The sequence below is a fragment of the Aotus nancymaae genome, unplaced genomic scaffold, assembly GCF_030222135.1.
Source record: "Aotus nancymaae isolate 86718 unplaced genomic scaffold, 86718_ANA_hifiasm-v0.15.2.pri h1tg000016l, whole genome shotgun sequence".
Lineage (NCBI taxonomy): Eukaryota > Metazoa > Chordata > Mammalia > Primates > Aotidae > Aotus > Aotus nancymaae.
This window is the reverse complement of record NW_026988428.1, coordinates 33,740,757-33,862,652: the sequence shown is the minus strand read 5'-3', so window position 1 is coordinate 33,862,652 and position 121,896 is coordinate 33,740,757. Positions and strand designations below refer to the sequence as shown.

General features: G+C 48.0%; 4 protein-coding genes and 1 long non-coding RNA gene across 12 annotated transcripts; 2 read left to right on the top strand and 3 right to left on the bottom strand.

The window, feature by feature from the left end:
- Positions 1–12,349: 12,349 nt before the first annotated feature.
- On the top strand, positions 12,350–49,619 carry RACGAP1 (Rac GTPase activating protein 1). 7 transcript variants are annotated; one of them, XM_064377050.1, is made up of 17 exons: positions 12,350–12,464; positions 21,669–21,757; positions 28,819–29,021; positions 30,378–30,514; positions 31,462–31,531; positions 33,165–33,218; positions 34,394–34,474; positions 35,920–36,037; positions 37,125–37,255; positions 39,805–39,969; positions 42,356–42,451; positions 42,536–42,734; positions 43,954–44,059; positions 44,232–44,364; positions 44,491–44,626; positions 45,802–45,910; positions 46,235–49,619. In XM_064377050.1, exons 2-17 carry the CDS (start codon positions 21,673–21,675, stop codon positions 46,308–46,310), a joined length of 1,899 nt encoding a protein of 632 aa, XP_064233120.1. In that variant the 5' UTR covers positions 12,350–12,464; positions 21,669–21,672; the 3' UTR covers positions 46,311–49,619. The 7 variants fall into 7 exon arrangements, with proteins under 7 accessions (XP_064233120.1, XP_064233122.1, XP_064233121.1 ...); XM_064377052.1 differs by having other exon boundaries at positions 12,350–12,489; positions 21,673–21,757; XM_064377051.1 differs by having other exon boundaries at positions 12,350–12,489.
- A 10,528-nt stretch (positions 49,620–60,147) lies between these two features.
- LOC105709499 (aquaporin-6) lies at positions 60,148–64,771 on the bottom strand. 2 transcript variants are annotated; one of them, XM_012441418.2, is made up of 4 exons: positions 64,040–64,771; positions 63,138–63,204; positions 62,794–62,874; positions 60,148–62,105 (listed from the first exon to the last, which is right to left on the bottom strand). In XM_012441418.2, the coding sequence occupies exons 1-4, from the start codon at positions 64,439–64,441 to the stop codon at positions 61,819–61,821; spliced, it is 837 nt and encodes a 278-aa protein (XP_012296841.2). In that variant the 5' UTR covers positions 64,442–64,771; the 3' UTR covers positions 60,148–61,818. The 2 variants fall into 2 exon arrangements, with proteins under 2 accessions (XP_012296841.2, XP_012296840.1); XM_012441417.2 differs by having other exon boundaries at positions 61,849–62,105; positions 63,138–63,296.
- Positions 64,772–72,042: 7,271 nt separating this feature from the next.
- On the bottom strand, positions 72,043–75,946 carry AQP5 (aquaporin 5). The gene is made up of 4 exons (XM_012441419.3): positions 75,438–75,946; positions 74,178–74,342; positions 73,641–73,724; positions 72,043–72,823 (listed from the first exon to the last, which is right to left on the bottom strand). Exons 1-4 carry the CDS (start codon positions 75,798–75,800, stop codon positions 72,638–72,640), a joined length of 798 nt encoding a protein of 265 aa, XP_012296842.2. The 5' UTR covers positions 75,801–75,946; the 3' UTR covers positions 72,043–72,637.
- Positions 74,911–78,354, top strand: LOC105709501 (uncharacterized). The gene is made up of 2 exons (XR_001105531.2): positions 74,911–75,168; positions 78,146–78,354. It is a non-coding gene; the product is annotated as an uncharacterized LOC105709501 (long non-coding RNA).
- Positions 78,355–82,503: 4,149 nt separating this feature from the next.
- On the bottom strand, positions 82,504–87,413 carry AQP2 (aquaporin 2). The gene is made up of 4 exons (XM_012441421.2): positions 86,863–87,413; positions 83,836–84,000; positions 83,430–83,510; positions 82,504–82,713 (listed from the first exon to the last, which is right to left on the bottom strand). The coding sequence occupies exons 1-4, from the start codon at positions 87,220–87,222 to the stop codon at positions 82,504–82,506; spliced, it is 816 nt and encodes a 271-aa protein (XP_012296844.1). The 5' UTR covers positions 87,223–87,413.
- Between the last annotated feature and the right edge of the window lie 34,483 nt (positions 87,414–121,896).

The following is a 121,896-nucleotide window of genomic DNA, read 5'->3' as shown; positions in this document are numbered from 1 at the left end:
ACTCCAAGGGTACTACAGTTTGGGAACCACAGATCTATATTGCTTCTTATGTCACAGATGAGACCTAGAGAGAGGAAGGGACCTGGTAAAATTCACTCAGCTAGAGAAGTTGTGCCAAAATTTGAATTTAAGATAGATGTTTGTCAAAGGGACTGCAGGGGCTTAAATAGGGAGGAAGGTGCAGACAGGGTTGGGAGGAGAGGGCAGCAGGACAGAGTTGTCTCCAATAGGGGCAGGGAGCCTCCACCTTATTTCCTTACCATTCAGATTCAGGTAAAATATGCCCATAAAATATGACCTATGGGAAGGAGATGTCAAAAGAACAGATACAGGGATGAGTGGAGAGGAGCAACCAGCTCTGCTTAAAGCCCCTTCCCCTACATACTCATGCCATGCAGGTCATTTAACCTGTAGGTTGAGAGTCATTTAACCTCTAGGCAAGTTTGTTTGTTTGTTTATTTATTTATTTAGAGATGGAGTCTTGTTCTGTTGCCCAGGCTGTAGTGCAGTGGCAGGACCTCAGCTCACTGCAACCTCCACCTCCCAGGTTCAAGCAATTCTCCTTGCTCAGCCCCCTGAGTAGCTGTGATTACAGGGCTCACCTCCATGCCTGGCTAATTTTTGTATTTTTAGTAGAGATAAGGTTTCACTATGTTGGCCAGGCTGGTCTCGAACTCCTGACCTCAGGTGATCTGTCTGCCTTGGCCTCCCAAAGTGCTGAGCCACCATGCCCAGCCCCATAACCTCTTTCTTTCTTTCTTTCTTTTTTTTTTTTTTGTTGAGACGGAGTCTCTCTCTGTCAACCAGGCTGGAGTGCAGTGGCACGATCTTGGCTCACTGCAACCTCTGCCTCCTGGGTTCAAGCAATTCTTCTGCCTCAGCCTCCTGAGTAGCTGGGTCTAATTTTTGTATTATTTAGTGGAGACGGGGTTTCACCATGTTGGCCAGGCTGGTCTCAAACTCCTGACCTTGTGATCTGCCTGCCTCGGCCTCCCAAATGTTGGGATTACAGGCGTGAGCCACTGCACCATCCATAACCACTTATTTAATCTTCAGCTCAACCCTGTGAAGTAGGATATGTTCACACTGGAGGTATCAGAAGCAGAGGGTAACAGAGGGAAGTTGAATAGGGAGGGAGAGAGCTGAATTTGACTCCAGATCTGACTGGGGAGAACTGGCTCCTAGCTTGTCTTTTAGAGATAACAGTTAGTAGAAGTGGCACTTGATACAATTTACATGAGTCTCTGGTCTGCTTCTTAGAACCAGCTACTTTCCTCTCACTCTTGGCAGCCCATCTCTCTATAGTTTCAGCCATTGTGAACCCAGAGCAGCAAGTTATGTCCTGAATACAGTGCAGACAGGCGGTGGCCTTTGCTTGGGGCAGGAGTTAGCTGAGCCTGGCAGAGTACAGGACTGTGTGTGGCAGTAGAACGCCAAACCTATTTGCACATCAGAATCACCTGGGAAGATAATTTTTAGAAAATTCCTGAGTTCCACACCTCATGATTCTAAGCCTTGGAGCTGTATTTTCAATGCTGATGACCAGCTGAGCTTGGGAAGGGGATGGTGAGGCTACTTTACCATCTTGGATACAGCCATTCAACATGTTGTTATAGAGCAGCAGTTCTCCAGATGTGGTTCCCAGATTTGCAGCATCAGCATCACCTAGGAATGCGTTCCAAATGAAAATTCTTGACCGATGGAATGAGAAACTCCATGATGGCCCCCAACGATCTGTATGTTACCAAGCTCTCCAGGGGATTCTGATGCATGCCAAGGTTTGAGAAGCACTGGTATAGAGCACGGACTTACTGTGGGTGAGACACATTGTTAGGTAATGTTAGGGGACAGGATGGGATGAACAAGCTACCATCTCTGTTTTTTTTGTTTTTTGTTTTAGACGGAGTCTCACTCTTGTTGCCCAGGCTGGAATGCAGTGGCACGATCTTGGTTCACTGCAACCTCTGCCTCCCAGGTTCAAGTGATTCTCCTGCCTCAGCCTCCTGAGTAGCTAGGATGACAGGAGGTATGTGCCACAACACCTGGCCAATTTTTGTATTTTTAGTAGAGACAATGTTTCTTCATGTTGGTCGGGCTGGTCTCAAACTCTCCACATCAGGTGATCTGCCCACCTCAGCCTCCCAAAGTGCTGGGATTACATGAGCCATCGAGCCCTGCCATTTTTTTTTTTTTTTTTTCTTAGATGGAGTCTTGCTCTGTCACCCAGGCTGGAGTGCAGTGGCACGATCTTGGTTCACTGCAACCTCCACCTTCCAGCTTCAAGTGATTCTCCTGCCTCAGTCCCCTGAGTACCTGGGATTACAGGCATATGCCATCATACCCAGCTAATTTTTGTGTCTTTAGTAGAGACAGGGTTTCACCATGTTGGTCAGGCCAGTCTTGAACTCCTAATCTCAGGTGATCCGCCCACCTTGGACTCCCAAAGTGCTGGGATTACAGGTGTGAGCCACCACGCCCAGCCTACAGTCTCTGTTTTTATTTATTTTTGAGATGGAATTTCGCTCTTGTTGCTCAGGCTGGAGTGCAATGGCACGATCTCGGCTGACCACAACCTCTGCCTCCTGGGTTCAAAGGATTCTCTTGCCTCAGCCTCCTGAATAGCTAGGATTACAGGCATGTGTCACCACTCCCAGCTAATTTTGTGTTTTTAGTAGAGATAGGGTTTCTTCATGTTGGTCAGGCTAGTCTCAAACTCCCAACCTCAGGTGATCTGCCCACCTAGGTATCCCAAAGTGCTGGGATTACAGGTGTGAGCCACAGCACCCAGCAGTCTCTGTTTTTAAAGAGGTTGAACTCTAGTAGAGATGAGTTCAGCATGTCAATAACTACACCCCTTCCTCCAAGCAGGGCTCCCCAGAGCCTGGACACCCAGGACAGACATAGGTGTTTTCCTAAAGGGGAACCTGTTTCTATTTGTTTCTATTTTGTTGTTGTTGTTTTATGGGTGGTTTGTTTTGTATTTTTTGAAACAGAGTCTTGCTTTGTCTATTACGGTTTGAGTATTACAGATTGGCTATTACAGTTTGATTTGGTTCGACACTTTATTGAGTGTGAGAGGGTGATTCCTAGGGGTAGGGCAGGGAAACCAGATTTTGAAACATCGTTTTTTATTTTTATTTTTTTGATGAAAGAGAGAGATATTATCAAAAGAAAGAGGAAAGAAACAGAAAGGAAGACAGAGGGATACAAAACAATTACAAGTAATACTCATGGAGTTACTATGTGGCAGGCACTGTGGTAAGAGTTTTGCAAACACCATCTCATTTATTGCTCCCAACAGTGCTTTACGCTATTAGTATTATCCCATTTAATAGATGTGGAAATGGAGGGACAGAGAAGTTAAGTTGCTCTCCACACAGGTCATAAGTGGTGGAAGGGCCAGCATAACTCCAGGCCTGTGTGTTTACCCACTATGCTTACTGCTTCTCTTAGAGAAATAAGAAGAAAACCTTCAATGGGTCACTAGTGCCTCAGGAATTTTTTTTTTTTTTTTTTTTTTTTTTGAGATGGAGTTTCGCTCTTGTTACCCAGGCTGGAGTGCAACGGCGTGATCTCAGCTCACCGCAACCTCCGCCTCCTGGGTTCAGGCAATTCTCCTGCCTCAGCCTCCTGAGTAGCTGGGATTACAGGTACGCACCACCATGCCCAGCTAATTTTTTGTATTTTTAGTAGAGATAGGGTTTCACCATGTTGACCAGGATGGTCTCAATCTCTTGACCTCGTGATCCACCCACCTCGGCCTCCGAAAGTTCTGGGATTACAGGTGTGAGCCACCGCACCCGGCCCTTAAGTGCCTCAGGAATTACACTGAATTTATCTGGCCTGGTATTCAAGGTCCCTCAGCTCTGCTCTCAAAAGTCCTTCCAGCTGGTGGGGTGTGGTGGCTCAGGCCTGTAATCCCAGCACTTTGGGAGACTGAGGTGGGCAGATGACCTGAGGTCAGAAGTTCGAGACGAGCCTGGCCAACACGGTGAAACCCCATTTCGACTGAAAATACAAAAATTAGCTGGGCGTGGTGGCGCACGCCTGTAATCCCATCTACTTGGGAGGCTGAGGCAGGAGAATCACTTGAACCTGGGAGGCAGAGGTTGCAAAAAGCCGAGACTGTGCCACTGCACTCCAGACTGGGCGACAGAGCGAGACTCTGTCTCAAAAAAAAAAAAGAGAGAGAAAAGTCCTTCCATCCTTACCGGCCCCCCAACCAAGATCCTCGCGCTCCAGTCAGGCTGGACTGACTTCCCCATTTCTCTCAGCACTTCCTGCCTACTTCAGTCCTCAGCCTCCTCCCCGTTGGGGTCCTATCCATTCTTCAGAGCTCAGCTTAGAGGTCTCTTCTTCAACAGTCTTGATTCCCAGCCGGAAGTGGGCCCTCGCTCCCTGAACCCCCACAACACAGCCCCCACCTCCGCACTCTGCGCTGCAGGCCCGGGCCTAGCACCCTGCCTCGCCCCATATCCTCCCCAGGGCTTAGCGCACAGCCTGGGAGGCAGAAGGGCCCGAAGCTTCTTGGTGTAATATGTAGCGGGAAGGATAATCCTGGATGGGAGGTAGGGAGCCAGACCTCCAGAGGGCAAGTGAGAAGGCCCTGGGAGGCAGAACCCAGCGAAGGTGAGAGAATGAAGACACGCACCGGGCTGTGGCCGGACGGATGGCAGCCGGGGACCGAGCCGAGCCTCCCTGCCCGCGACGCCCGCGTCCAGGGACCGACGGTGACAGTTCCTCCGTCGGGACATCGGGTCAGGTGGCCGGCCCTGGGCAGGTGGGGGCCGGCAGGGCACGGGCGCGCTTGGGAGGTCACCCGCCATCCCTGATCAGCAGCAACCCCATCACGGGCGGGGGAGCAGGTGGAAGGAGGCCGCCCCCGCTTGCCGTTCCTGTTCGTGATCACAGCAAGTCCTCCGACGGCGCGTTCCAGCCGGACCTCTCCCGCACCTCGAAAGCACCCAGGATGCGGTCTCGCCAGACGCGGGAGATTAAATAACCGGAGAGTGCGCCTCTCCTAAGTGGCAGAGCCGGGAATCGAACCAAACTTTCTGGCACCAGCTCTCAAAGCTCTCAAGCTTTTCGGTTACAAGTGCAGCCTCAGGATCGCTCCCTACCCAGGGAGCTACAGTTTGGGAAGAAAAGGAGTTAGGAACCCGCGCCGCCCCTCCCGCCCCTCACTTCATCTTTTCCTTTGCTGCCTTCTCGCCTCCCCGGCCGGTGCAGCAGGGAAGGAGATTGAGAGGGATTGGAACGGTGTGGTGGTATTTTGGGAAGAGGGAGGTGTAAGAGAGAGGGCGTCTCCAACCCCCATCCCTCATTGGGGATGCCATCCTACCGAACTTAACTCACCTCCGTTGTACAGCTATTTATTGGAGCTGCAAAAGCAAGACTAGTACATGAAAGGAATACCATCCCTTCGTCTCTGGGAGTTCATAGTCTGGTAGAGAAAATAGTCATTGCAGGGTGCTTACTGTGTGCCGGGAACTGTGCTAAGTGTTTTATAAGGATAACTCATTTATCCCTCTCAACAACCCTAGGAAATAGGTATTATTATTATTATTTTTTCCATTTATTGATGAGTGAGTCAAGCCACAGCTGACTTGTGGAATGCCATGTAATAGTGACTGGAAGAACCAGGAAGACTAAACAAATCAGGAGGAGGAAAGGGAGAGAATGCAGTGCTGCTGGAGTTTATAGCAATGGCAGGGAGCCAGGCATCAGAGTTTAAGTTGTCTAGAGGGTGAGTACAACTTATCCCAGTGAAAAGGCAGTGGAGGTTCAGGAGAGGAGTACTGGGGCACATGGAAGGTGAAGGGCCGAGGTGGAAATGGCAGGTAGCCTGGTGCTCGGAGGAACTGCAAACACTGGAGGGTTGGGCAGTGCAACCAGAGGGGTGAGCAAAAGCAGCCTAGGAGGGCCTTGTGAAGGATTTTGGTCTTGATTAAGAAGGCAGTTTGGCCAGGCATGGTGGCTCATGCCTGCAATCCCAGCACTTTGAGAGGCAGAGACGGGTGACTCACAGCTGTAATCCCAGCACTTTGGGAGACTGAGGTGAACTGATCACCTGAGGTTGGGAGTTCAAGACCAGCCTGCCCAACATGGAGAAACCCTGTCTCTACTAGAAATACAAAAATTAGCTGGATGTGGTGGCGGGCGCCTGTAATCCCAGCTACCCAGGAGGCTAAGGCAGAGAATTGCTTGAATCTGGGAGGCAGAGGTTGCAGTGAGCCAAAATAGTGCCATTGTACTCCAGCCTGTGTGAAAGAGCAAGACTCCCTTTCAAAAAAAAAAAGTAGGCCGGGTGCGGTGACTCACGCCTATAATCCCAGCACTTTGGGAGGCCGAGATGGGTGGATCACAAGGTCAAGAGATCGAGACCATCCTGGTCAACAAGGTGAAACCCTGTCTCTACTAAAAATACAAAAATTAGCTGGGCATGGTGGTGCACGCCTGTAGTCCCAGCTACTTGGGAGGCTGAGGTGGGAGAATTTGCTTGAACCCAGGAGGTGGAGGTTGCAGTGAGCCGAGATCGCGCCATTGCACTCCAGCCTGGGTAACAAGAGCGAAAACTCCGTCTCAAAAAAAATAAATAAATAAAAAGTAAAGGAATAAATGAATGGCTACTCTATAAACACAGCAGACTAATTTTTAAGTTTTTTGTAGAGAGGAAGTCTTGATATATTGCCCAGGCTGATTTTGAACTCCTGGCCTCTAGTGATCCTGTCATCTTGGCTTCCCAAAGCACTGGGATTACAGGTGTAAGCCACGGCATGTCTGGCCAAATCTAGCTCATTAATTAACCTATGTATTACCTCACATAGTTATCATTTTTGTGGTAGAATTACATTTTAATTTTTTTCCTTTTTTTGAGACAGAGTCTCGAATTGTTGCCCAGGCTGGAGTGCAGTGGCGCAATCTCGGCTCACGGCAACCTCTGCCTCCTGGGTTCAAGCAATTCTGCATTAGCCTCCTGATTAGCTGAGATTATAGGCACGCACCACCATGCCCAGCTAAATTTTGTATTTTTAATAGAGACGAGGTTTCACCTTGTTAGCAAGGCTGGTCACAAACTCCTGACCTCAAGTGATCTGCCTACCTTGGTCTTTCAAAGTGCTAGGATTACAAATATGAGCCACTGTACACAGCCAATTTTTTAAAGTTTAAATTAAATTTTATTTTTTGAGACAGAGACTCGCTCTGTCAGTCAGGCTGGAGAGCAGTGACATGATCTTGGTTCACTGCAACCTCTGCCTCCCGGATTCAAGGGATTTTTCTGCCTCAGCTTCTTGAGTAGCTGGGATTACAAGCACGCACCACCACACCTGGCTAACTTTTGTGTTTTTAGTAGAGACAGGGTTTCTACCTGTTGGCCAGGCTGGTCTTGAACTCCTGACCTCAGGTGATCTGCTGCCCTGGTCTCCCAAAGTGCTGAGATTACAGGCATGAGCCACTGTGCTTGGCTGTAATTGCATTTTTTTTTTTAAATGAGACAGAGTCTCACTCTGCCACCCAGACTGGAGTGCAATGGCTTGAACTCAGCTCACTGCAACCTCCGCCTTACGGGTTCAAGCAATTCTCCTGCCTCAGCTACCCGAGTAGCTGGGATTACAGGTGCCTGACAGAACACCTGGCTAATTTTTTTTTTTTTGAGATATAGTTTTGCTTTCTTTGCCCAGGCTAGGGTACAATGGAGCAATCTCAGCACACCGCAACCTCCGACTCCCAGGTCAAGTGATTCTCCTGCCTCAGCCTCCTGAGTAGCTGGGGTTACAGACATGCGCCACCACGCCTGGCTAATTTTGTGTTTTTAGTAGAGACTGGGTTTCTCCATATTAGTCAGGCTGGTCTCGAACTGTTGACCTCAGGTGATCCACCTGCCTAGGCCTCCCAAAGTGCGGGGATTACAGGCATGAGCCACCGAGTCTGGCCATTTTTTTGTATTTTTTTTTTTTTTTTTGAGTCAGAGTTTTGCTCTGTTGCCCAGGCTGGAGTGCAATGGCTCCATCTCGGCTCACTGCAACCTGTGCCTCCCAGGTTCAAGCGATTCTCCTGTCTCAGCCTCCCAAGTAGCTGGGATTACAGATGCCTGCCACCACACCCAGCTACTTTTTGTATTTCTAGTAGAGACAGGGTTTCACCATGTTGGCCAGGCTGGTCTCAAACTTCTGACCTTGTGATCTGCCTGCCTTGGCCTCCCAAAGTTCTGGGATTGCAGGCATGAACCACTGTGCCCAGCCATAATTGCATTTTTAAAAGATCACCTGAGGAGTAAAGAATGCAAGGGAGAGTGAACAATTTCATTGGGGTTGGACTACCAAATTGGAGAAGGGTAGTGACAGGTGGAAGGAGAAAGGTGGGCACACACAAGAGATCCGTACTTAGGAGCTGCGCTCAGTAATTGAGGTGTAAGCGAAGGAGGGAAAGCTGAGGCATTCTACACTCCCATGCTTCTCTCCCTCACCCCTGATGTCCAATCATTTAATAACTTCATTTCATTTCATTGATTGATTTCGTGAATATCTTTTCCACCTGTCCCCTCCTTGTCATCCCCACTGCCACTGGCCTAAATAGAGAGTCTCCACCTTTACGTTTTTCCCTCTCCAGACATTCCTGCTTGCCACTTTAGCATATGTTCTATCCAAAGACAAATCAGTCAGGTCAGTCCAAGCCCCATTGTCTTGTCATTGAGTTGCATTTATGATCTACTCTTAGCAATTTTCAAATGTATTATACATTGTTATTAACTACAGTCACCATTTTGTACAATAGATCTAAATCTTCCTCTAAAATTTTATATCTTTTGACCAACATCTCCCCAGTCTTCCTCCCCCAAATGTGTGATCTTTCTTTCCTTTACTTTTTCTTTTTTGAGACTGAGACTTGCTCTGTTGCCCAGGCTGGAGTGCAGTGGCACGATCTTGGCTCACTGCAACCTCCACCTCCCAGCTTCAAGCACTTTTCCTGTCTCCTGTCTCAGCCTCCCAAATAGCTGGGATTATAGGCGCCTGCCACCATGCCCAGCTAATTTTTGTATTTTTAGTAGAGATGGGGTTTCACCCTGTTGGTCAGGCTGGTTTCGAACTCTTGACCTCAGGTGATTCACCCACCTCGGCCTCCCAAAGTACTGGGATTACAGGCATGAGCCACCGCACCCGGCTTCTTCTTTTTTTTTTTTTTTTTAACTTAAGGACCAATGTGACAGTAAGTGATCTTTCTTTTCAGATCTCCCTTTGCCAGTCTCTCTTTTTCCTTCTCAGGCCAAAGCTACCTAAGAAGCATCACACCCACTGAACCCCCAACATTACCTGAAAATTGAGATAAATATTCCTTCACAGCCTAAACCTTCATTCATAAACTGCTTTCTTGTGTATTCATTAAATATATGCTTGCCTCATTCTTCAGAGGTCACATGATATTCCTCTTGCCAGTAATTTGGCACTCCCTTCTCTCCTGTAAATTCCTATTCACACTTCAAGACCCAGCTCAGATATCAAGTGTCTGTAGGCTTTTCTAACACTCCCACTTCACAGGTGGGATTAGTTGTTTCCTTGTCTGTGATCCTAAAGCACTTTATACGTGTCTTTGTCCTAGCACTTATTTCATTGTATTATAGGTGTCTAAGGAGGCACAGGCTAATGCAATCAATGAATACTCCTGACCTTGAAAGGTTGTTAGGAGGATTAAATGGGATAATAAATGTACAGTTAATATTTTCCTTCTTCATCCCTTTCCTAATAATACTAATAATAATTTGTATTACAGTTTACCAAGTATAAACTTCGATAGTATACCACACTGTGTCTCAGTTGATCTGGGAATAAACCTGTGAGATAGGAATGGGATTATTATTTCTATCTTATACTTGGAGGAAATGAAGTACAGAAGCATTAAAAAGTGATAATACGGGTGGTTCAGTGGAATGCCTGGTATGTAAAAGTGCTCCATCAATATTTGTTCAAGGCCAGGTGGAACGTTCATGCCTGTAATACCAGTGCTTTGGGAGGCTCAGGCCGGAGGATCACCTGAGGCCAGGAGTTCAAGACTAGCCTGGGCAACATAGTGAGACCCACCTCTACAAAAGCTAAACAAGTAAACAGAATTACCCATGAGTAATAGCATGTGCTTGTAGTCCTAGGTAGGAGGGAGGATCTCTTGAGCCTAAGGGTCCGTAGTTGCAGTGAGCTATGATTGCGCCACTGCACTCTAGCCTGGGTGTCAGAGTGAGACCTCGTCTCTAAAATAAAAGTAGGGTCAAGTTTTCGGGTTACAAAATTTGTGATGTGTTTTTTTGATAAATAAAAATTTTATATATTTGTGGTGATGTTTTGATATATGTATACACTGCGGAATGACTAAATCAAGCTAATCAACATATCCATTACCTCACATACTTTTTTTTTTTTTTGGGGGGTGGAGTTTCACTCCTGTTGCCCAAGCTGGAGTGCAATGGCACAATCTCAGCTCACTGCAACCTTGGCCTCCCAGGTTCAAGTGATTCTCCTGCCTCAGCCTCCTGAGTAGCTGGGATTACAGGCATGTGCCACCGTGTCTGGCTAATTTTGTATTTTTAGTAGAGACAGGGTTTCTCCATGTTGGTCAGGCTGGTCTCAAACTCCTGACCTCAGGTGATCTGCCCACCTCGGCCTCCCAAAGTGCTGGGATTACAGGTGTGAGCCACTGCACCCAGACTTTTTTTTTTTTTTTTTGAGATGGCGTCTCAGTCTGTCATCCAGGCTAGAGTGTAATGGTATGATCTTGGCTCACTGTAACCTCAACCTTCCGGTTTAAGTGATTCTTCCACCCCAGCCTCCCAAGTAGCTGGGATTACAGGCACCCGCCATCATGTCTGGCTAATTTTTGTATTTTTGTAGAGATGGGGTTTCACCATGTTGGCCAGGCTGGTCTTAAGCTCCTGACCTCAGGTGATCCGCTGCCTCATCACTGCACCCGGCCACCTCACATACTTTTTTTGTGTGTGTATCACGGTGAGAGCATTTAAGATCTACTCTTAGAAATTTTCAAATGTATTATACATTGTTATTAATTACAGTCACTGTCTAAATTTTCCTCTAAATGAAATCTTATATCTTTAGATCAATAGCTCCCCAATCTCCCTTCCCCAAATCTGTGATCTTTCTTTCTTTTCTTTTATTTCTTTTTTTTAAATTGAGATGGGAGTCTTGCTCTGTCACCCAGGCTGAAGTGCAGTGGTGCAATCTCAGCTCACTGCAACCTCTGCCTCCCAGGTTCAAGCGATTCTCCTGCCTCAACCTCCCAAGTAGCTGGGATTACAGGTGTCTGCCACCGCGCCCAGCTAATTTTTGTCTTTTTAGTAGAGACGGGGTTTCACCATATTGGCCAGGCTAGTCTCAAACTCCTGACCTCGTGATCTGCCCACTTTGCCTCCCAAAGTGCTAGGATTACAGATGTGAGCCACCTCACCCGGCCTTTTTTTTATTTTATTTTAACTCAAGGACCAATGTGACAGTAAGTGATCTTTCTTTTAAACCAAAGTGCTTCTTGTATACTCCAGCCAGTGTTTTTTCAAATTGCGGGTAGTCACGCATTGTTGAGTAGTTAGTTCTGAGTAGGTTGCATGTAGTAAGAATAAGCAGAGTTTTCATTACCTGGTTGTAACGTAAAATGTATTTCTCACTATGGGTCCAGATTTTTTAAAAAGTATGAAAGTTTTCAGAGGATGTCTGGGGAAAAAAAAAAGAAAAAAAGAAGAAGAAAAAAAGTATGAAAGCCCCTGTGCTAACACAATGCCATGTTCTAAATAACGTTTATTAAATGGAATTATAGTATTTCCATTTGTATTTATTTTTATTTCCTCAAGCTATCGCCTCCATTAGTAGCTACTGACAGCAGAGACCATACCATCTTTATTTTCTGATTCCCAGTGAAGTGCTTATGACGATGCGGGCTCACTTAATAATGTGTCAAATGAAAGTCTGAATGGATACATCAATGGAAGGGATAATATAGCTCAGTGAATGTGGTTGAAAATAACTGCTGTTCTAACTCCTGGCATTCTTCCTATTTTACTGAGAGATCTGACATTGTTCAGTTAATCGTTTCCAAGGGCTCTAGTCCCGCAAACGGTGAGGCTAAGAATAATTTACACTCAAGAAATACTTCTTGCCCTTAGTCAATATGGCATCCTGAATGACTTCAGGAAAGGGCACGGAAAAAAACCCAAACCATTGACATTAGTCAAAACGGCCATCTTTGGCTTCGCTTTTTCAGAATGCGCATGCTCATTCCCGTTCCTGTCGCCTCCGGTTGGCTCTAACGCGTACGTCCCAGCGTAGAGGGACGGTGTGGGAGGAATAAATTTCTCTGTGATTGGTTGGTGAAGGATTTCAAACCGGAGCTGGCGGCGCGGCGCTGCTCTGCCGTTGGGTGAGGCGCGGGGCGAATTGAAGAGCGGCCCAGGTGGGGCCAGTCTGACTGAAGTGAGTGGTGGGGGTGCCAGACCAGGTGCGTCTGGCGCTGGATTGTGGTAGGAAGCAGAGCGTTCGTATAGTGAGCCGTGGCTGCCGCGGGGGTCCGGGACAGGCCGGCAGCCATAGCCTCTCCACTCGGACTTTTCTAGGGTGGGGGTCGGGGCAGGCCGAATGGACGGGGGCTGGGAGGGTCGGGGGCATCTGTCTTGGCGCCGGGTTTTGTGGAAAGCCGGGGCCTCTTTTTGAGGTGGTGGCTGGACCTGGGCAGGAGCCATCCTAAAGAAGTGTCTCTCGGTCAAATACAGAGTTTAGGAGTGGGTGCAGTGACACCCCACGGTTTCGAAGGGAAACGCCCTGATGTTTGAGAGCCCTGGGCCGCCTGCATTGGAGCCCCTCTCCTTCGGGGGCCGCGTCTGTCTAGGGAGGCTGGCCGAGGCCATGACATCTTGTCTGCCCTTCTCATCCTAAGTTTTAGCCTCAGTAACAACGAGGTCTTACTTGTATACTTTTTTTTTTGTTTTTTTTTTTTTTGTTTTTGAGACGGAGTCTCACTCTGTCACACAGGCTGAGTGCAGTGGCGCAATCTCGGCTCACTGCAACCTCCGCCTCCCGGGTTCAAGCCTTCTGAGGCAGCCTCTTGAGTTGCTGGGACTACAGGCGTGTGCCACCACGCCTGGCTAATTTTTGTAATTTTAGTAGAGACAGGGTTTCACAATGTTGGTCAGGCTGGTCTCGAACTCCTGACCTCGTGATTCTACCGCCTTGGCCTCCCAAAGTGCTGGGATTACAGGCGTGAGCCACCGCCCACGGCCTTACTTGTACACTTTGAGGTGTGTTACTCTTCACGGGGTTTCATTCGTAGGCCTAGAGGTGTGTGTGGGAAAGTGGGGGTAGATGGGTAGATAAGCCTTTTTTCCCCCCACAAAGCATTATCTTTCTGTCGGGTAAATAAGCTTTCTGAGTTATTGTGTTTAAAGAGTTATTGTGTTTTAGAGTTATTGTGTTTAGGTGTTTAGAGAAGGCGCCTTTCCTATAGCTTAATCATTCAATAGGTATTTATTTTTTGGAGGGGTTTTTTTCTTTTAGTTTTTTTTGTATATTTGGGGGTACAGATGCAGATTTCTTACATGCATATATTGCGTCGTGGTGAGGTCTGGGCTTTTAGTGTCCCCATCACTCAAATAGTGAACATCGTACCCAATATGTAGTTTTTCAACCCTCAACTCCAGCTTCCACCTGTCTGTCTTTCGTAATCTCCAGTGTGTACTGTTCCACTCTGTTTGTCTGTGTATCCATTGATTAGCTTCCACTTATAAGTGAGAACATGCGGTATTTGACATTCTGAGTTATTTCACTGAGGATAATGGCCTCCAGTTCTGTCCATGTTGCTGCAAAAGACACGAGTTCATTCTTTTTTATGGCTGAGTAGTAGTCTGCGGTGTATGTCTGTCTATCTGTCACGTTTTCTTTATCCAATCTGCCGTTGATTAACACTTAGGTTGCTTCCATGTCTTTGCTATTGTAAATTATGCTGCGATAAACATATGAGTGCAAGGGTCTTTTTGATATACTGATTTCTTACCCTTTTATACCCATTAGTGGGATAGCTGGATCGAATGATAGTTCTATTTTTAGTTTTATGAGAACGCTCCATACTGTTTTCCATAAAGTTTGTACTAGTTTACTTTCTTTCTTTCTTTCTTTCTTTTTTTAAAGACGGGGTTTCACCATGTTGGTCAGGCTGGTCTTGAACTCCCGACCTCAGGTGATCTGCCCGCCTTGGCCTCCAAAGTGCTTGGATTACAGGCGTGAGCCACCATGCCTGGCCTAGTTTACTTTCTTTTTTTGAGACAAGGTCTCACTCTGTCTTCCCAGGCTGGAGTGCAGTGGTTGCGCACTGCAACCTCCAACTCTCGTGTTCAGGCGATTCTCCTGCCTCAGCCTCCGGAGTAGCTGGAATTACAGGTGTGCACCACCATGCCTGGCTAATTTTTTATTTTTAATAGAGATACGGTTTCACCATGTTGGCCAGACTGGTCTTGAACTCCTGGCCTCATGTGATCAGCCTGCCTTGGCCTCCCAAAGTGCTGGGATTATAGGTGTCAGCCACTACACCCGGTCTGTTTACTTTCATTCAACAGGTATTTCTTAAGTGCAAAGTGTCAGAAGAAGACAGTCTTATTTGGCCTTAAAGGAATGTGCAGTTAATTTGGGGTAGTAGAACTTAAGATAACTGGTGAGTCTGGTAGGCCTATATACTGTTGAGAGTACTGTACATTAGTATAACACTTTTAGAAAACATTTTGGCACTATTAAGAACCGTAAAAGGTTTTTATACCCTAATATAGCATTCATAGCCTTGGAAATCTATTCTATGGAACACAGTCACCTGAAGAAAGATATTGTCCATAGGAATGCTCAATTCATTTATTCACCAAATATTTGTTAGTCATTTACCAAATGTCAGTCACTGTTCTAGGCATTAGGGGCTCAGCAGTGAAGAAAACACAAAAATCTCTGCTTTCTTGGAACTTAAGCTAGTGAGGAAACAGACAATAAACTGAATAAATATTTAAGTATGTTAGATGGAGAGAAGTGCTTTGGAGCAAAGTAAAGCAGCGAAATGTTAGAGAAAGTCTGCAATTTAAAATAGGATGGTTGGAAAGACCTTATTGAGAAAGTGACATTTGAGTAAAGACCTTAAGGTGAAAGAGTGACCATGCAAGAGATTCCAGGCAGAGACAAGTGAAAAACTGGAAATTACCTAAACGTCCAAAGAAGAGAATAGTAAAACAAATAGTTGTTCATCAACTCTTTAGAACTTAATGGAAATACGATAGGAAGAAGCAAAACACAAAATTTTATGTAATGTATGATTGTAACACTATGAAATATGAGTGTAAAATGGGCAAGATTAGATAAGGTGGTACATATAGTTGTTTAGGGTAGTGAGATTTTTGTTTTACTATTAATTTTTTGAACATAGAAAATTAAAAATAAACTATTTTTATATCTGCTAAATGAATGTTATAGATAATAATGGAAATCGTTTTGGACTGAAATGGTTAGAGAAGGCTTCAGTGAATTGGTAAGACTTATTCTAGACCTTGAAGGATGGAAGACCAGAATAGGAAGAATTCACAGGGAAAAAAGAAGTATTTAGTATGCTGAACTGATAGTAATTTTCTGAAAAATCACAATTCAGATCTGCCCTTCCTTATTTTAGCCTTCATTCATGTTGGATTGAGAACATTTTGTTTACTCTTTCTGCAAGTGATTTGCTTATAAAGAACATTTGGTTTCAAGATATTCCTTCTTCCCACCAGTTGTATTCACAGGGAATACAACTTTCGTTATGGTGAAGAGGCTTTCATTAGGGTGAAGCAGAAGCCGGACATTTCCGGAAAAGAATTGTCCTCACATTGTCCTCAAATTCGTTCACATGAAAGGATCTTAAAGTACTGAGATTATCTTTGAGAATGGTTTTCCTTGACAACAGGAAACCTATATTGTTGATTTCTTGGGAATCTCCAGATTTAGCAATGTTTGTGGAAAAGTTTTTCATTAAAACACTTTCCTGAAAAAACTCAAGCAACCTTTCATTGCTTTGTCTTAAAGTATTTAACACCCTTGATGCATCTAAAAAACCTGATATATAGGTCTCTTAATAATGTTGTTTGAAGGAGGAGGAAGAAGAGGATAGAGACTTTTCCCAGGGTACCCTGCAGTAAGATCTGTAATAGTCTGTTATTCTGAAGGACGATGTCTGTCTCTTGGCTGAGTGATTGAAATTAAATTGGGGGCTTAAAGCAATCATATCCAGCTGAGACTCTTTCATGGTGTTGCCAAATTGCTCCCTTAGGGATACTCACAGATTGGGAAACTGTAACGTAGTGACTTCTCCACCTCTGGGGCTCCCCATCAATAACAGCTGAGATTCTCTAGCACCTTTTGGTTTAAAGTGCTCCACAAACTGATTTTCTTGCTGCACACAGGGATCGTTTCAGCTTTCCCGAAAGGCAGCAGTCTCTGTTGTGGAAAGTGACAGCTGTTTTACAGCTGCAAAAGCAGTGTACTACAATATGACTTTTTGTTTCCTTTCCCATTAATGTATCTCCTAGCTCTGGACTAAATAATACATGGGGGGAAATAAACAAGTATTCATGAGGGTGAAAATGTGACCCAGCAGGAAAATTACAGCTATTTTCAGTTGACGTTGAATAGGGTGAGTAAATTTTAGCTTTTTGAGTTACAATTTGGCTGAGATATCAGAGTTAGTACTGATATAGAAAGATATTTTTGTCATCTATAAATAATTCCTGAGAGTCACTTCTGTAGAATGTTAATAAAAATATATGGTCCCTTAGCATAAAAGAGAAGAGGATTATATTCTGCTAGTGCCATTTTTGGATTACCCTAAGTAAATCTATGTTAGAGGAAAAAATAACTCTCCAGAAGCAGCAAACCTCATCTAGAACAGCTTGTTTAAAAGCCTAGACCTGGTCAAATTTTGCTGTTTCCTTGATTCTTCTTGGTCTGGGTTGCAGCTATAATTTGTGTTTTATATGTGTTGCTGTTTGTATGACATGTTATGATTTTGGGGGAAGTCTCTGAGTATGTCTGCAGCATATATAGTCTAATTGATATTTTTGTAACATATCATCTCTTCAATGTGTTGGGTTGGAGAGAATATAGATTTTGGACTCAGACCTGGATTTCAATAGGAGTTAGACATTTATTAATCAGTTTAAGGTCTCTGGCCTTAGTTGTCCATTGTTTATAAAATGGAGATAATTAAGTCAGTGAGACCAGGCGTGGTGGCGCATACCTGTAATCCCAGCATTTTAGGAGGCTGAGGCGGGCAGATTGCTAGAGGTCAGGAGTTCAAGACCAGCCTGGCCAGCATGGTGAAATTCCGCCTCTACTAAAAATACAAAAAAATTAGGCAGGCGTGGTGGTGGGCACCTGTAATCCCAACTACTTGGGAGACTGAGGCAGGAGAATCGCTTGAGTCTGGGTGGCAGAGGTTGCAGTGAGCCGAGATGGCGCAACTGCACTCCAGCCTGGGTGACAGAGCGAGACTCCGTCTCAAATAAATAAATAAATATATAAATAAGTCAGATTCACTTAAATAAAAAGTATATGTGAAGCGTCTAGTTTAGTGCTTGAGTCATTTCAAAGCACCTAGTAAATACTGGATTCCTTTCTTTCTAATTGTATAGCACTATTTTAAAAAAATGGTCTAAAATTCTGAATTTAGTGATATCCTTATTGGGAGACAGCCTGGGTGGGGAAAAACACCTAGATTTGAGAATCACTGTTTTAGGATGGAAATAACAACTCTCAGACCAAAACCAAACCTAAACAAAAGAAACTCACTTCATACCAACTAAAAGATACCTTGTATTTTGATAGTAAGATTCCCAACTTATACATTAAAAAATTTTTATGATCTATGAGGTAAATAGAGCAAGTGTTACTGTTTTCACTTCACTTTATAGATGAGTCTTGGAATTTCTAAGTGATTTACTGAAGATTATACTACTCGTAGATAGAAGAATTAAAGGTTTGTCCCAGGACTATTTTTCTTTTCTTTCTTTCTTTTTTTTTGAGACCGAGTTTTGTTCTTGTTGCCTAGGCTAGAGTGCAGTGGCATGATCTTGGTTCACCGCAGTCTCCTCCTCCTGGTTCAAGTGATTGTCCTGCCTCAGCCTCCTGAGTAGCTGGGATTACAGGCATGCACCACGATGGCCAGCTAATTTTGTATTTTTAGTAGAGACGGGTTTTCTCCATGTTGGTCAGGCTGGTCTCGAACCCCCGACCTCAGGTCAGCCACCCGCCTCAACCTCCCAAAGTGCTAGGATTACAGGCCTGAGCCACCGCATAGTTTTATTTATTTTTAATACAAGAGGGTCTTGTGATGTTCAGGGTAGTCTCAAACTCCTAGACTCAAGTGACCTCCCGCCTCAGCCTCCTGAGTAGCTGGGACTATAGGCAAGCAGCACCACACCCAGCTTGTCCCAGGACTTCTGCTCCCTTTCCCCCTTTTAACTGTTTTTTTTTTTTTTTTTGCTTTAAGCTGTATTACACATTGATGTTGAAGTAGAATGGAAATTCTTTTGACCATAGCATCACAGATATGTGTCTGTGTTTGTTCTCTGACTTAACATTTATCAAATACTTTTTTGTGTGTGAGCATCATATTAAATTCTACATGCTTGTGTGTATAATACAGTAGTGCCACATGTAAGATTTCTCCCCTCAAATTTACAATCTACCTGGGACACAGGGCAGAATCATCTAGTAAAGTTTAATTCAAGTACAAAGTGTATGTATCTGAGTGGCAACTGCCTGAAGCAGTAGGGGAAAGACTGGAGGCAGGGAGCACAGTTGAAGTGAGTGATGACAACCTGCAAGTGATGAGGGGGTGGGTATGGCAGTTACATGAGAGAAGAGTACCCAAGGTTTAATGATTATGCTGTGGGAAAGGGAGGAACCAGAGGTGATTCTGAAGCTTGGAACTGAGCCACTGAGAGAATGATAAAAGTAGGGAAATCAAAATTGAAAGTCAGTAGAGTATGGGATAGGGTAGGTCAGTGAGTAGGGTGGTTGATGGACATGAGCAGGTAGGGTAGAATAATGTCTGGAGGATGAGGCAGGAGAATCACTTGAACCCGGCAGGCAGAGGTTGCAGTGAGCCAAGGTGGTGCCATTGCACTCTGGCCGGGTGACAGAGCAAGACTCTGTCTCAAAAAATTAAAAAATAGGCAAATGAAAAAAAAAATAGGCAAATGAACAGGTTATATTGTAATTTAAGACTTAAAAACCCTCCTTAAAAAGTTTTTTTTTTTTTTTTAACAACCAGTTTTCAATATCCTAGCACCATGAAATTTTCCTTTTTGAATTCTTGGATAGGTAGAAGTTTTGCTGCAGTATCGAGCTCACTGTCTTACAGTCTCACAATATATAAATGAGTGCCTAGATGATAGAAAGCAATACCTTATATTAAAACTACTAATTAAAGTCTTCTGTTTTAAAAATACCTCATGAGAGCCAAAGGAAATCAACATTTGAATTGACTACCCAATGTCCTGCCCATTTCTGTCTTGTAGCAATTGGGACATGTTACTTGTTTCGTTATATTATTAAATTCATGGAGTCTCCATGAATTCCACAGCTCTTCCTGCTGGTTTTAATGCTATTCTTTTTCTTATTTTTTGAGACAGAATCTTGCTCTGTTGCCCAGGCTAGAGTGCAATGGTGCGATCTCAGCTCACTGCAACCTCTGCCTCCTGGGTTCAAACGATTCTCGTTGCCTCAGCCTCCCCATTAGCTGGGATTTCAGGCACCCACCATGCCTGGCTAAATTTTGTATTTTTAGTAAAGACAGGGTTTCACCATGTTGGCCAGGCTGGTCTCCCAACTCCTGACCTTGTGATCCACCCACTTGGGCCTCCCAAAGTGCTGGGATTACAGGTGTGAGCCACTGTGCCCGGCCTTTAATGCTATTCTTTTAGTTTTGTTCTTAGTTTAGAGAAAGATCTTTGTAACAAATTTGTTGGTCTGGTTGCTTAGCAGCTTGCTGTGATTATGTAGTTTGGAACAGATACTTGCCATTTGAAAATCTTGGTTTCCGGCCCTGATTCAGGTATATATTGCATCCAAGCTTGGAACTGAAACCTTTTTTTCTATTACAGCAATTATCATATGAGTATAAATGAATAATTCTGCACAGCATTTAATAGGAAATATCTTTATGTTCATATATTCCTTTTTTTTTTTTTTTTTGAGACAGAGTGTTGCTCTGGCACGCAGGCTGGAGCTCCATCTCAGCTCACTGCAACCTCTGCTTTCTGGGTTCAAGTGAACTTCCTGCCTCAGCCTCCCAAGTAACTGGGATTACAGGTGCTTGCCACTGTGCCCAGCTAATTTTTGTATTTTTAGTAGAGACAGAGTTTCACCATGTTGTCCCAGGCTCGTCTTGAACTCCTGACCTCAAGTGATCTGCCTGCCTTTGCCTCCCAGAGTGCTGGGATTATGAGTATGAGCTGCCGCGTGCAGACTATGTTCATATATTCTTTGTCCTATATACTTTTTAATATATTTTTTCCTTGCCCTCATAGTTTGGAGTATAATCTTATAAACATTGCAAAATCACTTAAGAGTTCTTAAAATTTTATTTAGGAAATAAGGGCCTGGACTAGAATGTTGAAGCGGTAGTTGAGAGAAACATAAGAATCCTTTAATGGTATTTCTGAGGATGTTAAATTTCTAGTGAAATTTGACTTTTTATTTCACTTTCTTGATAGTTTTCATAACATCCAGTTAATGTCTTTCTTTCTTTACTGTTAAGTGAAGGTCTTATTTCCTCAAAGTGTTCCCAGTTAAAGTCTATTTGGAATAGAACCGCCTGTAAGAACACTGTTTTTACTATGATATCAGCAGGACTTTGAGGGGAAATACGAAGCCTGAAATTCGCTATACAGAACACAGTAGCAAATGATTTTTGCTTTGCCCTTCTAACTGTGAAGGTGGTGTATTGTCTCTCTGATGCCAGAATGTGGTACAACATAATCCTTTGCCTCTACTTTGTATAAATTTATTAGACGTAGTTCCTGCACACAGCCCAGCAGAGGCCTGCATTACAGAAATAATTCTTGTGCTGCTGAGCTGGCAATTTTCCCACTTAATCACTCGTGTGACGTCATCTGTGCTGTTGGTAGGAAATGTGCTGACCATGTCCTGCATTTTAAAAGGCAGTTGCAACAGGGGCATTAGCTAAAAATGAAATTAAAAATAAATATTTTAAGTTACATTGTAGGTCTTCAAAGCCCACAAGGAATAAACTGGCAAAAGTATTACGTTAATCAATAGGCTTGACCTAAAGAACCATATTTTGTTGTTGATCAGTCACTTAGTAATCAACTGACATGCTCTTTCCTAATGTTTTCTTTTCTGTTCCAAAGTGATTGGAAGGGATGTTATATTCAAAGGTCTGAAATGGTTTTCTAATTTTCAGATGAGTCCTAAACATTTCAAGTTTATTTTTATAATAAGAATCACACAAAACATCTGTTGTTAGCTTGAGATTCTTATAATGGTAGTTATAAATGGAAGAGTCCAGATGTTGGTCACTGATGGCTGGATTGCTATAGAATCTTTTGTCATCAGGGAGAAGGCAGGACCCCTAATGTATATTTGATTTCTTGGCAGAAAGATGGATACTATGATGCTGAATATGCGGAATCTGTTTGAGCAGCTTGTGCGCCGGGCAGAGATTCTCAGTGAAGGAAATGAAATCCGTAAGTCATTCTGAGCTGACCTGTCCAAAAGGAAAAACAGATTTCAAATTTGGGATTTTTACAAAGCTGAAGTATGTTCCAATCTTAAAATTGTTTTTCACTTGGGTTACCAAAAAAGAAACCAATGGTCATTTATGTGGTCAAAGCGTAATGGGCGCTCAATCTAAATGGTCACTAAAATTATTTTCTATAACTGCTCTTAATAGGTTTTAGCCAGGCTTTTTTATTTTATTTATTTATTTGAGATGGAGTCTGTCTCTGTCACCCAGGCTGGAGTGCAGCGGTGCCATCTCGGCTCACTGCAACCTCCACCTCCCAGGTTCAAGCGATTCTTCTGTCTCAGCCTCCCAAGTAGCTGAGATTATAGGCGTACGCTACCACGCCCGGCTAATTTTTGTATTTTTAGTAGAGATGGGGTTTCACCATGTTTGCCAGGCTGGTCTTGAATTCCTGACCTCAGGTGATCTGCCCATCTTGGCCACCCAAAGTGCTGAGATTACTACAGATGTGAGCCACTGCACCCAGCTGCTTTTTTTTTTTTTCAATCAAGATTCTTTTTCCACTAAATAGTTGGCACTATTTTCTGTGCCATGAACTGGGAAAAATTTACTAGGATGTTGCTTTCTTCTTTAGAGTAGTAGTTGTCTATAGTTTTTATCCTGGATTTTCTTTGTGTTCTATAAAGTATTTTCAGTTGAAGTGGGAAAAAAGTCATAATTTCTTTCTTTTTTCTTTTTTTAAAGAATCTCACTCTGTTACCCAGGTTGCGCCACCATGCCCAGCTACTTATTTTAAATTTTTTTTTTTTTTTTTTAAGACGGAGTCTTGCTCTGTCACCAGGCTGGAGTGCAGTGGCACAGTCTTGGCTCACTGCAACCTCCACCTCCTGGGTTCAAACGATTCTTCCATCTCAGCCTCCCGAGTAGCTGGGACCACAGCCACCACGCCCGGCTAATTTTTTTGTGTTTTTAATAGAGACAGGGTTTCATTGTGTTGGCCAGGATGGTCTCGATCTCTTGACCTCGTGATCCAGCCGCCTCGGCCTCCTGAAGTGCTGAGTGACCACGCCCGGCGTAAAAATTTTTTGTAGAGACAAGGTCTCCTTATTCTACCCAGGCTGGTGTCCAATGCCTGGCCTCAAGCAGTCTTCTCATTTCTGCCTCCTAAAGTGCTGGGATTGCAGGCGTGAGCCACCAGGCCTGGCCCATAATTTCTTTTTGAAGGAGATACTAGGCATCTGCTTTTATCTACTTCATATATTTGATGCTTAGTAATAAAGGATTGAGAGCAGGTTTGGTGGCTTGCACCAGTAATCCCAGCTACTCAAGAGGCTGAGGCAGGAGAATCACTTGAGGCCAGGAGTTTGAGACCAGATTGGGCAACATAGCAAGACTGTCTCTAAAAACATTAGCTGTTGGGCACAGTGGCTCATGCCTGTAATCCCAGCACTTTGTGAGGCTGAGATTGATGGATTGATTGAGTTGAGGAATTCAAGACCGCCTGGGCAACATGGCAAAACCCCATCTCTTTTTTTTTTTTTTTGAGATGGAGTCTCACTCCATCACCCAGGCTGGAGTGCAGTAGTGTGATCTCAGCTCACTGCAACTTCCACCTCCTGGGTTCAAGTAGTTCTCCTGCCTCAGCCTCCTGACTAGCTAGGATTATAGTCATCTGCCACCACGCTTGGCTAATTTTTGTGGTTTTAGTAGTGATGGGGTTTCGTCATGTTGGCTAGGCTGGTCTTGAACTCCTGACCTCAAGTGATCCGCCCACCACAGCCTCCCAAAGTGCTGGGATTACAGGTGTAAGCGTCCAGCTTCAAAATCCCATCTCTACAAACAAACAACAAATTAGCTGGTGTGGTGGCATGCTCCTGTGATCCCAACTACTCAGGAGGCTGAGGTGGGAGGATCACTGGGGGGACAGAAGGTTTCAGTGAACCGAGATTGCACCCCTGTACTCCAGCCTGAGACAGAGCAAGACCCTATTTCATAAACAAAACAAAACAAAAATTAGCTGGGTATTGTGACACATGCCTGTGGTCCCAGATACTCAGGAGGCTGAAGGATTGCTCGAGCCCAGGAGTTTGAGGCTACAGTGAACTATTATTGTGCCACTGCACTCCAGCCTGGGTGACAGAGTGAGACTTCTTCTCCCAGGGGTAGGGGGAAGGATTGAGATGGGGTGGTGAGCTGGGGAGGAAAAGGAGGTGCTGATAGACAAATAGTCTGGGAAATAAATTAGCAAGAAAGAAAAATGAGGCTGATGGTACTGACATGTGATCTAAGGGAAATTATTCTGTATCAACTTATCTTTGTATTGCCATCCTGTCCTATTTCAGATTTTCTTTAATACCTAATTTAGTAAATGTTGCTCTCAAGTCAGCCTCATTGGTGTAAAAAAGTAATGTAAGAACTGTGTCTTGACTTTTTTTATTTCTATAGTACTTACTGTGGCATCTTGCTTATGCCATTCAATATTTTCTTTGAATTGATTGATGTTTTTAATAGCTCTTATCCACTTAAAGGCCTTTCAAAACAATATTCTATTTTCTCTCTCTAATAGCTGCTGCATGACCCTGTCATCTGGTACCAGCTCAGTAACCACAATGGCATACTAATTAGGCTTCTGTTTGAGGTCACATCATCTCAGAAGATGGATTACTTTAGAGCGTGGTGGGGACTAGAGTGTGGAATAAGAGATCTTAAAACTCAGGTTTATTCAGCAAATATTTTATGAGAACCTATCAAGGCTTCTAGCATTTTTGAGTTCAGGGAAAGGGATGACTAAATGGTTTTATGGAGGAAAGGATTTGAGCTGAGCTTTAGATGTAGCGTAGAATCTCAACAGGCAGAGATAAAAGTGGGTATTTTAGATCAGGCGACACAGCCTGAGTGGAGGCAAGAGGGTATGGGACTTGAGGGAAATAAGAGTAAGGGGGAGTGTCATAATCAGAATTGTGCTTTGGGAAGATTACCCTGGCAGAGGTGTGGGCTGCATTAGAGGTAGATGCTGGGAGACTGACTAGGAATGACATGGTTGTCATAGCTCAGGAAAGAGGCAATAACAACCTTAATTGGAATGGTGGTTGTGAAGATGGAAGTAGGGAGAAATGGGTGAAAGAGATTGTGATCATAAGACCTCTAGAAGGAGGCAGCTGACAGAATATGGGGGCAGAGGGAAGAATCTGAGGTTTTGAGTCTTGATAACTAGTGCTGGCTTTTACCTGTTACTTCTGTGTCTGTTTCTCCACCTATAAAATAGGAATTTAAACATCTTTATTTTCTTTGTGGAAGTGCTGTGAGGATTTAGGCATAAATTGAGATACTAGTTATGGAAATACTTTGGGAAGTGATTATGCCAAAAATCTCCCCCCAAGATACTTATTTTTACAGAAATCCTGATTTTGTTATATAAGCAAATTTTTATCTTCCCATTGATTTCTATTATAAAATAGAGGTACATTTTACCTCCTTCTCCAGATCTCTAATTTGGAATGTTGGCTTTTTTATTTTTTATTTTTCATTTATTTGTTTATTTTTGAGACAGAGTCTTATTGTTGCCTAGGCTGGAATGCAGTGGCATGATCTTGGCTCACTGCAACCTCACAGGTTCAAGCAATTTTCTTACCTCCGCCTCCCAAGTAGCTGGTATTACAGGCATCTGCCACCATGCCTAGCTAATTTTTTTTTTTTTTTTTTGAGACAGAGTTTCGCTCTTGTTACCCAGGCTGGAGTGCAATGGCGCGATCTCGGCTCACTGCAACCTCTGCCTCCTGGGTTCAAGCAATTCTCCTGCCTCAGCCTCCTGAGTAGCTGGGATTATAGGCGTGCGCCACCATGCCCAGCTAATTTTGTATTTTTAGTAGAGACGAGGTTTCACCATGTTGACCAGGATGGTCTCGATCTCTTGACCTCGTGATCCACCCGCCTTCGGCCTCCCAAAGTGCTGGGATTATAGGCTTAAGCCACTGCGCCCGGCCCCTGACTAATTTATATATTTTTAGTAGAGATGGGGTTTCACCACGTTGGCTAGGCTGGTCTTGAACTCCCGACCTCAGGTGATCCACCCACCTCGGCCTCGCAAAGTGCTGGAATTATAGGCATGAGCCACCACGCCCGGCCTATTTTTTATTTTTTTGGAGACAAGGTCTCACTCTGTTGCTCAGGCTGGAGTGTGGTGGTGCAATCATAGCTTACACAATATATATTTGTTTATATTATTATTATTTTTTAGAGACAGAGTTTCACTCTTGTTGCCCAGGCTGGAGTGCAATGATGCTATCTCAGCTCACTGCAACCTCCGCCTCCTGGGTTCAAGTAATTCTCCTGCCTCAGCCTCCCCAGTAGCTGGGATTACAGGCACACACCACCACACTGAGCTAAGTTTTGTGTTAGTAGACACAAGGTTTCACCATGCTGGCCAGGTTGGTCTTGAACTCCTTTTTTTTTTTTTTTTTTGAGACGGAGTTTCACTCTTGTTACCCAGGCTGGAGTGCAGTGGCGTGATCTTGGCTCACTGCAACCTTGGCCTCCTGGGTTCAAGCGATTCTCCTGCCTCAGCCCTCCGAGTAGCTAGGACTACAGGTGTACGCCACCATGCCTGGCTAATTTTTGTATTTTTAGTAGAGACGGGTTTCACCATGTTGACCAGGATGGTCTCGATCTCTTGACCTTGTGGTCCACCCTCCTCGGCCTCCCAAAGTGCTGGGATTACAGGCGTGAGCCACCACGCCCGGCGGTCTTGAACTCCTGACCTCAAAGTGATCCACCCACCTCAGCCTCCCAAAGTGCTGGGATTGCAGGCATGAGCCACCGTTCCTGGCCTAAATTTTTAAATCTTTTGAATGTGCACTTCATGACGGGATAGTACCAAGCCGAATTGTGATTCACCAACTAATAAAAACAGTGCCATGGTTATTGATATTCAACATCAAAATTGTTTCTGATCTATATTCTGAAATGCCTTCTGATCCACCTAGCAAACTTTGTTCATAGCAGAATTGTACATAAATTGGCCAGGTGCAATGGCTCACACTTGTAATCCTAACATTTTGGGAGGCTGAGGCAGGTGGATCATTTGAGACCAGCCTGGCCATCGTGGTAAAACCCCATCTCTGCTAAAAATACAAAAATTAGCCGGATGTGGTGGCGCACTCCTGTAATCCCAGCTACTCGGGAGACTGTCTGGGTGACAGGAAGATTCTGTCTCAAAAATAAAAAGTAGACTGGGTACAGTGGCTCATGCCTGTAATTGTAGCACTTTTGGAGGCCAAGGCAGGTAGATCACCTGAGGTTAGGAGTTTGAGACTAGCCTAACCAACATGGTAAAACCCCCTCTCTACTAAAAATACAAAATTAGTCAGGCATGGAGGCACATGCCTGTACAGCCAGCTACTCAGGAAACTGAGGCAGGAGAATCTCTTGAACCCGGGAGGTGGAGATTGCAGTGAGCCAAGATTGTGCCATTGCACTCCAGTGTGGGCAACAAGAGTGAAACTCTGTCTCTAAGAGAAAAAGTAATATCTTTTTTTTTTTGCCACTCTTTTCACCTGCACACACAAAAAGTAATATCTTAATCAGGTATGTAAATCCTCTGTTTTGGGTCTGACTTAAACTAAGTTGAAGCAGTAATTTAATAAAAGAAGTATCCTAAAGAACAAACAAACCAGCAAAATTAGGTCAGATGAAAATCTTTTTATTCTCAAAATTGTTTTTCAGTTCAGTAAATATTTTGAGTGTATATGCGTACTGTGATTAGTTTGCAAATGGATATTTTTTTCTTAATCTAAAAGAAAACAAACACAAAAATGTAGTATGTTTGACTAACCCAGCATATTATTTCTTAAAACTATTTGAATTGTAATGCTTTTTTATCATTGATATTTGCATTGTTTAAGATAACTAGGTCATAATAACTTATTTGCTGAAATTTGTTGTAAAAACTAAAGTTTCCGTATGACTTGGTTTCTCTGGAATGAATTAATATCCTAATTTGTAAGTTTGATATTTAGTCAAATGATTAAAATTACTTAAAAAGGACTATATATTGTTTCTATGCTTTTAGGTTAAATTCATATGGAAAAAGTACCCTAACTACCTAAGAATCTGCTAGCTGTGTGTGAATTTGGCCTAGTTTCAGCTGTAAACTGGGTTAGTTTGACCAGCAGCAGTTGTACACCTTGAAACCTTCTTCCTTGATGTTGGTGAAGAGTGATCCTTAGAGATAAATGGAGGTTAACTAGAAAATTATAAGGCACTTTTGCAAATATGTTGCAGAAGAACAGCTTTGCCAATAGCAGGAGATAAGAACGAATGCCACCAGGGTTATCTTCTTCCTTTGAGAATGCTGCCTTGGAAGTGATGCTCTCTTCGCAGACATTTGAAGAGTCTTCACAGTCTGCTATCAGGGATGTTCCAAAAGCTAGTATGATCTTCTCTTCCTGTTTTTTTTCAACTGGAATGTTTACATACCCTTCAGGGCGGTGTTAAACAGCAAAAGCAAATTGGCTTTTTACTTTCAAATCAATATTTGTATAATTATATAGCCAAACGAAATTGTAGGTCTAGACATCTGTAATATTAATCTACATCTACTGGAGCATATTACAGCAGTTACATTTGAATTTGCTGTTTAACATCTCTCTGGTGCAGCAATGCGTGACTGTAAAGGAAGCTGTTTTTGTTTTATAGCTGTAACTGTCCTGGTGCGTGACAGCTGCCCCAAAGGTATCCCCCTTTGATTGCCTTCTGTTCAGGAGCTTTCAGTGTTAGTGTTACATCTGGAGCCAGGTGACTAATGAGTTACATATTCATAGCAGATGCCACTGGCCAAGCCAAAAGTAAGTGGCCTATTGAAATAGGAATTGCTCCCCACAAAGTTCTCATCAGAGTGACAAACATATCCAGGATCTGCTCCTGGTTATTTTCAACTGGATTTGCCCATTTTTCAGCTGGTCCCTTAATTATGAATTTCAAGTAAAGCTAACTGCAGGACTCATTTATTAGAGCAGTTATACTCTGTTTGATGCTTGAATTATTAAAGATTCCCCCTTTCCTCAGAATTTATCCAGTTGGCAAAGGACTTGGAGGATGTCCGTAAAAAGTGGCAGAGGACTGACCATGAGCTGGGGAAATACAAGGATCTTTTGATGAAAGCAGAGACTGAGCGAAGTGCTCTGGATGTTAAGCTGAAGCATGCACGTAATCAGGTGGATGTAGAGATCAAACGGAGACAGAGAGCTGAGGCTGACTGCGAAAAGCTGGTATGTATTGTTTTCCATGCTGGAACAGTGATGATGCAGGGAAAGCAGTGTCTGACAGTTTCCACTTGCCAAATATACCTAGTTTCTTCTTCCACATTAAAGAACTGAAAGTGACCTGTTCTTTAACAACTTGCCCATGATTACAGCTAAAATTGCAGACTAGGAATCTTGTTCTTCGGAATTTGAAATTTAAATGTTTTTGTCATTTAGAGTTGAAACTGTTACTTAATAGACAGATTTCAAGTGAGAACTTAGAGAATTAGAGGAAAAGGGAGGGAGACCCTAATGTATTTGATCTGTTACAAAATATTGACCATCCTTCATTGTTTATTTTAAGTCTACCTGGAATATCCATCCTTATATGAGTAGCTGGAACTTTGTCATTCACGCAGGCAAGACAACTCTGACTCTTCCTTTCATCACCACTCTCTAATTCAGGGTAAAAGGCTAGATGTATTCAACCAGTTGAGCAATGTGACTGATGCAGAACACTATCATTTTGATGTGCCAGGATGGGTCATGGTACAAAGGAAAGCCTTTTCTGGGAGGGACTAATTCATCTTGGTATACAGTGTTAGATGCCTCAGTAAGCTCAAATTGTCTGGTTCCAGTGCATTATAGCTTTGTATCTATTTTAATGCATTTTGCTACACTACTTAGAAAGGTGGGTGGCTGCTTTGATCCATAGAAACCAATATTTGTCCTGATAAAATGACACTAAAGTGTTTTTGCTATGCGAAATCTATTTTGGGACTCTCATTTTGCATTATTCTTCTCTTAGATTAGCAGGTTAATCCAAAAGTCTTGTAGCAGAAACTTCACTATTCTAGATGTAGTTCATTTTACCAGTCAGAAATCAGAGACACAAGGCCGGGCGCAGTGGCTCACGCCTGTAATCCCAGCACTTTGGGAGGCCAATGCGGCGGATCACCTGAGGTTAGGAGTTCGAGATCAGCCTAACCAACATGGAGAAACCCTGTCTCTACTAAAAATACAAAATATATATATATATAGCTGGGTATGGTGGCACATGCCTGTAATCCCAGCTACTCAGGAGGCTGAGACAAGAGAATCGCTTGAACCCGGGAGGCAGAGGTTGTAGTAAGCTGAGATTGCACCATTGCACTCCAGCCTGGGCAACAAGAGTGAAACTCTGTCTCAAAAAAAAAAAAAAAGAAATCAGAGACACAATCTGGGCTTGATATGAATTAATATGCTATTGGTGTAGCAGCTTTCTTGAAGGCCCATTTGCATAATACTGTATTTTAATGTCTTCGGGTCTACCCGTCCCATAAATTTGAGGTGAAGCTTTCTCCCCTGGCTAGTTATGATGTTTTGCTCTGCTTTGGTCTGTAGGAACGACAGATTCAGCTGATTCGAGAGATGCTCATGTGTGACACATCTGGCAGCATTCAACTAAGTGAGGAGCAAAAATCAGCTCTGGCTTTTCTCAACAGAGGCCAACCATCCAGCAGCAATGCTGGGAACAAAAGGTGGAGGAACTGCATCTGTTGTTATCTGATCACAAGCAACACAGCTGTCAGAAATTCTTGTTATCTGAATTCTTAAATATACTGCTTCTAGAATGTGTGCTGAAAAAAGCAGAAAAATATTTTGAGGGGAAGAGTAGGTGGGGAACAAAGGCACAGGGATGTTCTTATTTATTTTATTTTGTTTTTAAATCTTTCCTAAGGATGTTGTTTAACCATGTATAAAATTTTGATGTTAGTGCTAAATTGCACATCAATAACTAATCCTGTACATTGCTAAGAAACCCGTAGGTGAAAGTGGCAGTTCAGCAATACTTTCAGTGTTGACTCTCCAGAGAGCTCTTAAAGCTCTTCTGGTTTAGAAAGGCCTCTGTGAGCCAAGACCAGACAATAATTTTGGTTCCACTGCACCACTGTTTAAAATAGTCTCAACCAGGCTTTGAATTTAGCATCCCCAGTACAGTATGTCAGGAAAGGTCAGCTATTTGTTTTGTTACCTGGTTGTTTTATGGGGAATCTTTATAACTAAGAATATGTATAGGCTTAATTTCTTAAAAAGTCAGTACTGGGTAATACGCTTGTTCTTAGAAACCAGCACAGTTGGGATCAAATTAATCTTCACTCCCTTGATTTTGTGAATTTTGAGTGGCCTGTAATACAAACTCAGTAGAGAATAGCACCCATAACCCTGACTGTAACTTTCAGCTGCTGTTACAGGATCTTTGCTGAAAAAGCATTTGTGTTGTACCTGTACTCATGCACACACACTCCTCCATGGAAAAGAAAAAAAAGTAGCCTACCACAAGATTCAAGATTGTAGTTGTCTCCATAGTGAGGATTTTTATGAAATTAACTGATGTTACCTGACCAATAGGACTTGTTCTGAATGTTGGTGAATTTTATGTTCCACAGAGTACTGTGTCTAACATTGTATTGTTTCACTGATCTAGACTATCAACCATTGATGAATCTGGTTCCATTTTATCAGATATCAGCTTTGACAAGACTGATGAATCACTGGTAATAAACATTTGATCTCTGAGAATTATCTACTTTTCTTACCTCTGCTTCCACAGGAATATCTCTCCTGTCTCTTCTAAACATCCTATGTTACTATTTTATTAGTTGATATGTTTATTAGTTGATTAGTGAGTCTTTGCTTAGATACCGAGCTAGCAATATAGATCAGCATGAGCTATAAGAGACTGGCTTATGTATTAGTTTCTGAAGTGAGAATATAGAATTCAGAATTTGACTTGAGTTGAGTTTATTTAATATATCTCTGTGTGCCACATATACTAATGGATTATATTTTGACTTATTAAAGCCCCAGCTAGTAATAAAAATATTAGCAAGGCTGTATATTAGCAGGGCTTATTTGCTGCTCTTAGAGTAAATTGACTTGTGCCTTATTTCTGAATTAGTTTGGTTCTTGGGGAAAGCATAGTCATACTTCACAATTAGAAGGAAACCAAGGTCCTGGGATTTCTGCCAGAAAGGTGTGATTAGAATTTCTAGGCACTATATAATGCTTGCATCAACAATAGTTAACATGTTTAACTATTTGTTGCCCTGCTTTTATGGGGTGGCACACTTCTTTTAACTTATAGTGATGCTTCTGCATAAAAGGTCATCTCCTGATACATTCTTTGATATAGTTCATTGATTTGTGCATCTTTTCTGTTGCTAGCTGAAAACTAGCAAACAAAACAAATCAGGAAGTTTTTGGTGACTGGTTTTCTGATATAGCAAAACAAGTGAAAACTACTTGTTACATCGCTAGAAGTTTTCTGTCCAAATTCAGTACTAGCAAAAATATAGCCATTTTATAGATACAAATATTAGGCATCACCCTTTTTCAAATAGGGAATGATATAGTGGAGGTCTGGTACATATAATAAAACTAGATCATATTCACAATTGATTTTTGAGCTAGACCTATGATGTGATATTTGTTGTAACTGAAGCTGAATCAAACAACCAGTGACTAAATTACTAGACCATGAATTGTGGAAGTTAAATGTATTTAGCTAAGCTATTATTTGTGGTATGCCACTGTTTCTAGATACTATTTTCAGGGATGATCAGGAGTAAGAAAATCACAGGTAACTACTAAAATGAATGCAAACAGTTAAAATAGGTGAATTGAAATGAGACTACAATAAGAGACATAGTTCTTCAGTGGTGAACATGTTTCAGGGCCCAAGTTCCTAAACTGTAGAACTTTTTAAGTGGCAATATTATGTAGAGCATCTGATTAGACAATGGCAATCCCTTAAGGGCAAGAATCACATCTAACATGATCAGTATAGTGCCTAACATTCTGTAAGTTCTAAAACTAATTACAAAAATAATCAGAAATAAAGGATCAGCCACTGGAAATAATCACAGCAGAAGGTGATTCTTTAACCTTTTCTTGCCTCTGTGGCATTGATTCCTGTTTTTATTATAATAGCTTCAGTTTTTGAAAGGCAGCACATTAACTTGTAGCTCTATAGCTACAACACTTGAGACCTTCCTTTCTCCCCTCCCCGAATTGTACATTAGGTAGCCTGGCTGAAGAAGGCTTTAAAGTTCTCTGTAAATTTATTTGCATAGGGTTTAGGGAAGGCCAAACCAAAAAAATAAACTAATAAAGTGTAATTGTTAACAGGATTGGGATTCTTCTTTGGTGAAAACTTTCAAACTGAAGAAGAGAGAAAAGAGGGTATGTATGGTTTGTTTAGTCTTTTGTTTGTTTGTTTGAGACGGACTCTTGCTCTGTCGCCCAGGCTGGAGTGCAGTGGTGGGATCTTGGCTCACTACAACCTCTGTCTTCTAGGTTCAAGCAATTCTCCTGCCTCAGCCTCCAGAGTAGCTGGGACTACAGGCACATGCCACCACGCCCAGCTAATTTTTTTGTATTTTTAGTAGAGACAGGGTTTCACCATGTTGGCCAGGCTGGTCTTGAACTTCTGACCTCAAGTGATCTGCCCACTTCGGCCTCCCAAAGTGTTAGGATTATAGGCATGAGCCACCGCTCCCGGCCAGTATTGGTATTCTTTGAAGTAGTAACTTAGGACAGGATCCTGTCCTATTTCACTCTTTTTTTTTTTTTTTTTTTTTTTTTTTTTGAGACGGAGTTTCGCTCTTGATACCCAGGCTGGAGCGCGATGGCGCGATCTCGGCTCACCGCAGTCTCCGCCTCCTGGGTTCAGGCAATTCTCCTGCCTCAGCCTCCTGAGTAGCTGGGATTACAGGCACGCGCCACCGTGCCCAGCTAATTTTTTGTATTAGTAGAGACGGGGTTTCACCATGTTGACCAGGATGGTCTCGATCTCTTGACCTCGTGATCCACCCGCCTCGGCCTCCCAAAGTGCTGGGATTACAGGCTTGAGCCACCGCGCCCGGCCCTATTTCACTCTTTAGGCTGCATTTCAATTCATTCATACAGTGGAAAAGGATAAATGTAAGTTTGTTTTGAGTTGTCATATGAATTTTTACATAGGATTTTTGTGTTGTAATATAAGCTTCAGATGAAATGTGTGTATAATGGGATATATAGAGATCTATCTGTGTATGCTTGTTTAGGGTACTTAATGTGTTTCCAAGACTTCATGTCCTTAGTTAGGATTACAGCTGTACTTTTTCTGGTGGTGTCATCTAAATTTCTCCACAGCTTGCTCATTTTTTCTAGGGCACTGAAAGCATTTTTATACAACATATTCTTTTGGTACAGCTTATTCTTCATGTGGAAATAGGCAGAGAGAGAGCACATTGTTTGTTATTTACTGTAGCCCTAACCCCCAGGACCTGCATCCAAGTTGTCTGATGGAATAATTTTATCTTCTGTGCTTCAGATCTGCTTGGCACTAAAGTTATGGGTCTTTGTCTCCTTTCTAGCGCTCTAGTAGTCGACAGTTTGTTGATGGTCCCCCTGGACCTGTAAAGAAAACTCGTTCCATTGGCTCCACAGCAGACCAGGTAAGAATAGTCAGGCCAAGATAACAGAGATTACTGGCCCCAAGCATTAAAACTCCTGTGAGTCAGCATTGCAGCGTTCTTTTGAGACAGATGTTTGGTTAAAGTTTTTTTTTTTTTTGAGATGGAGTTTCGTTCTGGTAGCCCAGGCTGGAGTGTGGTGGCACAATCTCGGCTCACTGCAACCTCCACCTCCCAGGTTCAAGTGATTCTCCTGTCTCACCCTCCTGAGTAGCTGGGATTACAGGCGCATGTTACCATGCCCAGCTGATTTTTGTATTTTTAGTAGAGACCCGGTTCCATCATATTGGTCAGGCTGGTCTCTAACTCCTGACCTCAGGTTATCTGCTCCAGCCTCCAAAAGTGGTGGGATTTCAGGCATGAGCCACCACACCCAGCCTAGCATGAGCCAAGTCTTTGGTTAAAGTTTTTCTATGCAGTAGGATCCTTATCCATATAAATGGAATTACTCTGATTAAGCAAACAACTGTCAGAGTGAGTCTTGGTTGCTTGAATATATGCCCCCATAACCTATGTTTATCTTGTTAAGTGTGAGATTTCTTTATTTTTATTATTTGATTATTTATTTTTGAGAGTCTCACTCTGTCACCCAGGCTGAAGTGCAGTGGTGCTATCTTGGCTCACTGCAACCTCCGCCTCTCAGGTTCAAGCAATTCTCCTGCCTCAGCCTCCTGAGTAGCCGGGACTACAGACACATGCTACCATGCCTGACTAATTTTTGTATTTTTAGTAGAGACAGGGTTTCACCATATTGGTTAGGCTGGTCTTGAACTCCTGACCTCATGATCTGTCTGCCTCAGCCTCCCAAAGTGCTGGGATTACAGATGTGACCCACCGTGCCCAGCCTATTTTTATTTTTTAAAGTAGAACTGGAGTCTCTTCTTGCTGCCCAGGATGGACTCAAGTGATCTTCTTGCCTCTACCTCCCAAAATGCTGGGATTACAGGCATGAGCCACTGTACCCAGCCACGCATGATATTTCAACATAAGAATGTTTCCGGTCGGGTGCAGTAACTCATGCCTATAATCCTAGCACTTTGGGAGGCTGAGGCGGGCAGATCACTGAGGTCAGGAGTTTGAGACCAGCCTGGCCAACATGGTGAAACCCCGTCTCTACTAAAAATACAAAAATCACTCAGATGTGGTAGCACGCGCTTGTAATCCCAGCTACTCAGGAGGCTAAGGGAGAGGCAGGAGAATCGCTTGAACCTGGGAGGCAGAGATTGCAGTGAGCCAAGATTGTGCCACTGTGCTCCAGCCTAGGTGATAGAGTGAGACTCTGTCTCAAAAAAAAAAAAAAAAAAAGTTTCAGACTGGGGCCATAAGTTTTGACTAAGACTAAGAAATTTTTTACCTGCTCCAAAATACCCTATAGTGGAGGGTAAGTTAGATTCTTTGTCTTTCCCTCATTACTACTTTTGTTGCAGGGGAATGAATCCATAGTTGCAAAAACTACAGTGACTGTTCCCAATGATGGCGGGCCCATCGAAGCTGTGTCCACTATTGAGACTGTGCCATATTGGACCAGGAACCAAAGGAAAACAGGTCCATTGAATTTGTGGCTGAACTGGCCAGTGTAAAATAACTAGTAAAATTTTGGAGAGTTGGTTTCTTAGAACCCTCCTGAGGCAGAGATTAGGTGTAGTGGGTAGTTTTGGACCAGAGAACTGTTTGTGTCATTCTTTACCTTTGGATTGCTAGCCCGCTTCCATAACTAGTTTTTCTTGAAAAAAATTTTTTTTTTTTTTGAGACAGTCTCGCTCTGTTGCCCAGGCTGGAGTGAAGTGTCACGATCTCAGCTCACTGCAATCTCTGCCTCCCAGGTTCAGGCAATTCCCCTGCCTCAGTCTCTCGAGTACCTGGGATTATAGGCGTGCATCACCATGCCTGCTTAATTTTTTGTGTTTTAGTAGAGACAGGGTTTCACCACGTTGGCCAGGATGGTCTGGATCTCCTTACCTTATGATCTAACTGTCTCGGCCTCTCAAAGTGCTGGGATTATAGCCGTGAGCCACTGCACTGGCCAAATTTATTTTTTATTTTTATTTTTTACTTTATCTTTTTTTTTTTAAAGATGGGGTTTCACCATGTTGGTCAGGCTGGTCTTGAACTCCCGACCTCAGGTGATCCGCCCACCTTGGCCACCAAAGTGCTTGGATTACAGGCGTGAGCCACCACGCCCGGCCCGAATTTATTTTTATTTTTATTTTTTGAGGCAGAGTCTTGCTCTGTCACCAGGCTGGAGTGTAGTGGTCCAATCTTGGCTCCATGCAACCTCCGCTGCCCAGGTCCAAAGGATTCCCTGCCTCAGCCTCCTGAGTAGCTGGGACTACAGGTGTGCACCACCTTGCCTGGCTGATTTTTTGTATTTTAGTAGATACGGTGTTTCAGCATGTTGGCCAGGATGGTCTTAATCTCTTGACCTCGTCATCCACCCGCCTTGGCCTCCCAAAGTGCTGGGATTACAGGCATGACCCACTGCGCCCAGCCCAAAACTTGTATTACATAGCCATTGGCATTCACTTTTGGCTATGACGACAGATTACTGTCTATCTCCCCATTAAAATTGAAACTAAAATTTAGAAGGAGCAAAATACCTAAGACACAAAGCTTAAAGTTGCTTGTTTTCTAGGTACTTTACAACCTTGGAACAGTGACTCCACCCTGAACAGCAGGCAACTAGAGCCAAAAACTGAGACAGACAATGTGGGCACGCCACAGAATAACGGAGGGATGCGCCTGCATGACTTTGTCTCTAAGACGGTAAATCTGTGATTGCTCCTTTTTGTTTTAGGCATGTTTTAATTTTTTAATTATGAAAGTAATAAATACCAGGAATAAAGTTAAATACCTTAATGTTATAAAGTTAAATGTCAAATTTCCTTCCTTTTTCCACTTTTACTCTCCAGAAGTAACTATTGGTTACAGAGATAAGTTTCTTTTCATTCTGTGAGTAATACTAAATTAAAGAGAGCAACTTTTCTGAAACAATTGTTAGTTACTTTTTTTTTTTTTTTTTTTTTTGAGACAGAGTCTCACTCTGTCACCTAGGCTGGAGTACAGTGGCGTGATCATAGCTCACTGCAGCCTTAACCTCCCAGGCTCAAGCAATCCTCTCATCTCAGCCTGCTGAGTAGTGGGGATACAGGTGTGTGCCACCACGCCTGGCTAATTTTTAAATTTTTTGTAGAGATCAGGTCATGCTGTGTTGCCCAGGCTGGTCTCAAATTCCTGGGTTCAAGTGATCCTCTTGCCTCAACTCCCAAAGTGCTGAGATTATAGGCATGAGCTACTGTGCCTGGCCCATTGTTAGTACTTTTTAGTGACACATATTTACATTTTTTCTTGAATATAGCACCTAAATTTTTTTAAATGTTTTGCCTTTGTACCATTTGATTTCCTTATAAAAATCCAAGCAGGCTGGTGCGGTGGCTCATGCCTATAATCCTAGTACTTTGGGAGGCTGAGGCAGGCAGATTGCCTGAGCTCAGGAGTTTGAGACCAGCCTGGGCAACGTGATGAAACCTTGTCTCTACTAAAATGCAGAAAATTAGCTGGGCATGGTGGTGGGTGCCTGTAGTCCCATCTACTTAGGAGGCTGAGGCAGGAGAATCACTTGAATCTGGGAGGCCTAAGTTGCAGTGAGCCAAGATCGAGCCACTGCACTCCAGCCTGGGCGACAGAGTGAAACTCCACCTCCAAAAAAAAAAAAAAAAAACCCAAGCAAAGTAGTGAAGGCTTAGAGGAGTTCGTTGACATTTTTGAACCACATGATAGTAAGTAAAAGATTTAACATCAAGGTTTTCTTTTTTTTTTTTTTTGAGATGGAGTCTCGCTCTGTTACCCAGGCTACAGTGCAGTGGCTCAATCTTGGCTCACTGCAACCTCCACCTCCCAGGTTCGACTGATTTTCCTGCCTCAGCCTCCTCAGTAGCTGGGATTACAGGTGCACGCTACCATGCCTGGCTGATTTTCTGCATTTTATTAGAGACAGGGTTTCATCATGTTGCCCAGGCTGGTCTCACTCCTGAGCTCAGGCAGTCTGCCTGCCTCAGCCTCCCGAAGTGCTGCGATTACAGACATGAGCCACAACGCCCAGCCCATTTTTTTTTTTTTTTTTTTTTTGAAAGAGAGTCTTACTCTGTTGCCTAGGCTGGAGTGCAGTGGCACAATTTCGGCCCACTGCAACCTCCGGCTCCTGGGTCAAGTGATTCTCCTGCCTCAGCCTCTCAAGTAGCTGGGATTATAGGCGCCCACCACACCTGGCTAATTTTTGCATTTTTAGTAGAGATGGGGTTTTACCGTGTTGGCCAGCCTGCTGTCAGCCTTCTGACCTCAGGTGATCTGTGGTGATCTGCCAGCCTCAGCCTCCCAAAGTGTTGGGATTACGGATGTGAGCCACCATGCCCTGCCAACATCCAGGTTTTCTGCTTCTTGTAAACAAGTTCTTTTCATCACCACACACTGCTGCCTTCCAGCTGGATGACCTTAAACAAATTACTTAACCTCTTTTTGCTTCTGTTTCCTTATCTTAAAATGAAGAAAACAAAACCTATCTTATGGGATTACTGTGAGAATTACATACGTAAATACATGTAAAGGGCTTAGAAAGTTTTTTAGCACATACTAAGTGCTCAATAAATGTTAGTTGATTATGGTGCGGTGGCTCATGCCTGTAATCCCAGCACTTTGGGAGGCTGTGGTGGGCGGATCACCTGAGGTTGGTATTTCCAGATGAGTCTGACCAACATGGAGAAACTCCGTTTCTACTAATAATAAGAAAATTAGCCAGGTATGGTGGCGAATGCCTATAATCCCAGCTACTTAGAAGACTGAGGCATGAGACTCACTTGATTCCAGGAGGTGGAGGTTGCAGTGAGCCGAGATCGCACCATTGCACTCCAGCCTGGGCAACAAGAGCAAAACTCTATCTCAAAAAAAAACAAAGAGGCCGGGCACGGTGGCTCACATCTGTAATCCCAGCACTTTGGGAGGCTGAGGCTGGCAAATCATGAGGTCAGGAGTTCAAGACCAGCCTGGCCAACATGGTGAAACCCCCATCTCTACCAAAAATATAAAAAATTAGCTGGGCATAGTGGCGGGCACCTGTAATCCAGCTATTCAGGAGACTGAGGCAGGAGAATCGCTTGAACCTGGGAGGTGGGGGTTGCAGTGAGCCAAGGTCGTGCCACTGCACTCCAGCCCAGGTGACAGAGTGAGACTCCGTCACACACACACAAAAAGTTAAGTTGATTATGTTAATGATTTTCTAATTTATATCACTCTGTTCCTTTTGCCCTGTGTTATCCCAGGTTATTAAACCTGAGTCCTGTGTTCCATGTGGAAAGCGGATAAAATTTGGCAAACTATCTCTGAAGTGTCGAGACTGTCGTGTGGTCTCTCATCCAGAATGTCGGGACCGCTGTCCCCTTCCCTGCATTCCTACCCTGATAGGAACACCTGTCAAGATTGGAGAGGTATGACTTATGCGAGCCATCATTGTTTTATGGCCTCCTTATTAGCCTTTCAAAGGCTTAGTGTCAGTTTTTGTTCTAAAATTAATGATCCCAGGCCGGCAGTGGCTCACGCCTATAATCCCAGCATTTTGGGAGGCAGAGGCCGGCAGATCACGAGATTAAGAGATCAAGATCATCCTGGCCAACATGGTGAAGCTCCGTCTCTACTAAAAATACAAAAAATTAACTGGGCATGGTGGCGCATGCCTGTAATCCCAGCTACTTAGGAGGCTGAGGCAGGAGAATTGCTTGAACCCAGGAGGTAGAGAGAGATTGCATTGAGCCAAGATAGCACCACTGCATTCCAGCCTGGTGACAGAGTGAGAGTTTGTCTCAAAAAAAAAAAAGAAAAGAAAATTAATGATCCCAAATATATTTCTTTCCACAAATAATGAATAGAATTGCAAAATATTTACTTGTAGAAGAGTCCTGTTTGGGTTTGTCTGTCCTTTCTAAACCAAACTTCTTTCCCCTCCCTCTTTCCTTCTTCCTCTTCCCTGCTTCTCCTTTCTTCCTCTTCCTTCCTTCCCCTCATCCCATTTTGGAAAATTTTAGACATATATAGAACTAGAGAGATGAGTATAACTAACCCTTGGTTCTTACAACTTAACTTCCATGATTACTAACTAGTTTCCACTCTCTCTCTCTCTTTTTTTTTTTTTTTTTGAGAGAGTCTCACTTTATTGCCTAGACTGGAGTGCAGTGGCACGACCTCAGCTCACTGCAACCTTTGCCCCTCTGGGCTCAAGTGAATCTCTCGCCCCAGCTTCCTGAGTAGCTGGGATTACAGAAATGCGCCACCACCATGCCTGGCTGATTTTTTTTGTTGTTGTAATTTTAGTAGAGATGAAGTTTCACTATGTTGGCCATGCTGGTCTTGAACTCCTGACCTCAAGTGATCCACCCACCTCAGCCTTTCAAAGTGCTGGGATTACAGGCATGAGGCACCATGCCTGGCCGTGTCCATTCTTTTTTTAATGTCTTGTTTTTTGGAGACAGAGTTTCCCTCTGTTGCCCAGGCTGGAGTGAAGTGTTGCAACCTTGGCTCACTGTAGTCTGTCTCCTGGGCTCAAGTGATTCTTGTGCCTCAGCCTCCCAAGTGGCTGGGACTACAGGCATGAGCCACCATGCTCAACTAATTTTTTGTATTTTTAGTAGAGATGGGGTTTGCCCATGTTGGCCAGGCTGCTCTCAAACTGCTGACCTCAAGTGATCCGCCTATCTCAGCCTCTCAGTGTTGGGATTACAGGTGTGAGCCACCATACCCAGCCTTTATGTCTATTGTTGATTTATCAATAGTGTTGTTGCCTCCTCCTGACTGTCCAGTGAATTACTTTAAAGCAAGTATCAGCTATCATACAATTTTATCTGTGAATATTCTTGCTCTTATGTTAGACATACTCCATAATAGGGTATCAAAATTAAGTTGCTTATTTCTAAATATTTAACCAGTTTAAACTGACTAAATCCATTAAGAAATTATTTATTGCTGAGCATGGTGGCTCATGCCTGTAATCCCAACACTTTTGAAGGCTGAGTCAGGAAAATCACTTGAGCCCAAGAGTTTGAGACCAGCCTGGACAACAACGCAAGACTCCATCTCTCCAAAGAGTAAAGAAATGTTAGCCAGGGTGAGTAGTGTGCACCTGTGGTCGCAGCTTCTCAGGAGGCTGGGTTGGACTCTTGCTTGAGCTGGGGAGGTTGAAGCTGCTTATGTTCCTGCCTACCCCTCAGCAAATCAAATGTTATTTTCCCCTAATCTTACAAGTTCTTATCCATCTCTGTACATTTTTTTTTTTACCACATGTTCTGTACTGTAATGTAGAACCATGAAGTTCTCCCCTATAAGGTAGGTTTGTGTCATGATCAATTGTGATAAGATGTATTAAATAATTTTTTTTTTACTGAGAATAATGAAAGTATAAAATTGTTTTTTCTCTTATGCCAGCTCTCTTCTGTTAGAAAATTAAAAATCTGTTTAGAGTAATAAATTAGTTTATATTAAAGTACCTGTAACCTCATTATTGCTTGTTTTCTGCTGGCCTTGAGTGGATGAGAAGGAGGTAGTTATAACTGGTGGTCTTACTCCTTGTTCACATAAGAGTGTGGTATATATGAAAAAGAAAAAGAAATAAAGTGTCGTATACATGATCATAAATCAGTCCTGGTGTGGAGGTAGGAAAAATAATTGAGAGTCTCTGTTTTAATATAGGCTTTGGTAATAGGAATTTAAAAGTAGATATGATGTCCCAGTCTGAGAATTAGATTGGAGATGGTTCTTTGCATGTGGTCTTCATCTATTGGTCTACATGGTGTAAGTAATAATTTAAAGGCTTTTTTTTCCCAGGGAATGCTGGCAGACTTTGTGTCCCAGACTTCTCCAATGATCCCCTCCATTGTTGTGCATTGTGTAAATGAGATTGAGCAGAGAGGTCTGACTGAGGTAAGAGTCAACTGTAGGAGACGGTGAATTTGTTATTTGTGTTAATTAGGAGGTTTTTAAATAAAAATGTCATCTTTATAACAGACAGGCCTATATAGGATCTCTGGCTGTGACCGCACAGTAAAAGAGCTGAAAGAGAAATTCCTCAGAGTGAAAACTGTACCCCTCCTCAGCAAAGTGGATGATATCCATGCTATCTGTAGCCTTCTAAAAGACTTTCTTCGAAACCTCAAAGAACCTCTTCTGACCTTTCGCCTAAACAAAGCCTTTATGGAAGCAGCAGGTAAGGGCAGATGTAATACTTGAATATGAATTCCTCCACAGCAGTAGTTTTCTTACTGTTTTTTTTTTTTTTTTTTTTTTTGAGACAGAGTTTCACTCTTGTTGCCCAAGCTGGAGTGCAATGGCCCGATCTCGGCTCACTGCAACTTCTGCCTCCCAGGTTCAAGTGATTCTTCTGCCTCAGCCTCCTGAGTAGCTGGGATTACAGGCATGCACCACCACGCCTGGCTAATTTTTTGTCTTTTTAGTAGAAACGGGGTTTCACCATGTTAGCCAGGCTGGTCTCGAACTCCTGACCTCAGGCGATCTGCCTGCCTCTGCCTCCCAAAGTGCTGGGATTACAGGTGTGAGCCACCGCACTCAGCCTTCTTATTCTTTTTATTAGTTCCTGCCTAGTGCAGTACCTGAAACATAGTAGGTGCTCAAGTAGTTTGATGGATGGGTAACTGTGTGCATGTCACCCTTGCCTGTTCTCTTCCTTTCTCATTACCTATTGCACACAATAGCCTTCCTTTCTTTGTTTCCTCTCCAGTTAGGCTGGAGCTTTTTCAATTCTTAGAATATACCAAGCCTATTCCGTAAGGAATATACCAAGCCTTCACATTTGTTGTCTCAACTTACATTAGGTTCTGTATGGTTTGCTCCTTTATTTCTTTCATATTTCTCTTTGTATACCTTGTCCCCAGAAACACCTTTCCTGACAACCTTGTCTAGATTGACAGCTCTTGTTTCTTTCTAGCTTCTGGCCTGCCTTGTTTTCTTCATTTATGTATCACTCTACCTGATAGGTATTTGCTTTTTGACTGACTCCACCAAAAGAATGTAGGTTCCATAAGGCAAGGGCTTTGTTTACTTCTGCTTTATATCCCCAGCACTTACAGCAGTACCTGGCACATAGTAGGCCCTTAAATATGTTTTACGAATGAATACCTTCTTGGTAATTGTAGTAACTGCAATTGTATGCCTGTCTTCCTAGCACGTCTGCTGCCAGATGCTTTCCCTAACTGCAAAGGCTGATGTTTTTTAAAAGTTCTGACTTCTAATATTGAGCTGTTGGCCAGTATCCTGCTTGTTAATGAAACTAGAGTCTGATGTAGTCATGAACTAATCAGGAGTTTCAGAAGCTTACTGTATAGATGAGACTTTGTGGTCGATAACTTGGAAGCCCGCTGTCAAGGGAAAGGAGTCTAGGCCTCTTGGTGCTTTCTTTTCAATTACAGAAATCGCAGATGAAGACAACAGCATAGCTGCCATGTACCAGGCTGTTGGTGAACTGCCCCAGGCCAACAGGGACACATTAGCTTTCCTCATGATTCACTTGCAGAGGTGAGTACAGCAGAAACTTGTTCCAGGAGTTAGAGAATTTTTTTCCAAGGGGAAGATAGTGTGGGTTGAGTGTTTGGGAGTACAAGGGGTGAATTGTTTTCTTACACAATTTATATTTTGGTCTGCATTTAAGCAAGGAGCAAGACATCTAATTTAATATTCTTTTGCTTAGAGTGGCACAGAGTCCACATACTAAAATGGATGTTGCCAATCTGGCTAAAGTCTTTGGCCCTACAGTAGTGGCCCATGCTGTGCCCAATCCAGACCCAGTGACAATGTTACAGGACATCAAGCGTCAACCCAAGGTAGGCAGGTGCATGTGTGTGTGTCACATGCACACGTATGTGTGAACTTGTATAACGTGATAACATGAGAAAAAGTTGAGAAGCCCTGAGCTTTGGAAGTTTGCTAACAGATTTGCTGGCTTTTAGGTGGTCGAGCGCCTGCTTTCCTTGCCCCTGGAGTATTGGAGTCAGTTCATGATGGTGGAACAAGAGAACATTGACCCACTACATGTCATTGAAAACTCAAATGCCTTTTCAACGCCACAGACACCAGATATTAAAGGTAAGGCCCAAGCTGTGCTTCTTCAGGGACTTGATGCCCTCTTGAGTTTTAGTCCTGTCTTTGCTAGAGCTGTTTGGAAATTCTAACATTAAAGGAAAATTTGTATAATTCTACCATCCTAATTTTTTTTCACTTTTCCATGTTATCCTTTCTTTACCCATATGGATATATGTTCTTTAAATATAGATATAACAGGCTGGGCGTGGTAGCTCACACCTATAATCCCAGCACTTTGGGAGGCCAAGGCGGGCAGATCATGAGGTCAGGGGGTCGAGACCATCCTGGCCAACATGGTAAAACCCCATCTCTACTAAAAATACAAAAATTAGCTGGATATGGTGGTGCGTGCCTGTAATCCCAGCTACTCGGGGGGCTGAGACAGGAAAATTGCTTGAACCCAGGAGGTAGAGGTTGCAGTGAGCCGAGATTGCGCCACTGTACTCCAGTCTGGTGACAGGGCGAGACCCCATCTCAAAAAAAAAAAAAAGATATAATAATGGTTTAAATAAATATAATTCAGTCTTATTTAACTTAGCATACTGTGAGAACGTTTTCTCATATATAATCTTACCATTTTTAAGATTTACTTAAATGTTCTAGTAGGTATTCACATTATTTTTCAATTTTTCATAATTGAAAGTAATGCTATAGCCAATACTACATGTATATATCTTTTTTTCCCTTAATGATAAATTCCCAAGAATGGGAATTACTGAATTAAATGGATTGAACATTTTTATGTATTGATTTCTTAAATTTCTTATAGGCTTTTGCCAATTTATATTGCTAACCAACAATTTTATATGAATAGGCTGGTTTCACTCCAGTCTCACTGGCATTGGCGACCCATTCTTTCATTATTGCAAGTTCCTTCTGAGGGAGCATATTGCTTCTTCTGCTAGTATAGCTAAAAGTCAGATGTTTAGATGTTAGATTTGTGAAGTTCGGAGTTAGAGAATGGCGAATCAAGAAGTGTCAGCTAGTCACTGAGTTCAAAAGATACACTACTGTGTTACAAAATGATGACAAAAATGATCTCTGGGACTTTGCTAGGTTGTCTAACCTTAGCTCTTAAGTGCTTCAGTGGGTAATCAGCTTAAAACTAGCCATCTAAAAAGATGCCTTCTTTTCTCCCACCGCTCTTAAAAATATATCTATCTGAACTTTGATTCAAGTGAGTTTACTGGGACCTGTGACCACTCCTGAACATCAGCTTCTCAAGACTCCTTCATCTAGTTCTCTGTCACAGAGAGTTCGTTCCACCCTCACCAAGAACACTCCCAGGTATGCAGAATTGGCCTTCTTAGGAAATAAACAACTGCTCTCTTAGACTTATTACATTGAAGCTTATTTAAAGAAAAATCGAATTAGATTTTAGCTAGGAACTAGACTTTAAAAGGGAACGTGGAGCTATAAGGATTCCTTCTTTAAAAAGGTTCTGAAAGTCTTTACTATTTCCCCTCTCTCATTGTAGGTGGCTAAGAGTACCTTGCAAAATAGTTGTCTAGGGTTTCCTACTTTTACTGGGTTACATCAAGTAATATTATAGTTGTTTATTCAACCTTTTTTTACAGACTACTTTTGCAGTTCATTCTCTTTTTATTGTAGATTTGGGAGCAAAAGCAAGTCTGCCACCAACCTAGGACGACAAGGCAACTTTTTTGCTTCTCCAATGCTCAAGTGAAGTCACATCTGCCTATTACTCCCCAGCATTGACCAACTATAAGAAAGGACACACCTGTACTCTCTGCTCTACAGCCTCCTGTACTCATTAATACTTTTAGCATTCTCCAGGCTTTTAATCAAGTTTAATTGTGTATGAGGGCTTTATTAAAACTCTATGTATCTCCCCTTCCTTCTCCTCAAGTTACATAATATCAGTACCTTGTGTTGGTCATTGTTGGGAGCTTTTAGATGAGAGATCTTTCCAGGGGTAGAAGGGTTAGTATGGAACTGGTTGTGATTCTTTTTGGGGAAGGGGGTTATTATCCCTTTGGCTTAAAGCCAAATGCTGCTCATGGAATGAATGATCTTTCTCTAGTTTTAGAACTAATTTCCATGAGACAATGACAGAAATCCTACCTATCTGATAAGATTGGCTTGTCTCAGGGTGGGAAGTGGGAGGGTGGGGCAAAGAAAGGATTAGACCAGAGGATTTAGGATGCCTCCTTCTAAGAACCGGAATTTTTCATTCCGCATTGTGAACTGAGCTATAACATGGAGCTTTGATAAAAATGGGCTACACTAGTAGCAGAGGGCAGAACTAGTGATGGGAGTATGCATAGCTTTAATTTGGATGATTAGTTCTTAATAGTGTTGAGTAGTACAACTTGTATTTATCGCAAACGTGCTGCTGGCTGAACTTTAGTTTCCTTTGGGGTCAAAGCCAGTTTTTCTTTTAAAATTGAATTCATTCTGATGCTTGACCCCTGTGCCCCCAACCTTGTTCAGTGGAGCCCAACTTCTAGTCATTTTTTGGCATCCCAACTAACAATAAAGAGTAGTCTATAAGGGAAGATAGTCAATATTTTATGTGGTAAGAAAAGCCACAGTCATTTTTTCTTTGCACTTTGGATGCTGAAATTTTCCCATGGAACATAGCCACATCTAGATAGATGTGAGCTTTTTTTTTCTGTTAAAATTATTCTTAATATCTGTAAAAATGATTTCCTTTTATAGAATGTTTGACTTCATATTGACATATGAAGTCTTCATATTGACATATTGTCTGTAAAACACCTATTTGAGATAATATTTGGAAAAAAGTAAATAGCTCTTGAAAAATGAACCTGAGGCTGGTTTTCTTGTCTTGGAATTTAACTTTCAATGCCTCTTAGAAAATCATTTCTGGGGCCAGGCGCAGTGGTTCACCTGGAATCCCAGCACTTTGGAAGGCCGAGGCAGGCAGATCACCTGAGGTTGAGAGTTAGAGCCAGCCTGACCAATGTGGTGAAACTCAGTCCTACTAAAAATACAAAATTAGCTGGGCATGGTGGCTCATGCCTGTAATCCCAGCACTTTGGGAGACTGAGATTGGTGGATCACCAATCTCAGATTGGTGAGACCAGTGTGGGCAATATGGTGAAACCCCATCTCTAAAAAAAAAAAAAAATGCAAAAATTAAAATTAACCAGACGTGGTGGCACACATCTGTGGTCTCAGCCACTCAGGAGGCTGATGTGAGAAAATTTAGCCAGGGAGGCGGAGGTTGCAGTGAGCCAAGATTGTGCCACTGCACTCCAGCCTGGGTGACAGTGTAAGACCCTGTCTCAAAAAATTAGAAAAATTATTTCCTTCAAAGTGTCTTGACTCTGTTGTTCATCTCCATTTCCTACTCTCTGGACCCACCCCAGCCTTACCACCACCAGGAGTTTGTTTCCATTTCTCTTTCAGTCTGTCCAAACTGGAGTTGTAGAGTTGTCTTATGCCTGTTGTCTTGTCATTATCATTATATTATTAACAGTCTTGAGTTGCATAACGACTGGGATACATTCTGAGAGATACTTCATTAGATGATTTCATTGTTTTGTGAACCCGAGTGCACTTAGACAAACCTGGATGGTGGGGCCTACTACACACCTAGGCTCTGTGGTATAGCCCATTGCTCCTAGGCTACAAACTTGTACAGCATGTGACTGTTCTGAACACTGTAGGTAGTTGTAACACATGGTAAGTATTTATGTATCTAAACAGAAAGGGGACAGTAAAACTATGGTTATTATAATCTTATGTGACCACTGTTGTATATGGTGGGATCCATTGTTGACCAAAACATTATGTAGTGTGTGACTATACTTAAAAAATAAAACAACAACTTTTTAAACAAGTCTTTAGGGACCAGAATGGTGCAGATTAAAAAAAAAAATTGCCTCTGGCTGGCCGACTGCCTAGAACATCCCTCACTGCTGGAAGTGACTCTGGAGTGAGCTGGGATGATTAACTGAGGGCACCTGCACTTGGAACTCTGAAGCTGGTGATCAGAATGTATCTGAGATTGAACGTAAACAGTTGCAGGCTTAATATGTAACTGTGGAGAGAGGAGGCAACCTACTGGCTTTTTTCCCAGGAGGGGCAGCTTCACAGCAGGGCCCATCTGCCTCAGCAAATTGACAGAGGATGGGTCCCGTACCCCCTTTCACACACACCTGCTAGGTTTTATTTTATTTTTTTTGAGACGGAGTCTTGCTCTGTCGCCCAAGCTGGAGTGCAGTGGTGCAATCTCAGCTCACTGTAACCTCTGCCTCCGGGGTTCAAGTGATTCTCCTGCCTCAGCCACCTGAGTAGCTGGGATTACAGGCATGTGCCACCACACCCAGCTAATTTTGGTATTTTTAGTACAGATGGTTTCATCATGTTGATCAGGCTGGTCTCGAACTCCTGACTTTGTGATCCACCCGTCTCGGCCTCCCAAAGTGCTGAGATTACAGGCGTGAGCCACCGTACCTGGCCAGCTTGATTTTTTAAAACTCTGCCCTAGATGCTACCACTTTTCTTATGTCTTTGCAATCCTAGCGTTGGCCTGGTTCCATATTTGCTGTTCTGTAGTATCTCCCCAAGGTACATTTTAAGTCACTAATGTAGAGGAAGTAAATGAATTGTGTAACATTAGTGAAGGCAAGGCTACCCTATGCAGGAACCAATTGTCCATTAACGGAAAAGGAAATGGTCCTGTGTGTCAAATGTTGGCAACCATTTGCTCAGTTTTTGGGCTAGGCCAAGAGACCTTAGTCATGAAAATAATTCTGATAATAGCAAAGGGAAATATATACCCATCTTCAACTTCTTTAACAGTACTTCCTGTGGAGGAGCCTGATTTTCCAGAGCTTAATTAATTAAATTATACCTCCTCAATGTGAGGGCCATGGAAGGGGGTCCAGCGCTTTGAAGGGACTATCACCCCGTCTCTTACTCCTAACCCTTTCTGATGTTTCTCTCCTTTAATGCAGTTTAATTTTACTATTGTACTTGCTAATAAACAATCTTTAAATTGTGACGTTTACCTCCATTCTTCCTGATCTGTGTAAGACTTCCGAGTTTGGTGTTTATCTAACTGGGCAAGCATTACATGGTTGCATTCACCCACAACAATTTGAATTTATTATTGGGTGTTTAAGAACTTATCCTTCTTTAAGAAGGTGAATTCACTGCTTGCAGAGATAGGAGAAGGCATGTGAGTTTTGGTTAGAGGATGTTTAGGGTGTACAATTACTTACCGGGGAAAAAGTACTCATTTTTGGCTATGAACTGAACTGGTGGCATTGAAAGTGGTCTTGTGTTCTTTTTATTTTATTATTTATTTTATGCCTCCCAAGTAGCTGGGACAACAGGCATGCCCGACCATGCCCAGCTAATTTTTAGTTTTTTTATAGAGACCAGGTCTCACTATGTTGCCCAGGTTGGTCTCAAACTCCTGGACTCAAGTGATCCTCCTGCTGCAGCCTCCCAACCAGGTGCTGGGATTACAGGCATGAACCGCTGTGCCCAGCCAGTTCTTGCAGGCTTAAATTATTAGGCAGCACAAAATGACAAGGAGAGGTGAGTGAATACAAGGACCAAAGATATCAGGCTTGCTGTTTTTGTTTTGTTTATGGTAGGGTCTACCATTGCACACCTATCTAGCTTCAGATAGATTGATACGGTTTGTGTCCCCACTCAAATCTCATCTTGAATTGTAGTTCCCACAATTCCCAAGTGTTGTGGGTGGGACCCAGTGGGAGGTAATTGAATCATGGGGGTGGTTACCCTCATGATGTTCTCGTGATAGTTCTCACGAGATCTGATGGTTTTATAAAGAGCTTTCCCCCCTTTTGCTCTGCACTTCTTGCTGCTACCATGTGAAGAAGGATATGTTTGCTTCCCCTTCTGCCATGATTGTAAGTTTCCTGAGGCCTCCCCAACCCTGCCAAACTGTGAGTCAATTAAACCTCTTTCCTTTATAAATTACCCAGTCTTTTGTATGTCTTTATTAGTAGTGTGAGAACAGAATAATACATAGATACATACATACACATAATACATTGCACGTGGTAAGTGATTTCTTATTGGAAAAGCATTTAGAGGCCCCACTGCTATGCCTGGCATGCCAAGTGGTTCTCTCAATCATGTATCACCTTTTCTTAGGCTCTCAGCATGGGCAGGGAAATAGCTGGTGTGGATACCTAGATGTGAGAAGTGAGGGTGTCACAGCTCACACAGTAGGTTCTTGATCGATGTGCTTTGATCATAAGTCTGCATGATAACTCAGGTTTCAGCCACTGATGCAAAAAGCTTTCAAGCATGCAGAGTTGGGGCACGTTAGCCATTGTGCTTTTGGTGTAAACAGGGTTTGGAGAATGGCCACTTAACCTAAGAACTTGGTAATTTTTTTATATGCTCCTGTAGGGGGTGTATTTTGTAAATAAGCGAAGGCTCCAGGCCAGGAGGTCCTTAACTTGGGTAATTTATTATACGTTGGTTCTCAGAGCTGTGTTTGTTGATGGTTTGTGTTCACAAAGTCAGGTAGAAGACAGCTTGACGTCACCAGGAATAACCTTGTAGCATGTGGGAGCTTTGTCCTCTGCAATTGTGTGGGATGGGGAAGGAGGCTACTTTTCAGGGACTCCTAGTTGGAAGCAGGAATTTTTCCTTTTGTCTACCTTTCTCCCTCTATAACTCTTGGCAGGCTTCATTTAGCTGCATTGTTTTTTATGCAGCATTACTCTCATATCTTACACAGTTGGATACCATCTGTGTGCTAAGCTCAGACACATGAAAATAGGTATTTAGACTTATAATAAAGCACCAGTCAAATCTTCTCTGGTCATCACTGAAGATGGAATTAAGAACTGACTCCTCATAAAGTCTCTAGGGAATTTAATATGGTAATTTACCAGATACAGAGTGCTTTCATTTATTATCTTACTTGATTTCACTTCACCCACGTGAGGAGGGGCAGGACAGGTGATATTCTCCCAGTTGACAAATTCAGAGAGGTGATTTGGCCCAAACTCCCACCAACTAATGTGTAGGTTACCTGTGGTTAGAATCTGGGAGTTACAGCTTAGTCTGAAGGTCAGCCCTGGCGCTTGCTATTTCAGACTTCTTCAGCATTTTTGGGCCTGTTAGTGTATTATTAGGTACGTAAGTACTAGTAAATGCCCTTTGCTTGGAGCCAGTGTTATTCACATTCTATGCAAGGAAAGATCTTGTTCTGCAAAGTGAGCAACTATAAAATGAGCAGCGCTGTAGAAAGAGGAGATGATTGTTTACATTGCAGGAGTTCTCCCTATTATCCTAAGAACTTTCTAAGTCACCCAACCTAGAGCCACAGATTGCACTGAGGACTGTACATATGTGGATGTAGTGTGCATTCTCATTGTGCATTCTCAGCAGAAGACCCAGAAAGAGCAGCAAGGCCCAGGCTGCTGGAGAAGGCACGTGGGGCAGAATTTCCTAATGGTTGCCTGGGAGAATGGAAGACCTGGGCTTGGTGATCTAGAGCTGTTTTCTGTGTGGAAAGAGCAAGAAGAGCTGTGTGAGCGCTTGAGGTTGCTCTTGGTGGCAGTCTGTTTTCAGGCCACCCCTGTGTGTCCTGTGTGCTCTGAAGCTCAAAGCCAAGGACAGGCAAGTCTCAGAGCCAAAGCCATCAGCCTGCTTCCAGAAACGTGTCAGTGGATTAACGCACTGGCTTTCCCCCTGAGTGGCATTAGCTCTCACCCTGTCTCATGCTCACCATCTGGCTTTGAGTGAGAAGTCTTCGAGTGATCTCTCTTCACAGCCTGCTCTGTGCCAGGGCTTTCCAAGGGCTGTGCAGCGTTCTCCTTCATTAACCCTAGGGCCCAGGGCTCTCCAAGAAGGAGTGGTCAGTCTGCTGTGTCCACACATAAGCATACCTGGGATCTGAAGACTACTTTAGCCCTCAGAGGGAAAAAAACAGCTCAAGGGAGAATGACTCTCCATGGTTAGTGGCCTAAAGTCTTTTTGTTGTGAAAACTAACAAGTGGATCTGTTGTTAGGTTCGTTTTTAAAATAGAGTTGCGCCCACCGCAGAGAAAGCTGTTTTTGCCTGTGAGATGATAGTTTGTCCAGATTTTAGTAGAGACAGAGATTCAAAGGGGCTGGGATTTTTCTTTCTCATTAGAAAGCAAAACCTGGGGGTGGACAGGTGCTTAAAGGAACCACCTCCCTTCCTCCCAGGGAGCTGGCTGGCTGCTCTCTCCTCCTAGGTTAACATACATTGAATGGGGCTAAACGCCTGGTGCTTCTGGACAGAGTCCAGCCCCTCAGCAGAGCAGCCACGCTGTGGAGATACAGCTGCCGGCATTAAAGGGCTAAGCCCTTTCCAGCTACTTTGCTTTAACGGGAATCGCCTGCAGTCGGCAGCTTAACGGAGCTGTCTTAGCCCGATTAGGAAGAAATGATTAATCTCTGCATCTTCTCATGACACTGCTCTGAAGGCTCCGGGGAAAATAACCCAGTGGGGTGGGAAGTGGTTGGATAAATGGTGTTGAAGTGCTAGGCTATATATCCTTAAAACTGTGGTCTCAGCTTGGTGTGGTTTGTGTTTGTTTGCCTCTGAGAAAAAAGAGGGCTTCTCTTCAGTGGACTTCCTGGCACTGAGGGAGAGGAGACATTCACGGCGAGGGGTGGAGTGGGTACTTAAAAGCTGGTACAGCAACAAATGTGCAGAGTTAAGAGCATATGAGGGTAATGTATCCATCCCCCTGGGAGGGAGAAGACACCTAAGATGGTCCCCACTTCAGCCCTCCTTTCCTCTTTTCATTAAAACCCGATGTAAAGAGCCAAGATTTAGGCTGGGTACGGTGGCTCATGCCTGTAATCCCTGCACTTTGGGAGGCTGAGGCGGGTGGATCCTTTGAAGTCGGGAGTTCGAGACCAGACTGATCAATATGGAGAAACCCCGTCTTTACTAAAAATACAAAATTAGCCAGGTGTGGTGGCGCATGCCTGTAATCCCAGCTACTCGGGAGGCTGAGGCAGGAGAATCGCTTGAACCTGGGAGGTGGAGGTTACGGGGTGAACCGAGATACTGCCATTGCACTCCAGCCTGGGTAACAAGAGCAAAACTCCTTCGCAAAAAAAAAAAAAAGCCAAGATTTGAAGAGGAAATGATCATTTCATTGATTGGAAAGATGCACTTTGGAAATATATTGTTAATATCTCTGAGAATTGGGGCATCTAATAATCAATGGCATTTTACTAATATAATGCAGTGTTTCCCCTTAGCTCATAAAATAGTGGTGCATCTTATAATCAATGTTATTTGGGTTGGAAGTGTTAGCTTTTCACGTGAGATAGGCTGTTGGATGAACCAGCTGTGCAGGCCAAGAAAACAGTGACTTTGCTGTGGTCAAAGAGAGATTTATTTTTTTGAGACGGTGTTTTGCTCTTGTTGCCCAGGCTGGAGTACAATGGTGTGATCTCAGCTCACCACAACCTCCACCTCCTGGTGATTCTCCTGCCTCAGCCTCCCGAGTAGCTGGGATTACAGGGATGTGTCACCATGCCCAGCTAATTTTCTATTTTTAGTAGAGTTGGAGTTTCTCCGTGTTAGTCAGGCTGGTCTTGAACTCCGGACCTCAGGTGATCTGCCCACCTCGGCCTCCCAAAGTGCTGGGATTACAGGCATGAGCCACCACGCCCTGCCTCAGAGAGATTCAAACAGGAAGTTCCCCCTGGTCTGAAAGGAATCTACAGTATAGGAAAAGGAGAGAAACCAAGGCTCAGTCCAAGACACATGGCATGAAGAAGCAGACAGGCAATGTGTGGGGCAGGACGAAGATCGGACCCGTCATGACCCCAGAGCCATTAGGGGAAAGCCACTGTGAATCAGTGATGATCCCACCAAAACAACAATAACACCCTGGTGGGCGCCAGGCTGCTTTAACACATGAGAGATGAGAGGTTTTAGACATTCTGTTTGGGCAGGGTTTTGGGAGTGTGTGTTGCAATCCTTTGACCAACTTACTCATCAAGTCTAGAATATCAGAGGAAGGTGTTTCCTCTTGAAACTGAAAGGCCATGATTTGGGGACCAACAAAAAAGGAAGGCTGTCTCATAGGACAGATAGTAAAGATAAGGAATATGCTGCCCTGATATGAGAAGCAGACTAAAAATATGATTTTGTTTAGGAAGATATTCCTGTTAGAGACAGATGTTCAAATAACTGTGAAGTCAGGTGTTCAGTGCTGGGATAGAGGTGGTGCAATGTGCCGAGGGACCTCACAGAGCCTCCAGGTCCTGACATGAGAGCTGGTTCTCAGGGTGTGCCAGGCTGCTAGGGAGGGACAGAAGCGTATTTCCAGACAGAGGACGCCCCTCCAGCCTGCTGCTCCAGAACCAGACGCCCCTGACTGCTATCCCGGCATCTTCTCTCACCACAGGCTAGGCCTTTGTTCCCAGACCAAACTGAGGATCGGGCTGCTTATTTTTGTGGCCCTGTAACGAGATGCAGGTGAACTGGGAGAGAAAGGAGTTTTTATTTCTATAACTGGTTACAGGGAGAAGGCCTGGAATTTATCAGCAGAGCAACTCAAAATTACAAAGTTCCCAGAGCTTCTATACCTTCTTCTTTTTTTTTTTTTGAGATGCAGTCTCTGTCACCCAGGCTGGAGTGCAATGGTGCTATCTTGGCTCATTGCAACCTTTGCCTCCTGGGCTGAAGCAATTTTCCTGCCTCAGCCTCCCAAGTAGCTGGGACTACAGGGCGTGCCACCAAGTCTGGCCAATTTTTATATTTTTAGTAGAATTGGGGTTTCACCATATTGATCAGGCTGGTCTTGAACTCCTGACCTCGTGATCCGCCCATCTAGGCCTCCCAAAGTGCTGGGATTATAAGCCTGAGTCACTGTGCCAGGCCCTTAGAGTTCTATACCTTCTAACTAGATGTCTATGTGTAAGTGTTCATTCATCCAAAGACATAACTTCTTTTAATCGATAACTAAGATTTGAGTCCTGAAGACCTTCCTCTGGAAACTCAGTAAATTTACTTAATCTAAATGGGTCCAGGTGCTGGGGTGATTACCCTTATCTTGTGTTCTGCTACATCATGGAGGTTTGGGGAGTTCCTTCAGACCCCCAATAAACTTGTTTAATCCTAAATGAGTCCTATTAAGTATTCCTTTATTACCTTATCATCCTTTAAGACCCAGGAAAGGCCCAGGCAAAACTCTTGGTGGACGTTTGTTATATTCCAGCCTTTGTACGTGGGCACTGGCTCTCTTAGCTTTTAATATTTAACTTAATCACGCAGTCAATACTGAAATAGTTGTTATGGAGGCCTGCATTAGTGAGACCTGGCCTGCCACTCCCTGGCCTGGCTGGACCTTGTTTCATCTGTCCATGGGGGTGGAGTGGGGATTATTCGTCCCTGCTTCTGTCTCTGGCCTCCTCCACCTGCAGCTCTGGCAATAGCTGCCCCTTTATTGGTTTTAATCGGAGCTCTGAAACATTGTTTTTCATTTCCCCCCTTTCCGCTAATTAACTGCAGCCTATTAATTAGTGCTATTGGACTCCCCACTCCCATAAATCCCATTCACTAACCATGCCCTGCCTCCCCAGCTTTTGCTGAATACGTGACTGCGCTGTAGTGTAGCTGCCTCTCCCTGAGAAGTGATTACAGATCTTGGCTGTGCTGACCCCCTGCCACAGCTGCCCAGAGAGGTCACAGCTTGGCCGGATACTTCATCTTGATTAGCCTTTAACTTCTTCCCTCCCCATCTTCCTCTCTGACATTGAGAGGGCATGGCACTAAGCTGTAGGTTAAAATCCCTCCTAATATCAAGGATCGAGCTCTTCTCCTTGGGCCTGTTTCCTGCACTCCCTGGTGCTGCTCTGAGTCACGGATAACAGCACTGTGGGGCCGGAGGAACTGAGCTGATCCCCTCCCCTGACCCAGTGGAGTCTCCCGTCAAAACCCAGATCGGCTTTCTTCAGATCACTTGACCTCATTATCGATCACAGTGATTTTGGTCTGTCCTGCCCCTTTAACTCTCAGCTCTGATGTCGGCTCCCTTTTTGTTTACTTAGCTTTCATGTGAAATTCCAAATCTTCAAAGCTCTGCTTCTTTTCACCCCACCCAGACTTCTTACCCCGATTCCCGGAATCTCCCAACTCTCCCAGTGTGATCACTTCATTGCTCCCCTTCTCCATTGAGAAGGCTCTTATTTCTTACTTCTCTCTCTCTCTTTTTTTTTTTTTTGAGATCGAGTCTTGCTCTGTTGCCAGGCTGGAGTGCAGTGGCGTGATCTCGGCTCACTGCAACCTCTGCCTCCAAGGTTCAAGCAATTCTCCTGCCTCAGCCTCCTGAGTAGCTGGGACTACAGGCATGTGCCACCATACCCAGTTAATTTTTGTATTTTTAGTAAAGATCAAGTTTCACCATTTTGGCCAGGATGGTCTCAAACTCCAAGCCTCAAGTGATTCACCTGCCTCGGCCTCCCAAAGTGCTGCGATTACAGGTTTGAACCACAGAGCGCGGCCTCTTTCTTGTGTTTGTTTAATACTTGTAATTCTTGACTCCTCTTCTGTGATTCCCCCTTTCCCCCAAACACATGCACATACTCTCCCTCTCCCGCCTCAGCTCAAGCTAAGCCTGGGCTATAGGAAGGATGTTATCCCTTCTTGAGTAATAGCCCAGGCCTCATTAGAAACTTCAAGGGAAGTAGCTGAGCTCATGGTAGACAGAATGCCATCTACCATGATGAAGGTGCTGGTAAAAATAGCTGCCACTGATTGAGATCTGACTGCACGTCAGGCATGGTGCTAAACGCACACACATCTCATGTAGTTCTTCCAGCGCCCTTTGGACTGTACTCCCATCTTCCAGATGAGGAAAGTGAGGCTCAGGATCCTTAAGTAACTTGCCCAAGTGCACACAGCTGGTAAGTGCCTGAGCCTGTATTTAAACCCTGTCAACCTCTAGTCTACATTTATGTGGGTTTTTTTTTTTTAAACTTTGACCCACACAATCCTTTAGGTGAAAGTGGTTTTCTTTGGAAAGTGAAAGTGCCCAGATCATTGTGTGACTCTGCTCTTCCTTCAGTCCTAGGAGGCCAATGTAGCTCAGAGCCTAACCCCTTCCTGGCCTTTTCCCCCTTGCACAGTATGGCCCCAGATGAGGCCTGTCCTCTTTATACCTGGTGGTAGCAGGTTAAAGATGAGCAGTGGGGGTGGGAAGCAGAGAGGGGCCTCCCGCCAGCCAATCGGGAGGCGACCGCCTAGGCTCCCAGCACAGCATCATCTGCTCCTGCTAAGACAATCATCCACATAAAAGGCTAATTGTATTAATCACCAAGGCACCCGGCCCGAGTCCTCCTCCCTTTTGGGAGAATTATGAATTGCAATTGCAGATGGCTCCACTGATTGAAGGCAGTGCTCAGCAGGGAGAAGGGTCAGATCAGATTACACACCAGTAATTAAAAACTTCCCTGACAAACAGGAGGAAGGGAATGCACACCCAGGGCTGGCCTGGTTGGGTCTCTGTCCTCCCCATGTCCCCTGCCCCTACCCAGGCCCAGGGGCTAGGCCAATGAAGCCTGCTTCCCCCAGCTGGAGCCACTGAGATTCAGCTCCCCAAAGGCCAGCCCTTCCCTCATCCAAACAGATGGCCTGCTGTCCTATTAAACGGCTCCAGAGGAGGGGAAGCAAAGCTTTGGTTACTTATTTCCACATCTAACCTTGGATGCTCTTAGAGGCTAACCTAATTCCCCACTTCTCAGGAACCTTATTTCCTCCTGCTCTGTCCTGATAGAGAACTGCTTTGAAGAACTGTTGGTGAAAATAGCACCCCAGCTTCCTCTTCAAGGAACCCCCTGTATTTTGGCCTGTAAGTTCCTGGGACAGGCGTTGTGAAGCCTGCTCTGAAATTGCAGGTGGAACAGCAAATGTCTGGCGATGCACCCTCTCCCCAGCCCCTACCTGGAAGCATAGGCTTCTCAGCTGCTGTCACACTGGCTTATTTGGAGCTGTAACTCCTGAAAATATCTCCTCTTGATCTATTACTGCTTCCCCTCCCTCCCCAGCTGCCCAGCCTTATTCATTCATCAAACTTATATTGAGCACCCAGTGTGTGCCTGGCTCTGGGTACAAAAAGCAGTGATGATTTGTCAAGGAGCTTAAGGGAGCTCCACACCCCTATCCCTCTAGTTCCCGTTTCCTTCCTTCCTGGGCCTGCAGCTTGTATGAGACCCCCTGAAGCTCTATTTTGGAAAATTCTAAACTGGGAGCTGGGGACACCTTAAGTGTTCATGCTCCGGACCTGGGTGATCTTTAGCAAGTCAATCATGTCCTCTGCATACACCGCTCTCATATATGCATGCATACAGATAGACACTCAGCTGTCCCTGCTCATAAAGGGGCACAGGCAGCCTTGGGCTCTGAGAGATTGCGAAGATGGATGAGTGGGGCCCAGCTTGGAGAGATGTGAGTGGTATCTGCACTGATATTACAGAATGCTGAGCACAGCCACTGGGGCCGTGAGCACCAGGGATTCAGCTACTGCATTGGCCACAGTCTGGGTCTGTCATGCTGCCCTTGAAGACTTAGGTAGCCTTTCCCTCATCCCCATTCCCTCAGGAGATATCATTAAAAAGGATCTATCTTTTGTTTGTATTTTAATTTAGTTTTTCATTTTAAATAATAGAGATGGAGTCTCACTATGCTGCCCAGGATGGTCTTGGACTCCTGGCCTCAAGCAGTCCTCCTGCTCTGGCCACCCAATGTGTCGGTGATTACAGGGGTGAGCCACCACACCTGGCTAAATTTTTAATTTTTTGTAAAGGCAGAGCATTGCCATGTTTCTCAGGCTGGTCTCGAACTCCTGGCCTCAAGTGATCCTCTCACTTTGGCCTCCCAAAGTGTTGGGATTACAGGCAGGAGCCACTGCACCAGGACAGGACCCATCTTTTTTTTTTTTTTTTTTTTTTTGAGACGGAGTCTTCCTCTGTCTCCAGGCTGGAGTGCAGTGGCACAATCTTGGCTCACTTCAACCTCCACCTCCCAGGTTCAAGTGATTTTCCTGCCTCAGCCTCCCCAGCTTGGATTACAAGTGTGCATTATCATGCCTGGCTAATTTTTTGTATTTTAATAGAGATGGGGTTTCACCATGTTGGCCAGGATGGTCTTGATCTCCTGACCTTGTGATCTGCCCACCTTGACCTCCCAAAGTGCTGGGATTACAGGCGTGAGCCACCATGCCCGGCTGCCAGGACCCATCTTTTATATGAATTTGGCTGCTGCATCTTAGGGTACCATGGTGATGGGCATCATAGAGATGAGAACTGACTTTATTGGCTTGCCTCTGCATTCCAGGACCCTCTCACAGCCCCTCACACCACAAATCCCCAAGGTCAGCAGACCCAGGAGAAGAGGAGACAGGGTCCCTGGTAAGTAGATGAATGATGTGAGAGAAAACCCACCCTCTTCCCTCCCTCTCAGTCATCTTCCTCTCTCTCTTTCCCTCCTCCCTCTCATTACCAACAGCAATTGTATTCAAACCCAAGAATTACAGTAACAGTAACAATAACCATCATTTATTGGGATTGTTTTTCTAGCATTTTAACTTCCAAAAATATTTTCCAATTTCTTGATTTCACAGCAGTCCTTGGAGGGGGATCATGTCCATTTTACAGCCAGAGAAGTCGAGATCCACACAGGACCCCCAAGTTGTGGGCAGAATAAATCTACAGCAGCCTTGAAATATTAAACCATTTAGATTTTGGGAGTCTTTCAGAGGCAATGAATCTCAAATCTTAGTTTCCTGGGTTACTCCTGGGTTCCTACCACCCTTAGGGCTTATTCACAGCTTTTTGGGGATCCTGTAAATGCTGACAGAGAGGCTGGAGACCCCAAGTCATGAGTCATGGCTGGGATGGACACTTCCCCTCTAAGGATTGTTCCTGCCTACCAGTGGGCTGTGGGGTGGGAGCTGGGGCAAGCACCTGGGAGGACGCTTCCCTGGGAAAGGCCTATCTGGCTCAAACCTCCCTTCCTCTATCCCACCCCTCTGCCAGCCTGAAAAAATGTTCGTCTGTGTCAGCTCTTCTCAAGGGTGGGGGCCTCTCTGGAGCATTTGGAGTGAGGAATAAAGTACTATTGGGAGGGGCCAGGTGCGATGGCTTACGCCTGTAATCCCAGCACTTTGGGAGGCCGAGGTGGATGGATCACGGGAGGTCAGGGGTTCAAGACCAGCCTAGTCAACATGGTGAAATCCTGTCTCTACTAAAAATATGAAAATTAGCTGGGTGTGGTGGCGGGCGGCTCTAATCCCAGCTGCTCGGGGGGCTGAGGCAGGAGAATCCCTTAAACCTGGGAGGTGGAGGTTGCTGTGAGCTGAGATCATGCCTCTACACTCCTGTCTCAAAAAAACAAAAACAAACACACAAACAAAACAAAAACCCAAAGATCTATTGGGAGAGCAATCTCTGTCCTCAGGAAGCCCCCAGTCTGAGGGAAGAACTATGTCCCCCAAAACCACACCCAAGGGCAGAGAAATCCCCCCCACCCAGGAGCTCAGAGACTGTCCCAGGGCCTGATTCCTCCAGACAGCCTGTCCCCTCCACCCCAAGGGTTTCCTGGGTGGGTAAGAAGTTGGGCTTCCTGAGGTCCCTGTAGCTCCCATGTCTAAGCAGAGTGGCTGTCTGGGCTCTCATTCCTTTCTCCCCCAAGACTCGGGCATCTGGAGGCTCAGGACTCCTATGGGGTCCAGTTGGGTGAGAGGGGAGGAGGGCGATCCTAAGTCCCTTGCCTTCCTCTGCTCTGTCCCACGGAGAGGTGGGGAAGCCCTAGGGAGAGGGAACGAGACACATTCACTCCCAGATTCTTTTTTTTTTTTTTGAGACAGAGTCTCGCTCTGTCACCTGGGCTGGAATGCGGTGGCATGATCTCGGCTCACTGCAACCTCCACCTCCTGGGTTCAAGCAATTCTCCTGCCACAGCCTCCCAAGTAGCTGGTTTGACAGGTGAGAGCCACCATATCCAGCTAATTTTTGTATTTTTAGTAGAGACGGGGTTTCACCATGTTGGCCAGGCTGGTCTCAAACTCTTGACCTCATGATCCGCCCCTCTTGGCCTCTCAAAGTGCTGGGATTACAGGCGGGAGCCACCGCACCCGGCTTACTCACAGATTCCATCTAGAAATGTAATGCCAGGGATAGGGCTTGTCCCCTCCGGCCCACCTGGTCAGGACAAGAGGTCAAGCCTCCCCCTCCCACCATCCCCACGGAGAACCTCCAGGCAGGCCCTGCAAGGCAGGGAGCCTGAGAGCGCCACTAGGCCTAGGCTGTTTCACACACTCTCCATCTCCACGGCTCCCGAACGGGGCTGGGATTCCTTCTTTAGGGGCTCCACCCCTGTCCCCACCTCTGCGGTGCCTGTGAGGATAGCCAGCCTCTGGGTCAGGGTCTTGGTGTCGGGGAACAGGATGAAGTTGTAGATCAGTGAGGCCAGGAGGGCTCCCGTCAGGGGCCCCACCCAGAAGACCTGAGGAGAAGGACGTGGTCACCCCACCCGGGAGCTGTCAGGATGGCAGGGTAGCTCTGGGACCTCTGCCTGCTTCCCTAGTGCTGGCTTGGTCTCCCAAGTCTCCCTCACATGTCTCTAAGGTGCTAAATGTGAGAACCACGAGTCATGCTTCCCAAGCCCACAGGGTGAGGGGACCTTGCCTTCGCTGGGGCTGAGCCCAGGCTCTGCAGCCGTGGCTGGGAGCTGGGACCCGGGCTGGTCTCCTCACCCACCCCCACCTCTTTTCTCTCACTTCCCCCGTTTTAGCCATGAGTCCTGGCTATTGCTGTTTCTGTCTCTGCTGGTGTGTGTCTATTTCTGTTTGTCTTTTTCTTTATCCAAGTTTGAAAATTGGTCCAGCTGGAGAAAGTGAATAAGGAAACAGCCAGAACTTAAAAGTCTGGGCCAAGGCTGCAGCTCCTGCCCTGGCCCATTTCTTGCCAGTCCACTGGGTACCCCAGGCAGCTGAAGCCGAAGAGAAAGGAAGTCCCAGCCAGGACACCTGCCCTAGCCTTCTGAGCTTAGGGAAGGCTGCGCTTCAGGCTCAGAATGGTCTGGGGGCCCATCTTCCCATCTGCGTGGACCCGCTGCGCTGCGAGTGAACCCCACCATCTATTGCCAGCTCAGGCTCCCTCCCTTCCCCAGGGCTGCCGGCAGAGGGGCTCACCCAGTGGACTGTGAACTTCCCAATGATGACGGCAGGGCCGAAGGAGCGGGCAGGGTTCATGGAACAGCCGGTGAAGTGGATCTGGGGAGCAAGTGTGGGGTCAGGGTTGGAGAAGGCTTGAGGCAGGCCTGAGAGGGGACCGTTTCTCAGTCCTGGCTCAGAGCTGTAGTGCCAGCCACAGCCTCTGTACTGCCATATCCTGGGCCTAGAGTGCAGGGGGTACCACTTTGGCTCCAAGACCCGAGGGGCTCAGGGAGGGACACTGCCTGAGCTTCAGGGTTCCACAGTTTCCCCGGGGACAGACCCAGTGTGCGGACGTGCATGGTGTCCCCTCTGCTCCTTACCCCAATGAGGTGGCCCAGTGCCACAGAGATCCCAATCATGGTGGCGGGGGAGCCGGATGTCTGGCGGCTGTCGGTGGAAGCGAAGACACAGAGCACCAGCTGCAGGGTCAGAAGCAGCTCCACAGCCACTGCCTGGCCATTTGAGATGCTGTTCCGGACCTGGGCAAAGGAGTTACTCTGGAGCAGACACCGGCAGACTCTGCCCTCAGACAGACAGAGACACCCCTGGCCCTGGGCCTGTCTCCTCAGCTGGAAGGGGGTGACACCGCGCCGCCGCCCAGCTTCAGGACTTCAGGAGGTCTGTGCAGTGGGGTCCATATCTGCTCCAGACCCCTGCCCTTGCAGAAGTGAGTGGCCCTCCTCCCACTCCACCAGGGGGCTGGCTGGGCCCATGGTTCAGGAGGCTTGCTTGAGAGGAGGCAGGCAGCAGGTGCGGGAGGAGGAGATTTGGGGAAGAGGGTAGAACACGGTTGGTCAGGAAATGGGGTAGGGGTGTGAGGCAGGTCTTGAGGTGGAGGGAAGAACTTGGGAACAACCAGAGTGCAGAGGACGTGGGTGAAGGCTGGGGAGGAAAATGAAGTCCCCGTGGGGCCCCTTCCTCTGCCTTGCCGCAGGCTCCCTTGACCATGTCTACCCTTCAACGCCAGGTCCTTCTATTCCTTCTCCTTTGTGTGGCTTCCTCCTTCCCCACCTGCTCTTCCTTCCACTATCACATTTCTATTCTGCCCTAAACAGAGGTCAAGGCTCAGTCCTCTGGGTCCTGGGGCCCAGCCCGGGCAGGTGCGGAGCCTGCAGCCGACTCATTTCCTCCTCTGCTCCCTCGCCTCCGTTCTGGCCTCTGCCTTCACCACCTGTGCACCTTCCCGCCTCCGGCCCTCAAGGGTGCCCCTCCCTGCACCTACCACGTTGATCCCAAGGGTCTCTCGGATGTCTCCCGGCATGACCCCGTACAGCAGAGCAGCCCCCACCGTGGCCCCCACCAGCTGGGCAGCCACATAGGCCACAGCTCGGGGCAGAGAGATGTGGGAGCCTACGAGGAAGGCCAGTGTCACGGCGGGGTTGGCGTGGGCCCCGCTGGCCTTCCAGGTGACCTGCACAGCCATGGCGGTGACCAGGTTGAAGGTGATGGCGATCTGCAGCACGGAAGGAAGTGCTGTGGGCCAGCGCATGACGGAGCCCACGCCGAAGAACACATACAGCCCCGTGGCCAGGAACTCTGCAAACAGCGCCCTGCTGATGGCTTTCCAAAGCTTGCACACCAACATGCTGGCCCAGCTGCGGCCCCCTGGCTCCGCTGCATCCATGTCCTGGTGCCTTGGCTCTTTCCTGCTTTGCTCTGGGGCCTCTTCTCTGCTCCTCTGGTATTGGATCTCCTCTGTCTCTTCTGGTCTCCTGTCTATGGCTGACTCTGGCTTTTGCTCTCTGTGGAGGCTTCTCTGGCTCCCACCTGCAGCTCCTCCACCACGCTAGTGTCCCCAGGAATGTGCTAGTCAGACTGGCAGGGAGCAGGTGGATGGGGTTATGTATGTATGTGGGGGTGGTGTGAGGAGTGTTGCTTACATGCCTGCTCCAGCCTGAGCTCACCTGATGGGGTGGGATGTGGGGGTGTCTCTGGGCACTGAGCTGGAACCTCCTAGGAGGATTTCTAGGATGGGCTGGGCCTGACTTGGCTAGGCTGAGGTCTAGCCCGAGGGTTATAGGTGCAGGGCAGCAGGGGTCATGGGATTTCAGAGTGCTCCTATTCCAATGTCAGTGAGATAAAGTAAGATCATTCAGATCCCCAAGCCCAAGGCCTGCTTTCAGGGGTCCTGTACATTCCCAGGTCCTGTTCGTCTGGCCCCCTCTGTGTCTAGGCTTTGCTTCCAGATGGGCACCAAGCAGTGCTTGTGAACCCAGATGTGAAAGTAAGTCCTCTCCCCCACTCCCACCTATGCCCACACTTACAGAATGCAGGTGTGAATAGAGTCAACTTTACCAAGGACACTGTGGACACTGTGGCCTGTGGGGGTGCAGAGGGGCAGGTGGAGAAGGGGTTTATTCTACAGGGACGCAAACCGCGTTGGATCACACAAGGCCACACATGTCACACCAGTGGAAACCTCTTCTGTCCACCTCTGCTGTCCACCAGTGGGAATTTCCACTGGCCCTTCACTCACTTCCTCCTGCCTCTCTGCCCTCCCCCGCGCTCCGCTCGCTTCTCGGCCCCTCCCTCTCTGCTCTCCTCCTCTCAGGGCCAAACAGATTTCGCTCCTTTCTCTCCTAAGGCAGCATAACCATTTTTGTGGTTGCACTGGCCCTATGGTCACCCATGCCTTTTTAACCCTAGCAGATAGCAAGGTATTTTCTCAAACAAAAGTATTGCTCCCTAAGAAGAGTCTGTCAAGCTGTTAAAATAATAATCTTCCCCTCTGAACCACAGCTGGGTGCCCTGACCTCATCCCTGGCGTATGTACCTGCCCACAGATGTCTCCTGGTTGTTCTCAGCCTCCTCAAACGCAATCTGTCTCAAGATGAGATCCCCCTCTCTCCTGGCACCCCCCCCCACCCGCCCCGGCAACCCCCCATGTGTTCCTCTTGTTTTCTCCAGCTCAGCTGGTGGCATCTGAGAAGCATCCTTGACCCTTTTCTCCCTCCTTCCCCCATCCAGGAGAAGCATCAAGTCCTGCTGATTTTGAATCCTAAATATCTCTTGACTGTGCCCTCTTTTTGCCACCCCTGCCTCCCTGCAGCCTTTAACCAGTCTCTCTGTCTGCTCCCTTGCTCCGCTCCAATCAATTTTCCATACTGCAGCCTGAGTGCTGAAATGCAAATCTGATCATGCTGCTCCCCTGCTAAAATCCCTTCCAAGCCTCCCGTCCCTCTGGAAGCTCAGTGCCTGCCTTCAGGGACCCTGCTGCTCTGCCTTGCCTCTCCCCACTCCGTTACCCTCAGGTTTTACCAAATGCATACTCCTGCTGACCTCTCCTCGGAAAACGCTCTCTTCTCTTCTTGGAGATCCCTTGCACTCCATTTGCTTGGGTAACTCCCACCCCAAAGGCTCAGTTTTGACGTTGCTTGCTCCTTTCCTGGGTGGGAACCCCTCTGCATGCTCCCACCATACGTCGGCATTCTCCCACACTGCAGTCACCACAGGGTGCTGTCATGGTGTGAATGTGTCTCCCCAGTGAGGCAAGGCGGGGAGGCCTTAGGGGTCAGGAACCAAGTTTTGCTCACCCCTACATGTAGTATCTTGCACAGAGATTGGCACAGTAAATGCCCAATAAATATTTGTTGAATGAATGAATAAAAACTTCTTGCTGGGCGCAGCAGCTCACGCCTGTAATCCCAACACTCTGGGAGGCCAAGGCGGGCGGATTACCTGAGGTTGGGAGTTTGAGACCAGCCTGACCAATGTAGAGAAACCCTGGCTCCACTAAAAACACAAAATTAGCCTGGTATGGTGGCAGGCGCCTGTAATCCCAGCCACTCAGGAGGCTGAGGCAGGAGAATTGACTGAACCAGGAGGTGGAGGTTGCGGTGAGCCGAGATCGTGCCACTGCACTCCAGCCTGGGCAACAAGAGCGAAACTCCATATTAAATTAAAAAAAAAACAACAAAAAAACTTCTTGACCTCCTGGGTCAGATGACTATGTCTGCTCTATTTCAGCCTCAGACCTTCCCCCTCCTGGGACTGGGCCTTCTGATATTTTCAAGAGAAACATCTCAACTCTGGACCCCAGGCTCTATTATTCCCCAATCCCTGTCTGAGTCCCAGTAAAATTCCTCACTCATTCCCTTCTGTTCTCCCCGCTGTCTCAGCTTCACCCTGTCCTCTCCAGGGAACCCCTGGGATCTCACCCTGAGCAGGCTCTTGCCAGCACCCCACCGTCCTGGGTCCCTGTCCTCTCCACCCCGTCCCTGCTGCCTGTGTCTGTTCTCATCCTCTCCCACGGCTCTCTGCCCTGCATCTGCACTGCTGAGCACTGCTGGAGAAACTCGCCCAGCCGCGCAGACTGCTGCCATGACAAGTTCACGGTCTCTGGCCCCAGTAGGGATCGCAGCTCTGCTCAGCAATCCTTCCGCAGCTCTCCCCCTATTCTTTAAACCTCCCCCACTCTCTTCAAGTACTCAGCTCACTCTGGCTTTCTCTTAGCAGAGCACCCAACCTTGCCTCCCGCCCAACCTAGAAAGCCAACCTACCAGGAAAGGCTTCTTCCTGTCCTTCCTCCCAGCTGCCCTGTGGCCTTGAAGTAGAGGCAGCCCTTCTCAGGTGTACGAGTCAGGGTCGGGGGAACCTCCTTGGACTTCTGGCTCCCTTGAGTGACTGGGGCCCTCTCTTGGCCATTCCCACTCTCACCTGTGGCTTTCAGACCTCCCCTTCTCCTGACTTCTTCCCTATAAATGTGCCTGTGTAGTCGCGGAGCAGTGGAAGATGATAGTTTGGAGTCAAGGTTCCAGTCACCCGTCCACTGCCCAGTAGCCCCCAGCCCCCCATTACTGAAACTGCTCTGGCAAAAGGCAGCATGACCTCCTCTCCAGCCCGCTGTGGTGCATGGGCTGCCAGCCATCTCCCTCCTGAAGCCTCTTTTTCCCAGCCTTTGAGGCACAGGCATCACCTGGCTGTACCCCCACATCTGTGAGGGCATCTCTGCCTCCATGGCTGGCTCCTCTTCTGCTGATCCTTAAGCCCAGGCCTTGTCACTCCTGATGAGTGTGCCTGGGCAGTCCTGTTCCCACCTGTGGCCTGCGCACCCTGTTGACTCTCAGCACTGCCTCTGGCCCAGACCTTTCTCTGAACTCCAGACCCACTCACCTCTCACTGGACCCTCCAGCCTGCTCCTCCTCACCCTGCTCTTACTCAGTTGCCGAGGCCAGAACACGGGAATCATCTGGTGCCTTGCCTTCCCCCAGCCCACAGCAAACAGCCGACCAGGTTCCTGGTAGATCTCTCTCACACGTGACACCTCTTTCCATCCCCCCTTGCCACTGGTCCAGTGCAGCCTTATCATCTCTCCAGGATGACTGCATTGGCCTCCTTCCTGGGCCCTCAGACTACACTGCACATCTGTTTCCTTCCACGCCACTCTCCTCTCCACTTACTGTCAGACAGATCCTTCCAAAATGCAAAGCTCATCATGTTACTCCTCTGCTCAAAAACTTTCAATGGCTCCCCACTGCCTCAGGCTCAGGTCTGAATACCCATGTTTAACATCCAAGGAAGGCTCCCCTGCCACTGCCCACCCTGCACCCTCTACTCAAGCCAGGCCAAACCTAGTTCCCCAGAACGAACCATTTGCTGTGGACTTTGGATGCCTCTCCTTTTTGTCTCTCAACACTTTGCTCAAGTGCAATTCCTCTGTGAAGCCTGCCCTGATTTCCCTCTCTGGCAGAATCAGGGCACGCTTCTTAGAGAAGCAGAGCTTGAGCAAAGCCCGGGGCTGGTTGTGGCCTCGGCCTCCTCAATGCCTCCACTGTTCCAGCGCAGACTCCATCCCTGTCCGACATAGAGGACTCATTCAAGAAATGCTCGAGGGATGACAGGGCATGGCTGTGGGGGCAGCGTGGGCACAGTTCCTCCCTGGCACAGGGGGGTACCTAGCTGGGGGCTGTCCCAAGTACCTCAAGGGCATTTGTCTCCTTCCCTCACCTCGGACGGGGCCAGTAGAGGGCTTGGTGGACAGGCACTTACCAGTCCTTTCATCTGACCGAGCCTCAGTTTCTACCCTTGTTAAACGGGTGCCAAGTGGCAGTAACGCGTCTCTGTCGAGGGCTGCTGAGGCGGCGAGTGAAAGCATTGTGAACACTGCCATGTGTACCGCAGCCCAAGCAGTAGCTTAAGCTCAAGATCCTCATTTACACAGTGGGGATGGTGCTAACAGTTCCCTCCGCCCCGGGTGTAGTTACAGTAAATGTGCTGACACCTAGGAGAGGGCCTCCATACAGAAAATGTGAACGATTAGGGTTGCAGCTTCCGTGCCCCTGCCGTGACACAGCTGTGGGGACGGGGCTGCACGGCTGCTCCAAGACAGACACCTCAGCACCTGCCCTGGGCCCTAGAGCCTGACAGTGCTAAGTGCAGCAGTAGCCCTTGTCCCCAGCTAGCCTGGGGCTGAACCTCCTGACCTCTGCCTGGCTTGGGACAAGGCCCTTCACCTCCTGAGGCCAGGTGGGCATTGATCAGGGCTTGCTTCAGACCTGGCTTCCTGCCCTGACCAGCACCTGCCAGGACCCAGCCAGCACTGGGCTCTCGTCCCAAACTCTAAGCTCACTCGTGCTCAAAACCCTTTTGCCAAGGCTCCGTATCTGGCTGTCTAGGGCTGGCTGTCCATGCAGCTCTGACTGAGGTCCTATCAGAGATTGGGGAAGCTAAGGGGGGAAAAGGGAGGGGAAGGAGGAAGGTACCGGGAGAGAGGAGGAGGGAAAACACAAATTGATGGGGAGGGGATTCCATGTGACTTCCCATGCCTCATTTCACCACACAAAACCTGGAAAGGTCAGGAGGTCTGATGTCCTCATCCACAAGTGATGAAGGAGGAAGCTGAGGCCAAGAGGAGCAGAGAGACCCGGTCCTCCCAGCTGTCCTTCCTCCTGTCCACTCATCTCAACAGCCAGCCCTCTGTCTGCTCTCCACCTCTCCTCCTGGGCCTCTTCCATCTGTCCCCAAATCAACTTGTCCACCTCCCAGCTGGTGAGAACTGGCAGCCCCTGGGGAGACAAAGAGGGGCAGAAAGGGGAAGGGAGCCTCCCACAGGAGAATCCAGACTCTCCCTGGGTTCCATCTTTAGGTGCAGCAGAGGTAATGTGTGTGCTTGCATTGGACGGCACACAGGTATGCCTCTGAGAATCTGTGGAGCCAGGATCATAGGTCAGGGCCCGCGGTGCCGCTGTGGGCGAATGCTGGAGGAGGGCTGATGTGCTCTGCACACTCGAGTGATGTAGCCCTCCGGAAGATGTAGCCCTCGGGTATGACAAGGTAAATGTGTGGGAGTCCTGGAGCTGTGTGGGGTCAGTGTGTGTGTACACGCCTGTGTGCACGGGGCTTTGTGAACCCGCAGACCTGCCGCTCCTGCAAGATCCGACACGAGGACACAGCGACCCCTGCTGGCCACACCGCCCAACCACGGCGCTGGTCAGCCCCAAGCTCTAGCTGGACGCTCGCTCGAGGGCCGGGAGAGGCAACCTGCAGGAAGCTCAGGGCCAGTAGCCCCCTCTGACTGGGTGCCTCGCCCACACCCGCGGGTCTGTCTCCTAAGAGTCCACCGTCCACCCTGTTGCGGTCCCCACTGGGCTGGAGGGAGAGCCCAGCCTCCCGGTCATGGCTGTGTCTGTACCTGTCTCCTGGAGACTGAGCGGAGAAGGATTCCCTTCTCTTCTGCGCCCCTCCCGGATAGTCGGGCGGGGTTGCATTGGGATAGGATGCCTCAAGGTGACCCCAGGGGACCCAAGTCTGAGGTACTCCCTGTGTTCTCCACCCCACCCCCATCTGGCTGGAGCCCAGACCCAGGACTTGTGATCGAGGAAGCGCCACTTTGTAGATTCTGTGGACGAGGTCGCCCCCTGCTGGCCAGAGCTGGCACTTCCAGCCCGGCTCCCCCAGCCTGGGGCAGGTTGGAAGAAGTGGGAAGGGGCACAGTGGGTGGGGGCGGCTCCTCCCCTGGGCTCCCGGGGTTCTCACACTCACTGCCACGTGCTGTTTACTGGAAGCCTCCGGGCCGGGCATGAGTGGTTGAGCTCCCACTTGTAGATGCTTAGACTCTAAGTGTGGAGAAGGCTGGGGAGTCTGCCGCTCCTCACCCCGGCCTCTGGGACTGGCCCTCCGCTGCCCAAACCTACAGCTTCCCCCACCCCTTCTAGTCCGTTTCCCGGCCCCGCTGGACAGGCGCTCAGGTCCAGACGCTCCTAGGAGGGCAGAAGCATGTGGCTGGGACCCCAGACGAGGTGGATACGTGTGGGTTTCTTTTCACAAGACTTTAATAAGCACTCCAAGGCGCCTGGCCGTTTGCACAAGCGGTTACGTCCAGGTATGGTCTCATTTTCTCCTCAGGCACATGAGGTCGGGAAAAGTATTGCTGTTTTGCAGATGAGGTCCCTACAGCTCAGAGAGCTTATGTGGCCCCAAGTTGCGCAGCCAGATTAGAATGTGGGTTACCCTACTCCAGGCTGGGCTCACTGCGAAGCTGGGCTGTGCGGAGCTGTTCACTGCGTGACCTCTACTTTTGCCGCACAGAAAGCTGGCCAGGACGCGGCATCGAATGGCCTCATCCGGTCCCCACAACTACCTTGTGAGGAAAGCGACATTTTATCCCCACTTTACAGATGAAGAGATGGAGGCCCTGAGAGCTTAAGGAGTTTACCTAAAGAGTGTCAGTGACAGCAGGACAAGAGCAGACTAGGGCAGAGCTCCAGGCCCAGAGGAGAGGACGGTGGGGGACACTGGTGGGCAGAGGCAGGAGAGAGAAGCCCTGGAAAAGAGCTGGGCCACATGTGGCTTCTGGGGGTGCCAGAGGGCTGCTCCCTCTGAGTACAGGCTCCCAACAGGGCACCTTTTTGAAACATCAAAGTGCAGAGAAAGGAGCCCAGGGCTGCGACGGAATCTGGCTGGTCACCTCCTTGGCATCTCGAGGGGCTGCGGTTGACTCACTCCTCCTCCACTCTGCCTGTCACACCCTGGCACTGCCCTCGAGTGTCAGCCCAGCCCTCCTCAAGTGGCAGGGACTTGACATGGCTGAGGGGGAGGGGTGGAGGGTGACTGCGGTGAGGACCCTCCTTCTGGGCCTCTAACTCTATTTTGACATTCAATCTTCTCTTGCTCTGTCTCTCCTGCTCTGTCCCCATCTCTCTGATTCTCTGGGCCTCCCCTGGCCTGTGCCTCCCTTTCTTCCCACAGAGCACTTGTCCTGGGGTCCCCTGGTACCCTGTAGAGATCATGGTGGAGGAGGTAGGATGACAAAGAGGAGAGACAATGGGCCAGAGTGTCTCAAGGCACTCTGGAGAGAGACAGAGGCAGAACGTATCAGTGATTTATTGGGAAGCCCCCACTCCAAACACCAACAGCCCCACACCATGCATCCTCACCAGAAATAAATAAGGCAGCATTCAATGAACCAGTGTGTCTTCCTCCTAAGGAGCTCTGGGGAGGGTCTGCTTCTGCCCACCTAGGGGCTGGGATCCCTTCGGCTCTTGAGGAGGGGTTGGGGAAGGTGGGGGGTGCAGGCTGCAGGCTCACCCTTTTGTGGCCTGGCCCTTGCAGACTGTGAGCTTGGCACTGCGTTCACAATCTCTGAGGTCTGGCCTCTCTCAGACCTCAGACCCATCCCCAGCAGACCCCAGCCCCTGGCCCCTACCCCAGGAGTCCCATCATGGGTTCCTTCTCCCCGCTCTAACTGTTCAGCCAGGGGGGCCAGCACCTCCTCCCCAGCCAAGAGGACTGGTTGTGCCAAAAGGAAGCGTTGTGTTAGATACTTTTTTCTTTTTCCCCCCTTGGCTCAGGGGCTGAGGGGTTGGCCCCTGCCTGCCACCGGTCAGCGGGCGGTCAGTTCCATGGTCTTCTTCTGCTCCTCCCGCTGCTCCTCCCAGTCCTCGTCAGGCTCATATGTGCCCTTGAAGATGGCCACACGCTCACCCAGGCTCAGGGAGTTGGGGAAGAGCAGGTAGAAGTAGAGGATGGCAGCCAGGACCGCCCCCACGATGGGCCCTACCCAGAAAACCTGGTGGAGACAGGGCAGGGTTCAGGGCGCTGAGCCCCAGACCTCAGAGATGAGATGCCCCCGTACCCCACAGAGGACAGACCCATGGACCCCGGGAGGAGACAGACATGCAGACCTCTAGACCTCCAGGGAGAAAGCCTTCCTCCCATCTCAGGGATGGATATACTGACACACCGCTCCCAGGGACAGAGACATGAACCCCAGACACCCAGAACCTCAAAGAAGGCAGACAGATTCCCAGAGGGACAGGCCCCCTCCAACCACACCCTAAAGAGAAACAAATAAACCTTCAGAGGGGACAGGTGGGTCCTCAGAGAGATGAACAGAGCACCTCTCCCCTCCACATAGGGATAGAAACAGACCCTGGAGAGAGTAACCATGAGCTCTCAAACGAGGTAGCAGACAGACTGTCCTCAGGGACAGACCCACAGGAAGACTCTCCCAATCACCTTGACAGGGACAGATCAATAAAACATCAGAGAGGACCAGCACATAGACACCCAGAGGGACAGACACCAGATGCTCAAGGGAATTGACACAGAGCCCCCTGCACCTCCAGGTTCAGTACAGAGCCTCTTCTCTAAGGGAACAGACACTGATACTCCCTGTCCCCAGGAATGCAGGGCATACAAAGCTACCTCTGCCCCTCTGACCGAATCCCATCCCCTACTGTGTCCCTTTCTCTCTCAGCCACCCTCCCTGGCCCACCCCCAAGCTCTGGGCCCGCAGCATCCAGAAGGCCTGGTGAGCTCTGAGCTGCCACTGTTGGGTCTCCAGGCGCTCATCTCTGGGGAGCCGGGGGAGGGGACAGACTCACCCAGTGAGCTGAGCTGAACCGATTCATGACCACGGCAGGGCCGAAAGAGCGGGCTGGGTTCATGGAGCAGCCAGTGAAGTAGATCTGGATAGAGACAGGGTGATGGAGAGAAAGGCAACACCCCGGTCCACTCCCACAGGACCTGGACTCTCCCAAGGTCACACTGCAGTCCAGGGGCTTAGCCAGGTCTCAAACTCAGGTCCACGGATTGCTGGGCAGGCAACCTCTCCCTCCAAGGATCCCAGTTGCCCCTTTAACCATGGACCCTTAACTACACCCTCCTCTCTTCTCTGCTCTAAGCTGGGGTTTGAGTCCTGCCCCATCCCACCGCCCACTTACTCCCATCTTTCCTCAGCCCAGAGGTTTTGGGGGGATCAATGCTGGGGCCTGGTAGGGCTAGAGTCCAGCAGCCCTAAATCCAGGCCTTAAACTCTGCTGAACTCATCAATCTGAAGTGGGCTCCCCTCTGGGGCTCCATTATTTGCCTTGAGAGCCTGCCCCCCACCCTCACCCCAGCCCAGTGTCAGCACTGCTCACCCCAACAAGGTGGCCCAGGGTGACAGACAGGCCAATGGACAGGGCTGGGGAGCCCACAGGGCTGGTGCGGCGGGAGTCAGTGGAGGCGAAGATGCAGAGCGCCAGCTGGAAGGTGAGAATCAGCTCCACCGCCATGGCCTGACCCGGCGTCGTGTTGCTGTTGATCTGCAAGGGGACGGTGGGTTAGGACCCCGAGCACCTTCTGGCTGTCTAGCTAGGGGCTTGGGGAGCAGGGCTTTTGGCCTCCAGGAGCACTCAGAGCACCTTGGCACCTGGAAGTCAAGCCCCATGGACATCACCCCAGCAAAGCCATTTGTCAAAGACACTATACATTTCAGTTTGCACAGGCTTGAAGCTCAGGCCTGCGGCCAAAGCACAGAGTGTCAGGGGAGCTTTTCCTGGACACGGTCCTATCAACGGATCTGACCAACTCCCCAGCCCCCACAAGTTGGCATTTACCTTCCATCCTGTGGGCAGCTGCCCGGTTTGCCTACCTCATACCCCCATCCCAGCCTCCTGCCCGTGCTTGGCACTATGCCAGTGCCAACTTTAAACCCGTCTCTCCAGTGCGGCTGACTCACGGTTTCACAATGGCCGAGCAAATCCTCCTCTGTGTTTGATTAATGAAGCCAGTTTGCATGGGGGTGGGGGCTGAGTCTGGGGCTGCAGGAGGTGGGAGGGTGGGGGGGTGGTGCGGGGCGTGGGGGAGGAGCACAGGTTGGAGAAAGCAGGACCAATACTCAACAGAGAGCACTCTGCATTGGCACCACATGAGGGGGTTTCTATCTACGGTTTCTAAATGTGAGCCCCTTGACACTGCTGTGGCAGGCACAGCATCCCCGTGGAGGTGCTGGGAACAATGAAGCACAGGCAGGCCAGGGTCACCCAAAGCCGGAATTACAGCCGGCTTCTCTCTGTGGTTCTACTCAACCCTTCCACTGAGGAGCAGATGGGAGAGGTGAGGGGCTCATGAGGAACGCGCAGCTCAAAGGTGAGACAGAAGGAGGCAGAAGTTTCCAGCAGGAGAGGAGGGGCAGCAGGCATTGGAGAGAGGCCAGGGTGGGCCAGCATGAAGGGAGGGGAAGAGGAGGTGGGCAGGTAGGGGGCAGATATCAGCCTGGAGAGTTGCCTTCCTGGTCTCAGGAGGCTCTTGCCTTCCTGGTGAAGGGTGTGGGCGGGCCCACTCTGTGCCACCCCTTCTTTCCAAGGTGGTCCTGAGCCCACCCGAGTCTCCCAGCTCCCACCCCTCAGGGCACTCACCCCGTTGACGGCCAGATTGCCCCGGGCATTGAGAGGCGCCAACCCGTAGAGGATGCCGGCCCCCGCAATGGCGCCCACCAGCTGGGCCACCACGTAGAATAAAGCCCGGAGCAGCGAGATCTGGTTGCCCACCAAGAGGGCCAGGGTGACGGCGGGGTTGATGTGGCCGCCGCTCACCGGCCCCAGGGCTTGGACCAGCGTGCCTATGGCCAGGCCAAAGGCCAGCGAGATCTGCAGGATGGTGGGCAGCGCCGACGGCCACTTGAGGGCCGAGCCCAGGCCGAAGAAGATGAAGATGAGGGTGGCCAAGAACTCCGCGAACACGGCCTTGAGGAAGGCCACGGAGCACACCTCCTTCTTCATGGTGGCTGCGGGGGCCCGGCGGCTGCTGCCGCGGCGGGAGGCGCCCGTGGGGTCGCAGGCGGCGCTGGAGGTGGGGGCGACAGGGGCGGGCGCCTGGCTGCGGGGCGCTGCGCGCTGTCCCGCGCCCACTCCGAGGCTGGCGGCCTGGCGCGGGCCCTGCAGGGGCGCGCTATATAGGGGGCGGGCTGTGGGGCGCAGGGCTGGCGCGGGGGGGCAGGGGGCGGCTCCCACGCTCGGAGGCCAGCGCGGCGCGCGGGTTGGGAGGCTCGAGGCGGCCGCGGGCCCGCAGCTCTCCGCCGCCCAGCGCAGCCCCGGCGCGACCCCCGCCCCCTGGCCGGGCCACGTGACCCAGGCGGCGGTGTAGACGGGCCCCGAGGCCCGGGCCCTGCGCATGATGCGCCCAGGTTGGCTCCCGCGCTCTCCTCCGTGCTGTGCGCCCCGGACTCCCTGGGAGAGTGGGCTCGGTTCCGGCGCTCGGCTGCGACCTCCGGGCGTCTAGCTCCGCGGCCTTTTCCGCACTCCGCGGGCTTCCCCTTCTCTTCTCTTCAGGCCCTTGGTCCAGCTCCTCCTTTTCCTCCTGCGACCGGAGCATCCTGACCCGCCTCACCACCGGCTGGGTCAGAGTGATGCTCTTCCAGCAGGTCTGTGCGGCTCACCTCCCTGACCGCCGGCGGCGGGGGCGGGCGGCCGGGCTGGGTCCTGTAGGGCGGTCTGGCCGTCGTGGGTCACTCCCGGGCCGGGCCGGGCCGGCCGGGCGAGCTTCTGGGCTTGGAAAGCTGGCGTTTTGGGAAAAGTGGGCACCGTGCCAGCCTGCCCGGCGCTTCGCAATCCTCGACGCCCGGTGGCTGAGTAGTACCCGGACTAGGCAACGGATCCCTGAAGGCGCCCTCTCCCCGGCCTGGGTTCCCCTTGTCGACGGGACAGGGATAGGGGTTGAGACTCTGGGGGTTGGAGCTAGGGAGCAGGGAGGGTAGAGGCGCACCACTGACCTCCCAAGCGCGGTCTTGGCGTCTCCCCTCTCCCTGCCAGAAGCCCCTCACCCTGGATCTAAGACTCTCCTTCTCTTCCTACTCCTCCCCTCAACCTCCTTCAAACCCTCACTTGGTCTTGGTCTCTCTCCCCTCGGAATCTCTCTGTTTCTGACAGTCTTTTGCAAAACTCTCTCTCTCTCTCTCACTGTCTCTGTCTTTAGTCTTATTCTGTCTTGGCACAGAATAAGGGAGGACAGAGGTCCTCCCTCTGCCAGCCTCTTCCTCTTCATCTCTCTTCGTTGGTATCTTTCTCATTTCAGTCTCTCTCTGTTCTCCACCTCTCTCTCTGTCTCTCACACCTTCTCATCTTGTTTTTTTCTTCCTGCCTTTTGCTGTCTTAGTCTCTCTGTCTTTTTCTCTCTATTCATTTCTCTCATCTTGCAGTTTCTGTCTCCTGGCTGTTTCGCTTTTCCTCTGCGTCTTTTAATTTGTGTGCCTGTCTTTGTTTCTACCTCATTTTCCGTGCCTCTCTCTTACACGTGGTCTTTTTCAGTTTCCCCAAAGTCAAGTCCTTCTACCACTGGTCTGGGTGGCACTTTCTTCCAGTTCCCGTCCCTCTTCTCTCCGAGCTTGTAGCCTCTCTGTGGCCTGCTGGGCCTCCCATACCTCCCCTCTCCCTCTCCCCACCCACTCCAGGTCAGGCATGTGGGGAATGAGGTTGGAGGACTCTCCAGGGCTTAGAGGAGGGGGAGGACCCACCCTCAGGATCCCAGGAGAGGAGCTGCATTAAAGACCCCCAACCCCATGTGTGCTAGAGAAGCTCTTAGCACAGTGCTTGGCACAGAATAAGGCCCCGTAAAGTCTCCTTATGTTGTGACTGTTAATTTTAAAAGCCCCTTGAGGGTTTAGTGTGGCACTAAGCTGGGGGAAGAGTCCAGCCCGAGGGTCCAGTGGAAGGAGAGAACAGGTGCCTCCTCTGTCAATCTGTCAGGCGGGGCTGAGGGGAGGAGCCCTGAGGAATGCCAAGGGTTGGAGGAGCGGGCTCTGGGCTCCGTGGCAGCGAAGATGCCAAAGAAAACAAAGGCCAAAGAAACCCCGCTATTGTTCCTGCTCACCTGTGGCATTTCCTGCTAGAGCAGCTCCTCCCCCAAGTCTCTCCTCTTAAGGCTGGAGGTCTGTCTGTCCTTTCTTCCATGGGTCCCAGCGCTCTGCCCCCAAGGATCCCGCCAGTTGTATGCAGGATTTTCTGCTGGGCCTGGGGCTTGGGCTGGACAATGACCCTGATGACCCCAGAGGCCACTGGGGGCCAGGCTTCTTCTCTGCTGAGCTTGCCTCCAATCCTCACCCACTTACTTTCTTATCCTCTGTCCCCAGGCACTGTCTTCATGAGTCCACAGATCTCAAACTCCAGCGTCTTGGAGTGAAAGGACTCAGGAGTGCTCACAAGAGCCTGGGCCACCGGGGGAAGCTCCCACCTGAGGATTTGAGCTCAGTCCTTTGCAGCTAATGAGGGACTGTCAAGGCCAAGACCTTGTTCTTGCCATTTCAGAGATTCAGAATATAATCTACAAAGTTATAGATTATAACTGGCCTCCACTGTGTGATTTGATTCCAAGCTATCCGTGAAAAAACACAGACTCAGAGTCACTTGCCTAGGGTCACACAGTGACCTGAGATGGGCACCACAGGTCGCCAAACAGACTTGATCACCAGAGATGGGCCTGGCGAGGCCAAAGGAGGAGATTTGATCTGTCAAGGTTACTCACATGGGGCAGCCGATTCTGTTTCCTAGGCTTGTGTCTGAGGCCCTTCCATCTCTCTAACCACTAGGGTCCCTCTGTCCCCAGGTCATCACAAGAAATTCCTATTATGCCTTGGAATTATCTTTGCCCGAGCAGTCAGGCCCTGCCCTGCCAGCTCCAGATGAATGCCTGGGACCCTTCTGGGCTGAGAGATGGGTCATCCCATTTGTGGCAGGGGGAATTTGAATATCTCAGGGAGAGCCCTTCCCCTCCTCTCCTGATTTAGGGACCTCTGGATTCCCTGGGGGAAGTTGAGGGCTGGGGTAGAAATGGTAGGGAACTCTGCCTGTCATCTGGTACCTTGGACTGTATTTATATTGACCACTCCCTGTACTTATTGGCAAATGCGCATTTATTGAGTACTTATATGCAGAGCACTGTGCTAGGTAAAACAGTTGAAGGAAGGTAGATAGGAGAATGCCATCCAAGAACTGGAAGGAGCCCTGTCCCCAAAGGGCTTACAGTCTAGCTGGGAGGTATTGTGTATACAGCATCAGAGCCTAAAGATACAAAACAACATGGAAGCACCAATTGCAGGTGCAAAGTCATTTGGCACAAAGTGGGAGTACAGGACAGCTCAGAACCTTCTGTCCCCAGCCTGGGGACCTGGTGGTCTGTTCACCTGCCTCCATGCTGCGCTGCCTCTGTCTGGTTCTCCTCCTGACCGAGTGCTCTTCAAGGGCAGAATCCAGCCCCATGTTCTTTGTCCTCTCTACCCTGCCGCCCCCCGCCAAGGCTCTCCGTCCACTGCAAGACAGTGTCCTTCCCCAACCTAGCTGAAGTCTTAGGAAGACTAGATGAGCCAGTGCATGCAAGGCACCCGGCACAGCAAGGGATGCCCAGGAACTGCCAGTTCCCTCCACCCTTGGAGTTCCATCACTTGGAATCCTTTTTTGACCTCTGACCCCAATCTGGGCAATAGAGGCTGGAAGTGGTAGGGATTTCATGTTTAGTTTTTGGGGAGATGCAATCCAAGAAGTGAAACAGACATACACAGAATTTCTTGGCTTCTTTTAGAGGAGTTTGCTGGGGTGAGGTCGAGTGGGGATGAGGTGCCTGAGACACATCCATGCTGGGCTCATAGCTCACTGCCTTGCTGCCTTTGAAGCTCTAGAGCAAGGACACTCAGGTGCCAGGAGGACAGCTCTGGAGGTCAGTTTGGTTTCTGACTCCACCCCGCTTCTGGTAGTGAAGCCAAGTAGCTATCACTAGCTGTTGGGGGTTTGGGAGAGTCCTCTCCATAGCACGTATGGCCCAGGGCAGCCTTTTTTGGATTTCAAAGAGAGCTTTAGTCAGGGAAGACAGTAAAGGGCATAGATGAGAGGGGACACAGTTACAGAGATGTTCCTCATACACTGTCTTTCTTGGATGGGAGCAGAAGGGAGAAAGAGGCTAGAAGCTTAGTGTGTGGTGCACAGTGGGTGCTTGGTGCATGCAGTGTGAGATAGATACAGACAGAAGCCTTGAAGGCATGGAGGCCACAGAAAGGATGGAGAGAGGGTCTCAAGGTATGACCCGAATGTTACTTATATAGCAGGCTGGAGAAGGAGGGAGAGAATGGATGGGGCTGGGTGGTGGGAGGAAGAAGGTGGGAGAAAAGGGCACACATTCAGGGTAGGGAGAGGTTAAGAGGCTGTGCCAGGATAGGGCCAGCCCAAACCCATCTCCTTCTACCTGGATCTTGTGGGCTCCCAGGACTCTCCTTTGCTTTGACCATCAGTGAAAGGAGGTAAGGGATGCTGAGCATCAAACTCCCTCTGCATCGTTCCCCCAGGAAGCAGAAATAAAGAAAATTACCCCAGTAATGCATGATAATCGTATCAAGAATTACAGTTCATGGCCGGGCACAGTGGCTCACTCCTGTAATCCCAGCACTTTGGGAGGCCAAGGCAGGCGGATCACCTGAGGTCGAGAGTTTGAGAACAGCCTGACCAACATGGAGAAACCCCATCTCTACTAAAAATACAGAATTAGGTGATGCATGCCTGTAATCCCCACTATATGGGAGGCTGAAGCAGGAGAATCACTTAAACCCGGGAGGCGGAGGCTGCAGTGAGCTGAGATCACACCATTGCACTCCGGCCTGGGGAACAAGAATGAAACTCCGTCTCAGAAAAAAAAAGAATTACAGTTCACACAGCATCTTCATCTTTACATGCATCATCTCACTTAATCCCAGTTAATCTCATTTGAGAGCAGTCATACTGGCCTAGAAATTTATAAACCTGGGTTCTAGACTCAGATCTGCCTCTGCCTGGAGAAGTCATTTCCCTTCTTTGGTCCTGAGAGTGGCAGGCTGCTCTCTCCACACTAACTGTCTAGTGGTAGGAGCCAGAAGTGGGGAATCACAGGCTGTGGAGAGGCAGGGAGAGAAGGAACAGAGATTCCTGTGGTGGAGGAGCTGCTGCCCAAGGATGGGGGGAGTGAGACAGGTGATGGATGGGTGTTGCCTGGTGCCTGTGGTTGCATGCCTGAGTGCCTTGCCCAGCCAGCCATAAGTGTGTGCTGGGCGAGAGGGCTCACTTGCGAAACTTGAGTGTCTCCTTTCAAGAAGTGTCTAGTTGCAAATCTCCCCCTCACCCAAGACAAAGGCCAGGGTCCCAGAAAGGGCTTTTGTTTTCTCTGCTGAAGTGGGAGGCTAATCTCTGGTCTGGGGCACCCCTGGAGACAGGGTTCCTGGGCACACACATCGTACAGACATGTGCAGCCTGCACACTCATGCTTCCTCTTTGGAGAGGTTCCCCCTCACCGCAGAAAGGAAATCTTCGGCCAGCAAAGATTTCCTTTTTCCGGAGGGTCCTTCCTTCCTTCCCTCTCTCCCTCCCTCCCTCCTTCCTTCCTTCCTTCCTTTCCTTCCTTCCTTCCTTCTTCTTTCCTTCGTTTGCTTTTGAGACAGACTTTTGCTCTTGTTGCCCAGGCTGGAGTGCAATGGTGTGATCTTGGCTCACTGCAACCTCCACCTCCCAGATTCAGGAGATTCTCCTGCCTCAGCCTCCTGAGTAGCTGGGATTACAGGCATGTGCCACCACACCCAGCTAATTTTGTATTTTAATAGAGACAGTTCTCCATGTTGGTTAGGCTGGTCTCAAACTCCTGACCTCAGGTGATCTGCCCACATCAGCCTCCTAAAGTGCTGGATTATAGGCGGGAGCCACCACGCCCGGTCTTCCAGAGGGCATTTCCAGGGGAGTCTCTGGTTGACACCTCTCTACCTCCAGCAATGAGTCCTGGCAACTCTTGGGGCCCAGCGCTGCAGGTGGGGGAAATTTTTCAGGAGGAGCCAGATAGCAGCTGGAAATCAAGGCCCTCCCTTCAGCTTTCTCAAAATGTCCTCCTTCCTTTCTTCCCCTTCTCCTGGGGATGACTGGCACCCACACTCACCCACTGCAGAGGAAGCAGATCTATGACATGTTGGTGAGGAAGGGGTGCAAGGGGAAGTGAGAAGTCCCCAGCCATGTACACTTGCACCAACGCAGCCAAACCTGTTCACACTCAGGGGCACCCACAACCCTGCACGTGAGGACAAAGGAGAACTCGGGGATGAACACAGCACTCGCACACTAGTGAAACCAGTTGCACCGTTCCCAGAACCCCCAAGGCAGGGGTCTGTACACTCCCTACCCACTACCTGGGTGCAGGCTCTCCAGAGCTTCCCTCTTCCCACCCACCTGCCTCCCTCCCTAGCTCAGTCCTCCGAGTTCCCAGTTCCCTGCAAAAGGCTGGAGGATCCACCGCTGGCTGTCCACAGCCTCAGAGCAGGGGAGCTGCCCGGCTCAGGGCTCCCCGACCCCGCAGCCTCCTCTCCGCCTGCTCACAGCACTGGCCTCCGCGTACACGTCCAGGAAGCAGCTACTCTGCGCTGGGGGTCAACCTCAGACCTGGGGGAGAGGAGGGGCGGGGTGGACCCTTCCGCCACCATCGGGGCGGCCCTCAGGCCTTGCTGCCCCGCGGCAGGCTCTGCGGCGAGTGCAGCTCCACGGACTGCCGCCGCCGCACCTCGCGCTCCTCCCAGTCCGTGTCCGGCTCCAGGCCCTTCAGCACCGCCAGGCGCTCCGACCAGCTCTTGGCTGTCGGGAACAGCACGTAGTTGTACAGCAGGGAGCCTAGGATGGCGCCCACCAGGGGTCCGATCCAGAAGACCTGCAGGCGAGCGGAGACGGTGGCTTGGCACCCGCGCCCGCACACGCACGCGGAGCCTCAGTCTGCGGCCGCACCCCTCCTCCCCACCATTATTCTAGTAAAATGCTTATTTATGTAATTAGCGGTGAAAACGCTGCTGGGGAAGACTTGTCAGTGCGGGGTTAAGGGTGCGAATTCTGAAGCCACTGCCTGTGTGTGAATCCTGATTCCACCACTTAAATGCTGTGTGCACCTCGACAAGTTACTTGCCCTCTCTGTGCCTCAGTCTCCTTTCACTGTAAGAATGCCTACCTCCGAGGGTGGTTGTGAAAACTGAATGAGTTAATATTTGCAAGGCATTCAGAACAAGGCCCACCACATACTAAGCACCAGATAAGTGCTAAATACTAAAAATAAAGGGTTAGCTAGCATAAAGATGACCACCTACAGAGTTCTAAGGGCCAGGCACTGCATTATCTGGGTGACACCAGCAACCTCGCTTACTGTTCCCAAGAAGCCAGGGAGGTAAGCTGTCATCGTTCTCATTCACAGATGTGGAAACTGAGTCTTTGACATCAGATTCAAGGGGTGGAACCCAAGGCTCCCCAGGACCCCAGGAGGAGTGTGGAGGGTTTGAGGTACTGCTGCTGAGCCCCCATCCCACGCGATTCCAGCCCTTGCTCTCCCTCTAAAGTGGGTTTTTAGGGAAGGGGAGGGCAGGGGGTTTCAGCCATTACCCAGTGGTCATCAAATTTGCCAGTGACGACAGCTGGAGCCAGGGAGCGGGCGGGATTCATAGAGCAGCCGGTGTAGTGGATCTGCAGTGGGAGGTGGAATCAAAGAGAGAAGGGAGGTGAGGACAGGGCAGGAAGTCCTCGCCCCGCCCTGCAGTACTTGCCCTCAGCCTAAAGGGAAGCCACGTGATGGACAATTAACCTCACTTAACTTCACGTTTTATTTACAGAGCTCTGTATTTAGGGGCTGGAGTGATATCTGTCCCTCTGGGGTATCTGGGAGTCAAACCTCTGGGGTGTCTGTTCCTCTTGAGAGTTCTGTGTCCCTCTTGGGGTCTCTGTGTCTGTCTCTAGAGTGGTCTCTGTGTGTGTCCCTCCAGGGAGGCTGGAACCTGTGGTGGTGACCTACCCCGAGGAGGTGGCCCAGGGCCACGGAGAAGCCTATGGAGAGAGCAGGGGTGCCCGGGTTCTCTCCACGGCGCTCATCGGTGGAGGCAAAGATGCAGAGCACCAGCTGCAGCGTCAGGAAGAGCTCCACTGTCACCGCCTGGCCGGCCGTCGTGGTGTTGCTGAGCTGGGGACAGAGTAGGCAGGTGGGGGGACACTGAGCACACTCTCTTCTCTGGCTCCATCTTCCTGTTCACCTGCAGTCGAGGCACCAGGGGAGCCTCTGGGCTCGGAGCCAGAACACCCGGGCTGGCCAGACACCTTAGCTGGAACGACTGATCCCTTCTTCCTGGGCCCTGGCCCAAAGGCAGCCCATGATCCCCTAGGACGCCCATGGTCCCCCTGCCAGAGGTAGGAAAACCGACTATGCAGCCCATTGGATTTGGGGCTGAGGTTGGGAGCCTGCAGTGTGAGAGGAAAAGGATGCTGAGATCCGGAATTTCTGCTTCCTGAAGAACAAGAAGGGAAGAGGTTTCAACTGTCACAGAAAGCTCTGGGCCGGGTAGCAGGAAGACCTTCCTCTCTCTCTAGACCATCAGAACCTGTGCAATGAGAGGCCTGTGGCCTTTCTTCCTGAGGTCAAATGGCTCCCTGGGACACGGTCTAGGGACTCAGGTCCGGGGGACGGTCCTAGTGTGCCCCTTCCCCCTGAGTCCAGCATAACTTCATTCCCTAACCCTTGCCTGTTCCCCACTGCCTTTCAGGCCTCAGGTTTGCCCTGTGGGTTTGCTCCCTGCATATCCTCTGGAGGTGGGGGTGAGGGCCCCAGAGCTGTGTCAGGCAATGCCTCCACACCCATGTCAGCTGCCCATGGTCTCAGCAGACCCTGCCTTGGGTAAGGAGAGAACTCGAGGCTGAGTAAAGAGGTGATTTCATAACTGGGCTGCACCCAGTGCTGGATTTCTCCTTGAGTTTGTCACCATGTACCCTACACCCTGCCTTCTGGGGCTGGGCCCTGCACCGGGTGCAACACTGACAGCCGTCAGCTCCCACGCTCTTTTCCCAGCCCCTGAAACCCCACCCCTGGGCCTGAGACATCAGGTTGGAACCATCTAGGGTCTAACTTCAGTCCCTCCTGCTGTCCAGTGCAGTGCCTCTAGAGGACAGCGAAAGAGCTTTGGAAGCAGACACTTTGGAGTCCTCTGACTTGCCATGGGACTATTTAATTTGGCCTCATTTCTCCTTCTGTGAAATGGGCTAACAAAATGGATTCTGGAGGACTGTGTGAGGACTGGAAATGACTTATTGGTTCTGTGACTTGGGTCAATTGACTGTTGAGCCTCAATTTACCACTCAGAATAGGGGAGAATCACAGAATTTCCCTTATAGTGTTGTACCAAGGCTGAGATGATGGCTGGCCTGGCACAGGACCGGTGCATGCCAGTGATAACCAGGCTGGCTCTCAGTGTCCTCAGAGGAACATGTGGGATGGTCTTGAGGGTCATCTGGCTCTCCTTTGCCTCAGGGAAAGTTGGTCCCACCACTGCCCCATTCCAGCCAGGCAGGGTTCTCCCCAGGTCCTCAAGGTGATAAATGCTGAGAAGTGGCATGGAGGAGCCCTCCTCGCTCTTTCTCTCCTGAGGGCCCCAGTCAGCTGTGAAATGACGGAGGAGGAGGACAGCATGTTCCCCATGGCCTCTTAGTGCTCCCAGTGCCCTCCTATTAGAGAAGGACTTCCTGGCCATGCTCTCAGGAAGCTCCTCTTTCAGTCTAACTGGACCTCTTCTTGCTGCAAACTGAACTAATTTTGTAGTCAGTGGAAATGAGCCCACTCCTCAGCTTGCCCACCGAGCCTTTCCTTGGCCCTTGGCCCCCAGCCTCATCATATTTTTCTCTTTAAAGAACAGAGGCCAGGTGTGGTGGCTCACTTGAGGTCAGGAGTTCAAGATCAGCCTTACCAACATGGTGAAACCCTCTACTAAAAATACAAAAATTAGCTGGGTGTGGCGGCACACACCTAAAATACTAGCTACTGAGGAGGCTGAGGCAGGAGAATGGCTTGAGGCAGAGGTTGCAGTGAGCCGAGATTGCACCATTGCACTCCAGCCTGGGCAACAGAGTGAGACTCCGTTTAAAAAAAAAAAAAAATGAGGAAGGGCCACCTGTGCAGGGAAGGGGGTGGCCATAGAGATTGTGCAGGACTCATCAGAGACATTGAGACTCTTGTCTAGTGGTCCAGGGATGGAATAGGCCAAGAAATACTGGAGACTGAGGCACAAAAGAGGCACTTGCTGTCCTGGCTTGGGATGGGGGTACAGAGTGAGAGTTGATCTGCAGCGGGCACAGGTCATTCCTCCACTCTCATGTTCCTTGGATTCACAGGACCCGAACAGATCTGAGAGAGGAAGTGGGTGGGACATGGGGGAAGGGACTGTGGCGCCACCCTCAGCTCCCAAAGGGCCCACAGGGCCCAGTTATCCCCTGTATCATGTAATCAGCAACCAACTCGTGGGTTCCAGGGACATCCTCAGGGTTTGGAGGAGTGAGAATGCTCATCGCTGCTTGCAGGGCTGTGGTGTGTCTGTGCCTGGCTGGCAAGGGGCACCTGCCATGGGGCCTGCACACCCTTGAGGCAGAAGAAATGCTAGGCCCCTCTTCTCTCTTGAGGACCCTGTGACGAGCACTCCAAGGCTCCCCGCAGCTTGGAAAGCATGCCTGCTTGAGACACCAACCCCTGCTAAGGTAAAGCCTGGTCCTCACTGTAATGTAGGCATTGAGCGCAACAGAAACCTGGACGCAGCTCTTCCTGCATGACGCTCAGGACAGAAGCCAGCAGTCTGTCTGCATCCTGCCTCTGCTCTGGCATCCTTGCTCCTTTTATCCTGAGCCTCCTACGGTGGCTGTGGTCCTGGCTCCAGACTTTCTCTCTCTCTGCCTCTGTCTCCATCTCTCTTCCCACCTCACCCAGAGCCCATCCCTCCCATCTCATCCCTTACAAGGGATTCCCCAGGAGCTGCCCTTTGTGGATGGCAAAGTTGTAGCTACTCACAGCGTTGACAGCCAGGTCCCCACGGATGTCTGTTGGTGTGATCTCGTGGAGCAGAGCGGCCCCGGCCACAGCCCCCAGCAGCTGGGCAGCCACATAGAAGGCGGCTCGGAGAAAGGAGACATGGCAGCCTACTAGGCAGGCCACAGTCACGGCGGGGTTGATGTGGGCCCCACTTACGTGGCCTAGAGCCTGTACCAGGGTGCCGATACCCAGGCCGAATGCCATGGCGATCTGTAGCACAGAGGGCAGGGCCTGTGGCCAGTTGAGGGCCGAGCCGAGGCCAAAGAAGACGAAGAGGAGTGTGGCCAGGAACTCTGCGAACACGGCCCTGGAGAAGGCTACGGAGCGGAGCTCCCACATGCTAAGCCTGTGTGGCTGGCCTGGCCGTCGCAGGGCCTGGAGGCTCCCCGCACTCTCTCTCACTCTCTCTCGCTCTCTTTCTCAAGGCCTCTGGGGAGGCTGGGTCATGGGCATTTATAGGGTCCTTCCATCCTGGATCTGGGCACGTGGCCGGGAGGTGGAGTTGTTGAGGCCAATACCTCTTCTCCTCCATGGTGGCCTCTGCCCCTGTGCCCCTTCCCAGCCCACCCGCGTGCCTATCACCCCATCTTGGCCTTCACAGCTGACTAATGTTCCCCATTTAATGAGCTCCAGATAAGGACTGACGTCCCTGGTTTTCCGTGTTTGTTCCCTTGGTTACCCCAGGCCTGTTGCCCCAGGGCCTCCCCCAGCACCCACGGGGTCTCGTGAATGGAACCTCTGGTGGGGATTGTGCCCAGTGGCCCTCTCTCTCACTCAAACTGTTGACCAAGGCAGGGGCAACACCTCACCCAAAACTAAGAGAGAGAATGCATCAGCGCTGCCCCTTCTGGGGACTGGGAAGCTCTTCTGTCAGACCTCCAATTATTCCTGCTTCACAGGGATGGAAAATAACTGGTTGACTTGTAACACATCTCCAAGGCAGAAAGGTTTGTCTCTTCTGTGCTTGCGTTCTTGAGTTAATCACCCATAAATCACTAAGCTTCACCTTCTCCTGGGAGCCCCTGCCAAATAGCAGCTCCCAGAGCTGTGAGGCACTGGGACCCTGGTCCTCAGTGATGGAGTCAATCTGGGGGTGGCCGAGGAAGCTGAGGGTGTCCATTCCGGCATCTGCCTGTTCCATCTACATGGCTTAACCTTTCTTGTCTTTCTCTGTAAAATGGGGAGAATAAAACTGACCCGGTGGATTGGGATTTGGGTTGCATGAAACGATGTATGTCAAGTGCTCAGAGCAGCACCTGGGCCATAGTAGGTGCTCAATGAATATCAGCCCTTCCTCGCAGTATTATTTACACTTTGAGGAGAACGGGTCTTTGCACACTCACGTGTTGAGGTCCCAGAAGCTGTGACAGGTCCTAGGAACCCAGGGGAGCTCAGGGCCACTCTGGTCACAGGAGAAAGACATTTCTGTGGGACAGTGAGCGGTGCAGGCTCGGGCGGCTGTGATGCCTGATAAGCTGCTCTCTGGCCTTGGTGTCCACTCAGCCTGGCATCTGGGCAATGCTGCCTCCTGCCATCAATACTGCTGTGGCCACTGGGGTCCTGGAGGTGTTCAAGTCTAGCAGTTTCCCCAGCCCCACTCACTGGCCCTTCCGTAATCCCTCCAGCCTCACTCCCTCTCCTGGGGATTCACAGCAGAGTTGGGCTCAGAGTGGGGGCAGGAGGACGGGCTCCTGCATCCTGCTCTAGCTCCTGTCCAGCAGGTCCCTGAGCAAGTCACAGTCCCAGGAACAGAAATCTGGGAGGGATTGGAGACTGGAGTGGAGGGATTGGAGACTGGAGTGGAGGGATTGGAGACTGGAGTGGAGCGCCTTGTCTTGTATCATGGGGGTGTGGGGTGGGGAGGAGGGGTGAGGACAGGCCCAGGGAGAGGAGTGACTTGTCCAGGTGCTCCAGCAGGTTAGTGGCCGAGCCGGGACTGGAGCCTGGTCTGGAGCTTTCTGCCACACCCCACACTGCCGAGCCACACTCTGCACCTCAGTTTCCTCATCTGGGCAATGGAAATGTTGATACCTACCCCATAAAGTTGTTTTGAGAATGCAGTAAGATAATGAATGGGAAAGTATTTTGCAACTGAGAATGTATCATACATATATATGGGGACTCATGACTCCTGCTATTAAGGAGGAGGAGGAAGAGAAAGGGGAAGAGGAAGGGGAGGAAGAAAGAATAAAAATTACCCATACAGAAGGGATGCTCCAAAAGAGCAAGGATTCCTGTGGGGCTTGTTTTCTGATACATTTCCAGTGCCTCACACTGGGCCTGACACACAGGCACCAGGTGCCCTGGCACTCTTCCCTCAGCCATCCCTCCCAACTTCAGGAGAAGATCCAAGGGAGAGGGAGATCCCAGTCATGTGAAGGGGATCTGGGACTCACTTCCAGACTCCGCACATAGGAAGAGACAAGGACTCAGAGGGGTCTGGCTTGGGTGTGCCTCTGTCCCCACCCAGGGAACATGCCTTCCCCACTCCTTCCTTTTGTGGCTTCATGTATGACTTCTCCTGACCCTCTGACATATTGTTCACCCCACCTGGCCAGGTTCAGGACTGAGCCTGGAAGTCCCCATATATATGTTTGATACATTCTCAGTTGCAAAATACTTTCCCATTCATTATCTTACTGCTTCTCAAATGCAGTCCAGCGGTCCCTGGAAAACCTTCCCTTTGGACCTCATAGGAACCGAAGCTGTGACAGTGGTTTCTAAATCCACACCCAACCATCGAGTTGCTGTGTGCTCTCCGATGGGCCACATACGCTTTCCAGTCTCTTCTCCTTTCGTCAAGGTGTTTGCAATCTTGAGAGAGTGACCCCACTGATCCTTGATTCTGGGAAGAACCGCTCCTAATCCAGTCGGGTGAAATCTCTTGCTTCCCAATAACCCAGAATAGGTGTGACAGCTTCTCGTTGGAGCCCACAAAGCCCCAACCTGAATTTGCATATGTTTGTGGTGGTGTGTGTGTTGTGTGGTCGTTCGATCACGCAATCATACACTTAGAACCTGATGGGATCTTAGAGATCATCTTGCCTGTGGATTTCATTTTATATGATGAGAACATGGATTCCAGAGAGAGTGTGACTTGCTGCACAGCTTACAATAGTAGTCAGGACTCACATTCTGATCTGGCCCCTAGTCTGGGAGGAGGGGAAGGGGCCAACAATGACCCGGCTCGTGCCTGTGTTTGCATTTGACTTCCCCTTCACGCCAGGGAGAAGGGAAAGTCATTTCATTCCATCAAAGCTGGCGGGGCTTGGCTGTGCTTCTGACTGGCAGCTCTGCTACCCTGGAGGGATGGCTGCATTTTTTTCTATAGCAGCCACTACACTGTGTCTTAGGAAATCTATGTGTCTATGATGCACTATTAATTAAAACATGACAAAAATTGCTGATGGATTCACAGTAATGTGAATGTGCTTAATGCCACTGAACTGTGCACTTAAAAATGGTTAAGATGGTACATTTTATGTTATGTGTATCTTGCTACAATTAAAAACAATAATTTTTAAAAATCAGAGAAGGAAAATGACCCCCAAGTTGATTTCTCACCATTTTCAATTTTACTTATTGAAAGAAGCCTTTTAGGCTGGACTTGGTGGCCCAGCACTTTGGGAGGCCAAGGTGGGTGGATCACTTGAGCCCAGGAGTTTGAGACCAGCCTGGGCAACATGGCAAAACCCTGTCTTTACAAAAAAATACTCACAAAAAATTAGCTGAGGACAGTGGTGTGCACCTGTAGTCTGGGCTGAGGTGGGAGGATTGCTTGAGCCTGGGAGGCAGAAGGTGCATTGAGCTGAGATTGCACCACTGCCCTCCAGCCTGGGTGAATTCGAGACCCTGTATTAAAAAAAAAAAGTATTTTAGATTCATTTAGTTATCAGTCTTTAAAGTTAAAATTGCTCTTATGCGTGTATGAAAGGAAATTATAGGCAAAACAAATTGGCTAAAATAGTCCCCAAATTTCTTCACATTCAGAGCCCAATTTTCCTGAAACCCTCTTTGACTCAGAGCCCTTGGTGTTTTCCTACTCGGTATCACCTTCTGTGCTGTCAGGAGCGCTGGCAATGTGCCATTCTTTAAAAGATTGTCCACTATTGTTCCCAGCATTTATTTTCAAGCCTCAGATATTCTGCAAGCTTTATTGCTGGTGTTTCCTCGCTTCACGTGTAACTAGCAATCATTTTGCCCTTTTCTTTGTAATAAAACAACACCACACAACAGTTCCATTTACTTATGAGGCTCTTCTTTTCTTTTTCCCTTTTTTTTTCTGTCCCTAGATTGCTTCAGGAGAGGCTCTTCTTTTCTTAGGTCTCATAAAACACTTGGCTGCTGTTTTGCAAGAAAATATGAAATCGTGGTCATTCTTCAATGATAACTGCTTCACTAATATCAAAATCTTGCTCCGCTCTTCTGTTTCCCCGCCTTTCTGCGTACACTATAACTGTGTTTAAATGCTAAACCACAGTGTAACCTTTTTGAAGACATTTTAAACAGCAATTAAGCTGAAGGCGTGGAACTCACCTGACCAAGCTTAGGTAAGCGCCAGCAATGACAGCCCCTCCCAGCTGCCACACAAGTGGAAGAGCTCTTATGATGAGAAACGAGATACACCTTAGAACTGGTGAAACACGGCAGTTACAAGATTAAACCCATGTGCAATGCCCATTCTGCCACGCACTGTTCTAGACATTCTCGGATATATCAGCTCTCTTAAATCCTCGTACTCGTCTTAGGAGCTAAATATTATCGTCCTGTTTTTTAAAGATGAGGAAAATGAGGCAGAGAGAGAGGTTAAGTAACTTTCCTGAGATTTCACAGCTAGTAAGTGGGAAGGCTGAATTAGAAGCCCAGTAGTCTGGCTTTGAGACGACTTTTTTGATTGTAAAGGTAAATCCCTAACTCACTCCCTGAAACAGTCAAGATGGGAACAAGGTGGGAAAGGGTGCTTAAGATCTTTGAATAATAAAGACATGGATTAGGGTGTTGTTTGCTGGTGGTTTAAAAGAGGAGGAGGGGGGTGGAAAAGGGGAGGTGGAGGAGGGTGTCTGGGGCTCGGCAGGGTTGAGTGGCGGTGGCCTTGGCCGGTGAGGACGCCCCCTGCTGAGCACTGTGATGGAATCCAAAGCAGCACTGTCTGACAGTTGACAAGAGGTGTGTTTCCTGCTCTGAGAGCTGAGTCACAAATGCCCTCTACTCTCCCTGAAAGGTCGGTAAAAGTGGGTCACACAGCAGGCCTGTGAGGCTGGTGCTTTGGGGACTGAGGGAAAAGGGACCAAGCAAAGCGGGATGGAGTGAAGCGAGCAGCCCCCGGCCCCGGCCGCCGGCTGGCAAGAGAGGAGGGTGGGAGTCGTGCCCAGGGCCTCAGACAGCCTCTGAAGGATGGAGGGCATTGGATCCATGCAGCTCTGAGACACAGTGGGAGACATTTGATTTCTGTGTAGGGTTTCCAGATAAAATACAGGACATCCAGATAAATTTGAATTACAAATAAGCAACAAATGATTTTGTTAGTGTAAGCATGTTCCAAGCAATATTTGGGACATACATACTTATACTAAAAACATATTCTTTTACTGGAGGCCTGCGGACATCTGGGTTACAAACTAAATCCTCACAAGGACTTTTGGGGATGAGTTCTATGAGACCTATTTTACAAAGGAGGAAACTGAGGCACAAAGAGATTAGACAAATTGCCCATAATCACAAGTCTAGTAAGTGACAAAGACAATCTATGAATGTAGAAATTCAAGCCTTCTCCCAATCATTCCTGACTTCTTCCTCCAGACCCTACCTCGAAGGCCAGGAGGTCCTCACAATTGAGGCCCAGGTGGAGTCAGAGGAGGTCACAGGTCCAGGCTCCCGGGGAGACACAAAGACAGCTTCCTGCCATTTCCCTCCTGCCCATGGGGTGGGGCCCAGGGATGAAGAAGATGGAATCTCGCTAACCTCACATGCCTCCCCATTACCCACGAGACAAGGCCAGACCTTGGACTTGGTGTGTCCCCCTTCTAGCCCTTTCATCTCAGAGCCTGACACCTACTGTTTCTTCTCTGTGGAACCTGCGTCACCCCCATTTCTCATGGCTAACTCTTCCTCAAACTCTAGGCCAGTGGCTTTCAGACCTTTTTGATTGGGACCTGCAGTAAGAAATACGTTTAATTTCCTAACTCATAAACATGATCTCTCAGATGGACAGACAGATAGATAACTGAAACTAGCATTTCACAAAACAGTATTTCCTAAGTGTGATATTTTAAATTCCTCTCCATTTCACTAACAAGTAATTCAGGTCACAATTACTAAATTGATTTTATGACCCACAAATGGGTTGCCACTCACAGTCTGAAAGCCACTGCTGGAGGTTCTGGCTGAAAAATTGCTTTTTCACTGGGAGAGGCTTCCTATAGACCCATAACACACAGTCCCAGGAGGGAGCATCTGCCCGGGTTTGCCTTGCCTTTTGTGTTGCTTACAGATGTGATTCTCTGTTCAGCATCGGGCTTCTCCTCTGGTCTGTGAACTCCTAGAAGGCAGGGTCCATTTCTGGATTTGCTCACCATGGCAACACAGTGCCTAGCACAGGGCCCGGCCCTTCAGAGGTGCTCAGTATATGCTTGTCAAGTGAATCAATGAGCAAACTGCCAGCCTAATACCCCGCTAACCCCACCTGTGCCCTGCCCCCCACCCTCTGTGTTGCAGCCACGTGGTGGTCCTCAGGGACCTGATTCAGGGGAGAGGTTGATTCTTGGAGCCTTGATGGAGAGAGGGAGCAGGTGAATTTGTGCATTGGTGGGATGAGAAGGGGCCAGGAACAAGTCTGCCCACATTTGACAAAGATTAGGTGTGGGGGGTTAGGGCCAGGGAAACCTTTCTAATGACACTGCTTTGTGAAATGGTGAGTTCCTACCTGCTTGGCAAGGGTTTGTGCACCAGGGGAGGGTTGAATAGGCGGACTAATGGGGTCCTGTCAGCTCTGTGGCATGGAGGAGTACAGGCTGCAGGCTAATAAAGCTTCCTTACAGGAGGCAGCTGGGAGCCATTGTGGGCACTAGCAGGAGGGGAGAGCAGCTGGGAGAAGGAGTTGCAGGAGGGCGTATTTCCTGACACTGTTCCTCCTCTGACCTCTGAACTCCTCCCAGTCCCTGGCTTCCTCCCCCATTACAGCTGGAGGGGACTGTCTGGGCTGCAGGCCCCAGAGCCAGTGATGCCTCTGTAGCTTCCTAGCTCCCTGAGCTTCGATGCGCACTTCGGGGCGCCTCCTCTCAGGCCTAGGGGGCAGCCGGGAAGGTCTTACCAGCTGGTCCAGGAGAGCTGGTGTCTGTTTCCGCCCTATAGGGAGAGAGAGGAGCTGTGACTGTCAGAGCCAGACCGCACCGGGGTCATTACCAGAGAAGTAAGTAGAAACTAGTGACACCCTGGGACCTTGCTCACAAAGGTCACCCAAACCTGTTTGACTCCCTGCTCAGAGGAGCTGCAGCTGAACTGTCCTGGCTCTCCAGTGCCTGCCTCCAGCATTCAGGGACTCAAGCAACTGGGTGATCTGCAGGACCTGGCTCAGCCTCTGCCCAGAGCCCTGCTCTCTCCCGCCCTGCTTTATACCCTCTCCTGCCCCTCCCTGGCCTCAGCTGCTGACAGCGCTGTGCCTGTCCTCATAGCCCGCCCTGCCCTTCCTTTGCCACAGCTCTGAGTCAGGCTCACCCTTTTCTCTCAACGATGTGAAAAGTGGTTACGAACCCCATCACGTGGATTAGGGATAGGGAGGCTCAGGGAGGTTAAGCTGCCCACCGTGTCTTGTGACCCTGCCCTGCAGCCCGGTATTCCACCTCCACGTAGTGTGGGTCGTGCCGCCCGGATGATTTCCTTAAGCTCTGAGGACAAGAGCCAGATCTAATTCGCCTTTGTTGTCCCAACATTTCACACATGATTGGCATGGAGTAGAAACTCCAAAATATGTAGAATGAACGAAAGGTTTGCCCAAGATCAAACAGCTAGGAAACAGCCAAGCTATAATTCAAACCCAGATCTTCCTGTATCTCAACCCAGCCCCACACCCTGCACCCTCCTCCAGGAAGCCTTCTCTGACTTACTCAGTCAAGGCAGTTTCCCCTTCCCCACCCCTCAGAATCCTGGGCGTTTGGATATGTTCCTATCCCCCTCTCCCCTGCTCTCTCTGAAGGCAGGAACTTGGGATAGGGTCTCAGCTTGGCTCTGATCCCCCCAGTTCTGCCCCCAGAACCAAGAGGAGTTCTGTGAGGGAGGGATGCCCAGGCTAAGGGTGGAGGGCTCAGGAAGGAGGGCCTCAGCCAAATCAATGGTGTCTTCCTGCCTGGGGCCACCCACCTTGCCTTATTGCCCCTGCTCATCAGGCCCGGCTTCCACCTGAGAATCGGCCTGCAGCTTCTCACAAGGGCTGGCCCAGGCCTTGGTATTTTCTGGGGTGGGTCCAGGTGGGGCACCTAATCCTCTGCTCATTTTGCTGCAATTCAATATCAGCCTCCAATTTGCACGCTCGGCTGCCATCCTTCCTTCCTCCTCCGGTTACACTGTATTTTCCACAGCTCTTCTGAGGGCCCCTTGAATACCCTTGAGCTGACCTCAGCCCCAGGCCTTCTCAGGGCTGAGCATTGGCCTTGGGATTGAGGACCACTGTCCCCATGGCAGGAGCAAGGCCTGCATGACCTGCAGCCTGGGGATGGATTCAGGTTCCACCATCTAGACTGCCCGGCTGTGGAATCCACAGTCACGCAGACTCTCAGAGCTGCCATATAAACATTTGTAAAAGTACCTGCACATGGCAGGTGTTAAAAGAATAGGAGTTGAGACTTCCCCAAGGGCTGAGGGTCCCATAGTTCTGGGAAGTCTTTTCCCATGTCTAACCATCCACCTCTGGCTACAATGTTGGCCCATTCTCCTGTGGTTCTACTTGATGAATGTCTGTTTTCTTGAGATTTTAGCACATTTGAGGCAGTTCATTGTATTTATTTATTCATGCAACAAATATTTATTGAGCACCAGCCATGTGGTGAGCACCAACCATATGCCACTCACTGTTCTAGACTTGAAATATGCCAGGAATTGAAACTGACAAAGATCCCCGGCCTGGTGGGGCTTGCAATACAAAGGAGTTTATTCAGTCTATGGGGCAGTTTACTAGATGATGGCCCGTCTCAGCTTGTTCTCCTCCACTTTAAACAACCTGCATAAAAAGAGATGAAAAGAAACTGTAAATATTGAAAAATAACAGTATGACTCTGAGATGTTATCTTTACCACCACTGCTTGAATTTAAGTAATGCAATTAGAAGTGTGGGCTGTTGCTTAAAAAGTAAAACACAGAGTTAACATCTGATTCCACAATTCCACTCCTAGAATCAAAATCTAGTGTTAAAACAGTAACTTGTACACACATGTTCATAGCAACATTAATCACAATAGCCAAAAGGTAGAAATTATTTAAATGTCCATCAATACGTAAATGGATAAACAAATTGTCCTATAGTCACACAGTGAAATATTATTCATTCATGAAAAGGAAAGAAATACTGATGCTTGCTACAACACAAATAAACCTTAAAAACATTTTATGTTTTGAAGGCATGGTGGCTCACGCCTGTAATCTCAGAACTTTGGGAGGCCAAGGTGGGAGGATCGCTTGAACCTAAGAGTTCAAGACCAGTTTGGGCATCATAGCGAGACCCCCATCTCTACAAAAAAAATAAAAAATTAGCTGAGCACAGTGGCATGGACCTGTAGTCCCAGCCATTTGGAAAGCTGAGGCAGAAGCATCCCTTGAGCTTGGGAGTTCAAGATTCCAGTGAGCCATGCCTGCACTATTGCATTCCAACCTGGGCAACAGAGTGAGACCTCTATCTAAAAAGAACACAAAACATTATGCTAAATGAAAGAAGCCAGGCACAAAAGGCCAGGTACTGTATGATTTCGTATAGTTAAAATGTCCAACATAGACAAATCCATGGAGACAGAAAATAGATAAGTAGTTGCTGGGGGCGGGGAAAGAGGAATGGGGAGTGAAACAGGGTTTGCTTTCGGGGCAGTGAAACATTCTGATCTAGGTAGTGGTGATGGCTGCACACCACTGTGAATTTAGTAAATGCCACTGGGTTGTTCACTTCGATTTGGTTAAAACGGTGAGTTTTGTATGTTACCTTACAATTGTTAAAAAAGTGTGTCCCAGCCTGGTGCAGTGGCTCTCGCCTGTTATCCCAAAACTTTGGGAGGCTGAGGCAGGCAGACCACCTGAATTCAGGAGATTGAGACCAGCCTGGCCAACATGGTGGAACCCCATCTCTACTAAAAATACAAAAAATTAGCTGGTTGTGGTGGCGGGCGTCTGTAATCCCAGCTACTTGGGAAGCTGAGGCAGGAGAATCACTTGAACCTGGGAGGTGGAGAGCCGAGATTGCACCACTGCACTCCAGCCTGGGCAACAGGAGAGAAACTCTGTCTCAAAACAAAAACAAAAACAAAAAGTGTGTCCCTTATAGTCCTTGCTCACCCTGCATTTCTTTTTTTTTTTTTCTTTTTTTGAAATGAAGTCTTGCTCTGTTGCCAGGCATGATCTCAGCTCACTACAACCTCTGCCTCCCAGATTCAAGAGATTCTCCTGCCTCAGCCTCCCAAGTAGCTGGGACTACAGGCATGTGCCACCACGTCCAGTTAATTTTTGTATTTTTAGTACAGACAGAGTTTCATCATGTTGGCCAGGATGGTCTCTTTCTCTTAACTTCGTGATCCGCCCACCTCGGCCTCCCATAGTGCTGGGATTACAGGCGTGAGCCACGGCGCCCGACAGCCCACCCAGCGTTTCTTGTCCTGTGTGTTACCTCGGCTCCCTGAGGGGCCTTTGCATATGCTGGTCTTGGGATGCCCAACCCTCCTCTCTTCTCTTAATTGACATATCTTTGTTCTTCAGATCATGGCATAACCATCACTTCCTCACAGAGGACCAAGTGCCTCTGATACATGCTCAGAGCACCAGGTACCACCCTGGTGGAGTGCCTGGTGGAGCGCCTGTCTTGGTCATAATTATGACACGTCTCTCCCACTGCACTGTAAGCCCCAGGAGGATTCTGTATATTTTTTGCTCTCTGACGTATCGGCAGGGCCTACTTCAGTGACCGACGCATTGTAGGTGCTCAATTAATGTTTATTGATGGCATAAATTAATAAAAGTCCTTAAGGAAATTCTAATAGAGTCACTACCCCCCAGCCCCATCTCAGGCATTCCCCATCACCACCACTGCTGCCATGAGCCCTCATAACTACCACAACTCCTCCTCATAATTGCCATTGACAGACCTCACTGACGGGCCAGGAGGAGGCCCACAGAAGCCAGAGATGGTAGCGAGGGGCACAGCTAAACTTGAAGGCAGGTAGAATGCAAGACAAAGCCGAAGGTGAAGCCCATGTCAATGACGGGTGCCAGGATGGGAGAAGTCAAGTGCCAAGGGGAGCGATTGTCCGAGGGGGAACTGTGAATGCAAGTTGAGTCAGTGCAGCATGGGTGGGCTTTCCAAGCAATGCTTGTTGAGCGAATACCCGAATGAATGGTGTGCCAGAGCTTCCTAGGTCAATGCCTGGCCCAGCACAAACATAGTGATGGATTCTGGGATATTTAACAGGAGCCTTCAGGGGACTTGGAGGGTGTCTGGATTGGGCGTGAGGGAGAGTGGGGAGTGCAGAATGACTCCGGCTGTGCAGGTGTGCCCTGCAGTTCTTTACTGAGCAGCACTGGAGAGCACTGGAGGAGGGACAGGTTGGAGGGAAATGATGAGACGAGCTCTGGATGTTCTGGGTTCAAGATGCTTCTGTGATGGGCTAGAGAAGGCTCTGGGGGTTGCAGAAACCGGAAGGCTGTGGGTAGGAATGAATGGGAGGTCGGGCAGAAGTGGGGAATGGCAGGGATTATGGGAGGAGCTGGCGAAGAGTGTGAGGTTGGAGAGGGAGGCCAGAGGAGGACAGATGGAGTCCAGTGCCCAGGGAGGATGGGGAGCTGGGCTCCAGAACATGGGTTCCTCCCAGCCCAGGGCCGTGCTTCAGGAGGAAGGAGGAAAATTGGGATGTGCCTGATGTTGAAATGTGAAGGTGCTCCTTGTGGGGTGAGCAAGAAAAAAAAAAAAAAGAAATGTAAAGGTGGGGTGGCAGGCAGTGGAGGGCATTCCTGGCTTTGGGCTTCTGTCTTCTCTGTGAGTGAGGAAGAAGGTGAGCTGCTCAGAGGGAGACTGGTGAAGGGTCGGAAGTGGGGACTGGAGAAACAGGAGAGATTGGAATAACTGCAGTGGGAGGAGGGGGTGTGGAGCTGGGGTGGGGCAGTGGAGAGCCTGGTCGAGGTAAGAGGCCAGCATCTGCCCTGTGGCTTGCTGTTCTCCCTGGGGTCCAGTAGCCCAGGGCTGGAAGTGGGGAAGGCAGCCAGCTCCTTCAGCCTAGAGTGCCTGGGTGGGCACAATGGGCAACTGGGCAGGGGGTGGCAGATAGGGAAGGTGTGAAGGCCAGAGGAGCTTGGGCCAGGAGGGCAAAGTGGTAGGGAGGCCTGGAGGTCAAGGTGAGTGAGACTCTGGGACAGGTGGGTGGGGATGAAGGAGCCAGTATCAGAAGCACAGAGGGATGAAGCCAGAGAGGAGCGTTTAACTGAAGCTTGGGGACATGCAGGCATGGGAAACACAGGCTGCAGGGCGTGGCTTTGGGAGGAACTGATGGAGATGGAGCAGGAAAGGCATTTGGACCTGAGAAGGTGAATGAGCAGAACAGAGACTGGACGATCACCACGCAGAAAGAGAGCTGCACTTCCAGGGTGGCCAGGAAGAGGAGAGGAGGTTTCAGGACGATGTGGAGGAAATCAGATGGCTTGTCCAAAGACTTTGCACCAAGAGTGGGGAGGGAGAGAGGGAAGAGGAAGCCAAGAGGGAGGAGAGCAGGGAAAAGCTGGATGGTGATGGCTGAACACATGATTGCCAGAGCAATCCCTGCAGCGGGCCCCAGGGCACGGGGATGCAGCCTCCTGGAAGGGGTTGTGTTTCTGAGGAGGAATCCAGCCCTGCGTCTCTGGGCCCATGAATGCTCTCTCTTTTTTTTTTTTTTGAGACAGAGTCTCACTCTGTCACTCAGGCTAGACTGCAGTGGCACGATCTTGGCTCACTGCAACCTGCACTTCCCAGGTTCAAGTCATTCTCCTGCCTCAGCCTCATGAGTAGCTGAGATTACAGGCATGCGCTACCATGCCTGGCTAATTCTTGTATTTTTACTAGAGACAGGGTTTCACCATGTTGGTCAGGCTGGTCTCGATCTCCTGACTTCGTGATCCTCCCGTCTCGGCCTCCCAAAGTGCTGGGATTACAGGCGTGAGCCACCACGCCCAGCCGGTTGCTCTCTTTATTCAGGCCTTCAGTATCTCCTGCTAAGAAGCCCACGGCAGCCTACAGAGTCATCCTCTGAGTTCAGGGGTTTCTCCCCACAGGCCCTGGGGTGCACCTCAGCCTCCCTCAGAAAGAGCCTTCCCTGGCTCCCGATTGCCTGCAGGTTGAACTCTAGCCCCCTGGTCTCTCTGCCTCCGCTCTCCTGCAGACCACACGTGGATTCCCAGTGCTTCTGAGAGCTGGCTCTGCTCTTTTCCCTCCAGGCTGTGCGCAGATGGCTGCTTCTTTCAGAAAGGCCATCTCTCACCTTCCTGGCTGGCTCCTGGCTCTCACCTACTCTTCCCCCAGGAAGCCTTCCCTGATGAGCCAAGACTGCCTCTCCTGGGTGTCCCTAGAATACTCTCGTCTTCCTTATCACAGGGCTGCACAGCACTGTTGGACTGTTTTCCCCACCACAGGTACAGAGCTGGGTCTTGGGTCTCCAATGCCTCGCCCAGCGTGGATGCTTGAGAAAAACATGTTGAATGAATAGGCTAGTTTGTTGAATTGGGCTGGGCTGAGCTGCAGGTGGTTTATTTAGTTGAGAGGAACAGTATCTTCTTCCTTTTCTTCAATGACCTTCCTGGACAGTCATTCTGGGGCAGAAAGACAAGGTGTCAGGGATGGATCAGAATTACCCGTGGGGCCTTGGCACTATGCTTGTCCACCTGCCCTGGAGGACATGCTGTCTGAGGTAGGGGCAGGAATGTGGGCTGGGGGGCACATGCACTTTGAGAAAGCTCCCTGTGTGACGATGACCTGCTCTCCCCAGTCCCCCAGGAGCCACGTGTTAGGCCGAGTTCCTGGATGTCTTTGAAGTGGTAACAACCATCACTGGGATGCAAACCAAGGTCTGCTGAACTCTGAAGCCCTCGCATCTAACCACCCTGCTGTGCTGCCCTGCCACAGCCACCACTGCCACCCCACCTTCATGACTTGAACTGCCACTAACTCCCACTGCAGGTATCCCACCATCACCCTCCTCACTGGCCCCTTACTCCATGGCCACACACTCTCAGCGCTGCTCGGTCTCAGGGAACCCGTCCTGCCGGAACCCCCCTCCCCTTCCCACCAGTGGTCTGGCCAAAGTCACGCTTTTGCATCTACCAACCATGCTCCTGCCCGAGACCAGGCTGTGCCCTAGCTGGGCTCACTGTGCCCGGGATTCACCTATGCCCCAGAGATCAGTGTCTGTATCTGTGATCGTGGCTATGCTTTGGATGGTCTTGGGTCTTCTTTTGGGGATCCCACTCTAAGGTCGATGTGTGTGTGTGTATGTGTGTGTGTGTGTGTGTGTGTGTCTGAGCATGCTCCCACTTCACCCCTCAGAACTTCTATTTGTTTGTTTTTTGTTTTTTGAGACAGAGTATCGCTTTTGTTACCCAGGCTAAAGTGCAACCTCTGCCTCCCAGGTTCAAGCGATTCTTCTACCTCAATCTATCTCCCAAGTAGCTGGGATTATAGGCATGCGCCAACAAGCCTGGCTAATTTTGTATTTTTAGTAGAGACAGGGTTTCTCCATGTTGGCCAGGCTGGTCTCAAAATCCTGACCTCAGGTGATCCGCCTACCTTGGCCGCCCGAAGTACTGGGATTACAGGCGCGAGCCACTGAGCCCAGCCAGAGAACTTCTATTTATCTGTCAAAACACAGTTCAGACTCAGCTGACTTTAGACACTTTCCCATCCCCCATCACAGCTTTCTCAAGCTCTTCAACCATGCCATGCTCAGTTGCCCATTGTCTGCCTTCTTCCGTAGAAGGCCAGTACCCTCAGGGCAGGGGTCACCACTTTTCACCCTTATTTTCTAGAGCTGTGCCAGCCCAGAGCACATGCTCAGAAACCGTTTCCTATAACCAAGCCCTCTGTCTCACCTGTCACATTGTTCCAGAAATTGCAACTCTTTCAAGAAGCCTACCCAGGTGGACTAGCAGGCAAGCATTCCTTCATCCCAAGGTCACACCACTGGCCTCACCCCTCAATCCGCTTTATGGCTCATTGTGCAAAGGCCCACCCCCTGCCTTGCAGACAGTGAAAACGGATCAGATGCTGGACTGATGGGCTGTTTGTCCTTGGCCATTCAGTTATCTGCCCCAAGCATGTCTAAATATCCAATGGAGGCTTTTGGGTGTCTTGATATCAAGTTCTACATTCTCAGCAGACCCATTACATGCCACTCCTGCCTACCTCGTCACCCTAGTGAATTTCCGGCTACTTCATTCCTCCAGAGGTGACCTTTTGGTCACCCCTGCACACCCTCTTACTGCTCAGAATACTGCATGGAGACTGTCGCAGCTGCAATGTCCCCACCTGCGACACACACCCTCATTCCGTAGAGCTCTGGCCCCTTCTTCTGCATCCATCCATCCATAAGTTCCCTTCTCCAAGAAGCTCTCTCTCTCTCTCTCTTTTTCTTTTTTGAGACGGAGTCTTGCTCTGTCACCCAGGCTGGAGTGCAGGGGTGCAATCTCGGCTCATCGCAACCTCCGCCTCCCAGGTTCAAGTGATTCTCCTGCCTCAGCCTCCTGAGTAGCTGGGATTACAGGCACCCATCACTACGCCTGGCTAATTTTTGTATTTTTAGTAGAGATGGGGTTTTGCCATGTTGGCCAGGCAGGCCTCAAACTCCTGACCTTAGGTGGTCTGCCTCCCTCGGCCTCCCAAAGTGCCGGGATTACAGGTGTGAGCCACCTCGCCTGACCAAGAAGCTCTCTTTGACCAAGTCCTTCCCTGATAAGCTCTCTCCCTCTTTGCTCCCAGCTCTAGTCGGATTCTGACTTATTCTGGGTGTGGTTCTGGCTCCCCATAAGAGGGTTTAATGTCCTCAAGCAGACTTCACCCTATCCTAGGATCATGGACAGAATGGAAACAGGGCTAGAAAGCAGAGAGCTCTCAGGGGTGCACAGAAGGGAGTGAGGCCCTGGAGCCTGACCTCTGGGCAGCCAGGACTGCAGGAGGAGAGGCCCCTGGGGACCAGGCCGCATTCCTGTAGATCCCCCGGAGGTTCTCTTCCTGGACTAGTGGGAGCTTCCTGGAGCTGTAGGGAGAAGTGATCACAGTGTTCTACTGACTTACGTCCTATCAGCAATTTCCAAATAGTCCCTGGAGCAATATGAGATAGCCCTGGGTCCCCTAGGACTCCAGCAATGGCTGGGCAGGGGCCCTGCTGGGGTGAAGGGCATAGGATGGGGTTGGGGTCCAGTTCAGGGGAGGGGTTTCACATGCCACAACTCTGCAGTCAATTTCAAGGACAGTTGGGTGACCCCAGACCTTTGACTTAATAGAGCTGGAAGGAAAGTTAGTGATTGTCTTCTCAGTGGTTCCTGGGCCCAGGGCCCAGAGCTTAGGGCTGCACAATAGTTTCAGTGTTTTCAAACTATTTGCTATATTTCACTGGGTACACTAGGCTCTGAATACTTCCCTGATATGAAGCTGTAGTCAAGTCACTCAGGCAGAAAGAGCCTCTGCTTTTGACTGGAATTCTGTCCACCTAGGGTGGCACCACTTGCTATCTGCTGCAGATCTGAGTCTGCTCCATGGGTCTTTCTTCCAGTTAATAAGAAATGAGGAAACAAATTAATCATCACTCACGTGCAGTCTGCTCAGTCAGAAACATTTTTCAAAGCATGGCACCCAGGGCAGCAGTAGGGGTGGGGATAGATAATAAACAGTGTCTCCTCTGGTGAAAAGGTAGGAAATTATCCACCCCAACCCTGCAGGGGATGTACCTGAGGTCCAGAGAGGGAAAGAGGTTTTCCCAAGGTTACATAGCAAACTGTGGATACATATCAAATGTAAGCACAAGTCCTTGACTCCTGGACCAGACCAGAGCACTTTCTTCTTTTCTCTCGGCTCACTGCAACCTCCGCCTCCCGGGTTCAAGTGATTCTCCTGCCTCAACCCCCCAAGTAGCTGGGACTACAGGTGTGTACCACTACGCCCGGCTAATTTTTGTAGTTTTAGTAGAGACAGGGTTTCACCATGTTAGCCAGGATGGTCTCAATCTCCTGACCTTGTGATCTTCCCGCCTCAGCCTCCCAAAGTGCTGAGATAACAGGTGTGAGCCGCCACACCTGGCCAACCAGAGCACTTTGTACCAGGCCACCTGCCTTTCCTACTCTCCTGGGGACCACAGAGACCCTCATACATGTTATTTACTCCATTTTACATCTGTAGGTTCATATTCCTCATGAGAGCAGTCTTTTAATACCCCCTTGCCTTCTCTCTTCAGAGTCTCTGATCAACCTGTTTGTTCAAGAGTAAGTGCCTAGAGAGTCCATACTATATGATTCCATTTACATAAAATACAAAACCAGAAGGAATTGATCTATGCTGTTACAAGCCAGGACGGTGGTCACCCTTGGAGGAGGTAGCACCTGGAAGGGAAGGAGAGTCTGGGTGTTGGCCATGCTCTGTTTCTGGACCAGGGCTCCGGCAACACAGGTGTATTCAGTGGGTGGAAATGCATCAGGTTGCACACTAATGACGTGCATTTTAAAGTATGTTCGTATACTTCAATGACAATTTAGAAATTTTTAAATTTCAATGATTAATAAATACTCGAATCATGGGAGAAAGCACCTTGGGCCTGTTTCTCAGCAATGTTTTGACTATTGGACAGAATTACACACCATCAGCCGTCCACAGTGCTGTGGAGGCCCTCCCTCTCCGCCGCCGCAGCTTGGCCGGTCAGCCAAAGGCCCCAGCACAGGGAGGTGGAAAATTCTGCATCTTGCAATACCCAAGCTTCATCAGGACCAGTAATCTCTGGCCCAGACACATGGAGCCTCCTGGGATTTGGGTCACAGTTGCAGTGAGTAAGGACCCTGAGGGGAACGTCCAACCTGGTGACAGGGAGAGGGCCTCCACTGGTGGTAAGGTGAGCAGGGGACTGCAGATATTAAATGCCCTCCTGGGGAAAGGACAGCTGCAACCCAGGGCCTGGTGGGCCTCCGAGCTGTGAGCTGACTCAGGTAGACACAGTAACATCCTTCAGCCAGTTTCAGGCTGGCCCCGTTCTTGGGTGAAGAATGCAGCTGAGTGTATGAGTGTGTATTGGTACAAGTATGTGCCTGTGAACATGCCTTCACTCTAGCTGTTCCTTCTGCTGGGAACTTTATCCACTTGCCTGAAACCCTCCAGTCCTTGTCTCTACCTGGTCAAGTCCTAGGTGTGCTTCAAGGCTCAGTTCAAATGTGGGATGTGGCCTGGCACTGCCTTGCCTCCCAGGCAGAATGAATCCTTTATTCCTTCTCTGGACCCACCATGTGACATAGCACTCACCCCGCTAATCAAAATAGGTGTACTGCCTCCAATTCTGGACTGTGCCCTTCCTGAGGACAGGGGTTTTGACGCTCTAGCTCTCTTGTCGGGATTGTTTAAGGGAATATATACATACATGTATCTCTGGGAGCATATATTAGAATCAATTAGGACTAATCTCTCTAAGCAAAGAAAATCATTAGCAGATTAATTAAGAGACCTGTTCAGAGCACAATTCAAAAGCTAAAAATAATTTAGCTTAAGCAAGATCCAGAGTTTGATAAGACCTGTCATTGGGTTACCATATTGATTGAGGCTGAGCCTTAGCTGTGGAACGCCTGAGTATGCAATTCACACAATTTCTCAAGTAATTTGGGCACATTTTTTCTCATATTGACAAGCATTATAATGACTGTAATAAACTAAAGAAACCTCCAGTGAAACAACACATGACTATGCTTGTCAATAGAGGTGTGACCATTAATTTAATGAACGAATTTCCCAAGTGCTTCTCTGTTAAGGATGTTTGCCTAGGTTCCGATCAGAATAGAAATGCTGTGAGTGACTCAATAGAATTCACTTAGTTATCCACTCATTCATTCATTCACCAAATCCTCAGCCCCACCACAGTCCTAGGCTCCATGCCAGGGGCCATGGGAAATACTTTCTTTCTTTTTCTTTTTTTTTTTTGAAACAGAGTTTCATTCTTGTTACTCAGGGTGGAGTGCAATGGTGTGATCTCAGCTCAGTGCAAACTCCACCTCCCGGCTTCAGGCAATTCTCCTGCCTTAGTCTCCTCAGTAGCTGGGACTACAGGGATGCACTACCATGCCCAGCTAATTTTAGTTTTAGTAGAGACAAGGTTTTGCCATGTTGGCCAGGCTAGTCTCGAACTTCTGACCTCAGGTGATCCGCCTGCCTCAGCCTCCCAAAATGCTGGGATTACAGGCGTGAGCCACCGTGCCTGGCCCCAGAAATACTTTCAAGTGAACAAGACCCCTGCCCTCAACAAGCTTATCTTCCAATAAGATTGGAGATCCCAGCAGTCTCATTTGAATACAAAACACTATAAGAGGAGTACTAACAAAATGTCCAGAGGAAGGCATATTCCAAATGGTGAGTATGGGAAAGTTCCCTAGAAGACATAGCATTTGGGTTGGAATGACTTGAATATGCACGATTTTGTTAATAGAAACATATTTTTTTCCTTCTAGGGAAGTAATTCATGATTTAGAATGGTCAAAGCAATCCTGAAAAAGAATAAAGTTGTGGGAATCACACTTTTTGATTTTAAAACTTTTTTTTAATAGCAGAGTTGTGGGGTCACACCTGGTTCTGCCACTTTCCAACTATATGAATTTGTTTTTATTTTTAATTTAATTTTTTTTGAGACAGGGTCTCCCTATGTTGCTCAGGCTGGTCTCAAACTCCTGGGCTCAAGCACAGCCTTCTAAGTAGCTGAGGTTACAGGTGTGCACCACCCCACAGGCTCCTGATTTTAAAACTTACTACAAAGCTACATTCATACTCTGTATCAAGCATGAAGACTGTGTGTAACTGGCATAAGGATAGATGTAATAGATCAATGGAATATAATTGGTAGTCTAGAAATAAACCCATATATTTATGGGCAATTGGTTTTCAGCAAAGGTGCCAGGGCAATAGGAGAAACAAGAAATAGTAGTCTTTTCAACAAATTATCCTGGAAAACTGGATTATCTACATGTAAAAGAGTGAATCTGGACCCCTAAACAAAAATTAACCAAAAATGATCAAAGACCTAAATGTAAGAGGTAAAACTTAAAACTCTCAGAAAACAAGCTTGGTGGCTCATGCCTGTAATCCCTATGCTTTGGGAGGCTGAGGCAGGAGGATCGCTTGATGCCAGGAGTTCAGGACCAACCTGGACAACATAGTGAGACCCCATCTCTACAAAAATTAAATAAATAAAAATAATAAAACTCGCAGAAAACATAGAGTTAATTCTCTTTGACCTTTAATAAGGCAAAGCAGCCAATTCAGACGTCATCTAAAGCACAAGTTAAAAAAGATAAATTGGACTTCATCAAAATTTAAAATTTTGTGCTTGAAAGGACACCATCAAGAAAATGAAAAAAACAACTGATAGAATGGGAGACAATATTAGCAAATCATAGATCTGATAAAGATCAAGTTTCCAAAGTATCTAAGGAACTCATACAACTAAACAATAAAAAGGCAACTCAATTTAAAAATAGGCAAAGGTTGTGAATAGATATTTTTCCAAAATATATATACGAATGGCCAATAAGCACATAAAAACATGCTCAACATTGTTAGTCATTAGGAAAATGCAAATAAGAACCATGACAGGATACTACTTCACACCCACTATCATGGCTATAATAAAAACACAGACACTAAGAAAGGTTGGCAGGGACGTGAAGAAATGGCAACCCTCATATATTGCTGGTGGGGATGTAAAGTTGTGCAGCTGCTATGGAAAACAGTGGTTTTCTCAAAAAGCTAAATATAGAATTGCTGAATAATCCAGCACTTCCATTACTAGGTTACCTACCCCCAAAGAACTGAAAACAGACACTCAGGCAGATCACTGTATCCCAATTCTCATAGCAGCACTATTCACAGTGGCCAAAAGGGAAACAACTCAAGTGACCACCAGCAGAGGAATAGATAAGCGCAGTGTGTTATGTCCATACAATGGAATATTTTTTTTTCTCTTCTTCCTTTTTTTTTTTTTTTTTTAATTTTAAAGATGGGGTTTCACCATGATGGTCAGGCTGGTCTTGAACTCTTGACCTCAGGTGATCCACCCACCTCAGCCTCCCAAAGTGCTAGGATTACAGGCGTGAGCTGCTGCGCCCGGCCGGAATATTCTTTAGCTTTAAAAAGGAAGGAAATTCTGACACATTTTATAACATAGATGAACCTTGAAGACATTATGCTAAGTGAAATAAGCCAATCACAAAAGGCCACACATTTCATGATTCCATTTATATGAAATATCCTGAGCAGTCAAATCCACAGAGATAGTAAGTAGAGTTGTGGTTGCAGGGGCCAGGCAGAGAATAACAGGGAATGACTGCTAATGGGTATGGGGTTTGTTTTGGAGGTGATGAAAATGTTTTGGAATTAGGTAGTGGTGATGGTTGCACAATTTTGTGAATATGCTAAAGACCACTGAATTGTGTACTTTAAAAGGGTACATTTATGGCTGGGCACGGTGGCTCATGCCTGTAATTCCAGCACTTTGGGAGGCTGAGGCGGGCAGATCACCTGAGGTCAGGAGTGCGAGACCAGCCTGGCCGACATGGTGAAACCCCATCTCTACCAAAAATGCAAAAATTAACCAGTTGTGGTGGCACACGGCTGTAAATTCCAGCTACTTGGGAGGCTGAGGCAGGAGAATCTCTTGAACGTGGGAGGCAGAGGTTGCAGTGAGCCAAGGCCGTGCCACCACACTCCAACCTGGGCAACAAGATCGAGCCTCCATCTCAAAAAAAAAAAAAAAAGGGTAAATTTTACATTATATGAATTTTGTCCCAATGCAATGGTTTGGATATTTGACCCTTCTAGATCTCATGCAGAAATTTGATCCCCTCTGGTCTAAAGAAAAGATACTAAAAAGAAAAAATATATATATATATTTTTAAAGAAAGTTGATCTCCAATGTTGGAGGTGAGGCCTAATGGGAGGTGTTTGACTCACAGGGGCAGATCCCTCATGAATGGCTTGGTGCTGTAATGGGGAGTTCTTGCTCTGTTATTTCCTGCGAGAGCTGGTTGTTAAAAGGGCACCTCTCTCCCCTCTCAGTTACTTTCTCCCCATGTGGTCTCCAGACACACCAGCTCCCATTCGCCTTCCACCATGAGTGGAAGTAGGCCAAGGTCCTCACCAGAAGTAGATGCTGGTGCCATGATTCTTATACAGACTGTAGAACTATGAGCCAAATTAACCCCTTTCCTTTTTCTTTTGAGACAGAGTCTTGCTCTGTGGACAGGCTGCAGTGCAGTGGCACGATCTCGGCTCACTGCAAACCCTGCCTCCTGGGTTCAAGTGATTCTCCTGCCTCAGCCTCCTGAGCAGCTGAGACTACAGGAGCACGCCACCACGCCTGGCTAATTTTTTGTATTTTAGTAGAGATGGGGTTTTACAATGTTGACCAGGATGGTCTCGATCTCCTGACCTCATGATCCGCAGGCCTTGGCCTCCCAAAGTGCTAGGACTACAGGCATGAGCCACCGTGCCTGGCCAACCTCTTTTCTTTATAAATTACCCAGCCTCGGGTATTCCTTTATAGCAACACAAAATGGACTAAGATACTCAATGAAAAAGTAATTCATGGTTATCATGGTAAATTTGGAAACAAATATTTTTAAAAAGAAGAAAAATTGGCTGAGCACAGTGGCTCACACCCACAATTGCAGCACTTGAGTTCAGGAGTTCAAGACCATCCTGAGCAACATGGAGAAACCCTCATCTCTACAAAAAAAACAAAAGAAAAATCAGCTGAGCATGGTGGTGTGGGCCTACCAGCTACTCAGGAGGCTGAGGCTGGAGGATCACTTGACCTTGGGGGTGCAGAGGTTGCAGGGAGCCAAGATCGGGCCACTGCACTCCAGCCTCAGTGACAGAGCAGGACCCTGTTTCAAAAAAAAAAAAAAAAAAAGGGATCTGGGCAAGACACAGTCCTTGCCCTTGCAAAGGTAGGAGGTGATTTATAATAAATCTGTCTGTTGCCTGCTAGTAACAGTTAACATGTCAAATACTCTCGATGAGCCATGGGTTAGGTGCTTTAGGTAGATTACCTATTGCATCCTCTGAACAGTCTTGGAGGTGGTTACCAGTGTTTTTACTCCATTATGCAGGTTAGCAACTTACCCAGGTTTCTAGATTTGGAAATGGTGGTGATTCTGACCCCAGGAGAAAAGACCTTCAAGCTCGCACTACTAAGCTGCCAGCCTCCAAAGTGCACGTGATGACTGCCTTCGTCAGCACAGGTATGAGGCACTTGTGCACCTCCTTGACATCATGGAGCTATGAGCCAGACACTGGGCTGGGCGCTGGGGACACAAAGGTAGGGCCTGCCCTCAGGTCATGCACAGAACTGAGTGGGAAAAACACATGGATGTTGTCCTTTTCATTGCACAAAAGACAAAATTGACACTTCGAGAAGTCGAGAGGCATTTCTGAATTTTACACGCAATGAAGCATGCAAAAGCTTAGCCCAAGTGCCTGACATGTAGTAAAGCTTGATAAATGTCAGCTGTTGTTATTATTTCCAAAGTCACACAGCTAGTTTATACAAAGTTGTGGCTCAAATCCAGCTCTTCTGGTTCAAAATTCAATGTTCCTTCAAGAGAAGTGCCTTGCAAGGAAGAGCCTGGCTATGCAGAGGCGGGTTCAGGTTGCATGGTTCCTGAAGACTATACAACTTGTGGAGAGCTCTTTAAGAAAGATAAAAATTATGAAATATACAAAAATATATGGCCATGTGAATCCATGGCTAGACCCTATTCCAGGGTCCTAGAAGGGCCTCTGCAAACCGGGCCCTGAAGTTTAAGCTTTCTTACCTCCATGGCAAGACCACTTCTGCTACCACATGTGGAAGATTTGCTACCTGAGTGGTGGGCTGGCTGGCTGGCCACCGAGGGTCCCTTCGGAGACTGAGAGTTTGTGATTCTGTGTCCTAAGATCTATGCAGAAGCACTGTACCCAGACACAGGCCAGGGGGACCTGCTCTGGCCCAGGGCTTTAGGGGACTCTGCCATATCACATACATCCACAGCAGAGACATCTGAAGGATGGGTGACTCTCAGGACACAGCACTGCCTGGAACCCAAACATCCGCTCTCATAACCAACACCGGTCAGGCCGCAGGGAAATGCTTCTTTTTTTTTTTTTGACGGAGTTTCGCTCTTGTTACCCAGGCTGGAGTGCAATGGCGTGATCTCGGCTCACTGCAACCTCCGCCTCCTGGGTTCAGGCAATTCTCCTGCCTCAACCTCCTGAGTAGCTGGGATTACAGGCAGGCGCCACCATGCCCAGCTAATTTTTTGTATTTTTAGTAGAGACGGGGTTTCACCATGTTGACCAGGATGGTCTCGATCTCTTGACCTCGTGATCTACCCGCCTCGGCCTCCCAAAGTGCTGGGATTACAGGCGTGAGCCACTGCGCCCGGCCAGGGAAATGCTTCTTTACACTTCTTACCTCGTGTCCTCGGAGCCAAAAGCTCTAGAACCTGGAGGCTGGGAGGGTTTGTGGGTTGTGGAACTAGCACGTGGGAGACAATACTGCTTTCAGGGCAGAGCACAAGAGGGAGTCAGGATTAGCGCATCCAAGCTTTCTTCTCAGATCCAATGAATGTAATAGACTCCTACCTAACAAAGCATCCTTTCCCAGAAATGCCGAGTGTCCCTATTCTTGTATCTCTTCCCGTTCCAATTAGTGGTCCTGGACATACTCATGAGTTAGTGCAGTATTCACAAAACCTGCATGTGGCATTTGAGGAATGTTTTGTAAGACTGATTCTCCTCTTATATTTGCACGTTTAGAGGTCTAGACATAACACACAGAAGCAGAGTACCAGCTCTTTCCATCACTCTATAGCAGCAGTGCTCAAAGGGTGGTCTGAGGATTCCTGGGAGTTCTGGAGCTCTTCAAAGGAGTCTGTGGGGTCAAAACCATTTTTCTAATACAGGTTGTGCAGCCCTAACCTGAGAATCCAAAATCTGAAGTGCTCCAAATTCTGAAACAGTTTGAGCCTCAACATGACCCTCCAAGTGGAAAATTCCACACAGGACCTCATGTGACAGGTCATAGTCACAATGCAGACAAAACTGTTTCATGCTCAGAATTATCAAAAATATTTTATAGAATTACCTCGGGCCATGTGTATTATGTGTATATGAAGCCTAAGTGAATTCTGTGTTCAGACTTGAGTCCCATCCCAAGATATCTCATGATATGTATGCAAATATTCCCCCCAAAATCTGAAAACCAAAACATTTCTGGTCCCAAGCATTTCGGATAAGGGATATTGAACCTGCAATGCTAAGATATAATTTGCCCTTTTCAGGCTAATTCTCTTATGAGTGTAGAGTGGGGTTTTCCAGAGGCTACTCAAGTGTGTTATGTCATCATCACTCCGATGACTAATGGAATGTGTGCTTGTGTGTTGGGTTTTAAAAGTTATCAGTTTTAATTTCTAATTTGGCAAAATTGATAGTTATAATTTACATAAACAAAAGGAGTCTTCAAAAGGGGTCTTTAGGTCCTCAATAACTTTTTTTTTTTTTTTACTATCTCCAGTAATGGGTACAAGCAAGCTCCTCAATAACTTTTAAAAGTATAAAGGAGTTCCAACTTCAAAAAGCTTGAGAGTTGCTTGATATTGTTTTAAGAAATTTTCATGGCATACAGGATAGCACTTTATATGATGAAGTAAAACAGTTTTGTAATCTTTTTGTGACAGTGATAATTTATCATACGCCATCTCATTATTTAGTTTGTACATAGCATATAAAATCCATGGTTTAGTTCTGCGTCCAAGTATTACGTTGAGAAATCTGTTGATATTTTCCAGCCTTAGCAGAGTGAAATTCACAATTTCTCCAAATTGAAATTGATTTTAAAAAACTAAGAAGTATAATGACTCAAGAAAGTTGTCTAATTAGGTATGACTGTCAACAGAACACAAATCATACAAAATTGCGATTATAACTGTGTAATTGGTGGCTTTGCTATGACAAAGCAAGAAAATAGTTTTTGCTGAATAAACATGTAAAAATTTATGAAGTACGTATATACTTATTACTCAACCAAACATGGCCTACCCATCATGTGCAATAATAACTAAATTTAGTGTTTTAAATTCTGATGTTTTGTCAATTTTTGGCTATATAAAAACCATAGCTTTATACATTTTTAAGTTTTGTCATTATGAAAGTATATTGTCAAAGTAGACAGTCAGGACATATTTTATTGAATAATTTATTATCCCAATGGATAATTTTTCAATATTTAGACACATGGTATGACAACTTGCCTGGGTCCTATGAAAGTTAAGGTGTTTCTAGTACTATGGATTGGGTCATTTCTTGCAGAAGTTGGCAAGAGTTTCCAGAATGTTCAGGTCCTGCATCAACCATTTCTTACTCTAGCTGGTAGTTTGGCCACTAAGACAGAGGAAGGAAGGTGTGAATCCACACCGATTAGCTTGAATCATGGTGCTTGCTGCCTTTTCTGCAGCTCTGGAATTCCCATCTGTATACATGGAACCTCTTGGATCGCGAAGCATAAGGCAAATATTTGGCATACGCAGAGGTTGGGACAGGGAAACCACACTGGGACCATGCCTCCCATCCAACAGTGTCCCCACATGGATTGCCAGGGTGAATGTGAAGTCCTGGGTGAGAAGGAAGAGCAAAGCTTGTCACTTGGGCAGGATCGTCCTTCAGGGTGGCTGACCCAGCTCCTCCCAGGAGGCTGAGGTCTCGGGTTGTGACTGGCTCTGGGGTGCTCCAGGCCTGAGGGACCCCGTGGCTTGGCAGGTGCAGCCAATGAAGCTCGACTTGCCCAGTCATGGTTTCTCAACACAGGCTGCCTGTCAGGCCAGGAAATCTGGTCCTTCTCCCTCCCACCATCCACACCCCCTCCCCGCCCGCCCCAGCTCCCCTGCCCAGGAAAGCCTGTCGGAAGGCTTTGCCCAGACCTCAGCTCTCTTTCTAGGGGCTGCTTAGGCAAAGAGCAAGGTAGAGAGCCGTGGGTAGATGATGCAGGGTGGCAGCCAATGGGAAGGCAGCGTACGTTTGCCTTTGCAGAAGGAGATGTGGCAGAGGAAGCCCGGTCCCTTGTACCTCATCCACATGGTCAAGCTTGACCTCCCTGTCTATGTTGTATTCTTTTCTCTCCCAGCACAGAAGGAAGGATGGAAAACTGAAGGAAGAGTGACCTGTCAACCTCTGCTGTCCCTTCTGCCCAACAGGAGTATAAGACACACATCAGTTGAGGGTTACAAGGACAGAGAGAGCCGTGGCCATGGGTCCTCCTTTTCCTCTCCACTTTCCACTAATAAGTAGCCCACACTGGGTCTGTGCACGGTTGGAAAGGTGATGCCACTGCCTCTCCTGCAGGCATCTCATGGCAGGATACTTCAAGGATGTAGGCGCCAGTCTTCACCCAGGTGAAACTCAGAAATATTTGGAAACTCACTGGACAAGGCAAAAGGGGCCAAGGTGGAAGGGTAGAACAAAGGCAGAGCACGTGTGTAGGGCAGATGGGTTGCACGAGGTCCAGCCCTGAGAGTCCCGGGTGGTGGAGATGCTAGGGTGTGGTGGGGTGAGGCCAGAGGCTGAGGCCATGCCTTGTAATTTCAGTTCTCATGAGCACCTACTACGCGCAGACCTTATTCCCTGCAAAAGTGTCCCTTTCCTCACAGCACTTACAATTTTTTCAACCAATATATATGCATTGACCATTTACCATGTACCTGGCTCAAAGCGTCTCTCTGGTGGATAAATGTAATTCTAAGACACTTACAATAAAGTGAGAGTCACGTGTGCACACAGATATGAACTGATTAACAGACTGGAATAAGTCATTTAATTTCTAGAGAACTTGAGTTTTCTCATCTATAAGGGAGTTTGACTATTTCTAACATACTCTACTTCCAAAAGATTTTGAAATAGCTTCCAAAAACACACATTTATAATAATTTTATTAAATTAGAATTAGAAAACTAAACAGTAAGTGGAAGAAGATAAACCAATGGAACTGGGGAGGAGACAAAAGAAAAAAGCAAATATGAGGTCAGATTGGGTTGAGAAGTCAGATGACAACTGCCCTAGCTACGTTGTTACTACAGTGGATCATCAGATGTGACTTTTGAGCTTCTTGGCAGTCAAGGAGAAAAGAGAAACAGAGGGTTTATATGATTACCATCATGTAGCAAAATAAAACATCAGGTCTTCAGGAGAGAGTAAATCTTTCGTGGTAGTAAATACTGAAGATAATTTACTGTGTGGGCCCTCCTTATATATGTCATGTAGATTACAATGCTGTTAGTGGTGGTTTTTCCAGGACAAAAAAAAAAAAAAATGCAGGTTTTCTTGTGGTCATTTCTTCTACCAACCATCAACAGATGCCAAACATATAACATTAAAATGGAAGTTGGCAGAAGGCATTTTTCCTGGGCAGCTAAGCTAAGGTGATTCTAATGTATAGTTTTTTGCTTGTTTGTTTGTTTTGTTTTGAGATGGAGTCTCAATCTGTTGCCCAGGCTGGAGTGCAGTGGCACGATCTCACTCACTGCAACCTCTGCCTCCTGGGTTCAAACAATTCAGCTTCCCAAGTAGCTGGGACTACAGCTGCGTGCCACCATGCCTGGCTAATTTTTTGTATATTTAGTAGAGATGGGTTTCACGGTGTTAGCCAGGCTGGTCTCGAACTCCCGAACTCAAGTGATCCACCCACCTCAGCCTCCCAAAGTGCTTGGGATTGTAGGCGTGAGCCACCATGCCTGGCCCTAAATGTGTAGTTTTTTGGTGATGTGAACTGTTACTAGGATAGAACTCAGAATCTACAGAGAAACAGGTATATAAGTAGTTTTTCTCATACCATCACCATCCCTGAGTATTGGCAAATGTTTTCATTTTTGCCGAGCAGAAAGGTGAAAAAGTGATGTTTAATTTTAATTGTATTTTGCATTTCTTGAATTATGACTGGTATTAAACATCTTTCTATATGTTTATGGGCCATATATATTTCTCTTTCTGCAAACCACTTGTATTGGCAAAAGCTGCAATTACTTTTGCACCAACCTAGTATATATTCTTTGACCTTTTTTTTTTTTAGACAGGGCCTTGCTTTGTCACCCAGGCTGGAGTGCAATGGTGTAATTGCAATCTTGGCTCACTGCAACCTACGCCTCCCGGGTTCAAGCGATTCTCCTGCCTCCCTCAGCTTCTCAAGTAGCTGGGATCACAGGTGCCCACCACCATGCCCGGCTAATTTCTTTCCCCCCCTAAGACGGAGTCTTGCTCTGTTGCCTAGGCTGTTGGGCAGTGGTGAGATCTCGGCTCACTGCAACCTCCGTCCCCCAGATTCAAGCAATTCTCCTGCTTCAGCCTTCTGAGTAGCTGGGATTACAGGCACCCATCACCACACCCAGCTTTTTTTGTATTTTTTATTAAGGATGAGGTTTACCATGTTGGCCAGGCTAGTATCAAACTCCTGGCCTCAAGTGATCCACCTGCCTCGGCCTCCCAAAGTGCTGGGACTACAGGTGTCAGTCACTGTGCCCAACAGCTACTTTTTAAAAAACTGCTTCAATGGGCTGGGCGCGGTGGCTCACTCCTGTAATCCCAGCACTTTGGGAGGTTGAGGTGGGTGGATCACCTGAGGTCAGGAGTTCAAGACCAGCCTGGCCATCATGGTGAAACCCCATCTTAAAAAAAAAAAAAAAAAAAAAACCTGCTTCAATGTCCTCATCTAGATAATGGAGATGGTATAATAGCACCTACCTTATAGGGTTACTTACTCTGAGAATTAAATGATACAATCCATGTACTTAAAATAGTGTCTAGCACATAGTAAATGATCATCAAGTATTAGCAATTAAAATAATTGTTTTTTTTTCTTATTCATTAGTATGAGTTTCTTTGTAAATTATGGAAATACCCTTTGTTATATTTTTCTCAGTTACTGGAAAAACATTTTTATGGTAATTTTCCATACGGAAGTTAAATTTTTTTTTTTTTTTTTTTTTTTTTTTTTTTTGTTTGAGACGGAGTTTCACTCTTGTTACCCAGGCTGGAGTGCAATGGCGCGATCTCGGCTCACCGCAACCTCCGCCTCCTGGGTTCAGGCAATTCTCCTGCCTCAGCCTCCTGAGTAGCTGTGATTACAGGCACACGCCACCATGCCCAGCTAATTTTTTGTATTTTTAGTAGAGACGGGGTTTCACCATGTTGACCAGGATGGTCTCGATCTCTTGACCTGGTGATCCACCTGCCTCGGTCTCCCAAAGTGCTGGGATTACAGGCGTGAGCCACCGCGCCCAGCCCCCTAAAAATTTTTTTAATGTGGTTGAATGTATCAGTCTTTTCCTGTATGACTCTGGGTTTTCCAACTTGATTAGAAAAGCCTTCCAACTATGCTATGTGGGCGATGGTGCCCCAAAACTCAGAATCCTGTAATATACCGCCATAACAGACCTACACATATACCCTCTAAGTCTAAAATAAAAGTTGGAAAAAAAGAAAGCCTTTCCCATTACAAAATATAAATCAATTTGCCCATACTGCCACATAGAACTTACATGCTTTATTACACTTAAACCTTTGATCCAAATGAAATTTGTTTTGGTTCCGTTTTTGTGATCCCCTTCCAACAATACTCCAGGCATCCCAACACCATTGACTGAATATTCTCTTTTCTCCACTGAGTTGAATGGACATGTTTGAATCTTTCGCTAAAGTTCTGCAGCCCTTTCCCTAGCTTAAGGTTCCTTTTGGCTGTAATGTGTCAGGACGGATGCTGGGCCATTGGACAAGGCAAGCATGAATGTGGAGTAGGGGAAAGAGGTAGAGCAGGGAGCAGAGGCTCTAACTCTCTGTACCGTCAGCTTCATGAGTGATCTTAACAAGTCATTTCTGCTTTCTGAGCCTCCGTCTCTCTCTCTAGAATGAGGAGAGACTAGTTGTTTTCTAAGGCCTCTTCCAGTTTGAATACTGTTTGATTCTAGAGATTGCAGAGAGCAAGTGTGCAGGACTGAGTCAGCAGGAACTGAAAATCAAGGCATCCATGGTATTTGTCAGTCTCTCCTTTGCTGGTCCTGCCCTCTCCCACCATCCACCACCCCTCAACCCCCAGCTCTCCTGTCCAAGGCCCAGGAGCCTGGGAACCAACCAGACCTTAGCCCCAGCAGGGGAGGGCAAGACTCAAAAGAAGCTACTGGTTGAGGGACAGCGGGCAGACAACACAGGCCCTGAGAAAGCCAGCCTGTGCCAGCACCACTAGAGTCTAACCACCTCCAAGGCCCTAGACCCATCCCAAGAGAGGAAGGGCTGGGTAGGACAGGGAGGCGCTGCTCCGAAGGTGGAACGTGACTGTAGGAATACACACATGCATGCACACACGCACACATGCACACACACACACACATGCACACATCACCTCACCCCATGATGCAAACACACAAAGAGGGGCAAAATTACTTAAGCTTTGTGGTGAGACAGAGCTGGGTTCAAAGACAGAGCCTGCTCCACCACTTAATCTGTGTGACCTTGGCAAGGTATTTAACTTTCAGAGTATCCTTGAGAATGAATTTCTCAGGATTTTTGTGGCAACTCAATGAATCCTGACACAGGGCCTGGGACACAGCAGGAGGCCACTTCAGGATACCCCATGTCCACTCCTGCTCCCTCTCTCTCTGTCCTAGATGCTTGAGTCTTTGATAAGGCCATAGCATGGTGCAATAGAAAGAAATATTGGCCTTGGGGTCAGACCACCCTGCATTCACATCCCACCCATGCAAATTCATTAGCTCACATAAATAGAGCACTCAGCATGGTGCCTGGCCCACAGTGGGCACACAATAAGTGGTGTAAATACTACTGCTAGCTCCATCTTCAATGAGCCCAGGAGCTCACTGAGGGCAGCATCCAGGCAGGTCCTGGTAGGACAGGGTGTTCAGACCTGGAGGGAAGAAGGCCCGAGTCTGAGGGATTCACAAACAAATAAAGGCTTAAGACAGTCACGAAGTAATGATCCGACGGCCCCACTGGGAGTCTTGACACTGACTCATCCTCATGTTCAATTCAGTTCTAGACAGCCGTCACAGACCCATTTCCTGTCCTACACCCCTGCCATTCCCAGCCAGTCAATAAGCCGCCATCAATAAGGTTGCTGGATAAAATCTAGGACACACAGTTACATTTGAATTTCAGATAAGAGTGTCTTAGTGTAAGTGTGTCCCAAATATTGCACAGGGCACACTTACACTAAGACACTCTTATCTGAAATTCAAATGTAACTGTGTGTCCTGTGTTTTTATTTGCTGAAGATGGCACCCCACTGGTCACTCACTGCTTATAATAGTAACAACTTACATTTGTGAACACTTAAGGGACCATTGCATCAGCTGCACGCCCCTCTTTGCAGTCAAGGTCACATCCACAAGCTGGTATGTTCCTCTTTTGAACAGGTGGCACATGACGCCATGGCAAGGGGGCGTGCAGACACTGCTGAGGAGGGCTGGGGTGGAGGCAGGCTCACTGGGAGTGGACAGGAGCCCTTAGTCAGCAATATCATCATTATTACCTGCGTTTAACACACACACACACAAACCGAAGTGCATTCATTTAACAAACATGTACTAAGCCGGGGGCTTTTCAAGGCCTGAGAGGAGAGATTAACTTATGTGCACAGAGCCTGCCGGCTGGTGGACAGTGGCCAGCTGAACTCTGCAATCCTGGGTGGGGGTGGTCAAATACTTCTCCGTCCTCTCTACCATGCCAATGCTGGAGAATTTCTAACAAGACATTGCAGGTATGTCTAAATCTTCTGTGCATGTGTTTGTCTCCCTCCCCATCCAGCTCCACTCCTCTTACCTCACTGTAGGCTGGGAGCGCCAGCAGGCAGTCAGTCTTATTCACATTAGGATTCCACTGAAGAGCTCCGAGTGGGTGCCCAGTAGTTACAGGGAGTTATTGACAGGGGTCCCCTCTTTACTAAGCCACTGCTTCTTTGAGACCAGGGGCATGAATGACACTGGTTACATACTTTCCATGGCCCTGGTCTTCTTCCTTCAGGTCACCGAGGGCTGCTGGAAGGAGTCAAGAAGGGAAGGGCAAATACTTGGGTGGGACAGAAGAGGAGAGGCTGAAGACAGGATTAAGGCGGTAAAATACAAAACACATACCTACGCAGATAACATTGTTTGGGCATCAGCAGTGCTGGCATTTGCTGTGATGGGTGGGTCCCTAAAATTAAAGTTGATTGGATTGGGGAAGGGGTCAGGGCAGGGACAGGTTCAGAGTCAGGATACTCAGGGCAGTGCTGAATGCTTCTTAGAACACTAGCAAGTAGGAGCAGCATTCCATGGCGGGTCCCTGCCCCTCACCCCACCCCAGCCCTTGGCCACTTCATAAGAGCCACACGGCCACCTTGCCTGCATGCTCCCCTTCCTGGCCTTTGCTCTTATCATTGAATGCTTGGAATGCTCTTCCCTCAGATGTCACTCAGTTGGCTCCCTGCTCTTGCCAGTCCCCTTCTCAACAAAGCCAGCCCTGCCCATCCTGCTGAGTCCTGGAACTGCCCCATCCCTGCCCTCCTCACTGCCTCGCCTAGCATGCTTTCCCCTGTCCACAGCATCTCTAACTCCTAGAACATATTTATTTGTTATTTTGCTCACTGATGTATCCTGACTCTGCAGAATGGCCCCTGGCATGGTGGGTGCTCAGTAAACGTGTGTTGTGTTGAATTTGTTGAACTGAATCTGGAAGGACCTTGATCATCTAGTTGTTTCTAACCAGGTGTGCTATCCGAGTTTCTGGTGGAACTTGTTAAAACACCTCAGCCAGAGTCCCTACCCCAGGCCTCCCGAGTCAGCCTGACGAGCTCCCCAAGGCTTCAGCTGTTAAAAACCCCTTCTCTGATGTAGTCTCCCCACTTAGCAAATGGCTTGCTGAGGCTCCCAGGGGGCCCGCTTTGTCCAAGGTCACTGCGTAGCTGGGGACTGAGCCAGCAATCCCACAGTTCTCTGAGCCGTGGAATGCTGCTCCTACACACTAGTGTTCTAAGACGCATTCAGCACTGCCCTGAGTATCCTGACTCTGAACCTGTCCCAGTGGGAATTGGAGCCCATTCCAGCTCTTCGGGTGGATCGAACAGCACCTCCTAGGCCAGTCTGGGGTAGGTAGGCTCTCTGTTGATGAGTCCAGAACACTCATCATCAGAGAGCCTACCTGGCACTATTGTTCTCTGTCTAGTTTTCTCCCAGCCTGGTGCCTAGCACATAGCTGGAGCTCCGTGAATGTTTGCTTCTATTGTTTTCTGTCTTATTGTTGGTGAGCAGATAGGCGGGGACCTCGGTCCAGTTCATCTTCATCTCACGTTCTCCAGTGAGGCTGAGCAGGCGCAAGGCTGGAGAAGTGAGGAACGGAAGGACGCCCCTGCCTCTCTCACTACGACCTGAGTTTCGGAGCAATGTCCCGTGACAGCGAGAGAACTGGCTTGTCTATTGCTGTGTGGTCTGAGCTAATCTCATAACCATTCTGTTTCCCATCCTGTAAAATGTGGCTGGCACCCAGGGCAGACACAAGGA

What these genes read in the sequence shown, in the direction of transcription:
- AQP5 (XM_012441419.3), bottom strand. Translation starts at nt 75,800, where the DNA reads ATGAAGAAGGAGGTGTGCTCCGTGGCCTTCCTCAAGGCCGTGTTCGCG. An exon ending in GCAATCTGGCCGTCAACGGG is followed by an intron (nt 74,343 to 75,437) that starts GTGAGTGCCCTG and finishes GTCCCCTTGCAG; the next exon opens with ATCAACAGCAACACGACGCC. An exon ending in CCCTGGGCCACCTTGTTGGG is followed by an intron (nt 73,725 to 74,177) that starts GTGAGCAGTGCT and finishes GTCTCTATCCAG; the next exon opens with ATCTACTTCACTGGCTGCTC.
- RACGAP1 (XM_064377050.1), top strand. Translation starts at nt 21,673, where the DNA reads ATGGATACTATGATGCTGAATATGCGGAATCTGTTTGAGCAGCTTGTG. An exon ending in TGAAGAAGAGAGAAAAGAGG is followed by an intron (nt 33,219 to 34,393) that starts GTATGTATGGTT and finishes TCTCCTTTCTAG; the next exon opens with CGCTCTAGTAGTCGACAGTT. An exon ending in AGCAGAGAGGTCTGACTGAG is followed by an intron (nt 42,452 to 42,535) that starts GTAAGAGTCAAC and finishes TCTTTATAACAG; the next exon opens with ACAGGCCTATATAGGATCTC.
- LOC105709499 (XM_012441418.2), bottom strand. Translation starts at nt 64,441, where the DNA reads ATGGATGCAGCGGAGCCAGGGGGCCGCAGCTGGGCCAGCATGTTGGTG. An exon ending in CACTGGGCCACCTCATTGGG is followed by an intron (nt 62,875 to 63,137) that starts GTAAGGAGCAGA and finishes CTTGCTCCCCAG; the next exon opens with ATCCACTTCACCGGCTGTTC. An exon ending in GGAAGTTCACAGTCCACTGG is followed by an intron (nt 62,106 to 62,793) that starts GTGAGCCCCTCT and finishes CCTTCTCCTCAG; the next exon opens with GTCTTCTGGGTGGGGCCCCT.
- AQP2 (XM_012441421.2), bottom strand. Translation starts at nt 87,222, where the DNA reads ATGTGGGAGCTCCGCTCCGTAGCCTTCTCCAGGGCCGTGTTCGCAGAG. An exon ending in CCCTGGGCCACCTCCTCGGG is followed by an intron (nt 83,511 to 83,835) that starts GTAGGTCACCAC and finishes CTCCCACTGCAG; the next exon opens with ATCCACTACACCGGCTGCTC. An exon ending in GCAAATTTGATGACCACTGG is followed by an intron (nt 82,714 to 83,429) that starts GTAATGGCTGAA and finishes GCTCGCCTGCAG; the next exon opens with GTCTTCTGGATCGGACCCCT.